The 129,326-nt window shown below is 38.2% G+C and overlaps 1 protein-coding gene across 3 annotated transcripts; it reads left to right on the top strand.

The window, feature by feature from the left end:
* The first annotated feature begins 45,377 nt into the window (after window positions 1-45,377).
* Window positions 45,378-107,333, top strand: SEL1L2 (SEL1L2 adaptor subunit of ERAD E3 ligase). Of its 3 annotated transcripts, XM_041733140.1 has the most exons (17): window positions 45,378-45,568; window positions 50,018-50,180; window positions 74,859-74,912; window positions 75,361-75,420; window positions 75,511-75,592; window positions 76,987-77,141; window positions 77,823-77,879; window positions 84,463-84,531; window positions 85,414-85,491; window positions 89,662-89,724; window positions 90,319-90,406; window positions 93,357-93,505; window positions 94,659-94,824; window positions 94,932-95,006; window positions 98,886-99,058; window positions 106,934-107,062; window positions 107,210-107,333. In XM_041733140.1, exons 1-17 carry the CDS (start codon window positions 45,435-45,437, stop codon window positions 107,327-107,329), a joined length of 1,815 nt encoding a protein of 604 aa, XP_041589074.1. In that variant the 5' UTR covers window positions 45,378-45,434; the 3' UTR covers window positions 107,330-107,333. The 3 variants fall into 3 exon arrangements, with proteins under 3 accessions (XP_041589074.1, XP_041589076.1, XP_041589075.1); XM_041733142.1 differs by lacking the exons at window positions 94,659-94,824; window positions 98,886-99,058 and having other exon boundaries at window positions 45,504-45,568; XM_041733141.1 differs by lacking the exons at window positions 77,823-77,879; window positions 94,659-94,824; window positions 98,886-99,058 and having other exon boundaries at window positions 45,519-45,568; window positions 107,207-107,333.
* Window positions 107,334-129,326: the final 21,993 nt, after the last annotated feature.

Genomic DNA, 129,326 nt, shown 5'->3' with positions numbered 1-129,326 from the left:
ACAGACTGAAAAATATATTTGTAACATAAACACCAATCAAGTAATATCCAAATATCCAGAATATATTTTAAAACTCCTAAAGATCTTTTCTTAAAAACCTAAAGATGGGGAAAATATCTAACACTTCATTCCTTGGAGAGGAAAATGCAAAAGCCCCTAAATGTGACCTTGTTGGTAATCATGCAAATGGAAATTAACAATGAAATACCACTTTATCCCAGGGCCCCTGGGTGGCTCAGTCAGTTAAGTGGCTGCCTTGAGCTCAGGCTGCCATGATCTCAGGGTCCTGGGATCTAGCTCAGTTTCTGGCTGCCTGCTCAGCCAGGAGTTTGCTTCTCCTCCTGGCTGAGCAGGAAACCATGGTGGAGATGAGTCCCTTCCAACCCTAAGACTCTGAATTTTATCTTATAGCATGTCAGAACTCCTCAGGAACATAATGATTAACAAAGAATTTCTACACATAAACTAACTTCTTATCTCCACTTTCAATAAATGTTGAACTTCATATATTTATGTATCAAGATCTGATACTGAACTTCAAGATCTGATCAAGAACTTCTAAGATCACATACATAATATTCTACAAATGTGCTTTTATATTTCTCTGAAAATACACCAAAATACAGAAGCTAAGGGATTTTCTATATAGTTATTTCCTTGGGTTGTTTAACTTAGTAGTACCAGGTAAAACATCTAAACTTTTATCAGTTTTAGTTCTCATTTCATTAATTATTTAAGTAGTACTTTTAATCACCCCAAGTTATACTGTAGTAATTTCAGGAAATGTTGCATAATGCCACAGACATTTAAATCACTAGAGAACACAAGACATGGTAAGCATAAATGCCTTGCCCAAGTTCAATTAGTACAACCATTTATAAAGGAAATTAATACTATAATTGAAGACTTCTGAATCCTATTATCTTGCTCCACTGATAATTCACATTTCTTTACCTTTCAGAGAGACACTGATAAGTGAAAAGACATAAGAGCTAAAAGCTTCAAGAGTGCCAAACCTGCTTTAAAACTAGTTCTTATAACACTCAGAACAAATAATCTATATTAGGTTCCCAAAAGCAATTAATTTATCAGTTACTTCTCTGTATTCAATCAATCAATTACATAATGTTTTACAAACACAAACTTAAAAGCACTTTCTATCCAGTCAGCCCATTCTCAAATTTGTAATGGTAGAATTCCCAAAAATTCTAATGGTGGGCAGAACGGAAGTCCATTAGGGCAGCTAGAAAAAAAAAAAAGATAATGTTACACTCATGTGTCATCTTTGTTTATGAAAAACAGAATATTATATAAAGATTTAAAAATAATACAACTTCATTGATAGAACCACTTAATTCAGTTTTTACATTGATGAAGCACAGCAAGAATAAGGAAGTTTTTTTAAAGAGGAAAACCCTTACTTTTTTGAAAATTTTGTGGCTATATAATTGAATTTGATCATTTCAATCCTGAGATTGTTTTATTCTAAGTTTTCAATACTAACTTAAAAAAACAGTTCGGTTGAATTTTAAGTTTATAACATGGCAGAATTGTACGTCATGTTATAATAAAAGTATTTCATCAACCATCAGTTTTAATGAAGACACTATGCAGGGTACTATGGGTGAACCTAAAAAACAGGGAAGTGGGGATCCCTGGGTGGCTCAGCGGTTTGGCGCCTGCCTTTGGCCCAGGGCACGATCCCGGGGTCCCGGGATCGAGTCCCGCGTCAGGCTCCGGGCATGGAGCCTGCTTCTCCCTCCTCCTGTGTCTCTGCCTCTCTCTCTCTCTCTCTCTATGTCTATCATAAATGAATAAATAAATATTTTTAAAAAACAGGGAAGTGGTTTCTGCATTTGAAGATCTTACAATTGATAGAATAAAATTAAGTATATAATTGGGGGCTAACCTGAATGACACAGAATACAAGTCCTGCAGAAGTTCCAAAAGGGAGAGATGATTTGAGGCTGAAATATTTAGGGAAACCTGCAGGTAAAGGGGCAAATTTATTTAGTTATTTTAACAAATATGTTTTATAAATCTATTATACGACAGGAACTTTGCTGGCACCAGAGTCCAGTGTTGAAACATGACAAATGTGCTGAAAGGCTGGATAAAATTTGGATGTTAGGACAAGAAAGAGAAAACATTCCAAATCAGAAGTACAGAAATAAAGGGCTTTGGTGTAAGAATGAGTAGAGTATACATATGGAAAGATAACCACCACTTCAATAAGAGCAGAGTATAGTAATAAATAACTTGGTTTTAAAAATATGGTCATATTATTGAGAACCTTACATTTCCAGGCAGAGCAAACTAAAAGAAGCATTACTAAATGCCTGATCCATGTCAGTCATTTTCATAGCCATGATCTCATTAAATTCTAAGTGTCCAACTCTTGGATTCAGCTCAGGTCATGATCTCAGGACAGTAGGATTGAGCTCCATCTGCTTAAGACTCCCTCTCCTGGAGCAGTGGCTGAGCATCTGCCTTCTGCTAAGGGCATGATCCCAGGCCCTGGGATTGAGTCCCGCAGCAGGCTCGCTGCAGGGAGCTGCTTCTCCCTCTGCCTATGGCTCTGTCTCTCTCTCTGTGTGTCACTCAATGAATAAATAAATAAAATATTTTTTAATAAAGATTCTCTCTCCCTCTCCTGCCCCTCCTCCACTCAAATCTTTAAAAAATTTATATTACTAAATTAATATAATTAAGTCATTAGTCTATTACCAAATATATAATACATCAAAACGTATTTATTGGTCTACTAAGTTACTGCAATATGCTAAAATTTTCATTAGTACAGTTCTTTTATCATAAATCCCAATTTCCTTTATTTCTTTAGAGACTTTGATAATGTCCAAATTTGGTCTAATTATACATAAGTAATGATTGCAAATTATTCCTATTGAGGGTACAATGGAATAGCTCCCTCCTATATAGGCAATTCGTAGTGTATAGGTGTTAAAATTATTATATGACTGAAATGGGTCTCTTGAGGACTTGAGCTGCGAACAGTATGTAGAGGATGGAGGTTTATCTAAGGAAGATAATATGTATGTCACCCCAATCCCATCAGGGATCTGGGTAAGGGAAAATCTGTATCCATCAGAATAGGAGGGCCAGGGGCACCTGGGTGGTGCACTTGATTGAGTGACTTGGTTTCAGCTTAAGTTGCGATCTTGGGGTCATGGGATTAAGACCACATCAGTTTCCACACTCAGCAAGGAGTCTGCTTGGGATTCTCTCTACCCCCCCACCCCACCCCCCAACACACATACACTCTCTCTCTAAAATAAATATATCTTAAAAAAAAAAAAGAATAGTAGAGGGAGATCCCTGGGTGGCTCAGCAGTTCAGTGCCTGCCTTTGGCCAGGGGCATGATCCTGGGGTCCCAGGATCGAGTCCTGCGTCAGGTTCCCAGCATGGAGCCTGCTTCTCCCTCCGCCTGTGTCTCTGCCTCTCTCTCTCTCTCTATGTCTATCATGAACGAATAAATAAAATCTTTAAAAAAAAAAAAAAAAGAATAGGAGGGCCTTAGGTGAGTGGTAGTTAGAAGTTGTATTCTTGCCCTGGATATCAAAGAGATCCAGGTATTAAGGAGAATAGCCCCCATGGAGTGGAAGATAAAATGATACTTTTCCCAAACATGTGGGAAAGATTCTTATGAAATTCTTCCAGAAAAAGGAATGAGATAGGCCCTAGGAGAATGCAGTTGAGGTATTCTCAAGAAATCTGTCTCTGTATAATGGACTCTGTTTTATATTTTCTTTGCTCTTCCATGGAGTTATTAACTCTGTTTTGAAAATTCCAGTCTCTTTTAGATGTAGTAAGAGTAATCAGGGAAAGGAGATTGGAGGGAAAGTGGTTGCAGCAATTATCAAAATGAGAAAAAGCCAAAGAGAAAGTAAAATTCAGTAGGAGATCCTTCTTCCAAGGTTTAAACCATATAGTTTCTTAATTTTATTTCAATAAGGGAAGTTCTTTTCCTACAAATGCTAATGCTACTTGCTTTTAAAAGGTAGGCCTATGGAGAAGAGAAGGGAATTGACATTTATTATTTAGCTGCCACGTATTTAACAAACACCAAATACTATACTTTAATTCTATTCTGTCCTCACATCTACCTTTCTAAGAGATAGGTATAGTATTGCTATTCCCTCTTTATAGAAAACTGGGGCTCAGAGGGATTAAATAACTTATCCAAGGTCACATGGCTAAGTAAGAACATATGAAATCTTATTTCTGAACATCAGGCTTGGTGATGTACAAAACTAAGTATCTCACAAATCCAAAATAATAAATGACCTAAAATCATATTTGTTTTTTATTGGAAATTTTAATAAATAACTTCTAGTCCATTCAATAAGAATTGTTAAAGAAAGTAAAGAAGAAAACTTTCAAATAGTTTGATCAGTAACTAGTGAAACAGATTATTTGTATTTGAAAAATACTTATAAATGTGGATCTACCCCTGAATGAAGAGGAAACTGGAAGTCAACATAGGGAGCTAGTATTTATATGGTAAGCAACATGGATTTATGAGTTTTTAAGCAGATGTGTGCCTTGCTGGAAACAGTACTCAGGGAGATTTATTCTGAGTGTAGATGTAAATTAGATTAAAATTAGAGCAATCATGATTAAATCTGTTAGGAGGCTGTTGTAAGAATGCAGGCATGAAATGATGAGGGTCTGATTTATGCTGTGTTTTCCACAGGAAACTGAAAACTCACCCCTCCAGAAATCTCTTTGGCAGAATTTTCTCTGGATCCTCGTAGCTGCAAACTATCACTCTTCTCACTCCTACATCTTCCCAATTGTGTACCCATTTCTGGTGACTTAGATTCCACTCATTTCTATCCCGGGCCTGACCTGCTCCCATTATTTTAGTCCCAGGTTTTGGAATTGTCCTTGTTGCTAGGATTGTCTCTCATCCTTGTCTCACCTCTGCCAACCTGGATTCCTTCTGTGGCTCCTCCTATGACTTGTGTTACTTTGCTTTCCAGTCATTCATTACAGTTTAATTCCCAGAGCTTTACTTCTTAAGTGGCTGCCTATTCTGGAATGAGTACATTATCCTTTTCTAGTTCCTAACCTCCTACACTCACCATCTGTCCACTCCAAAGTCCTTGCTGACCCAGCTCAACCCACAGAGAAGACATGAGGACTGAGCATTGAGAAATACACAATCATTAGCAGATATAAAACAAAGAAACTCTAAAACAGAGGTTTGAAAGGAAGAAGGATATCCAGGATAGTGTAAAGTCACAGAAGCCAATGTATTGCACAGAATCTCAAAGAAAGATTAGAAAGGAAACAATAGTCACTATTTTTTATACCATTACTACATGTAATGGTAAGAGCAGGGGAGGAATGAAGCACCATTTTAAAGAACTAGGACAGGAAAATCAATAAAATAAATCTGTTTAGTTCCATTTGTAAGTGTTGTTTGAACAAACAAGCAAACCTTTTATTTACTTATAACTCCCCAGGCATATTACCTTCTAAAGTACAGAGGGGTTTTTTTGTGTGTTTTGGGGAATTTTGTGGTGCACTTTTTTTTTCAAGAATCTTAGTGACATTAATCACTGTCCCAGTGATCATTCAAAGGAAGATGAACCATGTCTTAGAAAGAAAGAACCTGTGCCCAGTGGGGAAATGAATATTAAAGCCAGGAGTTAGTGTACATCAAGCCTTTCATGAGAAAGTAGATCTGAAAAGAATGTCATCAAGACAACAAATATTCTGGGATGTTATTTTCTTCTAATCCTTCTCTTAATGCTTTGAGTATATTATATATTATTTATTTTGGCATTATTTATTGGTGTCATGTAGCTTCTGAGAATGGAGAATTCTATCCAAGGAATCATAGTTGGCTGAAGAAACAGAAAGGTTTTCAATCATCAACTCCTGTATAACAACACAAAACTTTGTAGTATGAAACTGCAATGATTTATTGTTTCTCACAATTCTCTGTGGGTTTACTGGGTTATTTTTCTGCTGGTCTCATCTAAGCTCACACATGAAACTTCACTCAGCCGGTAGTCAGTTTGGACAGCTGGGCCTTTCTCTCTTCCCTCCATTATTACCCCTGGCTTCTTCAGGACATGGTGGTTACAGGGCATTATTCCAAGATGGTAAAAGAGGCTAAAAGGATTAAGGACTAGCCTTGGAAGTTGAACAATGTCATCTGCCACATTCCTGTTAGTCTAAGCAGGTTACAGGGGCAGCCCATGCAAAAAATGAAGAAAATCATCTCCATCTCATGATGGAAGGATTAGGCAGTCACACTGTAAAGGTGTATTAACGTAGTAGTTGTGATTCATGGGGACCATTGTTACAATCTACCACAGTATACCCTTAGGCCCCAGTGATTCACATCTGTCCCACATGATTCTCCCCCTTCTAATATTGCCTAAGACCCATCCAATCATAGCATCAAGCTCAGAATCTATAATTTCATAATCTGCACCAGGTCAAGAGGTCAGTGAGACTCCTTGAGTATAGTTCCTAGATTCAGACACCTATGAAACAAAAAGACAAGTTATCCTTCATTCCCTCACATACCCAATGGATATTGGAGAAATAGAAAACCACATTATACTAGATACTGCTATCTATAAAAGGGGAATGAGAAATGTACAACAATCACTGGTCCCTCCAAGGGTAGGCACTGTTCCTTGACAGGAGCCCTGTTCTGTTCCCTTGGAGAGTTTTCCTTGGTTCTTGGTAGCAGCCTCTGGACTCCTGGCTCTGCCCTCTGATATCAGTACTCATATACAGGGAAGTTTTATAAAACAGTGGGACAAGTCTCTAGCAAGCACCAATGTTCCTTAACTGATATTTAAAAGCCTACTAGAAAGCCTTGTGTGACATAATGCACTTAACATATGCAAATAACATATCAGATAAAGGGCTAATATCCAAGATCTATAAAGAACTTATCAAACTTGGGATGCCTGGGTTGGTAGCAAAATCTGTTCCCCAGTAGCCAACCAAAGCTTCATTTTCATAATAAAAACCATTTATGAAAAACCCACAGCAAATATCATTCTCAATGGGAAAAAAATTGAGAGCTTGTCCCCTCAGGTCAGGAACACGACAATGATGCCCACTCTCGCCACTATTGTTCAAAGTAGTATTAGGAGTCCTAGCCTCAGCAATCAGACAACAAAAAGAAATAAAAGGCATTCAGATTGGCAAAGAAGAAGTCAAACTCTCCCTCTTCACAGATGACATGATACTGTATGCAGAAAACCCAAAAGACTCCATCTCGACATTGCTAGAACTCATACAGCAATTCAGCAACATGGCAGGATACAAAATCAATGCACAGAAATCTGGCATTTCTCTACACTAACAATGAGACTAAAGAAAGAGAAATTAAGGAATCAATCCCTTTTACAACTGCACCCAAAACCATAAGATATCTGGGAATAAACCTAACCAAAGAGGTAAAGGATCTATAACCTAAAAGCTACAGAACACTTTTGAAAGAAATTGAGGAAGACACAAAGAGATGGAAAAACATTCCATGCTCATGGATTAGAAGAATAAATATTGTGAAAATGTCTATGCTACCCAGGGCAATTTACACATTCAATGCAACCCCAACAAAATACCATGGTCTTTCTTTGCAGAGTTGGAACAAATAATCCTAAGATTTGTATGGAACCAAGAAAAGACCTCAAATAGCCAGAGGAATGTTGAAACAGAAAAGTAACACTGGGGACATCACAATGCCTGACTTGAAGCTGTATTACAAAGCTGTGATCATTAAAACACTGTGGTACTGGCACAAAAGCAGATACATGGATCAGTGGAACAGAATAGAGAACCCAGAAATGGACCCTCAACTCTATGGTCAACTAATTTTCAACAAAGCAGGAAAGAATATCCACTGGAAAAAAGACAGTCTCTTCAATAAATGGCGTTGGGAACGTTGGAGAGCCACATGCAGAAGAATGAAACTTGACTATTCTCTTACACCATATACAAAGATAAACTCAAAATGGATGAAAGATTTAATGTGAGACAGGAATTCATCAAAATCCTAGAGGAGAACACAGGCAGCAGCCTTTTTTACCTTGGCCACAAGAACTTCTTACAAGACATGTCTCTAAAGGCAAGGGAAACAAAAGCAAGAATGAACTGTTGGGACCTCATCAAGATTAAAAGCTTCTGTGCAGCAAAGGAAACAGCCAACAAAACTAAAAGGCAGCCTACAGAGTGGGAGAAGATATTTGCAAATAACATATCAGATAAAGGGCTAATATCCAAGATCTATAAAGAACTTATCAAACTTGGGATGCCTGGGTGGCTTAGCAGTTGAGCATCTGCCTTCTGTTCAGGGCATGATCCCAGGTCCTGGGATCACATCAGGCGCCATGCAGGAAGCTACTTCTCCCTCTGCCTATGTCTCTACCTCTCTCTGTGTGTCTCTCATGAATAAATAAATAATTTTTATAAAGAACTTATCAAACTCAGTACTCAAAAAACAAACAATGCAGTCAAAAAATAGGCGGAAGACATGAATAGACATTTCTCCAAAGAAGACCTACACATGGCCAACAGGCATATGAAAAAATGCTCTACATCACTTGTCATCAGGGAAATACAAATAAAACTACAATGAGATACCACCTTTCACTGGTGAGAATGACTAAAATAAATAAGACAAGAAACAACAAATGTTGGTAGGGATGTGGAGAAAGGTGAACCCTCTTGCACTGTTGGTGGGAATGCAAGGTGGTACAGCCACTCTGGAAAACAATGTGGAGGTTCCCAAGAAGTTAAAAATAGAGCTACCCTATGACCCAGCAATTGCAGTACTGGGTATTTACCTCAAAGATACTGATGTAGTGAAGCACCAGGACACCTGCACCCCAATGTTCATAGCAGCAGTGACCACCATAGCCAAACTGTGGAAGGAGCCACAATGTCCTTCGACAGATGAATGGATAAAGAAGATGTGGTATGTATATACAACAGAATATTACTCAGCCATCAGAAAGAATGAATAGCTACCATTTACATTGACGTGCATAGTACTGGAGGGTATTACACTGAGTGAAATAAGTCAGTCGGAGAAAAACAATCATCATATGGTTTCACTCATATGTGGAATATAAGAAATAGTGAGAGAGACCATAGAGAAGACCATTTTCCCTAATGGGGAAAAATTAGAGAGGAAGACAAACCACGAGAGACTCCTAACTCTGGGAAACAGAGGGTTGCTAAAGGGGAGGTGGATGGCAGGATGTGGTAATTGGGTGACAGGCATTAAGATGGGCACATGATGTGATGAGCACTGGGTGTTATATGTTGGCAAATTGAATTAAAATTAAAAACAAACTTTTTTAAAAATTCATTTTCTTTAGGTAAAAACCTAAAAAGCCTGAGGTTTAGAAAAGAAAAGTATTTTTGTTATTGTGTATCTTCTTCTGGAAGCAATGACCTTTATGTTCTTTTTATGTTTTAAGCTATTAAATAGTTTGTTCCTTCAGTTAGATTCTTACACCTCTTCCCATTTCACTAATTCTTTTCTCTACATTTTTATCTACACTTATCCTACCTTTGATAATTGCTTTTAGCCCTGTAATTTTCATGTTAATATATGGCCACTGACAGCTTGATTTTCTGGTCCCGTGTATAATACAGACGTTATTCCACTTAATATCCATAATTTTCTCCTCTTGCTCTAATACACATGACACTTTGTACTTCTTGTTCTGTGTCTGTATTTTACGTGCATACTAACTCTAATTTTATTCTGTGTACTTTGGGGAGTATAACAATAGAAATATATCAAATCACATTGCTTTTTCCAGTTTACTTTTTCTAGTGATAATGGAGATTAAAAATTGCTAGACATTTACTATAGCTATAATATTAGTCACGTTGTCTGATTTCTAATTCACAAATATAATTAGGCTAAGTAATTTGTTTTGAAGAAAATGCCTTAATTGAGATAGAAGTCATATTATAGACAGTATTAATAAATTCTGATAACATATTAAGTCTCTAATAATGCTTTTTCAGCATGATCTTTTTAAAATACTAATTTACATACCTTATCATCTTGAAGGCATCTTAAATCCTTTAAGGAAGTAGACCTTCTTTATAATAATCATAACCATAATTATATGTATAGCTAACATTTATTAAACACTATGTATTAAGTACTAAATACTTTACATAGGTTATCTTATTGGAAGGGCACCTGGTGGCTCAGTTGGTTAAGCCTCTGCCTTCAGCTTAGGTCATGATCCCAGGGTCCTGGGATCTGTACTCTCTCTCTCTGTTGAACAAATAAATAAGTAAATCCTTTAAAAAAAAAAAAAACTTTTAAAAAAAGATTATCTTATGGATTACTATAACAAATTAATGAAACAGATACAAAATCAAGATTAGCATGCAGGCTTGGTTAACTCAAAGGCCACATGGTGGACCACTACGCTATATTGACTGATAATGAGTATCTATGGCCTTAAAATGATCACTTGGCAAACTTAGGACAAAGGAAGTTGCGTTTATAATAATGTTCTTATTCTGGCATAATTTGTTTTACATCCTGAGCCTGAAAAGAAATCCTAATGTATATAATTTGATGAAATATGTATAATCTTTAAAATTTTTCATATGCTTTATATTAATGCATTTGTCACCATGATGTTGTTTAATATTTATTTAGATTTTGTCAATTGCTTCTCTAGTTTGACAGAAGACTAAATATAAACAATCTGGAAGCAGTTTCTGTAAGGTCTGGCTTATAAAGTAAACAGAAAAGACCTTCTATAATTGTGAGTCCAAATACTAAAGTTGATTAGTGAGAGAAAGAATAAAACATATCAAATTAATAAATACAATATCAGAGATAACATGAGAATATTCATAACCTGCTCTTAAAAGTATAAGCTCACAACTTTTACAAATATAAAATTTTAATTATCCATATTTGTCTTCAGTCAAATTCTTCAATCTATAAATGGAACATATTTCATGTATGCATGTTTTACTTCAGGAAATATGTAGGGTCATTTTTACAGTACATAAAATAATTTTTTTAGTAATTGAAAATTATCAGTCCTACTAATGTAATAGACATGCCATGATGTGACACCTTGTTATATCAGGTTTTCAAAGACTTATTTTTCTGAATATGTAAGTTCAGAAACTTCAAGCCTATGTAAAAATGAAATATACCAATGACTATATATGTATTCTATATGGTATATGTATGCTCTTCTTTACAAAAATATTTGTTAAAAAATGCTTGTGAATAGTAGTTTCTCAAATTTCAAAGCCTGATGTAATTGTACTAGTCTACATTTCTCAGATATTTATATGTTTCAACTATACTAATTTTTAGTGTCTCTCTGACATAAGAATCCAGGTATAAATATATAAAAGATTATATTCCTTCTTCTATGTTTTAATATTCTTAAAGACATGACATTTATTTACATGGATACATTTTAATTAAGTTGTAGCTCAGAAAGTTTTCTGCTATTGTAATTAGTCTATTATTTGTAGAACTCTTTCATATTAACTCAATTTCAGGATGCTTGATTAAAGTATTTAGATTGTCTTTGGTGTCAAGTTACATCTTTAAAAATTATCTGTGAAGGAATTATTTAATACCACATTACTGGTAATTTAAATTTAAATTATTTTTCACTATTATTCTTAGAGTTCTAAAAGTTATCTAGAAAGTTTTTTATTAAGAAATGATTTACTGAAATGTTAAAAGAAAAATACCTTCAACCTTATAAACATCTTTTATATTGCAGATATCGAAGCAGAAAAGCATAATAGAAAGCAAAAGGAAAGAAATGTCACCACACAGGTAAATATTCTGCTAAACAACCATTGTATTTCTCCAGTACAAAATTTAGACTATCGGCGCTATACATAGTATTTATTCATCATGCTTAAAATTTCTTAACCAAGTAATTACAGCCTGTTGTTTCTGGGTTTTGTTTTTTCTTTATTGTAAATATTTTTTGTTCTTTCATTCAACAAATATTTACTCATTCCACTGTAAGAAGATAAGACTGTTATTCCTAAGTTTTCTCATAAACCACAACCTGTTTGGGGTTCTAAATATTAAGGCAAAGAGGACAGAGACCAGTCTGGCTTATAGTCACAGATGCTTATTAAATATTATTGACTTCATGATTTCTTCTGATAACTTGGAAGTACGGGATTCAACATTTTCAGTCTATTCTCAACCTAGCCACCAGCATAATCCTATAAATGTAACTCATTTCAAGTCACTTCTTTACTTTAAACCCTTTCATGGCATCCCATCTCACACAGAGTAAAAACCGGTGTCTTACCTATTAGCCTCTGTGGTCTGGCCCCAGTATTTTTTCTCTGACATCATCTTCTACTACTTTCTCTTTTACAACATTCAGGACACACTGGGCTCTGTGCTATTCCTCAGAAACCCCAGACATGCATGACACTTTTCTACTCTTCCTGCCTGGAGCATCCTTGAACCCAGATAATCATGTACCTCCCTGCCCTCACCTTCTTCAGATCTTTGCTCAAATGTCATCTTTTTGGAGGTCCTTCCCTGACCATTCCCTAATTAAAGAAGTAAACTTTGAAAAAATGTTTATCTAAATTAAGAATTTCTCTCTACATTGCAACATTTTTTAAATTCCTCCAAATTTTCCTGTTCCACATTACCATAACTAAAACATCCCATAATCAGCAGTTGGATTATTATATGCAGAAATAAAAATGACCTTGGCATAAGCTCACAGTTTATCCTTAGGCAAGTGGAAGATAAAAAGACACCAGCTCCATCAGGTCATCTGGCTTTCTCTTGTGGGCTCTTGATATCTTGTGATATGCAGTGCCTGCCCAATAACATATGAAAGCACCCTTTCTTTTTAAAGATTTTATTTATTCATGAGAGACACACATAGAGAGGGAGAGAGAGAGGCAGAGACATAGGCAGAGGGAGAAGCAGGCTCCTTGCAAGGAGCCCAATGCTGTACTCAATCCCAGGACCCCAGGATCACTCCCTGAGCTAAAGGCAGACACTCAACTGCTGAGCTACCCAGGCATCCCTGAAAGCACCTTTTGTAACCAAAGAGCTCAACCAAAGATCAAGGACCCTGATCAGGCTCAGAGGTGTCCTCCCCGATGCCCAGCATTATTATATGAGGCCCAAATACAAAATACAGAAAGGACCCCAGCTCTACCCATGTAAAGCAATGCAAAAAAAGATCTAAACTATACTAAAAATACTCAGAATATTGAAAAAAACCAAAGCACTATCTTCATGCCAAAGATGAGAAAACATGCTAGGGTAGACTGTATATCTCACCAACTTTCAATGGAGTATCCAGTTGTTGTTGTTTGTTTTGTGTGTGTGTGTGTGTGTTTTTTTAGAGATTTTATTTATTTATTCATGAGAGACACAGAGACAGAGAGAGGAACAGACATAGGCAGAGATAGAAGCAGGCTCCATGCAGGGAGCCTGACATGGGACTTGATCCCAGGCCTCCAGGATCACACCCTGGGCTGAAGGCAGCTCTAAACTGCTGAGCCACCTGGGCTGCCTGAGTAGCCAGTTTTTTAAGCTTCCTTAGTACCAACCTCATAGAGCACAGTCAGCAGAATTGAAAATACCAAGGACTCTATACTGAGTAAAGTAATCTCTGTTCACTAAATTTGCCATGTTGTTTCATGACTTCTTTGCAATAAATAAGATACTGTCTGACTTAAAACACCCTTCTCCATCTCTAACCCCTTCTCCATCTCTAACCCCATTGCAGACCTGGTAGATTCTGATTATCTTTCATAATAATTATTATTTACTTTATAATTTGTTTAAACCCACCTAAGTATAGCTGCTGTCCCCTAGTTTTTCTCTTTCTAGCTTTACAACTCCAGAGTTCACAAAAGAGTATCACCTACTCCTCCATTCCTCCTAGCACACACTTTCTAAAAAAACATACATACTTAAAAAAATATTTAAAGACATTTTGTCTTGTGTTAAGGATCTAAATGTTCAGGATTTTTGTATATTATTTCCTTCAGTATTAAAGAATGATCGTGAACACATAGTGGCAACCCACCAGGTATCTAATGTACTACCAGAGAGTAACTGATCCTAACATTTCTGTGTAGGATGTCAACTGGTTACTTAAATGGTTAGTTATTAAGCACAATTTACAAATTAGAATAACTAAGCCCATTCAGATTTAAAAGATCTTTGTAGTACAAATTTCATTCATTCAACACAATACCCACCACAGTTACATACAGTAACATACAGTTACTGGAATTTGGAATTTCCAAAAGGTCCTAATTTTTTTTTAGCTTTGTGAAATCAATATTTATATTGCTTAAATTTGATTTTGTGAGCTTCTGAAGGGTAAGAAAGTATCTCTGTTGTTGTTACATAAATTAAGGCTTTTGTTATAGGCTAGCCATGTGTCAAATGGTGGAGCTTCTACTGGTCTTTCCATTCCTTCAGTGGCCTGATGGCAGACTTTACTGTGATGGCAGAAGTGGTGGTATAGGTCCAGGTACCACCAGCTACCATTTTCCTGTAGGAACCACAGTGCTAAATTGCCACAGCTCATCTCTTCATCTTGGTTTTGCTGCAGAAGGAGCAAATGTACTTGGCGTGTTGGCTTATTTCAATTTTCTTCACCATTTTCCTGAGGAAGGCACTATAATAGGTCTCATATTTACCAATGATTTCAGCATTCTTGGTACATGTAGCCACGTCACAGAAAACTAGCTCCAATCCCAGAGAAGCAAAAAAGTATCATTTAATCTATTCAAATGCAATGCTTTGCATGCAATATGTACGATAAGAGTTTACAGATTTACTGCAATATGCTACTACTGTCTCCCGAAGACTTTGGTTGTAAAATGGGTGGTTTTTCCATCCACTGCACCCTTACTTTCTTTCTAATCACCTATCTTGGGGTCATACTTCTCCAAGTATTACCTTTACCTTCATTGTAACTGAAACTGAAATTTAGTTTTCTCCTGAGAACTTCCCCTACAGCCCTCCCAAATATTTTCTCCCACAACACAATCATATTGGTCATAGTTGGGGTGGTGAGTATCTTTGCCTTTCCTTATTGCTACACTTTCATTGGAAGAATAATAGGAAATGAGGACAGAGAAGTACCTTGTGGTCTTTCTCTCTATTTCTTGGAGATGTCAGTATCCATGAATTCTTGCCTCTCAATCTCATTATTTAGATTTTTTTGCTCCAATAACTGCATCTTCTCTCTACTTCCATGGTCATAATCTGGACTATGTCTTTTCAAAATTAAAAGCTTAAGCTTCCAAGTCTCTGAAGACCACCTGGTGCTTTCTAAGTTATTCCCATTAATGCTTCAGTCCCACCAGGACCTCAAATCCATGTGTCTCTTTCACTGTTTATCATTCCATTCACATCCTCATTCCTTCTTACTTAGCTTAGAGTTGATGGCTTATGCTACAGAAACACAGTACCTTTTTCAAAACCTTGGGAATAAATGTGTTTCAGAACTCAGGGTTTTTTGTTTGTTTAATTGTGGCAAATATACATAAAATTTACCCTCATGACTATTTGTAAGTGTATAGTTCAATTACTGTTAGTATATCCACATTATTGTATAACCGATCTCCAAAACTCTTTGACCTTGCAAAACTGAAACTCTATACCTACAAAACAACTCTCCGCTTCTGCTCTCCTTCCCAGCCCCTGGCAACCACCATTATAGTTTCTGTCCCTATGATTTGATTAATCTAGATATCTCATATAAGTAGAATCATGCAATATTCGTCTTGTTGTGACTGGCTTATTTCATTTACCATAATGTCCTAAAGGTTCATCCTCATGTAGCATGTGTCTTAATTTTCTTCCTTTTCAAGGCTGAATATTTTCCATTGTATGTATATTTTGTTTTATACATTTTGTTTATACATTTATCCTTTGGTGAACACTTGGTTGCTTACAACTTTTGGCTATTGTGAATAATGCTGCTATGAACATGGGTATACAACTATCTTGATATCCTGCTTTCAATTCTTCTGGGTATATGTGCATGAGGGTTCTACTTTCTCCACACTGTGACCAACACTTGTAATTTTCTATGTTGCTGGGTTGTTGGGTTTCTTATAGTAACCATCCTAGTAGGTGTGAGGTGGTATCTCATTGTAGTTTTGATTTGCATTTTCCTGATGATTAGTGATGTTGAGCATCTTTTCATGTGCTTATTGGTCATTTATATCTTCTTTAGGGAAATGTCTATTCAAGCCCTCTGCCCATTTTTTTAATCTTTATTTTTTTTAGGGAGAGAAGGAGGAAGCACATGCATTTGCATGAGCAAGGATAAGAAAGGGCAGAAGGAGAAGAAGAAAGAGAATCTTAAGTAGGCTCCATGCCCAGCACGGTGGCCATCACAGGCCTCGATCTCACAACCCTGAAATCATGACCTGAGCCAAAATCAAGAGCTGATGCTTAACCAACTGAGCCACCTAGACACCCCTTTGAATAGAATTATTTGGCTTTTTATTGTTGAATTGTAAGAGTTTTTTATGTATTCTAGACACTGATCACTTATCAGATATATAATTTACCAATATTTTCTCCCTCCCATGTGTTGCCTTTCACACTCTTGATAGTGCCCTTTGATACACAGAAACTTTCAATTTTGATGTGGTCCAGTTTATCTCTTTTTACTTTTTTTGCCTATACTTATGGTATCATATCCAAAAAATCATCATCAAATCCAATATCATAAAACTTTTCTCTGTGTTCTCTTCTAGGAGTTTTTATACTTTCAGGTCCTACATTTAGGTCTTTAATCCATTTTGAGTTAACTGGTATATAGTATACTTAATTCTTTTGTATGTGGATATCCAATTTTCCCAGCCAAATCTACTGAAAAAACTGTACTTCCCCCCCTCCCCCAATGAATGGTCTTTGCACTCTTGTTGAAGACCATTTGACCATGTATGAGCAGGTTTACTGCCTAGCTCTCTGTTCTATTTCATGTCTGTCTTTATGCCATTACTACACTATCATGAGTACTATAGCCTTGTAAAAAAATTTGACGTTAAGAAATGTGAGACCTACAACGTTGGTTTTATCTTTTTTAAAAAAATACTTTTTAAATTGTTTATTTATTTATTCATGAGAGATACAGAGAAAGAGGCAAAGACATAGCCAAAGGGAGAAGCAGGCTCCCTTCAGGGAGCCCAGTGTGGGACTCGATCCTGGCATGCCCTGAGCCAAAGGCAGATGCTCAAATGCTGAGCCACCCAGGTGTCCCTGGTTTTATCTCTGAAGATTGTTTTGGCTAGTCAGAGTCCCTCAGATTCCAAATGAATTTAGGAAGAATTTTCCTATTTCTGAAAAAAAAATGCCACTGGGATTTTGATAGAGATTGCATTGAATCTGTAATCACTTCAGGCACTATTAACATTTTAACAATATTAAATATTCCACTTTGTGAACATGTGATGTCTTTCTATTAACCTTCTTTAATTTCTCTTAACGAAGTTATGTAGTTTTCAATATTTGTCTTTTGCCTCCATGATAAGTTTATTTCTAAGTACTTTATTTTTTTGATGCTGTTTTGAATGGAATTGCTTCCTTAATTTTATTTTAGGATTGTTCATTGTTAGTGTATAGAAATGCAACTGACCTTTTTTTAAATATTTTATTTATTTATTCATGAGAGACACACAGAAAGAGAGAGGCAGAGACACAGGCGGAGGGAGAAGCAGGCTCCATGTAGGGATCCTGACGTGGGACTGGATCCCAGGTCGCCAGGATCACGCCCTGGGCTGCAGGTGGCGCTAAACCGCTGTGCCACCGGGGCTGCCCTGCAACTGACTTTTGTGTGTTGATATTGTATCTTCCAATTTTGCTAAATTTTTTGTGTGGAATCTTTAGAGCTGTCTACATATGAGATCATGTCATCTGTAAGCAGAGAAAATTTTACTTCTCCTTTCCAATTTAGATGTCTTTTATTTCTTTTTCTTGCCTAATTGCTCTGGCTAGGACTTCTAGTATTATAGCAGTAGTGGAGTGGTATCTTTGCCTTGTTCCTAATATTAGAGGCAAAGCTTTCAGTCTTTCACTATTGAGAATTTTTTGTGGTTAGCTGAGGGTTTTTTATATACAGTTTTTGTTATGTTGAAGTAGTTTCTGACTATTCCTAGTTTGTGAGTGATTTGGTCATGAAAGAGTGTTGAATTTTGTCAAAGGCTTTTTTTACATTAATTGAAATGATCATGTGGGGTTTTTTTCCCCTTCAGTCTGTTAGTGCAGTTATTACATTGATCCATTTTTTATGTTGAAACATCTTTGCATTCCTGGAATATATCCTACTTTGTCATACTGTTGAATTCTCTTTGCTAGTATTTTGTCAAAGATTTTTACATCAATATTCATCAGGAGTATTAGTCTGTAGTCTTCTTGTAGTGTCCTTGTCTTGCTTTGGTATCAAGGTAATACTGGCCTCAGAGAATGAGTTGGGAAGTATCTTCTCTTCAATTTATTGCAAGAGTTTGAGGCAGAATTTAGGGTTGTTTTTTTAACTGTGGAAATATACTACTACACACACAGACATACATGTCATATAGGATACCTTCTATAATATATATATACAGACCTACATACCATATATTATAGGATATCTCCAGCTGAGACTGAGGAAATACATTGTTTCAAACATATTATTATTTATGCAGTAAAATATATGAATATTCATATCAAATGGAGTAAGTAAAGAACATAAATAACTTCACATCAAGCCAGACAGGTTTTTCTACCAACTGATTTTGAGCACCAAACTATTGAAAAACCTTTAGGTTTTCAGATTTTTTGGATTTAGGAATTGCAGATAAGGGTTTGAGGGTCATGCAAAATTGCTGCTTCATATAGACTTTCCATTTAGTTACTCCTCTTGCACTCCATCCAATTTAGTTGTAAAACCTCAACCCTGAGTGAATACTGTTCTCCACCATTCAGTCCCTGCACCTGAGTAGCTGAAATGTGGCTACAAATAAATACATCCAATCTCACTTTGATTTCATGATCACAAGCCTCAAATAGGCCTTCAGTGTTTATCTTCCCCTTTTACTTTCTACTTTACCATTTTCCTACCTGTCAAAAATCATACTGGGATAGCTGTTGACTGTTGTTATTTGGTGACTTTAGAAGGTAGACATGCAAATACACAATAAAATAATTAGCATTGTCTTTCTCAAGAAAAAGAAATGTTTTCACTGATGAATGAATGATTTCTTCCCTATAAGAGATAATGATTCTTTTAACTTAGGGGTGATTATTGCCATATTTGCTATTTTTATTTTAATCTTTTTAATTTAAAAAAGATTAGGCACATTAGGAAAAAGTATTCTAAGATTGTTTTGTATTCTTAACTGAAAGTACTTTAGGAAAAATGAAAAACTGTAAGACGTCACTAAAAACACCTTTGCTTCAATTTAAGCATCTCATAAATAGCATCTTACTTTAAAGAAGAAAAACTACTAAAACAGTGAGATGTGCGAGTTCAAAAGTAACAGTCACTTTTTTCCAATTGTGTATATATATATATACACATTTATATATATAAGAATATATATACATTTACATTATATATATACATTATACATTTATAAATGTGTGTATATATATATATATATATACACACATACACACATACACACACACATTTACTTAAGACAACCTAGAAAGCTTGAATAATCTGATATACCTTAAATGGTCGATTAAAACCAAAATCCAAACATCAGTGTGAATCTTTGCTATATGTGTAAATATTTTCACTATCTGATGAGTGATATATATTTTTGTACTATTTTATTTAAGTATTTTAATTCCACTTTAATTTAGCTGACTACATTCTTCACTATGACCTAGAACAGGGGTTCCCAAACTTTAACATGTATCAGAATCACATGAAAGACTTGTTGAAACACGTATTACTGGGCTTCACCTCAGAGTTTCTGATGCTGTTGAGCTTCAGTGGGGCTGAGAATTTGCATTTCTAACTCATTCCCACATGATGCTGGTGCTGCCATTTTCTAGGAACCATACTCTGAGATCCAATGACCTAGAGAAACCTGGAAAGAAAACTCTTTTATTTTTTTTCACTTCCTCCTGGCTTTCTCCATAACTTGGCTTTTCACCAATAATATCTGCAGCACTAATGTTCAGACTCTTTGGAAATATAGTGACCCAAACATAGGATATGAAATCCAGGGCAGCCCTGATGGCACAGCTGTTTGGCGCCGCCTGCAGCCTGGGTGTGATGCTGGAGACCCAGGATCAGGTCCCACATCGGGCTCCCTGCATGGAGCCTACTTCTCCCTCTGCCTGTGTCTCTGCCTCTCTGTGTGTGTGTCTATGAATGAATAAATAAAATCTTTTAAAAAAAATGAAATCCAAATCTATACATAATAGAGAAAGTGGACATTCAGTTCCTCCCTCTTGTCAAACCAAAGATAGCCTGTGTTGCTCTATCTTAGAACTTCATTCGTTCACCCAGACAAGGACCACTAATGAGGAGGTGCTGAGCTAGTCTCAGTTTGCCATTTCTGTTGTCCTTACTGATGCTTTCTATGAGTTCTTACCCTCCATGTGCTTTTTCCAGAAAAGTTTTTCAGCAGAATTTAGCATACTACACAGTGCCAAGAAACAGTGACTCTTTGGGGACATGTGAGCCAAGAAAGAAAAAGGGACAGAGATAGTTAAGGAAAGCAAGAAAGCCTTTGTTGAGCCCAAGGGAAAGGAAGTAAGTCACTGATAGGCAAAGAATCCTTACGCACCAGTCCTTTCACTTCTCACCTATCTCATTTTGCAAGGAATGATACTCACTTCTCATTCCATAGCAAACATGGCTCAGGGTTACTTCCCTTAGACAAAAAACCCAAACATTTTGTTTTTCATATATAGTCACACAGTTTGGAGACATTATCACTTATACAATTGTGTCTGAGTGTGGTGAGACTGTTTCCCTCCTCCAAAATTCACCCCTGTTCTCCATTCTTCTTCATACTTTTAAATGGAATCTCCATCCACTCAACTGATCTCATCAGGACAAAAAGTTATCTGTCCTTGACTCTGTCCTCTTATCCCTACATCCAGCCCATATCTAATCTCCAACTGCACTATCTCCAAAACATATCCTAAATTTGCTCAAGAAATTTATCTCTGTTGCTCCTGCACTTCTAATCTTAACATCCCTCACCTGGTTGACTGCAGTAGTCTCCGAACCATTTTTCTTGCTCCCACTCTTAATCCTGTGCAATCTGCTCCTCACATGTCAGCCAGAATGTTCTTTCTAAAATATAAATCAGAGTATGTCGCCTAAAACCCTCTGATGTCTTCCTCTTATCTTTTGAATAAAAGATTAACTGCTTACCATATCCCTATGTGATAGGATCCCCTACTTCTCTCTGTCTTTCTCTTTTATAGTTCTTCCCTTAATTTATACTCATTCAGCTCCTTGGGCCTCATTTCTAGACCATACAAGTTTGTTTCCACTTTAGAGCATTGATGCTCACTGTTCCCTCTGCATGAAATGCTCTGCCACCTAACTATGCTTTCTGTTTTCTTGTCACTAAATTCTTAGCTCTGAAGTTACCTCTTCAGTGAGACTTTTCTTGGGCATCCAATCTAAATTAGCTCTGAACCAATCCCTCCTCATCCTGCATTTCACTCTTTACTTCTCCTTGTTTTAACCTCTTCATAGCATGTATTGACACCTGATACTAACTGGTTCATATTTGTTTACTGGTTATTGTCTTCTCACAGACAAATGGAAACTCCATAATATCAGACAGATTGCTCTATCTAATTTGCCACTCTACCTTCAATTCCTAGTGAATGCCCACCATAAATGTATTAAATGAATGAATCACTGATTCATATAGCTCTGAAAAAACAAAGTTGGTTCATTGCTTGGTTATTTCATACCTGGTGCCACCCAAAAACTATTTGAGGAAGCTATTAACGTTCCAATAACACTAGTCATGTTGCTGTTATTGAATATTTGGGGCCTTGAGTTTAAGAAGTTCTTTATAGATCTTGGAAACTAGCCCTTTATCTGATACGTCATTTGCAAATATCTTCTCCCATTCTGTAGGTTGTCTTTTAGTTTTGTTGACTGTATCCTTTGCTGTGCAAAAGCTTCTTATCTTGATGAAGTCCCAATAGTTCATTTTTGCTATTGTTTCTTTTGCCATCGTGGATGTATCTTGCAAGAAGTTACTGTGGCCAAGTTCAAAAAGGGTGTTGCCTGTGTTCTCCTCTAGGATTTTGATGGAATCTTGTCTCACATTTAGATCTCTCATCCATTTTGAGTTTATCTTTGTGTATGGTGCAAGAGAGTGGTCTAGTTTCATTCTTCTGCATGTGGATGTCCAATTTTCCCAGCACCATTTATTGAAGAGACTGTCTTTCTTCCAATGGATAGTCTTTCCTCCTTTATCGAATATTAGTTGACCATAAAGTTCAGGGCCCACTTCTGGGTTCTCTACTCTGTTCCATTGATCTATGTGTCTGTTTTTGTGCCAGTACCACACTGTCTTGATGACCACAGCTTTGTAGTACAACCTGAAATCTGGCATTGTGATGCCCCCAACTATGGTTTTCTTTTTTAAAATTCCCCTGGCTATTCGGGGTCTTTTCTGATTCCACACAAATCTTAAAATAATTTGTTCTAACTCTCTGAAGAAAGTCCATGGTATTTTGATAGGGATTGCATTAAATGTGTAAATTGCCCTGGGTAACATTGACATTTCACGATATTAATTCTGCCAATCCATGAGCATGGAATATTTTTCCATCTCTTTGTGTCTTCCTCAATTTCTTTCAGACGTGTTCTATAGTTTTTAGGGTATAGATCCTTTACCTCTTTGGTTAGGTTTATTCCTAGGTATCTTATGCTTTTGGGTGCAAAGAGAAATCTCACAGAGGAAGACATAGACATGGCCAACAGGCACATGAGAAAATGCTCTGCATCACTTGCCATCAGGGAAATACAAATCAAAACCACAATGAGATACCACCTCACACCAGTGAGAATGGGGAAAATTAACAAGGCAGGAAACAACAAATGTTGGAGAGAATGCGGAGAAAAGGGAACCCTCTTAAACTGTTGGTGGGAATGTGAACTGGTGCAGCCACTCTGGAAAACTGTGTGGAGGTTCCTCAAAGAGTTAAAAATAGACCTGCCCTACCACCCAGCAATTGCACTGTTGGGGATTTACCCCAAAGATTCAGATGCAATGAAATGCCGGGACACCTGCACCCTGATGTTTCTAGCAGCAATGTCTACAATAGCCAAACTGTGGAAGGAGCCTCGGTGTCCATCGAAAGATGAATGGATAAAGAAGCTGTGGTCTATACGTACAATGGAATATTACTCAGCCATTAGAAACGACAAATACCCACCATTTGCTTCAACGTGGATGGAACTGGAGGGTATTATGCTGAGTGAAGTAAGTCAATTGGAGAAGGACAAACAGTGTATGTTCTCATTCATTTGGGGAATATAAATAATAGTGAAAGGGAATATAAGGGAAGGGAGAAGAAATGTATGGGAAATATCAGGAAGGGAGACAGAACATAAAGACTCCTAACTCTGGGAAACGAACTAGGGGTGGTGGAAGGGGAGGAGGGCAGGGGGTGGGGGTGAATGGGTGACAGGCACTGAGGGGGGCACTTGACGGGATGAGCACTGGGTGTTATTCTGTATGTTGGTAAGTTGAACACCAATAAAAAATTAATTTATTTTAAAAATAAAGAAAAAAAAAGAAAATTTGGGGCCTAACTTATATTCAGTATCAAATACATCTCTGGCAGCAGTGGGGTCCTAGGATATGCTAAAATTCTTGTTTGCTGTCCTTAAGTGAAATTAGTCCAGAAGATATATAGCATAAAAATATTTTCTGCTAAAGAAAAGGTGTTTAGATATCCTGCTTAGGAGATCAAACTATATTTCAAAACAAAAAAAAAAAAAAACAAATAATGTTTGCTGATTTCCTAGGCTGAAGACATCCTAGTTCACTGATGAACAGAGAAAACCAAAGTACCTAGGTCCTACTAGTTTAGAATCTGAAATAGAAAAACAGTAACATCTATTTTCAGAGTACATATATAGTCAATGTAATAATAATAGCTAATATTTATGGAGTGTTTGCTATATACAAGGCTTTTCACATGTATTAACTTATATGATCCTCATAACAATCCAATGAGGTAGGCAATATTTTTACTCCCATTTTGCATTTACATTTACTATTTATGTTTATTGTAAACTGAGTCACAGAGGGGTTAATTAATCTGCCCCAGTTAGACAGTTTAGTGGTGAACAGAAAATACAAAGAAGGAAATGTAAATGAAAAATTTAAAATCTGTAATACATTTTGGAGTATGTTATCTGTTCATATATTAAGAAGTAATCAAAGTTTCTTGTGTTTAAAAAGTAAACTTCTGTGCTGTTTTAAGAATAAAACTTGTTAAAATTGACATCCAAACAAAACAATGTTAAAGCCCTAAGTCAAACCCCTAGCCTTAGCAGACAGCTTATTCTTTTAAACAGGAAGCTATTAAAAATATGTTCTGCATCCCAGTACTGTTGTTGTGTGTTTGTTTTTGCTTTCAGGCAAAGTACCATTGGACTAGATCCTACTTCTGAAATATCTCTAGCTACAAAAAGCATGATCTAGGCATAAATAAGATTAAATGTACAGTAAGATAAATTCAAACCTGCTTTTTTGCAAGCCCACAGATGATATAGTTTCTCTTAGGAAAGGATGCTTCTGCCTTTCCTGCGCTTTAAGAAAACAAGAGATTCCCCCAAATAAAGAAATCCACAAGTTCATTAGGATCCCCTTTACTCAAGGCATTCGACTGGAGATGAGAACTATGCAAAAAAGTATATAAAGCGTCTATAATTTGAGTAGATAAAATACGAAATTTATGCTACAGAATGATCTCAGCTATAAAGACCACAGAGTAGTGAGTTACTGCTAACCAAGAAGGGAAGACATCGTAAGGCTGGAGAGAAGATAGATCACTGTGAGAGAGTGAAATGGGAAGGCTTTGGGGAGAAGGAATTTGAGGTAGGCCTGGAAACAGGAGTGATATTTAGGATAATAGGAAAGAAGAAGCAATGAAAACTGAATAAGCAAGGGCAAGGAAATAGGAAAAAAGCCCTTCTGTTTGGGGAACAGGGAGTAGAAGAGTTTGGCTATTGTGGATGTCCATGTAGGCACAGGAGTAGTAAGAAGTAAGGTTACTATGACGTTTTTAGGCTAGACTGTGAAGCATCTTAGATTCTGTCCAAACGACTTTGATTTTATCCTGTTGTCACTGAGAACTGAGGGTTTCTGAGTTGGGCAGTGATATGTTCAAACAGATGCTTAAAAAAAAACTCATCCAGCCATGAATCTTCAGGAGCCAGGGAAGTGAAGAGGCAGGAGGGCTAGGTAAGGCATTACTGGAACATCTTGTCACTCTGATTGAGAGCTATGGTTAGTCTTTAATGGCCCTAAAACATTTCCAAAGCACATACTTCAAACTTAGAATTTAGAAACAGACTTCTGTTGGGTTTGCTGTTTGAAAACTAAGATACACATTATAAATCCTTCAACAGAAAATCCTGCCAGTAATACCTCTGAAATACATTCAGAAACCAACCACCATCACCCATTTCCCCCATCATCTTTTTACTTCACTGCTACCATCAACTCTCACGCAGTTTATTTCAGTAACCTCTCTTTTCCTACCCTTTCTCCAACTTGTAATATTCTCTATACAGCAGTTAGCATAAGATCCTTTTGAAATTTAAGTTTATCAATATCACTCTTCTACTCAGAACCCTCCAAAAGTCTCTCCTTCACACAAAACACAGTTCACAATCCTGATGCCAGCCTCAGAGCTGCCTCTGCCTTATTTACTACTCCCCCTCGCCCCATTCTGCTGCAGCTGCACCATCTTACTGGCACACTAATATGCTCCTGCCTCAGGGCCTTTGCTTTTACTGTTCACTCTGCCAGAAGTCTCTTTCCTGCAATATTTGTAGGACTAAGTCCCTCCTCACACACATGGGGTCTATTCAAATAGTATCAGAGAACATGTCCCCAATCATCCTGTATCAAGAACACCAACTGTAATCAATTCCATCCCTATTGTTTAAAAAAACAAAACAAAAAACCAAAACCCTGCTTTTATCAGTTGATTATCTTCCCCACCAGGCCATCAGGTTTTTTGATTGTGGAGGATTTTTTTTGTTTATGGCTGTCTCCCTAGTTCTTAGAACAGGGCCTGAGAGAAACACTTAATAAATGCTTATTATTGACTTATATAATCTCTGGGTGCCTTCCAGAGTTAGAGAAAGGCTCTCTGTCTGCTAGGACACCCTAATACACCAGTTGGCTGTTCTGCTCACTCCTACCGGGTGGGAAAGGAATCAGAATCAGGAAACAATGGCCTCTATAGAAGAAAGAGATACAAGAAATAACACCAGACGATCAGAAGTGTTTGCCAAATTTGTACTGCCTCCTCACAAAGCTATTGGCGATTTTTGAATTTTAAAAATATGTTTCATTTATTGGCAATGACATATGTTAATCCTAATGTAGCAAAGAATCCTGGAGCATCAAAGTGTACATTCTCTTCTTCATGACACAGGTATATGTTATGTTACCATTGTCCTTTTGCATTTGGGTGAGGCCATGTGACAGCTTCAGCCAACAGAAAGTATATGCCACTGTGTACCACTGCTAGGTCTGGCCTATTAAAGAAAAGAAAAAGAAGCAAACCAAATGAAACAAAACAAAACAAAACCCCTTTCTGCACATGATCTTCTATGCACTTTCCATTTCTGTCTGCTAGATGTTAATGCTCAGGGGAACCTTAGAATCCACATGTTGAATCTTGGCATAGCCTCTGCCTGCCTGGGTCTCTGAATGACAGCACAGAGCAGAGCTGCCAATGCCTTGAACACCTGTCTGTTGATTTTGAGCCATTATATTCTGTGGGTCTGTTTGACATGCAATATTTGTCACATTCATATACTTTTTTGAAAAATTCATCACTTGTGTGAAATTCAGATTTAACTGGGCATTTGTGTTCTTAATTGCTTACTCTGGCCACCCTTCAATAAGAAGAATCAAATTTAAAGTACTTACATATCCATACATAAATGTGTACATAAATGTTTATAGCAGCAATATTCATAATAGCCAAAAGTTGGAAACAGCTCAATGTTCATCAGTAGACAAATGTATGAAACAAAATGTAGTATATCCATGTAAGGAATATCATTCAGCCATAAAAAGATATGAACTGTTCATACCTGCTACAACATGGACCAACCTTGAAAATGTTATGCTAAATGAAAGAAGTCAATCACCAAAACCCATATACTATATAATTTCATTCATATGAAAATTGACAACAGGAGAATCCATTGAGACAAAGCACAGATTACAGTTTGCTGGAGGCTGGGGCTAGGGGGAATGGGAAAATAGGGAAGCTAAAAACCAGAGGACTTATGGTTTCTTCTTCTTGAGGTGACAAAAATGTTCTAAAATTGACTATGGTGGCAGTCATACATTTCTGTGAATAGTATAAAAACCATTGAGCTGTACACTTTAAATGTATAATTATACATGTATAATTATAGTATGTGAATTATATCTCAATAAAGCTGTTTTTTTTTTGGTTTTTTTTTTTTTTTTTTTTGTCAAGTCCTTACATGACTTCATGTCCCTGCATGCTCTAGCCTCTGGGTCACTGCTCTGATGCCTGTGCATACGAAGGCATTAAGCATTCCAGAAAGTGATTTTGAAATGAGGGAGTTAAATTGTGATGCTGTATAAAAAAGCAAACAAACAAAAACCTTTACTCTTCTTGGAAATAGTGGTTGACAAATAAAGGAATTTTTTTAGTCTCCAAATATAATTTTCCCAGAAAAAGTATATATGTAAATCATGAACATGTATCTCCATAAAGCTTTTTATTTTCTCTCTTCAAATCTTCATTATTTTCTACTACTCAAAAATAATCCCTCCAAATCCCTCTCCCCTAGTTAAAATAGATTAATTATATAACTTCTTGAAAGTACTTTGGAAAACATTTTGTTTTACATTTTTTCTCCACACAGTAACAGATTTCTATACTATCCACCCATTATAAATTTGTTGTAATGTGTAAGGAATAGCAACATCTTGCTTTTTTTTTTTAGCTTACACAATTGATATCACCATGACAACTTACCAGTAAAAGGGTAAAATTGGTTAAATTCTCCTATTTTATTTTTATTTATAACATTTAGGTTTTAATGTGTGGCTCTGCAGTTCAGATGAAAATGCAATAGGCTTAAAAGGCTTTTATTCATAAAAGATTTGAATTCTTAAAGTGAAATAAGTCATCTATCATTTTGATTTGAAAAAAGTGGGAATTAGAGTGATTGCATTAAATCGTCTTTTTGACATCAACAGATAAAATTTTCACATTCTTGTTTCATTTTAAAAAGTTATCCATAGAAAAAGCAAAAATATTTTTCTTTGTAGGTATCAGTGAACGAAATCAAACAATTTTTATCACATATATTGGAAAGAAGAAAATTGATTAAAGTGATCTATCAAAGAGAAAATGCTGTAGGAAAAAAGAAGATTCAACGTAAATTAAGAATAAAAGGAATTCAAAATAAAGATCTCTCAAAAAGAAATAAAACTCATTGTAAGTAAGGGCACCTGGGTGGCTCTTGGTTATGCATCCAATTCTTGGTTTCCACTTAGGTCATGATCTTGGGGTCCTGAGATCAAGCCCCAGGTTGGGCTCAACACAGAGTATGTTTGAGGATTCTCTTGCCCCTCCCTCTGCTCTCTCCCTCTTTCTCTCTCTCTCTCAAATAAATAAATAAATATTTTTTAAAAATCATTGTAAGTAAATTCCCTCAAACATGTAAATTAAAAATGACTTCATGTAATCTAAAATAAAATTTTAGAGCTACTTTCTGAGAAGTCTTAGAATATAGTCATAAATATTCATACACACAAAAGATTTAAATTCTGTAAGCTTCTTTTAGATTCAGAATTTGTTCTGATGGTAATAAGCAAGGTTGATAATTAAGACTCCTGGATTTTTAAAAAATCTCCAAAATTATGTAGATAAAATATTTATCAGTTATTCTACTAATAGAAACACTCAGACTTTAAACAAAACCGAAATTAATATAGTGCCCTTTTTTTCTCTAGTCTATCAATCAAAATCTCTTCCTAGTAAAGACATAGCCAATTAGTTGACAGCTGTCTCTGGATGCAAGAAGTGTCTAAAAAATACAAACAATATCTCCATACCGCTCCATACCTTCTATGTATAGGAGTTAACTGGCCCTCAATTACAAAATTTAGGAATCATTTTTAGCATCTAAGTCTGTTTCATGAGTGCTTTCCCTTTTACAGAAGATATGTATGAATTTCCCCTTTATTAACATCTTGTTTAAGAGAGGGAAACTTCTTTGGCAGAGAAAAAATTAAGGATATCAGTTTTTAATGCCATTATAGACATGTGTACATATCTTAAATTTATTTTAAATCTAAATCATATACACTGAAACATTCATTTGACCATTTTTTGACATGGAAACACAACTTGTCCTTTACTTAGCATTGGTCTACTGATTGGCATTTCTAGTATAAACCCCACTCAAATGCATCATCCGTGATTTCCCATCTTAAGTTTTTAATGAAACAAGGAACTAAAGATACTTATGGAACAATCTGTGAGCAGAATCCTTCCAGATATTTGCAGACTTTTTCCTCAGTCATTTATATAGATATTTCATCTACAATTAAATTGGGTAATTTTTAATGGCTCTCCTTTATCAAGTTTTTTCACTGTTTTTCAGTTACATTGCATAGAAACACATTTTCTTTTTGTACTTGCATGTAATCAGTTTACATATTTTAAAGTTAAATTCCATAGTTACAATAAACAGTAAAGCTGACACAGATAGGTTTGGAAACACTTGATCTCTGGTAAGCATGCAACGTCGGGGAACAGAAATGTACACATTTACTAAAGACAGTCCCGCTATTTGCAAGCATTTGATGTGCTGCAAATATCAGTGAGTAAGTTAGATAGAAGAAATGAAGAGTATTAATTTGGCAAGTAAGGTAGGTAGAGATTGTTGAAGGAGCATCTGCTGTTTAAAAGAGTAAATAAATGAATCAACTATTGTACCCCTGAAACGAATATAAAACTGTATGTTAATTACACCAAAATTTTAAAAATAAAAGAGATATTAATGTCACCTTTCAAAAAATAACTCTCCCTAATATGGATGTGGTTATGTGACACATAATAATAATAATAAAAGCTTTCCTTAATTGAGCATTTTCCATATTGCTTTAAGTGTTTTTCCCAATTTTAACATGGGCTATATTATCTTTACTTTATAAGATATGGAACCTGCAGAGCAATAATTTACTTAGCATCACAAAAAAATATTTAGTAGGAAAATTAGGATTTGAAGTTGTCTAGTGCCAAAGTCCTCTAGCTTTTAGCCGTTATGTCATGCCTCTCACAAAAGTAAGCTGAAGATATCAAGAAATTTTAATCTCATATATCTCAATATGTCTTTGAGCAAATATTGAACTATGTAATAAAGATGCTGCAATTTCCTGAGCACCCAATTTATTTGAAGGTTTTAAGGGAAGTAAATAATAGTAAATCATTGAAAACATTTTTGTTTTAGAACTAATAGGTATCATATATGCCATAGATTTCAAAATTCATATTTTGATTATCATACCTAAGACTTCAAAGAGATGCCTTCCTGTTCTCCAGGTATCTAGAGATTGTACATGCATTCATCATGGACTATCTAAATGTCCCAAGGACATTTGAGAAGCCCTGCCTTATAACAGTCCATTTCTCAAGATGTACATAAATCTTAAATGTTTCTTTCTGACAAAAGTACATATAGAAAGGTGGTCATGGCCAATAAGAGCAATAGATAGAAATTGAGAATTAAAGGATTGGAGCCAGAAGAACTCTTAGTGATTCTAGTTGATAATTTTTTATGAGAGTCTTGCTTTGAAAAAATTTTTTAATTTTTAAAATCTTAATATTTTAAGAGTATTCTCCTCCCCATTTACTCCAAATGACTGCTTCACTACTCATTTGAAGAATTCTGGATTATGACATAAAATGTTGACATGTGTGTTACTTGACGTATCAGGTAGAGTTCTGACAGGAAGCAAATGGCACATTAAATTGAGTCATTTAAGACAAGTTTAATAAAGAGTCTATTTCTTAAAGTGTGGACAGGATGTAAGGAAACTGCAAAGTAATCCTGAGGCTAGTAACACTAATGGCATTACCACCCCTGGGCTGGAAGAGTCACAGGGCAGTAATGGCTATTAGAACCCTGAGAAAGAAACCAAGAGTTATATTGGAGAGAGCTCTCTCCCAGAACTGTGACCTTAGGACAAGTGATAAAGCCAGCCTGCAGTGACGCAAACTGGGGAGCCAGGGAATAAATATCCCTGCCTCACTCTTTTCCCTTCATACTGAGTGCTGATGCCTTCCAACCAAACCAAGTCAGAAGCTGGAGGGGAACTTTGATGCAGTCCATATGGGTTAGTGTCCCAGGGGATAGAGCAGGATGGAGTGGATTTTAAAAGGCAATAAGAAGACATCCAACACACTGGGTTTTCTAGACAAGGGGAATTAGATAGCATAAACTAGAATGATGAGGACTTTTAGTGGCATACAATAGAAGCATAGGTATTAAAAGTAAAATTACAGAATCTTAGAATTAATAAGGGAAATTTGGAGGTCATCTAGTCCAATATCTTTCATCACATATTTATGGCAGCTCCTTCTTAGATGCCTGTGACTAAGCTCATGATGATAACACAGCTTATGACATTATTTAATACATTTACTTCTTACAGAATTATTAACATTAAAATAGAATCACTTCCTGATAGTGATCTTAGGTGTTAGTCTGTTAAATTATGGTAGTGAGAGGTGGACAGAACAAGTCCTCTATGGACTCTTTCACTGAAGTAGTTGCCCTACCTCCCCAAATAGTGTAGCTGGTTACATATTGTTTCTAATATCCTGTTTGTTGTTTGGGGCACCCACTCACAGTGATGATTCATAACAAACTTAAAGCAAATTGAAATCTTTTTCTCACCTAAAAGTACTAAGTCAGTGTATCAGTGAGTGTTCAGCTAGAAAAAAAAGAACCAGTAGGAGATACATATGAAAGGATTTATTGCAAGGAATTGGCTTATGTGATTGTGGGAGCTGGCTAGGCAAGTCCAAATCCATAAGGTAGTTTGTCAAGAACAGGCTGGAGGGGCGCCTGGGTGGCTCAGCAGTTGAGCGTCTGCCTTCAGTTTGGGACATGATCCCGCGGTCCCAGGATCAAGTCCCACATCGGGCTCCCTGCATGGAGTCTGCTTCTCCCTCTGCCTCTTTCTCTGTCTCTCATGAACAAACAAATAAAAATTTTTTTAAAAATTCCCTGGCAGGAGCTGAAGCTGCTGTTCACAGGTGGAATTTTTCTTCCTCAAGGAAACCCCAGTACCATTCTTAAAACCTTTTAACTGATTAAATCAGGCAAACCCAGCTTATCTCCTTTACTTAAAGTCACCTGCTTGGGGGTATTAATCTCATCTACAAAATGCCCTCACAGAAACAACTAGATTAGTATTTTATTTAATAATGGGACTGTATGTAGCCTAGCCAAGTAGACAGATAAATTTGACCCTCACAGCCAAATATCTCCTAAGCCATATGTGTTCATCTAAATTTTAGAATCTAGGTATAAGATTTTACACTGATGTCTATTAAATTTCATTGTGTTCATTTTGGATTAATATTCCAACCTATTGATTACATCAACTAATTCATCAGCTATTCTCTCCTAGTTTTCTGCCACTCAAAATTTTGATAAGCATGCCTTCCAATCTTTTACCCAAGTTTTTCTTAGAGGAGTTAGCAAGATATGGCCAACTTTACAGTGTAGAGCCCACAATAATCTACCATAAGTCCCCACCTCCAACTCCACACAGAAACCTGATGTCAACAGATCCCAAGTATTGACACATGGAAAGAAATTACACTGCAGAACCAAGAGAATTTTGGTATTTTTGCAATAGTGAAAAGAGAATGGGAGAACAAACATGGAGACAGTAGACATAAGGAGTGAGAAACATAGTTATTGACTGTGCTACCAAGAAACCAGTAAAATACCAAAGTTGGGGGAACCCAACTGATAATTTAAAATCAGTGATGCCTAAGGTGACCATTAAAGTTCTTTTTGTTCTTGGAATAAATCATCTTTTCATTCTGCTCTCTGAAATTGTTGGTAAAAATCTATATCCCTAATTAATACTTTTCAAGAGTAATATTCTTTTGGTACATCTTGAGTAGCTGTTGGTTTCACTGTGGGTCCATGTGAAACAGTTCAGGAACAGTACCTCTGGAATCAGGAGTTAAGAAAGTAGAGAAAGCTGTGGAGAAGTAACCTGGTCTAGAGGGAGGGTTTGAACTTCAAAAGCCGTGGAATGAACCAGGAATATAGGTTACACATGGTTATCAAGCTGGCTAAAAACCTTGTTCAACTCTATTCTTATTCCATTCTCATTTCAGCATTTTGCACACCAGATATCAAAAAAAGATGAAATATAGGTGTTTTATAAAAGTGCTATTCCCCAGACTTACTAGTCCTCCAGATAAGAGAAACAAGACTTAACCTATCATTCTCAAAAACCTTTCCTAATTTTTAATGACCACATCTCCTTAACTCAAGGCTCACAAACCTATATATAATACTCTGTTAGAGAAATCAAAGAGATTCACATCAAACTGTTTCTAGAATATGAAAATATGTCTCCACATCTTGAAAACAGAGGTACTGTTTACCCATTTTCAGTCCTCTACCACTTGTTCCCCTACCTAGAATTTGTCAAATAATAACCAACAGCATTTTTACTCCCATTATTTCAAGGCAAGATCTGTGCCTGCCATTTTGTCTGTCACATAATTAATATGAATCCATATTTGCTGAATTAAATTGAGTTGAATTCCTCTTATATAGAGCTAGGATGTAAAGTCAGGTCTTTTGACTCCAATTTCAGCATTCTCTACAATATGCTACACTATGGGTGCTCCATAAAAACAAGAGAGCCTTACATTTTAAGAGTATATTTGAATATTCTTTTACAGTTGAACACAATGCTTTCACATCAATTCTGGTTTTGTATTTTTTCTTATAATGGCATGTTCCTTTTCCTCAGGATATCTTATCACTATAACTTCAACAAGTAATTTTTCTTTCTGAGTCAGAATTTAGTCTCATAGAATAATTACCTTTATTAAATTGTTAGCAAGACAAATCAATAATTAATGAAGCATTGAGAACAATGGAGCATATTCCTGCTGGCAACTGGAACACTACCTTCTATGTACATCTTGACAGGTCCTTACTGGCATTTCTTGGAATTAATCATTATTAATTTTGGTAATGAGGTCAGATCACTACTATGCTCTTAGTTTGAGAAGGTTGTCTTGGTATCTTGCTTTAAGCTAGTCTTGGCATTCTTTTTTAACACCCCTAGATCTTTAACCTGCTAGGCTGTTATCATACATATTCCACTTTATTGACTTTTGGAATATATGTGGATTACACTGTAAAGTGCCCTTCATATCCCCCCACCCACCCACCCACACACTCACTCACTTCAATGAGATATTTGTTGCCCAATTACTGTAAGTGTATTTCACAGACAGCCTTCAGCAGTGAAAGGACTGTCTCTCAGGTGCAGGGAGATTCATAGTCCAAGGTTATGCCTTCTCCCTGGGGCAACCAACTTCCAAAGACTAATCAATTCAGGAATATGAAGTCTTGACTATCTCAGCCTAATGCGAGATGCATCAGAAAAGACACTTTAGCTCCACAGCATCCTGTAGGGTCAGGCAAGGGTTTCATTAGCCTTGTATCACAGCTTCTCCCCTGCCCAATCCAACTTTTTCCCCAGGGGTGCTTCCCAGGGGCATGTCTTAATAAACATTTTGAACTCTTAGAGTCTGCTTATCAGGGAGCTCAAACTGCATATCATTTAATACCTTTACAATTACTGAGATTTTTTTCTTTTTTTTGTATATGGTTTTTTTAAATTTTTATTTATTTATGATAGAGAGAGAGAGAGGCAGAGAGAGAAGCAGGCTCCATGCACCAGGAGCCCAATGTGGGATTCGATTCCGGGTCTCCAGGATCGCGCCCTGGGCCAAAGGCAGGCACTAAACCGCTGCGCCACCCAGGGATCCCCTGAAATTCTTTCTTTAAATCAACACAAGTTTTTTACAAGTGCACTGACTTTAAAAGAAAATTCCTAAAGATCTCCCATTCTAGAAAAATGGTGGACTAATCCAGTATGAAAATCCTACTACAAATACCTAAAAATAATGCCTAAAATACACCAATCTCTTGATAGATAGATGATTGATAGATAGATGATAGATAGATAGATAGATAGATAGATAGATAGATAGATAGATGATAGATAGATAGATAGATGATAGATAGATTTAGGGCAGAGCTGGGTTCACAGGGAGCTGAAATCCCCAGGTGCTAGAAATGATGAAAAATAAGGATGCAAGTTGATGTTTTACAAAACTGTGATCAGAGCAGGTAATGCATAACCCTTGATTTTAAATCCCAGGCTGGGAAAATCAAAAAGACATTAGGGACACTGGGGTGGCTCAGTGGTTGAGCATCTGCCTTCGGCTCAGGGTCATGATCCTGGGGTCCTGGGATCAGGTTCGGCATCAGGCTCCCTGCAGAGAGCCTGCTTCTCCCTCTGCCTATTTCTCTACCTCTCTCCGTGTCTTTCATGAAAAATAAATAAAATCTTTTAAAATTTTTTTTTGAAAAAAGACATTAGGATTTTTATTTTATTTTATTTTATTTTATTTTATTTTATTTTATTTTTATTTTATTTTATTTATTCATGACAGACACACACAGAGAGAGAGGCCGAGACACAGGCAGAGGAGAAGCAGGCTCCATGTTGGAGCCCGACGTGGGACTCCATCCAGGGTCCCCAGGATCACACCCCGGGCCAAAGGCGGCACTAAACCGCTGGGCCACCAGGGCTGCCCCCCCCCTTTTTAAATTATTATTTGTTTAAGATTTTATTTATTTATTCATGAGAGACACAGATGCAGAGAGAGAGGCAGAAACACAGGCAGAGTGAGAAGCAGGCTCCATGCATCCAATGTGGGACTCCATCCGGAACTCCTGAGCCAAAGGCAGACGCTCAACCGCTGAGCCACCCAGGCATCCCGACATTAGGATTTTTGACAAGGCAGTTGGGATGAAGAGCTATGAGTAAAACTGAGAGTTTTATAGAATTGTTGCAGTGAAAGGGAGACTAGGTTAAAACAGGTAAACCACCTATCATTTTCAGCAAATATCAAAGAAGCTCTTCCTCTATTTAGGCTTTCACAGGGAAAAACATCTCCTTGGAAAACCCTACACCACAGCCCTGTACTTTATACAGATTTGAATTTGAATTTATGCTACCTGATTTTTTTTGGTAAACATATTCGTGTTAACAAATAAAAATTTCCTTCCATCAGTAAGGTAAGTCTGGAAAATTGACAGAAGCAACACAAAACCACTTTGGAAAAACATTTCTACAATTCCTACATTTTAAAAAGCCTTGTTGAGGATGAACTTACGAGAAATTTTATAAAATGCACCAAGTTAAAAAAATCTACTCAGGAAAAAAAATCTACCCAGCGAGAGTCAGTTTGCATATACCTGCACCCACATACACACATGTGCCAAACAGGCATAGCACCCCCCACGTCCTGATATAGTAGAACAATAATGTTAAAAAATTATATATAATTTTTATATAAATATAAAAAATTTTTATATAATTTTATATAATTTTTTATATAATTTCTAAGAATAAATATATTCTTAGATGGTTAAGAAATTATAGGAAAAAAGAGAAAGCATCATGAAAAAGGAATAGATAGCTGTGCAAAAGAACCAACTAGAACTAATAAAAATGAAAAGTATATTCATTTAAATTGAGTGAATGGCTTACATAAAAGATTAGACACTGGAAGAAAAGATTAATGAACTAGAGAAAGATCAGTAAATACAGCCCTGAATGCAGCCCAGAAAAAATATCTGAGTTGAAGGACAGAAACGCTTAGGTTAAAATTAAAATGTTATAAGTAAATGCTGTTTACAAGAGTATACTTAAAACATGACATAAAAGACTGAAAGTCAGTGGATGGAAATGATATCATAGGCAATACTAAGCAAAATAAATCTGATATTAATTTCAGACAATATATAGACTTCAGGGTAAAGGCATAAATAGGGAGAAAGCTTCATCATATAGTGTTCAAACGAATAATTCACCAGAATGATATGATGTCTATGTGGGAAAATTCAGGAAAATCTATTAAACCATGAGAATTAATAGAGTTAGGCAAAGTTGCTGGATTCAGAAATTAATATATAAAAATTAATAGCATTTCTGTATATGATACAACTGAAACAAAAACAATTGAAAATGAAATTACTAAAATACTACTTAAAATAGAAGTAAAACTAAAAGATACCTAGAATAAATCTAACAACAGATCTACAAGATTTTTAAGAAGAGGAAAAGGAGGGGCTCCTGGGTGACTTGGTTGGTTAGGCGTCTGCCTTCAGCTCAGGTCGTGATCTCAGCTCAGGTCATGATCTTGCGGTCCTGGGATCGAGCCCCACATTGGGCTCCCTGCTTCACGGGAGTCTGCTCCTCCCTCTCCCTGTGCCTCTCCCTCTGCTTGTTCTCTTTCTCATTCTCTCTCAAATAAATAAATAAAATCTTTAAAAAAAAAAAAGGAAGAGGAGAAGAATAAAACTTTATTGAATAGTATAAAAAACACCTGCATAACTGAACAGATGTTATGTTTATGAATGGGAAGACTAAAAATTCTAAGATATCATTTCTTGCCAAATTAGTTTTAAAATTGCCCAAAAGGATTTTCTTGAAGTTTGACAAACTAATTTTAAAAGTATATGTGAAAACAAGTCTAAAGATAGCCAAGATACTTTTGAAGTAGAATGAGAAGTGGAACTTGCCCCACTAGATTCTTACAATAAAATGATATTTATATAAACAATGTGGTATTGACATATGGATTAAAAAAACAGAAAAGAGTCTAGGATCAGTTCCACATATACAGGGGAATTTGGTATTTGACAGGGGTGGCATTACAAATCAACAGGAAAGAATAAACAGATTGTATGCAGACAACTGATTCTCATTTGGAAGAAGATTAAGATCAGATTCCATTCTCACTTCATACAAAGAAGTAACTTCCAGGTAGATTAAAGACCTAAATGTGATATCAACTTTAATAATTTTAGAAATAACCTTATGATATTGTCATAGAAAAGGAATTCTTATAAAAGACAAAACTAAAGCCATGATGACAAAATTCATAAATTTGCTTACTTTACAATTAAAAATTTTAATAGGCATTTTTAATTATAAAGTGAATAAAAAGCCCCACAGACTAAAAGAAGATACTGCAACAAATAGAGTCAACAAAGAATAGTATTTTGGTTGTGTATAGAACACCTACAAATCAACAGGAAAACCAAGTAAAAAACTGAACAAAGGATACAAATAGACAATTCTTAGCAGAGGGAAAAACCAAAGACTAAACATACTAAACATACTTAACTACTAATTGCACAAATGCAAGTTTAATAACAAAGATTTATCATTTCACAACAGATTGGCAAAGCTTAAAGGTCAAATAACCCTGTGAGTGACCCAGCATTTAAGGAAATTAAAACCTTATATGTACATCACTGTCGGGAGTGTATGTTTGGTACAGCCTCTTTGAAGAGCAATATAGTAATATCTAGTAAAGTTTAAAATGTCTATATGCTACCCTCAGCACATGTACTAATACAAATATATCCTACAGAATTTCTCACATATCTGTATAAGAAAATATGTGCAAGGATTCTCATTGCAGAATTGGTTTTGGTAGCATTGAAGTGGAAAAAAGCTAATATCTGCAGAATGAGTAGGATAAATAATGGAAGAATGAATAGATAAACTGGTCTAGTCATACAATTTTAACATATTCACTTGGTTAAAATGCATGAATGAAATCTATTTGTATCCAGATGTATTTCAAAAAGTGAAAAAACAAGTTGCAAAAGTATATACAATATGATGGTAGTTATATAAAATATAGAAATAATATTAGGTACATACATGTAGTAAAAGAGCTACACAGCAACTTCAGAATAATAGCTACCTCTGAAGAGGGAACAAGGGGAAAGGATATTGGAAGGAAGCTTTGAGTGTGTTTGTACCATTCTGTTTCCTTAGAGAGATAACTAAAACAAGGCAAAATGTTGCCATCTGTTAAAATGTGTGAAGTAGGGTTATGATGAGGTATGTTTTCTGAATTTTTTTGTATGTCTGAAATATTTCATGGTTAATTTTTTTAGAGAAAAAAATGAAAATTAGTATCACTTGTGACAAGTAAAATCTATAGATGAATATATATATGAAATATATTAACTATCAAAATTTTAGTGTGTGTAGTAATGCTTAAAATTATCCCAGGTACCATTTGGGAAACAGTAATGAAAGATGATACAAATTAGCAAGTGTAGCTAATTATCAACCCAGTCAGCAGACTCTTACCCCCTAGAGGGCCTTGACTAGAGCAAGTCACCAACTTTCTCTTGTCCCTTTTGCTCCCACTCATTACTGAAGGGCTTCCCATTATCCAAGGTCTCCCCCAAGCACTGTCTTCTGAAATAATCATGTCCAAACCAACCAGACTAGGTATGATCATGTATGCATAATGATACTCTGAATCATCAAGACCAGGTTAAATGATGCTCATTTTCTTCTGTTGGGGTAGGTGAAGGAATATATTAAATACTTTTTAGACAGATTTCCATCAGAAAACAGTCAAAACAAAAAGAGGTATGACTCATCTAATGGGAAAAAACGATTTATATGAAACACATTTTTCACTAATGTCAGATAAAATAAGTATAACTATAAACCATTGTTTAAAATACTTTAATTACAATAAATTTATTTTTAATGCATTTTGGACCCATTTTTTCAAAATTTTCAATAATTGATAGTAACTTCATGTTTCTCACATAATTCTACATCTTGTGTAGCTCTGAGAAGCAGATTGTGCAGTGTGTAGCTCTGAGAAGCAGATTGTGCAGTCAGATTGCCTACATTTGACTCCTTGCCTACAGGTACCAACTGCATGATGTTGGGCAGGTTATTTAACCTCCCTGTGCCTCTATCACCTCATCTATAAAATAAGAATAATAGCTTCTTGCTCTTACCATCAGAGAAAAAACTACCTGGTGCCTAAGTGGTTTATAAATGTTAGCCTTTATTATAACATAATAATTAACATTTTTGACTCTTCATTGGTTTTATAAACCACATTTCTTTCTGTTAAATTGAGAGTTTTAGATAGTGAATTAGTCTTTAAAAGTCAGAATCCTTGTTATTTCAAGTTTTGCTTAGGAGATATTTGAGGAGAAAATTTTTCTCTATTTATAACACAATTTGTCTACCATTACCTAGCACTACCACTGAAGGTATTTATGTTTGACAACAGTAATCCGGGGACAGTGTGAATAAACCTGATTATTGTAAATATCTTTGCTCTTGTCCAAGTACATTTGAGTTGATCGCATCTTTATCTGACTAACCTCTTTGCCGAGTCATTCTTTCTTAGATGGAATGTTATTTTTAGTAATGGATCATTATTCTCCCTCCTTATCTGGTATTGTATTTTCCTGGCACACATTAAGAGCAAATGTGAAGAGTGCTTCTGATGTATTCAGAAAATCAGAAGCTGAATTTGGTTTATATCAAATACAATTGAAATTAAGTAAGAAGGACACAGTGTCTATGTAGGCAAGATTTTCTACAAGGGAAAGAACTTCCCATTTTTATCTCTTTGTATCAGTTTAATGTAGCACTTGATTTTTAGTCAGGCTAAAGGACATTCATCTATCTTCCACCTTAATTTTTAATTCCCTTGACTCTTAATAATCCTTCATGTCATTTTGATATACCTATAATTTGAGATTCAAGAAAATGAATTTGTTTTTCCTTTTGTTATTTCAGATTATTTAAATGGTATTTTGTGTGTGTGTGTGTGTGGTGAAACATAGAAGAGAGTGAGGAATGCAGGATAGGGCAAAGGAAGGAGTTGGGCAAAGATAGGGGTTCAGAAGTTTAGAGCTTTAAGAGTGAATGTCCCCCTTCCCATAGGCCAGGGGTTAGGCTGTTACCTCCACATCAATCAGTTAATGGTTACAGGCCACCAGGACCTGGGGTGCTAAATATCCATATGGAAGACCTTGTCTTATTTGCCTGACCTCCTCAATTCAAATAATCTTTGTGTCCATTTCTCTTCAGTCATTTACCAGTCACATGCAGAGCTATTTCACCAATATAATTTCAAACCCCCAAAAAATTATCTGATCAGAGCTACCTTCCTACCACTTCTGCTCCTTCTCTTTCTCCTACCAAACTTGCCTATGCCTTCACAATGACCTCAGTTCCCTTCCCCCACTGCCTTTTCACTCCTCTGTCCACACCCCTCAGTATCACTTATTCCCACAGTCAGCCTAGACCACATGGTCAAACATGACTCTCAAGCCCTCACTCTTTAAGACACATTGCCCCCACTTATTGTTTCATACCCATGGTTTATTTGTATAGATTGTTTCCTCCAAATGAAATGCCAGTTTCATCTTCTTGGCCTGACAAACTCCTACATGCATTTCAAGAATTATCTAAAGTGTCCTTATATCAGTGAAGATTTCCTTCTTTCCCTTAGCGAGAGTAGGAGGTCTAAGTGGGCATTTGCTGTTTGGTGGCTTCTCATCATCCATTTTACTTTTCTCACCATCCCAATTTCCTTTTGAGGAATTAAGTGTTCCCCAGTGGGTGCATTCTTACAGCAATGTAATGAGAAGCCTTGTCTCCCCTAATTAGACCCATCAGAATCATCATGGAATCTGGAACAAGGAGAGGAAGATCCTAAAATGAATGGATTTCAATCCATCCCTGTAGTAGCATCTGTCTCTGGTCTCTCGCATCAAAGCATCTGTCTCTAGCATCTGGTCTCTAGCATCTAGCATATGTCTCTAGCATCAAAGCTCCAAAGAGCTTTGATTCCTGACTGACCCCACTGATTTTATGAGCTTTCAACAGCCTCCCAGTAAATTCCTTTTGCTTAAGTCAATCAGATTAGGTTTCTATTGCTTACAAACAAAGAAGGCTTCTGTACTCCCACAGTGCCTTATTACAGAGTGCCTTCCACATGGCATTGTAATTTTTTGTAAACATGTCTGTCTCCACCACCAGGCTAAGACAGCATCTCCATCATCTTTGGAAACACGATATCTAGCATTGTGTCTAACACATGATAAGTATTCAATTCATTCTGATTAAATGGACAAGTAAATGTATGAATGACAGAGAATAAGTTGCTTCCAGCTCTTTTCTTTTCCATTAATACCTGCTGCAGGCAAGTGGGCACTTTTTGTTCCAAAGCTTTGCTTCTGTTCATTACCAACAAGAGGATTCTTCATGAATTCCACAACAAAGACTGACAGGGATTAAGGAAGAGACTTAATTAGAGAAATTTACAAAAGAAGGTTCAGCAAGAGAAAGCAAAGAATCCCATTTCTCCCATCATCTCACAGAAAGGTGAGCTGGGTTCCGGGATTGCTGGACACATGGAAGGTCTATACCTCCTATTGCCTACATAGAGTATAATCATGAGAAAGTGGCCTTTATCAGAAGTGGGCTAGTTGGGTACCCAGCTGGCTAGGAAAGTCAGATGTCCAGCACCTGGAGACATTGGGGAAACATGGAAAATTTTAGTCCTTCCTGTTTTTAGAAGCTAGCCACTGATCTGATGGGAAGCCAAATTGGGTGCATCCCTTCCCACAGAGAGAAGGAATAGCTTGTTTCCCATGGGATCCAGAGTTGGCATCTGTATTACTTTGCTAGGGATGTCATAATAAAATATCACAGGAAAGGAGGCTTAAATAGCAGAAATTTATTTTCTCACAGTTCTGGAGCCTAGAGGTCCATGATCAAAGTGTCAGCAGGTTTGGTTTCATTCTAAGGCTTCTCTCCTTGGTTTATGAATGACCACCTTCTCAGTGTCTTATATTGCCTTTTCTCAGTGCCTGCATGCCCTTGATGTCTCTTTCTCTTTTTATAAGGACACCAGTCATATTAAATTAGGATCCCACCTAATGGCCTCATTTTAACTTAACTACCTCTTTAAAGACCTTATCTCCAACTAAAATTACATTCTGAGATGCTGGGGGTTAGGACTTCAACATATGAATTTAGAGGGACACAAATTCAGCCCATCCAAGTTAGGTATGAAATAATGATTAAGGCTGTAGACATAATAACATGTCAAGAGCTCACTATAAATTATGTCTCTGACAAACACTGAAATACAAATTCATCTAGTTGAAGCACTTCTCATATTTCCTGCTGTGTGAAATAGTGCTCTGTCACACCTAATCCACCTCTTTTACCCCTGATGCTCATCCCACCACTTCTTAAGTCAGCTTAGAGCCATTATCACGACAGAACAACCAACAGGCATCCACTATTTGGCTGTTCAGAGGATTCCAGATTCAGGAAGGTCCTTTACATCAAATTCAGAATGGTCTCTTCATTTCCTGACTGTGCTTTCTCCAAATTTGGAAATTGTTAAACCTTAAAAAGGAAATTAAAGTGTTGTCAGATAACTTTATCTGAAAATTGAGCCCCCTTACAATAAAGAAAACTTGTATTTCAATACATTTGGGAAGTCAAAAAAAGAATTACAAATTAAAATAAAAGCCATGGGAAGAAATTTGTAGTGGTAAATCATTTGTCACATGTATATGCATGCACAGGCAACCTTTCAAAATGTATTCTTGCTCTTTGAAAGCATAGTACTAGGAGCAATTGCTATTCCAAACACAGATTAGTAGGTTATTCCATTATTCTCCTCTTTAATCATGCCTATAGATAGCATATAACTCAAAGCAGAAATTAGATGCTAAAAGTGTCTGGTGTTGCTGAATTGAATGGATAACTTGAAGCATTCAAAATAATTGCAAATTAGCTTTTAAGCTAAAAACATTTTTTACTTTAAAAAATAAATTGAACAACTCTGATGGTTTGTCAGAAAGAAGAAAAACAGGAACCACTTAAAGATTTTTGTGGTCTTGTTAAAGAGGCATCAAATCTCAAAATACCTCTTTTAAAATGGTTTTAGGCATGGTTCACCTAATCAGAGGTTTCACTGAGTGTCATAATGGACTTCAAGAGGCATTGTGATGTAGAAGGGTATTGGGGTTGGGGGTGTCCATGTGCATTCAGTAGGTGGAGTGGGGACTACAACTCCAACCCTAGATGCACACTAGTTATCTAGGAGATGCCCGTTGCTCAGGCCCTCATGTTCTCTTGAAATCTTACAGTTCAAAGGTTGATGGGCCATGATCAGATAAGGGAGTCTGAAAGGTAAGACCTTGGTGTTTAAGATCCTTTCTTTAGGGTACACCAAGCTACCCCTTTCCCTAGACACCTTGCTTCCTGCTTTGTATTTGCAGAAACTTGCATATCTTTCCCAGACTGGGAGCATCTCTCTCCCTCCTACCATCAGAAGCATTTTTCTATCTCCTCCACCCTCCATACATTTTCACAGAAGACAGGAAAAGGTTTTTGTATGTAGCCTCTACTTTCTGACCAAAGGCAAAGTGATCTTCCTGAAATGCAGAGGTTAAATGGTAAGGAAAGTGTAAAGGAGGAAAAATTTTTCCTCTACCTTTCTAGGTCCTTTTGGCTGGTTAATTAATTAAGTTCACATAAGACAGATTAATAGGAGAAAAACAAATTTAACTTCATATGTACGGGCATTTGAGGCTTATATGCCATCCTGAGCTAAGAAAGAAGTAAGGGTCTGAGGCTTCAAAGAGAAGGAAGACAATTCATAGGAAGATTGGAAGAGCAAATGTTTGGTAAACAAATGATTTGCCATATCATACAGAGACAATAAGATGGAGATGAAGTTAAATAAATGTGCCCTGCCAACCTCCTCTTACCTTACCACACCTAGTCCATACTCTTCATAGTTCTCTCTGGTAATAACTCTTCATGGACCAGGCCCTTAATTATCTTCAGTTCAAAATAATCTTCATGCCAATGTGGCACATTTTGGGGAGGCTTATCTGAACCCCTTCAGCACGTTAGGGGTTTATGGCAGTACATTATTTTGAAAATAGAAAACATAATGTTATTTTTCCTTGTTTGTCCATATTTAGTAAGAAAGCAAGCAAAGAAAAATTTCACAGATGAAGGAGACCAGCTGTTTAAGATGGGCCTCAAGATTCTCCAGCAGTCTAAAAGCCAAAAACAAAAAGCAGAGTAAGTCTTTGTCCAGTTACTTAAGCCAATTTAAATTCCTGGCTGAGATAAAAAGAGCAATCAAAACAATCTGGCTTGTCATTAAAAGCTTATTGGCATAATAAATAAGTTTATTTGCCCTAAGTTTTTAAAAGGATCTATTGATGTTTAAAGTACCCTACAAATCATCAGCCTAAACAGAATTGTATTATAGTCCCTACACTTTAAGTGAAATGCAGAATTAAGGCATTGATCTGAGTATTCAGGCAAAAATATTCTGTTTGGAATTTATTAGGTATTTCTCATGAAATAATATATGTTATTTGAATTAGAGTGGTTGTTTTATAATGCTTTATTCTGCCTCAGTGTTTGTAGAGCACTTTATGGTTTTCAAAGCACTTTGCTGTATGTGATTCCATTTTATCCCCAGAACAGCCTTATGAGTTAAGAAAAACTTCATTTCTCTCCCACCCCCCACCCCCAGTTAAACAGTTGGGAACAGAGATTCAAGGATGTTAAAATGAGATAATCACAAATACACAGCTGAGAAAGTAACAAGACTGTGGCCACAGGGTCTCACTCCGTGTTCATCATTCCTCTTTTTTCACTTGTCTACTTTGTTTAAAGAAGAAGCAGAAATGTCTTGTGCCCCCATTAGAGGGACACAACATGAGGTCACCCCTCAAGTCTCTAATTAAGACCTCCTTGAGATCAAATCCTAGCTCCACCCTTCACTGGCTGTTTTATCCCTGAGCAAGTTACTTAACCTCTTTGTGCTCTGGATAGTACAGATAGATTCCTAGAACAATGCCCTATGCATAGTAAGCAGAAAATAAGCATTTGTTATTTTTATCTCTAACCCTTTAAATGGTAAGTGGAAGAGATGGAGAGAAGTAAACAAATGTATTTTGAAGCAATAATAAAAAGAATGGGCTCTGGACCTTCAACAAGGAAACATCTTTTGTTTGCACACAGATTAGGCCTAGCAGCTCTGCAAGAAGCATCCCAGTGCTATGGTAGCCATTCCTACTCAGGATGGCAGCAGAGTCCCTGAATTCTTTCTTAAAGCTCAAAGCTTGTCAGAAGAGCATACGTTATAGAGGATAAAGGGGGCATTCAGCTATGAACAACTTTCATTTATTAAGCCTCTCTTTGTGCTGCTTATTGTTCTGGACATTTATGTGTAGAATATCATTTATTGCTCACAGTGATATTGTGAATCATAATTTGTTATCCCCAAATTACAGAGGTGGAAATGGAAGGTCAAAAATATTCTATAATTCTTCCAAAGTGACAAGAAGAAGGAAGTAAAGGAGTTAGTCACCTCTTTTGGGGAAGTTAAATTATAAGAGCAGAGGAAACCATCCCCTGCCAAGCCTGGGTGTCATGCTGAGCATTTCCAGGCTATCATGATAGCCTGAGGATGGGGTTAAATCAGACCCCCAAAATACAATCCAGCCTGCTAGGAAAGTCTGCTCATTCAGATGATCACTGAGTGGATGAGAAGAATAGGAAATTCCCAACCCAGCCCAGCTAGATGAAAGAACAATGGAATTCTGGAAAGGGGCTAGTCCCTGAGATTTCAGATTAGCTCTCCCTATACCAGGTGAACCTTAGATGAAGGATCCACCAGGTATACCCTGTTAAATTCAAGGAAACCCTAGATTCAGACAATGGGACAAAATCACGTTTGGAAGCTCCCAAGTAACTATCCACTTAACCTTGATGGGTACCCTCCTCTTTGGCTTAAAGAATGGGGAGAAAACCCAACCCTGAAAGCAAACTATCCAGCAGTGCAGGAATCTTCAAAAGACCTAGGTGTCATTCAGTCTCAGGCTATTCTTCCTAGCTTATCTTTACTCAAGAGTGCCAGAAAAGCAGCTTTTTAATTTTTTTTTTAAGATTTTATTTTTAGGGAATCTCTATATCCAGTGTGGGGCTTGAACTCACAACTCTCAGTCACATGCTCTACTGACTGAGTCAGCCAGGTACTGCAAGAGCAGCTTATTTTTGCAGCAGCATAAAGCTGAGTCACCTGATCCTTCTGAATTGGCAGATAGAGAACTAGAACCAAATCTGCTCATAGCAAGAGACTTCAGGAATTTGTGGGAAAGCTGAATGAAATTCCTCCAGATATCAGGATGGTCTGCTCTTAAGCCATTTACATCCAGTATAGCCATCTCTAAGATTCTGGTCAGAGAAAAGAAAAATGAAAACCCTTACTGACCACAGAGGAATCATTTCTCTCCCATTCATTCCTCAATCCTATGTCCTCCTTGCTCCACCACTTCTTCTATAAGAGAGACGTGCTACTAGTTAGTCTTTTTGGCTCATTGACATCCACATCCACATCTTAACCCAATTCATTCATTCATTCATTCATTCATTCATTCATTCATTCAGCTATAACTTGTTTAACAAGTCAGCACTGTTAGAAGTACAGATGTTAAGTAAGCATATGTCAGGGAGACACAGACTTGTCTACAGGAGTCAAGAAGCCTCAGAGACAACCAGAGTTAGCTGTCATTAAGAATTACTCCCCATCAGCAAAAAAGATTTGAAGATAAGCTGCTGCCCTACACCAAGTTTCTGACGTGTCCTAGGGATGCCCTTAGTTTCCTCCTTCCCCAGCACACACCTTAGCACCCAATACCAGATCCCTTAGAGATTATCTGGATACCTAACCGACCTTTCTTTTTGCCGGTTTCTCCTGCTTTTTCCCTCTTGGGAATTACAGTCCAGCTCTTAATCCTACCTAATTTACCAAAAACTTTCTTCAGCCCTGGGTCCTGCTTACATTTCCTTGGACTTTCTTGATAGGAGACTGAGGTATCCACCCTTCCCTTAGAATCAAAGATACTTAGACGGATTGGTTTTGCAAACTTTTGCTGCCCCCTGGGATCAGTGAAAGGATATACTACTGGCTCCTGCAGCCCATCTCTGATTTCTTTGCCCTGGTCCAAGTGGAGTGCCCTTCTAATCCCAGCAGGCTCTATGGTTGCAGCAGCAAACCCTGTGACAGAATGACTCTAGGGAGTCTGTGTCCTGATGTCATGCCTATCTCTGAATGCCAGACATTTACATTCATTGACCTTAAGACCTTCTGTCTTATTTGCCTTCTGGTCCCTATGATCTTGGCTTGCTCTGACCATGGTTAATTTCTTGCCTAACCTCCTGGCTCCTTTTTTCCATTAGAATCTATTTTCTGTATTGCCATCCCAGATCCTAATGCCTGTGTGGCTCTCACGCAATTCAAGCCCATTCTATTCTGCTCCAGCCACCAAGAGCAAATTATTTTAGCATCAGCATGAATAAGTGGTGCATAAAGTGGAGTCTCCCAATCCTTCTGAGTAGCAATGGTAGATTTGTGTATTTGTTCCTATATTTGAGCCAAGGTCACGAGTAGAGGTTAATGCTTTCTGTTCTTCCCGCTACCAAAAAAGAAGTTATGAAAGTAAAAATAAATCCCAAAAGTACTCTCTGTCTCTGACATAAGTTTTGACCTTGCAAGGTTCTCCATCAATACTTGTTATACAGATCAGGCAAGTGATTTCTGAGTGAGACTCAGAAAATGTAATGTCCGGCAATCCTATGGCATCCATATTTATAATCAATAAATTTTCACACCATTTACCCACTAATTACAGGAGAACAATTACCATGCTATAAAACTTTAAAATGTATGCAGTAGTCCTAATACTAATACCAACAATAATAGCAAAATTTATTGAGTGCTTATTATGTACCAGGTACTCTGCCAAGCACTTTACATGGATTATCTCACTGAATCTTCCCAGGAAATTTATGAAGTAAGTGTTATTGTTACCCCCACTCCACTGATGAAAGAGGCACACAGAAGTTAAATAACTTGCTTGAAGCTCTCAAACTAATAATGGTGGAGCCAGATTTTGTACCAGGCATTTAGACTTTAGAGCCCTAACAACCATTGGGTTTTATTTGGTTATTGTTTTTCTACACAGTTGGACTTTGTATGCTTAAGACTATCCTGTGTTTTAGAAAATTATTTCAGAATATAAAGGGACTGTTGTTTTCATAATAGTAGCTTTCAAAATGTGACATTCCAGCTTTGATTATTTTTGATTATATTGCTATATATTTCAGAGATCATTTTGTAAAACAAATATATAATGTGGGTGGCTGTGGGGGAGTTCACTATTTTAGGACAAGTGCCTCAATTTTTCATGTCACTTGGTGAATAAGCTTGAACCATGATGTAGCCTATATAATTCTCCCTTTCAGCAACTCCAGTATTTGTCAGGTATATCTGAAATCATAATCTGAGATAATGTAAGGCTGAAAAAATCCCTACAGATGTCATGGACTTCAGCTCAACTATATTATTAATAGCAATGACGACTTGGTCCTACTTATTAGAGGGAAGTAGTATGAAGGAGGGGGAAAGAAAACGTTTTTGATAATCAAACCTCTACCTTCATATATTTTAAACAGAGCCTACGTATTCTTTGCCAAAGCAGCTGACATGGGAAACTTAAAAGCCATGGAGAAAATGGCTGATGCTTTACTATTTGGAAATTTTGGCATGCAAAATATAACAGCAGCTATCCAATTATATGAGTCCCTGGCTAAAGAAGGATCATATACAGCCCAAAATGTGAGTTTTAAAAGAAAAGTAAGCCTTACATAGCTATATCCTAAAATAACTATAGACAAATAATGTGTGAAAGGAGTTTAGCGATAGTATCCACACTGCTGCATGAACCCAGACCTAGGGAAGTTACAGTAGCACTCTAAAATAGTGATGTCAGGGCAGAGATACAGCAAGAGCCCTGGGAAAATTCTTCTAGTTACATGGGTGAGTGTCAGGAGTGGAACAGAACTGCTCTCTAATTCAGCTTCCCATTTTAAGATCATGAGTGGATTTTGAAATAATTTGAGAACTCTGAACCCCTAACATAGTTAAATTTTACATAAAATAAATTCACCTATGCAAAAAAACAAAAAGTCCAGAAGTAAATCTATTACCTTTCATGATGTTTGGTTTTTACATTTCGAAAATTTTATAAACTAAGTATGTTTCCCCCCCTTTTCTTTTTTTACTAGATGCATTTCATTTTATTCCAAGAATAACACAGAAAATCTGAAAAACAGAAAAACAAACAAACAAACAAATAAGACAAGCCAACCATTCTGACTCAACTATTGTTAGGATTGCTCTATATCTTTGCTGAGCTTCTTCCTCATGCATCTCTTTTTTTTATATTAATCTAATCACAGTACAAGTGCATATGTCATATTGTTTCTGGCTACTTTGACTTAATGCCATAGCAAAACCATGTTTTCGTGTTGTTGGTCTTTTTAATAAAAACATTTCTGATTACAAAATAAATTCATGCTTATTACAAAAAAAAAAAAAAGTCTGAGAATTCAGAAAGTATAAAGAAGAAAGTAAAAGTTGTCTGAAAGCTTACCTCCCAGAGATCATTTTTGGTATCTCTGGGAGGAAAGTGCAAAAGCTAGACTTTGGAGTCAGAAAGACTTAAGTTCAAAGCCACTTGCTTTTTAGATACCTCCTAAACAAAATCCTTTCCCCTTCTTCTATACGAGAATCCTTTGATATACTCTCTAGTTCTGTTTCCCTCATAATCTAATAGGAGTAAAATGTTAAGTGTGTTCCTAGGTAGCATTGCTACCTAGATTGAAATGACTTCTGATTGACAAACTTCCTTCCTATTGAGGCAAACTGTAATGAATTATAAGTACCTGATGGTGATAGTGATTCTTATGAGAACTTGGGACACTATTTGTATGCAACCATTATTTGGGGAATGAGGCTCCTGCACCCACCTAATGTGGATCTTACCTCCTGGAGTCATCATCTGAGGGACCAAAGACAATGAATGCTGGAGGACTGTGTGAACTGCAGCAAGAACCCCCAGAGGCGAAGACCTGATGCTGCTCTTGGAAACTATAGTGCCTGTGCTATATCCACCTGAATAGACTGATGGCAACTGTAGCCTGTGGGAACCTTGTGAGTCTAAGTTTTATTTAATTGAAAGAGAACCTGGACTGGAAAACTTCTAATGGGTGGGACAACCTCTCTATATTTCATCTATAGGGTTAGGATATGATAAAATGCTGGATACTGTGTCCATCTGGTCACAGTTCTATCTCTAATATTTAGCAGAGTGCCTAGGACAAGGAATATATGTTGAATGCTGAATCAATTAATGATGAATGACTTAAAGGAATTATTTTTTTTAAGATTTTATTTATCTACTCATGAGACACACAGAGAAGAGAAAGAGAGAGAGAGAGAGGAGAGAGAAAGAGAGACAGAGGGAGAAGCTGGCTCCATGAAGGGAGCCCAACACAGAACTCGATCCCGGGTCTCCAAGATCATGCCCTGGGCTAAAGGCAGTGCTAAACTGCTGAGCCATCCGAGCTGCCCATATTTAATGGAATTATTGTGAGAATTAAAATAATGTGTAAAGGTATTTAATTCCATACCTAAAACTTTTTAATCATTCATTAAAAAGAAAGGATATAAATATTATTATTATAGAATTTTTCCTATAGCTAGGTAGAATTTTTTTGACAAAAATGAGATCATACTTTAATTGCTATTTCCTAGTCTCTTTACTCAATAATATATCATAAACATCTAGCATGTAAATATATACAGATCAACATCACAATTTTATTTTTTAAAATTTCTTTATTTATTATTTGAGAGAGAGAGTGTAGGGGGAGGGGTCGAAAAGGAGAGAGATGGAAAGAATCACAAGTGGACTCCACACCAAGCATGGTGAGCAAAGTCGAAGCTTCATCTCGCCACCCTGAGTTCATGACCTGAGCTGAAATCAAGAGTTGGATCTAGGGGGCAGACGGACAAGATGGTGGAAGAGTAGGGAAATCGACTCATCTGGTCCCCCCTTACGTAGATAACTTTCAAAAACATCCTGAACACCTACATATTCGACCTGAGAGGTAAAGAAAGAACAGCTGGAATACTACAGAGGGAAAAGTTTTCACTTCTAACAAGGATATGGTTGATATTTTTGACTCCCTCACTCATACAGCCACTCTGCACTGGACAAAGTGACTAGAAGGAAGAATTCACCACAAATGAAAGAACCAGAAACAGTACTCTCTGCCACAGTTACAGAATATGGATTTAAATACAATGTCAGAAATTCAATTCAGAAGTACAATTATAAATTTACTGGTGGCTCAGGAAAAAAGCATAAAGGACTCAAGAGACATCAACACTGCAGAATTGAGATCTAATCAGGATGAAATTAAAAATAGACTAAATGAGATGCAATCCAAACTGGATGCTCTAACTGCTAGGGCTAATGAAGTGGAAGAGAGAGTGAATGACATAGAAGACAAGCTGATGGAAAGGAAGGAATCTGAGGGAAAAAAGAGCAAAACAATTAGGAGCCCATGAGGAAAGGCTTAGGGAAATAAACGATAGCCTGAGAAGGAAGGATTTATGGATAACTGGGATTTCAGAAGAGGCTGAGAGAGAGAGAGAGGACCACAAAGTACATTTGAACAATTCAAAGCTGAGAACTTCCCTAATCCGGGGAAAGAAACAGACATTCAGATCCAAAAGATAGAGAGGACCTCCCTCCCACCCCCTGCCAAAAAAATTTAAAAAAAAATAAATAAACAATAACAACCATTCAGCACCTTGACATTTAATAGTGAAACTTGCAAATTCCAAAGATAAAGAGAAATATCTTAAAGCAACTTGAGACAAGAGATTCTTAACTGAAATGGGAAGAAATACCAGATTAACAGCAGACCTCTCCACAGAGACCTGGCAGGCCAGAAAGGCCTGACATGATATATACAGGATACTAAATGAGAAGAACACGCAGGCAAGAATACTTTATCCAGCAAGGCTGTCATTCAGGATAGAAGGAGAGATAAAGAGCTTCTAAGATAGGCAGAAACTAAAACAATATGTGACCACCAATCCAGCTCTGCAAGAAATATTAAGGGGGACCCTGTAAAAGAAACAGGGAGCCCAAAGAAATAATGCGCCAAAACAGGGACTGAATGGGTATTACAATGACACTAAGTCCATATCTTTCAATAGTTACTCTGAACGTGAATGGGCTAGATGATCCCATCAAAAGACACAGGATATCGGACTGGATAAAAAGCAAAACCCATCTGTATGCTGTGTATAAGAAATTCATTTTAGATCTAAGGACACCTCCAGCCTGAAAATGAAGTGGTGAAGAACCATTTACTATTCAAATGGTCCTCAAAAGAAAGCTGGGGTAGCAATCCTCATATCAGATAAATTAGAGTTTATACCAAAGACTGTAGTAAGAGATGAAGAGGGACACTATATCATGCTTAAAGGGTATATCCAACAAGAAGACCTAAAAATTATGAATATTTATATCCCTAATGTGGGAGCTGCCAAGTATATCAATCAATTAACCAGAGTAAAGAGACACTTAGATAATAATACACTAATACTAGGAGACTTCAACATGGACTCTGAGCAAAGGACAAATCTTCTAAGCAGAACATCCCCAAAGAAACAAGGGCCCTAAATGATAAACTGGAACAGATGGATTTCACAGATATTTACAGAACTTTCCATCTGAATACAGCTGAATACACATTTTTCCCAAGTGCACATGGAACTTTCTCCAGAATAGACCACATACTGGGTCACAAGTCTCAACCAACACCAAAAGATGGGGATTGTCCCCTGCATATTTTCGGAACACAATGCTTTGAAACTAGAACTCAGTCACAAGAAGAAATTTGGAAGAAACTCAAACACGTGGAAGTTAAAGAGCATCCTACTAAAAGATGAATGGGTCAACCAGGAAATTAGAGAAGAATTAAAAAGATTCATGAAAATGAAGATACAACCGTTCAAAATCTTTGGGATACAGCAAAAGCAGTCCTAAGAGGAAAATACATCGCAATACAAGCCTCCCTCAAAAACTTGAAAAAAACCCTCCAATACACAAGCTAACCTCACACCTAAAGGAACTGGAGAAAGAATAAAAGCCTACATCAAGCAGGAGAAGAGAGAGAATAAAGATTAGAGCAGAACTCAGTGAAACAGAGACCAGAAGAACTGTAGAACAGATCGACAAAACCAAGAGTTGGTTCTTTTAAAAATTGGAAAAAACTCAAATACACAAGCTAACCTCACATGTAAAGGAATTGGAGAACGAACAGCAAATAAAGCCTACACCAAGCAGAAGAAGAGAGTTAATAAAGATTCAAGCAGAATTCAATGAAATAGAGACCAGAAGAACTGTAGAACAGATCAACAAAACCAGGAGTTGGTTCTTCAAAAGAATTAATAAGATAGATAAACCCCTAGACAGCCTTATTAAAAAGAAAAGAGACTCAACTTAATAACATCACAAACGAAAGAGGAGAGATCACAACCAATACCAAGGAAATAAAAATTATTTTAAAAACCTAGTATGAGCAACTATATGCCAACAAATTAGGCAATCTAGAAGAAATGGATGCATTTCTGGAAACCCACAAATTACCAAAACGGGAACAGGAAGAGATAGAAAACCTGCACAGGCCAATAACCAGCAAGGAAATTCAAGCAGTCATCAAAAACCTCCCAAGACACAAAAGTCCAGGGCCAGAGCCAGATGGCTACCCAGGGGAATTCTATCAAACGTTTAAAGAAGAAATAATACCTATTCTACTAAAGCTGTTCTGAAGGATAGAAAGGGACGGAATAGTTCCAGACTCATTTTATGAGGCCAGCATTACCTTGATTCCAAAGCCAGACAAAGACCCCACCAAAAACGAGAATTACAGACCAATATCCCTGGTGAACATGGATGCAAAAATTCTTCAACAAGATACTAGCCAATAGGACCCAACAATACATTAAGAAGATGATTCACCATGACCAAGGGGGATTTATCCCCGGGATGCAAGGCTGGTTCAACACTCATAAAACAATAAACATGATAGATTGCATCCACAAGACAAAAAGCAAGAAGCATATGATCCTCTCAATAGATGCAGAGAAAGCATTTGACAAAATACAGCATCCATTCCTGATCAAAACTCTTCGGAGTGTAGGGATAGAGGGAACCTCCCTCAGTATCTTAAAAGCCATCTACAAAAAGCCCACATCAAGTATAATTCTCAAGGGGGGAAAAACTGAGAGTCTTTCCCCTAAGATCAGGAACACGACAGGGATGTCCACTCTCACCACTGCTATTCAACATAGTACTGGAAGTCCTAGCCTCAGCAATTAGGCCACAGAAAGAAATAAAAGGCATTCAAATTGGCAAAGAAGAAGTCAAACTCTCCCTCTTCACAGATGACATGATACTGCATGCAGAAAAGCCAAAAGACTCCACCCCGAGATTGCCAGAACTCATACAGCAATTCAGCAATGTGGCAGGATACAAAACCAATGCCCAGAAATCAGTGGCATTTCTATATACTAACAATGAGACCGAAGAAAGAGAAATTAAGGAACCAATCCCTTTTACAATTGCACCCAAAAGCATAAGATACCTAACCTAGGAATAAAACCTAGGAATAAACCTAACCAAGGATGTAAGGGATCTGTACTCTAAAAACTATAGAACACTTCTGAAAGAAATCGAGGAAGACACAAAGAGATGGAAAAACATTCCATGCTCATGGATTGGAAGAATAAATATTGTGAAAATGTCTATGCTACCCAGGGCAATTTACACAGTCAATGCAATCCCTATCAAAATACCATGGACTTTCTTCACAGAGTTGGAACAAATAATCTTAAGATTTGTATGGAATCGGAAAAGACCAAGAATCGCCAGGGAAATATTGAAAAAGAAAACCAATGCCAGGGACATCACGATGCCGGATTTCAAGCTGTATTACAAAACTGTGATCATTAAGACACTATGGTATGGGCACAAAAACAGACACATGGATCAATGGAACAGAATAGAGAACCCAGAAATGGGCCCTCAACTCTATTCAACAAAGCAGGAGAGAATATCCACTGGAAAAAGGACAGTCTCTTCAAAAAATCGTGTTGGGAACATTGGACAGCCACTTGCAGAAGAACGAAACTAGACCATTCTCTTACACCATACACAAGGATAAACTCAAAATGGTTGAAAGATCTAAATGCGAGACAAGAATCCACCAAAATCCTAGAGGAGACACAGGCAACACCCTTTTTGAACTTGGCCACAGCAACTTCTTGCAAGATACATCTATGAAGGTAAAGGAAACAAAAGCAAAAATGAACTATTGGGACTTAATCAGGATAAAGAGCTTCTGCACAGCAAAAGGAACAGTCCACAAAACTAAAAGACAACCTAAAGAATGGGAGAAGATATTTGCAAATGACATATCTTGGCTAGTATCCAAGATCTATAAAGAACTTATCAAACTCAACACCCAAGAAACAAAAAATCCAATCATGAAATGGACAGAGGACATGAACAGAAATTTCTCCAAACAAGAGCTACACATGGCCAACAAGCACATGAGAAAATGCTCCGCCATCACTTGCCATCAGGGAAATACAAATCAAAACCACAATGAGATCCCACCACACCAGTGAGAATAGCGAAAATTAACAAGACAGGAAACAACAAGTGTTGGAGAGGATGTGGAGAAAGGGGAACCCTCTTGTACTGGGAATGCAAACTGGTACTGCCACTCTGGAAAACCATGAAGGTTCCTCAAGAACTTAAAAATGGAGCTACCTTACGACCCAGCATTGCACTGCTACGTATTTACCCCAAAGATACAGATGTAGTGAAATGCCACGAAAACCTGCACCCCAATGTTCATAGCAGCCATTTCCACAGTAGCCAAACTGTGGAAGGAGCCACAATGTCCTTCAACAGATGAATGGGTACGGAAGATGTGGTATATATTTACAATGGAATATTACTCAGCCATTAGAAGGGACGAATACCCACCATTTGCTTTGACGTGGGTGGAACCTGAGGGTATTATGCTGAATGAAATAAGTCAATCGGAGAAGGACAATCATCATATGGTTTTACTCATACGTGGAATATAAGAAATAGTGAAAGAGATTACAAGGGAAGACAGGGGAACCGAGTGGGAAAAATTAGAGAGGGAGACAAACCACAAGAGACTCCTATCTCTGGGAAACAAACAAAAGGTTGCAGAAGGGAGGTGGTCGGGAGATGGGGTAACAGTGTGATGGGCAGTGAGGAGGGCACTTGATGGGATGAGCACTGGGTGTTATACTATTTGCTGGCAAATTGAATTTCAATTTTAAAAAAAACATAGAATGGCTAAACAGATTTAAAACAATAACAATAATATCCAACTATATGATGTCCACTAGGGACTTTAGATATAACGATACATACAGGTTTAACGTGAGAGAATAAAAAATATATATATTCCATGCAAATTGTACAAAAAGCGAGATAGGACCATAATTATATGAGACAAAATAAGACTTTAAGTCAGAAAATGTCACAGGAGACAATGAAGGACATTATATGATAATAGGGTCAATTCAGCACCAAGAGATAATGATTTTAAATATATATGTATCTAACAGTAGAGCACCCAAACATATGAAGCAATCACTGACAGAACTGAAAGGAAGAATAGTAACACAATAATAGTAAGATATTTTAATGCCCCATTTTAAATAATGGATAGAAGTTCAATGAAGAAATAGAGGAGTTGAACAGCACCATAGACTAAATGGACCTAACACACATAGAGAACATTCTAGCCAACAATAGCAAAACGCATATTCTTTTTAAGGACATATAGAACATTTTCCAAGATAGACCATATGTTAAGTCACAAAACAAGTATTAATATTTTTAAGAAGATTAAAATCCATACCAAGTATCTTTTCTAAACAAATGGAATGAAACTAGAAATCAATAGCAAAAAGAACACTGGAAAATTCACAAATACGTGGAAATGAATCATCATACTCTTGAACTATCAATGGGTCAAGGAAGAAATCACAAGGAAATTTGGAAAATATCTTGAAGCAAATGAAAATTAAAATGCAACATATCAAAACCTATGAGATGCAGCAAAAGCAGTACTATTAGGAAGGTTATAGAGGTACGTGGGTGTATTAAAAAAGAAAGATCTGGGATCCCTGGGTGGCTCAGCGGTTGAGCACCTGCCTTCCGTCCATGGCGTGATACTGGAGACCCAGGATCGAGTCCCACGTCGGGCTCCCTGCATGGAGCCTGCTTCTCTCTCTGTGTGTGTCTCATGAATAAATAAATCTTAAATAAAACAAAACTGTCTTTAAAAAAAATAAAAATAAAAAAGAAAGATCAACAACCTAACTTTACATCTCAAAACAACAGAAAAAAAAAGATGAACAAACTAAACCCAAGGTTAATGGAAGGAAAGATATAAAGATTAAAGGAAAACAAACAAAATAGAGAATAGAAAAACAATTCTATTGAAACAAATCTGAGGGGACTCAGCAGTTAAGCGCCTGCCTTTGTGATCCTGGAGCCCCAGAATCGAGTCCCATGTCGGGCTCCGTGCATGGATCCTGCTTCTGCTTCTGCGGGTGTCTCTGCCTCTCTCTCTCTCTCTCTGCGTCTCTCATGAATAAATAAAATCTTGAATGAATGAAAGAAAGAAGAAAGAAAGAAAGAAAGAAAGAAAGAAAGAAAGAAAGAAAGGAAGGAAGGAAGGAAGAAAGAAAGAAAGGGAAAGAAAGAAAGAAAAACAAATCTAAACACATGCCACTACATGGATGAACTTTTAGGAGGTCATTATACTAAGGTGAAATAGGCCGGTCACAAAAAGAGGAAAGCTAATTGAACTCATTTATACGAGGTCCCTAAAATAGTTAAATTCAGAAACAGAAAATAAAATGAAGGTTGCTAAGGGCTAGGAAAAGGGAGAAAAGAGAAAGTGTTTTTAATGCCTTAGGGCTTCAGATTTGTAAGATTAAAAATTCTGGAGATGTTGCACAACAATGCACACATAGTTAGCACTATTCTACAGTACACTAAAAAGGCTTAAGATGGTGAATTTTAGTTACATGTCTCAATTTTTTTAAAAAGTGGAAGTCTCCCTTCATTGTCAAACTCCCATGCCTGATAATAGTTCAATATATGTGTCTTTCCAAACCACTTTCTAACCGTTCATATACATATATGTGTAGTTTTTTTTTTAAAGCCCATTCCTTACTGATTTGGAATTCCTTTGTTACAACATGCTGAATTTTCTTATATTCATGGACCTAAATCTAGACCTTCTAGTTCCTTGTCTTCATCTATTTTTTTAAGATTTTATTTATTTATTTAAGAGAGAGAGGGAGAGAGAGAAAAGGAGCACAAGAGGGGAGCGGGGCAGAAGGAGAGGGAGAAGCAGGCTCCCAGCTGAGCAAGAAGCCTGATGGGGGCTCAATCCTACAACCCCAGGATCAAGAGTTGAGCCAAAGGCATATGCTTAACCAACTGAACCACCCAGGCGCTCCTAGTTCCTTGGTTTTTACTGAACTATTTTTATAATAATGAAAAGATGTTATTTGCATTTTTCATCATGTTGACATTTGCAATCAATGATGCAAAGCAATGCTAAGTAAAACTGCTGGCATGTTAGCATGAACTAATGAAGTGCACCAAGCTGTCATTTATACTGTTATTGTATCCTTCATACCACACACTCACAGAAAAACTAAAAATGCTAATATCGCTTAAGAATATCCTTGATTTTTTTAAAAAAAGAATGCCCTTGATGAAGCAGTAAAAGCATTATTTTTGTAAGCCTCAACTCTTAAATACATGTCTTTTTATATTCTGTATAAGAAGATGGAAAGTAGGCATAAAGCATTTCCAATAGTGGCATATGTTGTTTGTTTAAAGGAAATGCTTGAAATGCTTGTTTGAGTTCCAAGCTGAAATAGTTTTTTCATAGAACACCATCTTTACTTGAAGGAACAATGGATCAGCTATGTTCATTTAGACTGGCAGACATTTTCTTGAAAATGGACAGTAAGCCTGTCATTTCAATAAAAACTATTGAAAGTATTGTCTCCAAAGACAACTTCAAGCTTTTAAGCAAAAATTAGAATTTTGGAATTCTAGCTTATATCCGCTACCATGTGTATCTTATGTCTGCTTGACACTCTAATACTTAGTTTCATGATGATCGTATTAAATGTTGTTTTGATATTGTATAATGCAATGTGTCAAATTTGGAAGACTTGCATAACTTAGTGAACTGATATTTTCTAAATAACCAATGCATGATATTATAAAATCCTGTTTAGGTAAAAAAACATTCCATTCAAAATGCAAGATAGACCAGTTGATCTTAATATAACAGAGTAAGAAAAGTTCATTATATGATTTCAGATTTCATACTACAATTAACCTTTAAGAAGTTATCACTGTTGAGCTTTGGTGTAGAACCAAAGAAGTATATCTACAATTATCTGAAAAGGCTGTTAAAATACTCTTACCTTTTCTAGGTTTATTTTCTTTTGCTATTTCATTTTTTCTTTTAGCTTTTTGAGATATGTGTTTAATTTTCTTATTTATTAAAACATTTAAAGCTGTATATTTAAAAAAAAACACTTAAAGCTGTATATTTTCCTCTACATGAGGCTTTAGCCACATTCCTTAACTTTTATATATAGTGCTGTCACTGAGTTCCTAATATGTCATTTCAGTTTCTATTTTATCTTTGCTATTTGCTAAAAATTAGAAGACTCTTGAAATTTTTATAGTTAAATTTTGAGCTTTTTGTCAGTAATTTTCAGTTTCACTGCTTCTAGTCAAAGAAAGTAGTATCATTTCTATTTTTGAAAGTAAATTAACTATTTTCTGTGTGATAATTTTTTGAAAATAACTAAATTTTTTGCTTTTTAATTTTTTGGGAATGATCCTCCATATAAAATCTTGTATTTAGATGTGGTCAGAGTATGGTGTTTTGTTTTGGTTTGTTTTTACCTGCCCAGATTCTCTTTTTGAAATCACTTTCCTTCTTTTCTCAGTTCAAAGGGGCTCCTTATCACTTTCTGAATCTAGAGCATAATGATACAGGCTCAACCAATCAGATAATTCTCTTCTTGGATTCAGTGATTGATTTGCGGGGGCGGGGGGGGGGGGTGTCTTGTGATCTAACCCAACACTTTTGCTGAAATCACTGGGAAAGAAACTGGCTTCTTTTAGAGGGACTTCCATATTTAAGAGATAAAGATACCTAGGTTTGTTGGTGATTGTTTTTGCCTCCATGAGGTCAAACCACTCAAAATAAAGCCATCATCAAAAAAAAAAAAACAAAAAAACAAAAAAAACAAAGAGAAAGAATGTCTTGATATCTTCATTCTGGCCTCTAGATCCAAATTATCTAAAGGCAGATACCACTTCACAGTTAAATGAGCCAATAATTTGCACTTTTGCTTAAGCCAGGTTGGTTGCATTTTCTGTACTTGAAATTCAGAGAATCCTAACCAATATAAGTGGACATCTCTGCTGATGGGAGGGAAGTTCATTAAGTTAGTAGATACACAGTAAATCAAAATTAATCTATATAGTAGTTGCTGCCTTAGTACTTAATTGTTTAAATGTATGGTAATTTGGTGCTTAACAAATCAATTCCTTCTTGTGCCACTTTCTGCCTTGTAGACACTTGAGGGCAGCTATTTGATACCTTGTGTTCTCTCCTACAAAGATTCTCTATTTTGCCTTCCTCATGTGACGTATTTTAGGTAATATTCATCATCTTGTATGTTCTCTGAATTTGATCTACATCATGGATGCCATATTTGTCATAGCCCTGTTGAAGCAAAGTAGTTACAAGTTTCTAAAAAAAAAAAAAAAAAAGGAGATATCCCAAAGTTGATGAAATGCATTACTTTTTGTTACTAAATTATATGCAAAAGGAATGGCTGTCACAAGCCAAGTTATCCCACTTAATGCAGGAGAAATTGCCAAATTCCTAGGAATAGATGAAAAACTAATGAATAATGAGAAACTGTTGGAACCAATTTATTTATCACAAAAGATTATTATGACTAAGGTGTTGAACATCAAACATTGTCAGGAACTTCTTGCTAACTTTGAAGTCAACTTTCAGCTACATGTGATTTGACTGAAGAAAAAGAAGTATAAATTTAGTCAAATTGGAAAGCATCAGGATTAATAGTTTAGAATGAGTCAGTAGTTTAGAAGAAATCCTGGAAGTCATCAAGGAATATTCCCTGAGGAAATGTTGCACTACTGACATTCTTAATGGTATGGAGAATGATATGCTGAAAGACAGTCATCAAGGAAGTTTTCTTTTCTTTTCTTTTTTTTTTTTTTTTATCAAGGAAGTTTTCTAAGTTGAAAACAGATACATTTAGGGATCCCTGGGTGGCGCAGTGGTTTGGCACCTGCCTTTGGCCCGGGGCGCGATCCTGGAGACCCTGGATCAAATCCCATGTCGGGCTCCCGGTGCATGGAGCCTGCTTCTCCCTCTGCCTGTGTCTCTGCCTCTATCTCTCTCTCTCTCTCTGTGTGTGACTATCATAAATAAATAAAATTTAAAAAAAAAATTTAAAAAAAAGAACTTTTAAAAAAAAAAAAAAACAGATACATTTAGATCTGAATGAGAAGAATTTTGGAGCACCTAAATTAATTTAACTTTTATTTACTTTTTTGTGTAATTAAAGAATGACGTAATAGAAATCTATGTCTAAAATGTCTAAAACAACTAATAAGAGTAAAACAAAAAACCTAATAAGAAAACATTTTTAAACTTTAATTGACATCATTTATATAATTATATAACTTACAGTCAATGGTGTCTTATAATGGATAAAATATAAATTATCATCTCTACCACATTTTTCAGATTTCTTAATCTAGCAAGTCTATAAAATAGAGCTTGCTTAATACAGATTGTTCTTAGTGAACTAATGCTGCTTGACAAATAGTACTGCTTCATTTTATGGGATTTTCAAAAACAAATATTTTGAAAATATGATGGGGAATCTTACCATAAAATCACCAGCACTATGTGTGATTTGCAGAATTTTACATCCTCCAAGACTTATGGCTTCTTTACTGCCCTCTTTATTTACTTAAAATCACTAACAAGTTGGCAATGACATAATTTATAAATTCTCTCAGTACCCAGGGATGTACCTGGATTGGGCCAAGAAATTTGAACTCACTCCAAATGGATGTTGCTGCACTCTGCTTCAGGTGCTTCTGACAAGTGCATCCTATCCTTTTAATTCTCAATATAAGTATCCTTGTTCCCATTACTATGGCTATGTAACAAATTATCCCAAAACCTAGTGGCATAAAACAACCATTTATTATACTAAGAGTTCTGTGGGCCAAAAATCTGGTCAAAGTAAAATGGACATGTTTTGTCTCTGATCCACAGTATGGGGGCCTTAGTTGGAAGACTCAAAGGCTGGGGGATAGAATCACCTGAAGGCTTATTCATATATACGTTTGGCAGTTAATGCTAGATATTGGTTGAGACCTTAGCTGAGGCTGATGGCCAGACCACCTACATGTGGCCTCTCCTGTTGTATAGGCTTCCTCACAGCATTGTGGCTGAGTTCCAAGAATTAGCATCCTGAAAGAGCTAGGCAGAGCTGTATCCTCTCAATGACTTACCCTTGGAAGTGTAGCACTACTTCTACCAAACTTTATTGTTTGAAATAGTCAAGAATCTCCCTTAGGTAGTGGAGGCGAAATAGACTCCAGTTTTTTATTATGTCGGTTAGGGTGCTGAACTAGCATATGGGACTAGAAATATTGTTGTGGCCATTTTTTAAAAAGATTTTGTTTATTTATTTAATGGGATAGGAGCAGAGGAAGAGGAGAGAGAGATTCCAAGCCCATTTGGGGCTCCACCTCAGGAGCCACTCTGAAACCAAGAGTGGGACATATAACTGACTATGCCACCCAGACACCCCTGCTGTGGCCATTTTTAAGAAAAAATTGCCACAGTTCTTGACAAAAGACAGAAGAGTGTGGACATATCCTATTTCCTCTTAGTTATTAATCATTATGAATTAATGAATTTAGGTATGTTTGAGGTATTTCAGTCCATTGTGGTAATTATTCATTTTAGTGCTCAATTTTTCCATCCTTAAGTGAGTAGGAATCTATTTTGAGTTTGCTCAGTTCTTTGGTCATAACCATAGTGTTTTCTGACAGCTTTCTTGCTATCATATTGTATGATATGATACCTTGATATTGATATGATGCTTTGCATGAGAAAATGTTTCAAGGGCATCTTATACATTTTTTGTCCCACACCCAGAATTTGATATTTTCCAAGGATACTGGTTTCTTTTCAGTTTGAGAGGGTTTCTGTTTTTAGTTTTAAACACAATTCCTTTTGGGGGTGTGAATTGAGAAATAAATGTAAATTTTAATATATTGAGAAGTGTATGCATATTAAAAATTAAAATTCTTTTTAAAAAAGATTTTATTTATTTATTCATGAGAGACACAGAGAGAGAAAGAGAGAGAGAGAGAGAGAGGCAGAGATACAGGCAGAGGGAGAAGCAGGCTCCACGCAGGGAGCCCAATGTGGGACTCGATCCAGAACTCCAGAATCACACCCTGGGCCTAAGGCAGGTGCTAAACCACTGAGCCACCCAGGTGTCCCTAAAAATTAAAATTCTAATACTTCTGAAGGTTTAAAATATACACATCAATGCCCTGCTCCTCTCCAGGCCACTCCTTATTCTCTTAATAAACAACCACTTTTGTTTCAGCTATTTTCTTCTGATAACTCACCACCATTATGATTCTTGATAAATTGCTACTACTTGCTGTCAATTTTTATACTTCACACATTATCTGTAGATTTGCTATATTTTGCTGTATTATAGATGATGCTTTAGGTCATTTACATTACTTTCTCACTTTAGGTCATTTACATTACTTTCTCACTTTTTCTCCTTGCACCTCTTATTGACAGAATCACACTATTTTTTGCCAGAATATAAATGTAGGGAGCACCTGGATGGCTCAGTTCATTAAGTGTCTGCCTTCAGCTCAGGTGATGATCTCAGGGTCCTGAGATTGAGCTCTGCATCAGGCTCCCTGCTCAGTGGAGAGTCTGCTTCTCCCTCTCCCTATGACTCTCCCCTGGCTCATTGCTCTCTCTCTCAAATTTATATACATATATAAAATTGATATATATTATATATATATTTATGAACATAATTGTGAAAGTCTGCTCTGGTGTTTCTAATATTTTCAAGGTTCTACTCACTATAATTACCATTTACAGAAGTTCATTACATACTCTTATGTATATCACTGATAATATACTTTTCCATACTTTATGTTAAAAACAATCTAGTCTTAGCCATTCATCTTAATAGTTGATGAAATATTTGAAGAGCACAGGGTCATAGGCAGAATCCTGTGGCAGATTGCCAGAGACTTGCTTTCACCTTGGCATCAACCCATTAGTCTACTCTTTATTTACTATCATCAAAGCCCACATTTCTGTTTTTTTCATCTAGTTCATGAGAACATCCTGCAAGGCTTTGTTAAATGTCTCCCTAAAATAAAGATACAAAAAGTCTGATAGTTCAAACAGAAAATGAATAATTTCTTAAACTTCTTATTATAATTTCAAGGTCAAAGAACTGTGTCATTTTTTTAAACTAGGGAACTGACTGCATAGTTTAGTTCCCAAAAGCATAATAATTCTAATATGTGGTTTATAAATTTAATCCATACATTGAAAAAAAAATCTTCTATAATTTGACTACTTCCTCTTTAATCTCAAAAGCTCCCTTTTATGGAAAGTTGACCATAAAGGCTGTTATTACAAATGGAAGGTATCTAGAATCCTGATACTCATCTAATCCTTGTAGTTTATATTTAAAATGACTAAATTGGCTCCTTCTAAGGATCTCTTTAGTCAATATTAGATTTTTTTTCTTGCAACTCTTAGCAATTTTTGATTCTTCTCAACTTAGAAACTGGTTTATTTATATAGAAACTTTAACAGCAAACAAATATACTGACCTTTATATAAGAAAATGAAGAAACTCCTCTATTCAGTTGAGCTTCTATTTTAAGATACTTTCATCAAAAGTGTATGATTTTGTGTACAGCTTATCACATGTTTGGCCTGATTCTACTGAAGAAATTCGTGAGTTGTGGATTGTGCAGGAGTTAATTTTCCATCCTGTGACTGGGGAGGGAAGCCCTGTCTGAATAAAGCTCATTCTAGCAAGTGAAAATCTAGTGAAAATCTAGTAAAATCCCTGATTTTAGCAGCTTTAAAAAACAGCCCCAAAGGCATGTTCTCTCTTTCTTTTCACCAAAAAATAACACTAGGTGATTTTGAATTAATTATCTGGAGGGCTCAACTTCCTTCCTTCCTTTCCTCTTTCGTTCTTTCCTTCCTGCCTTCCTTCCTTTCAACACTAAAGGAGGACAAAAGATGTTATGAGCTTTCATGTAGTGAATATGCTGAGTACAGTCAGTGTTGTCCTACTATTTCTTTACACTTGGATGTTGTCACCTAACAACTTAACAATAAGCAGTTTTAAGCATTTGACCTTTCTTTGGAGATATAGCTGAGATGAAATGAGATGGATATACAATGGTTCAAGCTTAATCTAGAAAAAAATGCTTAAGTCAAAAGAGAAGCTGTATAATAGTGATGACATCCATGACACTTCCAGTGATTCTTAAAGGTCAAGCTTTGCAAGTTAGATTTGTTTATAAGACTTGATTCTGAGCTCAACAATTGTGCCATGGTTTGTAAGAAACTGCTGTAATAGCCAGAATTTGAATGGAATGAGTTTAGCATAGAGGATATTTTATTATATTTCAAAGCAAATTGCTCAAGTTCCATAAAAACAATTTAAAAGTTAAATATTACTTTTACTTTTTATATAGGAAATTATATTAAAAGATTAAGCATTTTTCCTTTAATTATTGAACAAGGCTGGAAAGTATCTGAGATCATTATTTTAGCTCAAATTGCATAACAAGTAAAAGTAATCAACCTTACTGAATAGCTCAGATCCAATCTGTACCCTTTAATACAAAAAAGAGCATTAACATCAGGATGAAATGCTTTACACAGGCAATCCTAAAATTATCAAAGTGATTATTAGGTTGATACTAAAAATTATTTTTTTCAGTAAAGCAGCACAGTACTAATAGCTACAGTCCCTGTACAGAACACCTCTATAATTCACATCCAAAATAAAATAAAAATATGAGGAATCTTTGCCATTGAGATAGAATTATTCTAGAATTACCAAGCATGAGAAAAACATGCAGTCACTCATATTCTCCTTAATATATCAATTAAAGTTATTTTTATATAATATAATGGATTTTCTTATAACTTACAGTGCAATTTTTTAAAAGACTTATTTATTTATTCATGAGAGATGCAGAGAGAGAGGCAGAGACATAGGCAGAGGGAGAAGCAGGCTTCACGCAGGAAGCTGGATGTGGGACTCGATTCTGGGACTACGGGATCTCACAAACTGAGCCAAATGCAGATGCTCAACTGCTGAGCCACCCAGGTGTCCCACTTACAGTACAATTTTTTGAACTGTATAACTAAGGAAATATATGCATCTGAGCTAAATGACTTTTCTGATATTAAAGTAATACATATCCATGAGCAGAAAATTTAGAGAAAAAAAACAAGTGAAGTATTTTTTAAAACGAAAAGTTGCAAATAACACCACCACTTAAGAGATAATCACAATTAAATCAAGTTTTTAAAAAAAATTTATTTATTTATTCAAGAGAGAGGGTGCACACGGGACAGAAAGAGAGAGAGCATGATTGGAGGAGAGAGGGAGAAGCAGGCTCTGCGCTGAGCAGGGAGCTCAAAGGGGGCTAGATCCCAGGATGCTGGGCTGAAAGCAGACGTTTAAACTACTGAGCCAGGGATCCCCTGGGTGGCGCAGTGGTTTAGCGCCTGCCTTTGGCCCAGGGAGCGATCCTGGAGACGCAGGATCGAATCCCACGTCAGGCTCCCGGTGCATGGGGCCTGTTTCTCCGCCTGCCTATGTCTCTGCCTCTCTCTCTCTCTCTCTCTCTCTCTCTCTCTCTCACTATCATATATAAATAAAAAATTAAAAAACATTAAAAAAAAGTATTAAACTACTGAGCCAGAGGCGGGCAAGATGGCAGAAGAACAGGGTCCCCAAGTCACCTGTCCCCACCAACTTACCTAGATAACTTTCAAATCATCCTGGAAACAAGGATTCGGCCTGAGATTTAAAGAGAGAACAGCTGGAACACTACAGAGAGAAGAGTTTGCCCTTCTATCAAGGTAGGAAGACGGAAAAAAATAAAATGAAAAAGCATCCAAGGGGGAGGGGCCCTGTGAGGAGCCGGGCTAAGGCCGGGCTGCGAGAGCCCCCAGGACAGGAAAGCCCAGTCCTGGAGAAGCAGGAGCTATACCAATCTTCCCGACGGAAAGGCCCTCCTGGGAGTTCGAGCAGGATCCCAGAAGGGGCAGTGGAGCCCCCAGGTTCCAGGGGTCACTAACAGAGGAACTGCACTCCGGGGGGAGCACACCACACCCCGTGGCCGAGCTCCCTAAAGGGCTGGAGGGCGCGACGGGTCGGGCCTTGGGAGCACCTCCCGGCGGAGGCTCCGCACGGAGGGGGCGGCGGGGCCCTGGGAGCAGGATTCCAGCGGTGCAGGCCCCGGAGCCCAGGGCGCCAGGGGACACAGCCCAGAATCTGGTGCTCCCCTTGGGACAGGCAGAGGCCAGGAAGGCACAGGACAGCGAGGACTCTTCTGCCCCCGGGAGGCACCAAGCTGTCCAGATCAGCACCCCCCGCCCCCGAGCATCCAAGCCCCTATGGACTGGAAGACTGCAGTAATTACTGCTGGAGCTGACTCCAGGGCTGGAGAGCTGGCCGCCGCCCACTATTGTTGTTCCTCCTGATGTCACCTTGTGCCTGGGACTGAGCGGGGTCATCAGGAAGTAGGAGCCTCACAGGATAAACAGATCCCACTGAACCGTGCACCTGGCAGGCGGCGGGGCAGCGCCACCAGGTGCACACACCTGAGAATCAGCAGAGCAGGCCCCTCACCCAGAAGACCAGCTGGAAGGACAGGGGAAGAGCAAGTTCTTAACCAAGCACCACTGGAAAGCTCTAGGGGAAGTCGAGGGACTTACAGTATATAGAATCAGAGGATACTCCTCCTTATTTTTTTGTTTTTTGTTTGTTTGTCTCCACCCCGTATTTCCCCTTTTGCTTCCTTTTTCCAGCACAACTTGTTTTTAGCCACTCTGCACTGAGCAAAATGACTAGAAGGAAGAACTCACCACAAAAGATAGAATCAGAAACGGTACTCTCTCCCACAGAGTTACAGAATTTGGATTACATTTGGATGTCAGAAAGCCAATTCAGAAGCACAATTATAAAGCTACTGGTGGCTCTGGAAAAAAAGCATAAAGGAATCAAAAGACTTCATGACTGCAGAATTTAGATCTAATTAGGCTGAAATTATAAATCAGTTAAATGAGATGCAATCCAAACTGGAGGTCCTAACAACGAGGGTTAATGAGGTAGAAGAACGAGCGAGTGACATAGAAGACAAGTTGATGGCAAGGATGGAAACTGAGGAAAAAGAAAAACAAAAGATCATGAGGAAAGGTTAAGGGAAATAAATGACAGCCTCAGAAGGAAAAATCTATGTCTAATTGGGGTTCCAGAAGGCGCAAAAAGGGACAGAGGACCAGAAAGTGTATTTGAACAAATAATAGCTAAGAACTTCCCTAACTTGGGGAGGGAAACAGGCATTCAGATCCAGGAGATAGAGAGATTCCCTCCTCCCAAAATCAATAAAAACCATTCAACACCCGGACATCTAATAGTGAAACTTGCAAATTCCAAAGATAAAGAGAAGATCCTTAAAGCAGCAAGAGACAATAAATTCCTAACCTTTATGGGAAGAAGTATTAGGTTAACAGCAGACCTCTCCACAGAGACCTGGCAGGCCAGAAAGGGCTGACAGGAATATTCAGGGTCCTACATGAGAAGAACCTGCAGCCAAGAATACTCAATCCAGCAAGGCTCTCATTGAGAATAGAAGGAGAGATAAAGAGCTTCCAAGATAGGCAGAAACTAAAACAATATGTGACCATCAAACCAGCTCTGCAAGAAATATTAAGGGGGATTTTGTAAAAGAAAGAGGAAGTCCAAGAAAACAATCCATAAAACAGGGACTGAATAGGTATTATGATGACACTAAATTCCTATCTTCAATCGTAACTTTGAATGTGAATGGGCTTAACGATCCCATCAAAAGGCACAGGGTTTCAGACTGGATAAAAAAGCAAGACCCATCTATTTGCTGTCTACAAGAGACTCATTTTAGACCTAAGGACACCTACAGCCTGAAAATAAAAGGTTGGAGAACCATTTACCATTCAAATGGTCCTCAAAAGCAAGCAGGGGTAGCCATCCTCATATACGATAAATTAAAGTTTATCCCAAAGACTGTAGTAAGAGATGAAGAGGAACACTATATCATACTTAAAGGATCTATCCAACAAGACGACCTAACAATGATGAATATTTATGCCCCGAGTGCGGGAGCTGCCAAGTATATCAATCAATTAATAACCAAAGTTAAGACATACATAGATAATAATACACTTATACTGGGAGACTTGAACACAGCGCTTTCTGTAATTGACAGATCTTCTAAGCACAACATCTCCAAAGAAACAAAGACGTTAAATGATGCACGGGACCAGATGGATTCCACAGATATTTACAGAACTTTACATTGAAATGCAACTGAATACACATTCTTCTCAAGTGCACTTGGAACTTTCTCCAGAATAGACCACATACTGGATCACAAATCAGGTCTTAACCAATACCGAAAGATTGGGATTGTCCCCTGCATATTTTCAGACCATAATGCTTTGAAACTAGAACTAAATCACAAAAAGAAGTTTAGAAGAAATTCTAAGAAATTTAGAAGAAATTCTCCACTTCACGTGGAGGTTAAAGACCATCCTGCTAAAAGATGAAAGGGTCAACCAGGAAATTAGAGAAGAATTAAAAAGATTAATGGAAACTAATGAGAATGAAGATACAAAGTTCAAAATCTTTGGGATACAGCAAAAGCAGTCCTGAGGGGGAAATACATTGAAATAAAAGCATTCATCAAAAAACTGGAAAGAACTCAAATACAAAAGCTAACGTTGCAGTGAAAGGAGCTGGAGAAAAAACAACAAATAGATCCTACACCCAGCAGAAGAAGAGAGTTAATAAAGATTTGAGCAAAACTCAATGAAATAGAGACCAGAAGAACTGTGGAACAGATCAACAAAACCAGGAGTTGGTTCTTTGAAAGAATTAATCAGATAGATAAACTCTTAGCCAGCCTTATTTAAAAAAAAGAGAGAAAAGACTCAAATTAGTAAAATCACGAATGAAAAAAGAGAGATCACCATCAATACCAAGGAAATACAAATGATTTTAAAAACTTATTATAAGCAGCTATATCCCAGTATTAGGCAATCTAGAAGAAATGGATGCATTTCTGGAAACCCACAAATTACCAAAACAGGAACAGGAAGAAATAGAAAACCTGAACAGGTTGAAAACCAGGGAGGAAATTGAAGCAGTCATCAAAAACCTCCCAAGACACAAAAGTCTAGGGCCAGATGGCTACCCAGGGGAATTCTATCAAACGTTTTAAGAAGAAACAATACCTATTCTACTAAAGTTGTTCCAAAAAATAGAAAGAGATGGAATACGTCTAAGCTCGTTCTATGAGGCCAGCATCACCTTAATTCCAAAACCAGACAAAGACCCCACTAAAAAGGAGAATTATAGACCAATATCCTTGATGAACACAGATGCAAAAATCCTCAACAAGATACTAGCCAATAGGACCCAACAGTACATTAACAAAATGATTCACCATGACCAAGTGGGATTTATCCCCAGTTTTGGCAGAAGCTCGGGGGACACGGGGAGTCTGGGATGCAAGGCTGGTTCAACACTCATAAAGCAATCAATGTGATTCATCATATCAGCAAGAGAAAAAATAAGAACCATATGATCCTCTCAATAGATGCAGAGAAAGCATTTGACAAAATACAGCATCCATTCCTGATCAAAACTCTTCAGAGTATAGGGATAGAGGGAACCTCCCTTAGTATCTTAAAAGCCATCTATGAAAAGCCCACAGCAAGTATCATTCTCAATGGGGAAACACTAGGAGCCTTTCCCCTAAGATCAGACACACGACAGGGATGTCCACTCTCACCACTGCTATTCAACATAGTAGAAGAAGTCCTAGCCTCGGCAATCAGGCAACAAAAAGAAATAAAAGCCATTTAAAATGGCAAAGAAGAAGTCAAATTCTCCCTCTTCGCAGATAACATGATACTGTACATAGAAACCCAAAAGACTCCACCTTGAGATTGCTAGAACTCATACAGCAATTCGGCAGTGTGGCAGGATACAAAACCAATGCTCAGAAATCAGTGGCATTTCTATACACTAACAATGAGACTGAAGAAAGAGAAATTAAGGAATCAATCCCATTTACAATTGCACCCAAAAGCATAAGATACCTAGGAATAAACCTAACTAAAGAGGTAAAGGATCTATACACTCAAAACTACAGAAAACTTCTGAAAGATATTGAGGAAGACACAAAAAGATGGAAAAACATTCCATGCTCATGGATTGGAAGAATAAATATTGTGAAAATGTCTATGCTACCCAGGGCAATTTACACATTCAATGCAATCCCTATCAAAATACCATGGACTTTCTTCACAGAGTTGGAACAAATCATCTTAAGATTTGTGTGGAATCAGAAAAGACCAAGAATTGCCAGGGGAATACTAAAAAAGAAAACCATAGCTGGGGGCATCACAATGCCAGATTTCAGGTTGTACTACAAAGCTGTGATCATAGAGACAGTGTGGTACTGGCACAGAAACAGACACATGGATCAATGGAACAGAATCCAGAAGTGGACCCTCAACTTCATGGTCAACTAATATTTGACAGAGCAGGAAAGAATATCCACTGGAAAAAGGACGGTCTCTTCAATAAATGGTGCTGGGAACATTAGACAGCCACATGCAGAAGAACGAAACTAGACCATTCTCTTACACCATACACAAAGATAAACTCAAAATGGATGAAAGATCTGAATGTGAGTCAAGAATCCATCAGAATCCTAGAGGAGAACATAGGCAACACCCTTTTTGAACTTGGCCACAGCAACTTCTTGCAAGATACATCCATAAAGGCAAGGGAAACAAAAGCCAAAATGAATTCTTGGGATGTAATCAGGATAAAAAGCTTCTGCACAGCAAAAGAAACAGTCAACAGAACTAAAAGACAACCTACAGAATGGGAGAAGATATTTGCAAATGACATATCAGATAAAGGACTAGTATCCAAGATCTATAAAGAACTTATTAAACTCAACAACAAAGAAACAAACAATCCAATCATGAAGTGGGCAGAAGACATGAACAGCAATTTCATCGAGGAAGATATAGACATGGCCAACAGGCACATGAGAAAATGCTCCGCATCACTGGCCATTAGGGAAATACAAATCAAAACCACCATGAGATCCCACCTCACACCAGTGAGAATGGGGAAAATTAACAAGACGGGAAACAACAAATATTGGAGAGGATATGGAGAAAGGGGAACCCTCTTGCACTGTTGGTGGGAATGTGAACTGGTACAGCCACTCTGGAAACTGAGTGGGTGTTCCTCAAAGAGTTAAAAATAGAATTGTCCTACGACCCAGCAATTGCACTGCTGAGGATTTACCCCAAAGATACAGATGCAATGAAATGCCGGGACACCTGCACCCCGATGTTTCTAGCAGCAATGTCTACATAGCCAAACTGTGGAAGGAGCCTCGGTGTCCATCGAAAGATGAATGGATAAAGAAGCTGTGGTCTGTGTATACAATGGAATATTACTCAGCCATTAGAAACGACAAATACCCACCATTTGCTTCAAGGTGGATGGAACTGGAGGGTATTATGCTGAGTGAAATAAGTCAATCAGAGAAGGACAAACATTATATGGTCTCATTCATTTGGGGAATACTAAAGCTCAGTAAATATTAGCCTATTTTCACATATATTATATAAAATTCCCACTATTGCCTTTTCCAAATTCTTACAGTCTTAGCAAAAGTATAAAAAGGCATTTTTTTGTAGGATAGGAAATAAATCAACAATACAAATTATTATGGAGCAGATATTTAAAATACCTTTAACCAGTGTAAATAAGAATAATTGTGAAATAAATGGATTTAGTTAGTTTTTGTTTTCTTTTGGGTTTTAGGCATTAGGATTTTTGTCTTCTTATGGAATAGGAATGGAATACAATCAAGCCAAGGTAAGGTCATTCTATTTTTTTCTGGAACAAATCTGAATTTTTTTAAAAAGGACATGAATAGGCTCCTCTTTAGGTAAAAGAGTCACTTGAGAGTGGTATTTAAAAGCACCATCTCAATAGCCAGAAGTTTAAGGTTAAAATACCATAAGTTTCTTAATGTTCCATATTTCAGGTTTGCCATGATAGATAAATAATATCTACTTCATAGGTATTTCCTGATGATTAAATGAAATATCATGTACAATGCCCTTTTCACAGACTCCAGAGTTCACTAAGCCCTCCAAAAAATGTCAGCCATTTTTACAGATTAAGAGGATGAAATTTGGAATTTATTTTGGAGTAGTTCAAGGTTCATTGCTGGGATAGGAATAAAAAAAAATGATTGACTTGAGCTTCAAATATAGATGCTGGATATAGACATAGATTTTTTTTTTTTTTTTTACTTTAGGCACTAATATATTACACCTTTGGAAGTGCTGGAGGAAACATGATGTCCCAAATGATTTTGGTATGTAAATTAAATATTCTTGGGCCTACCTAGGTATGTTATAAATACAACACTGTCAGAATATTAAGAATATATATGCTTGTGTTTCAGGGGTACAGATATTTGTCAGGAATCAATGTTCTACAAAATTGTGAAGTTGCCCTAAATCATTACAAGAAGGTGGCAGATTATAGTGAGTAATTCACATAATTTATTTTAAGATAAATAGACTTGTTGAGCAATTAGAAGAATAAATAAATGCAGTTGTTGTATTTATGAAAGTATGAAATGACCATGCTTTTAATATTTGTTACAATTCTTCTAACACAATGTAGAGTTTTCTGATTTCTTAATAGTTAATTTTCAAAAGCTTTAAATGGATGTGCTCATCTTTTATTTTTGTTAGAATATGTATCTATGTTCTTGTGCTGTGCTATCCTTCAATTGAAAATTTGAATGTAGCATCAATAAATATTAAACAGGGGACACCTGGGTGGCTCAGCAGTTGAGTGCCTGCCTTTGGCCCAGGCCATGATCCTGGAGTCTCAGGATTGAGTCCCACCTCGGGCTCCCTGCATGGACCCTGCTCCTCTCTCTGCCTGTATCCCTGCTTCTCTCTCTGTGTCCCTCATTAATAAATAAATAAAATCTTAAATAAATAAATAAATAAATAAATAAATAAATAAATAAATATTAAACAACTTTTCTCATTCTTACATTTGGAATATGGGATGGCTTGTTAAAAATTCCTGAAGAAATGGACTTAAGATACATACACTATCAATCTCTATCACTGCACTTGAGAACAATTCAAGTAATCATTATTCTATTACTCTATCCTTTGTCTACAAAAAAATAGAGCAGGAGATTAATGTATGTTTCTAGAATCTATTTTCAAAGTTGTGTATAACATTTCATCTTGCACATCATTGAACCAGACTCATGATAGATTTTTTAAATAAAAATCTTCTAAGAAGTGAATAGGGTAAGGTTCATATGGTTAATTTCTGTAATCAGAATAATATCTAAATATACATCTTTGGCATTATTAGGATCTGAGAAAGAAAAGAGGAAAATAACTGTTTCTTACTGTTAGATGCTATACATATAACAAGATCATTTCATATGCTTAATGAAATTGGAATTACTACATATAAACTCTGTTAGATTTATTCAAACAATTTATACTTATTTTCAGACTATTCATAGGAAGTAATTTAGGAACAGCTATTATTCCTATTTGTAGTTTTAATCTTGGAAAAAGCCAGTGGTAGAAGGGGTCAGTTGCTTGCTAACATCTGTCTTCTTTTCTTGAGCCTGCTTGGCCAAGCTCTTCAGTAGCGTCTGATATATGTTGATACAATTTTTTGTAAGGACGGCAAAAAATAATGAGGTTTCTTGTACTTTTCTCAGAACGATATAAATAAAAATCAGTACATTTATATCTCCTAAGGGTGGATCTCCTTTTCTGTTAGTAGACCAGATCTCTAAGAATTTAATAGGCCTAACAGTGTTTTCTCTAAATTGACTATTATCTCTTGCAAGTTTATGTATTCTAGCTATTCTCCAGTTTGTTTCTGTTCACAGTTGCTGACAAATTGGAAAAAAGTGAAGGTATTCCTGTGGAAAAAGTGAGACTAACTGAGAGACCTGAAAATCTGAGTTCTAACAGTGAGATTTTGGATTGGGACATATACCAATACTACAAATTTTTGGCAGAAAGAGGAGATGTTCAGATACAAGTAATGTATACAGACAGATTTGGATTTTTAGAACATGTAAATTACAAGGGGTTTGGTTTACTGAGTTCTAAAAGAGCTAACAATGCTCCATCCTGAGAAGTTAGAAACACCCCATCTTCTTTTCTTGTTCCCTGCTACTTGCAGTTTCAATAGCCTACGTGAAAGCCAGTTGTCATAGTAATGGCAAATTTTTCCTTTACATTTACTTCTAAAAATTTTACTTAAAAAAAAGAAAAACACCTAGATTTTAAGTATAGAAAAAACACTGGATGCAGTGTTGAATTTAGTATGAATGAACTCTTACCAGCATTCAGAAGTGTTATCTCTTTGAGAATGGGGAGGGGACAGCATTTGTGTGACCTTTGATAGCCAAGAGTAAAGGCTGCTAGGTTTATGTTTCCAGACGTTGCTATATACCAGCAGACCAGCTTCCTGCCACTGTGGAAGCCAGATGCCCAGCGTCAGTCACCTACCCAATAAAAGATATGGCCTGGAAGATTTTTTCTGCTTCATTTTTAGGCATACCAATTGCATCAAACTGAAATAGTATACTAAAATAAAATCACCAACTAAACATTTTCTTCACCCTTTTTATTTATTTTTCAGGTAAGATATAATTGGCTTGTTTTCATTTAAATTAATGCTATTGCTAAAATAATTTGCAAAAATTGTCATTCCTAGGTATCTCTTGGACAATTGCATCTAATTGGGAGGAAAGGCCTGGATCAGGATTACTATGTAAGTCAATCTCAAGACTGTCATGTGGGATGGGGAGGAGAGTGGTGAGGGAAAAAAGAAGGAGGGTGGCATGGAAAAGTTTCTGGGCAGAGCCCATTGCTACTTCCTTGGTCAGATCCGCTTATTAGCTTTTGAGGAAGAACAAAATTCACCAAAGGAAGCATTCCTACCTACCTCTAAGTACTAAGGAATAGAGGCTTCTGAAAGAGCATTTGGGGCCAGAGAGTTTCCATGCTCCCACCTCTTCTCACTGTAACTGGGGTTAGGTGAAGTAAATACCTTCACCTGCCAGCACTGGACACACCCATTCCCCAAAAGCCATCTGTGGAGAGTCCACCTGGGAGTTTCTTGGTAAGGGGTCTGAGGACCAGCCTCAAGCCATTTACAATATAATTAGAAATATTATTAAACATCTTTATAAATTTGCAAAGCTCCTTTCAATCATGTTGCTTAACCTTACTTTATCTCAATGAGGTTAGAAGATTAATTAACAACTCAAATTTATCATGGAAGAAAAAGCAAATAAACTTGATCTACACAAGATCTCAATAAGATACCAGAGCCAGGGGATAAGATCTCATCTAGATTCTATTTGTGGTTTCAAGGCCATAGATACCCTCAGATCTGAGGAAGTACCTGGCATTCTTTTTAAAAGATGGTTTTGCAGCCCTTGTCATTTTATAGAAGCCTTGTGCTCACTGTCTCCACGGAAAACAGACCCTATTCCAACATAGTCCCAATGGCTAAACAATAGAAATATCTACTTTATTAAGGTGGTTATATAAAAGAGTAATCTCTTGTTACTATTCATTTCACTTTATATTGTTTTTATGAGTATAACTTATGTTTTATATGAGGTACAGTACACGTTGGCCAAATGTCAAAGTTAATTTCATAAAATGTGATAAAATACACTCGATCTTGGGTCTCCAGGATCATGCCCTGGGCTGCAGGCGGCGCCAAACCGCTGCGCCACCGGGGCTGCCCTAACAGGGGTTTTATTATCTCTATTTTACAGATGAGGAGCTGAGACTAGAAGGGTAAAGTAAATTGTTTCAAGTATCACAGCTGGGTAATAATGTTAAGAATCAGAACTTGAGGGATCCCTGGGTGGCTCAGCTGTTTAGAGCCTGCCTTCCGCCCAGGGCATGATCCTGGAGTTCAGGGATCAAGTCCCACATCAGGCTCCCTGCATAGAGCTTGCTTCTCCCTCTGCCTGTGTCTCTGACTCTCTCTTTCTGCATCTCTCATGAATAAATAAGTAAAATCTTTAAAAAAAAAAATCAGAATTTGAAATCTGGGCTTCAGCATTCAAAGCCTGTGCTCTTCCCATTAAACCTTTTTCTTCTTTACCTGGGGGGGGCGGTGGTATACAACCTCTAAAATTTAGTTTCCTCATTTATAAAGCAAAAAGAAGGAATGATATGATTTGTCAGGTTTCTTTAGCTAAAACTTTCAAATGGTATGGTTGGGCCCCATGCTTCCCATCCAAAAGTCTGGTTTAATTCCAGAAACATCAGCATGGTTCAGGCACATTCTGGCGGCAAGCATAGGCTTGTCCATGAGGTTTTCTCAACCTAATAAACCCAACCTACATGGAGGGCTCCAGTCAAGGTTTCAAACCTCAAGACTGGTTGGCTTATGTATCAGTTAGTTTAGGCTACATGATAAACCACTCCTCAACTTAGATGGCTTAAAACAACAACCACTTATTAAATTCCTGATTTTGGGTGGTCAGCAGTTTTGGCTGGGCTCAGCTGAGTAATTCTTCTGGTGTTAGACAGGCTCAACCAATCTTGACAAGGGTTGCTCATGCATCTGTAGAATACTGACCAGGGCTGCCTGGTTTATGATGACCTCATCTGTGACACCTAGGATGACTGGGTCTCTCCACGAGCTCCTTTCCTCCAGGCTACTGGGCTTAAACTTTTCACATGGTGAAAGAACGCAAGCACAAAAGTCTCTTAAAGCCTAGGGTTGGAACTCACAAATCACTTCCACCATGTTCTTTTGGCCAAAGCAAATTACAAGGCCAGCCAACATGGAACAGACAGGAAAAAGGGACTTCTTCAAATAGGTACAACTGCAAAATGTTGTGGTCATTTTTGGAGTTTACCACAGCTTAGCCGCACCAGGCTCAACTTGGAGTGGCATGGGAGATGCAAAGTAGTGAGAGAAGTTAAAAGGATAAACCTAATTTCTGAAAGAATGTTACTACAACTATTCCCATGGCTAGCCTCTTATCTTTCTGAGTCTTACCTCCTTAGAGAGGATTTTCTTGATCAAGTCTGTTCTTCCACCATTCATCCCATCATAGTGTTTATTTTCCTCTAGCCCATATATTCATCTTGACTTGTTTATTATTTGTCTCCCCACAATGGAATGTAAAGTCTTGTCTGTCTTGCTACTATGTATCCTATACTCCAATAGTACTAGGTACATATTAGGGCTCAGTATTTGTTGAATGAAGGAATGAATGAATAAATGAATGAATGATAGCATCCTAAGCATTATATGTTATAATGCATATAATGCATATAAGCATTATATGTTATATTTCAGGCCCTCAGCCTGAAAACCACCACTTGAGTCAGTATGCTAATGCTTCAGTCCATCAAAGAAAATTATTAGTGTAATGTTCTCTATAATTGTAAGTAATGCCCAATTTACTGCCCACCAAATTAAATATTAAAATACCAGAAAATAATTAGTTTGCCTCTTTTTCCCTCCTCATTATTTGATTAAATTAATATCTCTCATGAGTTGTCACTATAATCAATATTTTCACCTCTCTCTCTCCTACTACCAAATTCTTAATTACTAAAAAATATTGTATATGCGATCCTTGATTACATTATCTTGAATTTCTACACATACCTTTTAATGTAATTTGCATTCCTAAATTTATACAGGCTCAGAATGAATTGAATTAGGAAAGCTGGGTATTTGGCTGCATATTATTAAAGTGGATATGGTATAATTAAACCTAGCAGAAGCATAATATCAGATATGTAAGGGCAATTGCTTTGTCTACCTTGCCACCCATTAAAAAGACAAGAATCTGAAATCCTGAAAAGAATGATTTACAGATTTTGAGACAAAAGAAGTATTCACAATTTTTTAAAAAAATAATACATTTTCTTGGCATTTCATTCTAGGGGAAATGCTACAAACTGATTAAACTAGAGATTTTCTTGAACCAATGAAAAATCACGCTCATTGTTTTAAGAAGATATGTGTTTAAATAATAAAATTTCACTTAGCATAATGTATGGGACATACTATATTCATTCTATCTAAGATACCATCAATTATAAGGTACTTTATTTTATGATCTATTGAGAAAGAAGAAAACACTGCCAATATGAATCACATGATGCCATTGGTAGTAAAAAGTGTCCTGATTAAAGTGTGAGGGGGGGCACATCTTAGAATCAGTAAAATAGGGCAGCCCCAGTGGCGCAGCGGCTTAGTGCTGCCTGCAGCCTGGGGCGTGATCCTGGAGATCTGGGATCGAGTCCCACATCGGGCTCCCTGCATGGAGCCTGCTTCTCCCTCTGCCTGTGTCTCTGCCTCTCTCTCTCTCTCTCTGTGTCTCTATGAATAAATTTAAAAAAAAAAAAGAATCAGTAAAATATAATTGTAGGTGCTCAGTAAATATTTGAAGGAAGGATGGATGGTGCTTTAGTCTGTTTCAGGGGCTATAACAAAAATACCATAGTCTGGGTGGCTTATAAACAACCAAAATCTATTTCTCACATTTCCAGAGGCTAGAAGTTTGAGATCAAGGTGCCAGCATGGTTGAATAGGGCCCTCTTCTAGTTTATGGACCTCTCATTGTATCACTCTTATGTAAATAAGAGTGAGCTAGCTCTCTGGGGCCTTGTTTATAAAGGCACTAAGCCCATCCATGAAAGCTCTGTGCCAGTCACCTTCTAAAGGCCCTACTTCCTAATACCATCACCTTGGGTATTAGGTTTTCAACATATGAATTTTGAAGGGATGCAAATATACAGACCACAGCGGATGGATGGATGGATGGATGGATGGATGGATGGATGGATAGATGGATGGATAATTAACTCTTTGAGAGCAAAGACTCATCAAAGTAGCTTGCATGATACTTTCACATAGTGTTTAGTAAATGTTTATACAATTAAAGCAATAGCACTAAAGGCAGGTTAATTTAAAGACAAGTAAAAGAGAACTGAAATGCTGAATAAGCCATGAGAGTAGAAGGGTGTAGAAGGGGAAATTAGAGAAAGCTTCAATTCCTCTGGTCTTTATGGGATCATTATATTTAAAGATGGGGAAAACTCCAGGATTTTTATTTTCTTCTGATTCTTATTTGCTTATTCTCTTTTAACAATTCAAATATAGTTTCTCAGAGTAACTTTTTCCCTGAATTCTCCATTGCCAAATATTTTGAGAGCCAAATTCTGCAACTGAACTTGGAAAATTATTTCACAGAGTCACAGTATGAGAGCTATAAGGGACTATAAATCTTAAAATCTAGCTCCCCTGTTTTAGAGATTTATAAACTTATCCTTTCATTCACTCACTCATGCATTTATTCCAGAAATATTTCCTACGTCCCTGATATACAGTAGACACTTTGCTATGTACAGGAGTTTCAACACTAGAGGAGACAGAAAGTTAAATAGACATGTAAATCAATGGATGCATGCCATGAGAGTTACCTACAGGTATATTTGGGTCTTGGCTCAGTAGAGGCATTCATAAGAAACACCTTCATTTTCTATATTAGGGGTCTGATAAATGTGATTGGTAAATCATGCATTTGATCATACATTTGATTTGTTTACTGAGAGATGATTGATAAATCCTACATTGCTACAATTTCCTCTTATCCAATTGACAGGTTATTCCAGACATTTGGACAGCATTTGTTGTTTCAAGATTCCCTTACGCTCATAAATTTCCAATGGCTTCAATTTTCTACTAAATAAAATAGAAGTCTTGACCTAGTATTCGGGACTGTTATAATATGGCCCCATCATATTTTTGTAAATCTTAGCTTTTGGATATTCTACTTCAGCAATGACTATTTCCTAGACATACCTTAGACATTTCTATCTCTGTTCCTTGCTCATGTTATTCCTCCAGACTATGATGCCCTGTTGCCCTGGAGAATCCTCTCTATCTTTTGTGAGACCTTTGTCATTTGAATCCTCTTTCTTGACACCTTTCATGAAGACAGAATACTAAGTGCATGGAAATTGAAATCAGGTTCCTTGTGGGACTCTAGTACCAGCTGCTTGACTTTGCTCTAGTACCACAGTGCAGGCTCAAATATTAATAGGACCTTCCTTACAGTGCTGTTGTGAAGATTAGAAAAGACAAAGCTTGTAAAACACATATGTACCATTCTGTTATTCCATACCTCTCTAAATCTTTCCAGTGTTCCTTTTTTCCCATCTATGACATATTGTCATTGCTATTTGCTTATATGCCTTTCTTCTCGGCAGTACTGGTAGAGAGCAAATGTAGGGATGGTGTTTTTTATTCATCTATGAACCACTTATAATACTTAACATATTATCATATATATGGCACTTTTCAAGTTGCTGAAAGATTAAAAGAAGAATAGAAGAGGTGGATAGATGAATGGGTATATAGTGTGTGAGGTTCAACATTGGTGCCATTTGTATTTAGTTATGTTCACAAGGCAGACTGACTTTAGTGACAAGAGGTGGCTCCCAAATAAAATGGCAATACCTCTGGAGCAAATGTGCATGTAAAAGAACTACTCACATTTCTTCCTTAAATCTTCTCTTGTCTTTATGAAGGAACAGATCCTTGTACATCCACCTAGTCAAGGCTTTTTAAAGAGCAGAAGAGTTGTATCCTAAAAAGACACTGGGGAAAGCATCTTCATTTCTCATTCCTGAGGCAGATTTCTTTTAATGCTTTGTGTAGTTTCTGAGGAGAACTTCTGGGAGTCAAGATGAAGCCTAGGGAATGGGGCAACAAGGGCCAGGTCAGCCCTTATGTGTTCTAGACTGAACATTTCAATTATGTGATGACCTAAAAAGAATCAGAGGCTTGACTGGCCGCCTTCATTTTGATTTAGAAAGAATTGGCCTGAAGTTTACCTCCATGAAAAGACCCGGTCTCAGCAGACAGCCAGATGTGTCCTGTTTTACTCACTCTGCCTTATAAACATTAGGAAGCTACATATCCAATTCTACCAAATTGTACAAACTGTCTTATAAAGTAAGTACATAGCGTTGACATCGAAGCATACTTTTTCAAAGTAATGAACTCCAATAATGTAGTTCCAGTGCTGGGATTCATCTGTCCTCCACAAAGCCACATGCCCATCATCCCTTTCCACATATAAGAAATGAGTCTTCACATTTAAAAATCATCCATGTGAACCATGTATGGCTCCCATTCTTCAAGTTTATGGATGAAATAACATTTGAAATAGTGCCCTAAGCAGTGTGGGTGCCTTATAGATATTTTTTGAATGCATGTTAAATGAAATAAAGTTTGGTTTGAAAAACTATTTTGTAGGATACATGTGTGAATGTCAATAATACTGTTCTTTTCTCTCCAGAAAGCATTATACTACTTCTTAAAGGCAGCAAAGGCTGGGAGTGCAAATGCCATGGCATTTATAGGAAAGGTATGTGCTTCATCTTGATAATTTTTTTTTCATTTCTTAAAAATCTTAAGAAAATAATGGTACCAGCTAATTGAACCCAGTATGTCATGACAGATGTCTTTCATGGAAGCAGCCAACCACAAAATTCCACTACAGACTGAGGATAGCATTCTTGAGGTGATGGTTTGAGACAAAGGCCCATACAACAGCAGCATTTATCTGGGCACCAAAAGCAGCCTTGAAAGTGTACCTGGCCCAAGGTTCCTGGACTGAGTGTAGTTCAGAGGCCCCTACCTCCACCATGACTCCCTATTCTGGCCCGTAACAAGAGATCTGGGCTAGTTGAACATCTAACTGGTATAACCCAATGAGGTGCCTCGATCCTACACCCTGGGAATGAGAACCAGCTCTAAGGGGGACCAAAGCCCATCCTTGGCCCCCCTATCAAAGGATGACCCTTGGCTGCTGAGTAACTTTTGTGGACTGTTCCTCTAGAGAGGCACATTTTTTTTCTCTCCTTCAAAGACCACTCACTCCCCCAAGTGCTCCCTGTAGCCTATTTGCATTAGTCACCATGGGGACAAATGCTCCTCTTCCTGAAGTGCCAAATGCGACTTTAGATGAAAGGCAACGTGAGAAAACAGAGACAGAGTCCATTTCTTTGCCCTCAGGCAAGGTTACTCCAGAATGTATGTAAGTAGATTATTTCCTTGGTTTTTCCTTTTATTAAAATTAAGGTGAAATTCAGATACCATAAAATTAACCATTTTAAAGCATGTGATTTGGTGGCATGTACTACATTCACAATGTTGTGCAATTATCACTTCTTTGTAGTTCTAAAACATATTTTAATCACCTGCAAATACCTAGTTTTTTACATTCCCTTTTTGTTTGTTTTTGCAGATGTATTTAGAGGGGAATGCTGCAGCACCACAAAATAATGCTACTGCCTTCAAATACTTTTCCATGGCAGCCAATAAGGTACGTCTTCAGCCCATTTCTGTAAGCACAGAAAAACATTTGGCTTTTATTACACGCAGACTGATGCCAAAGAGTTGATTCCAAAGCCCCGTACCCAGCTAGTGAGCCTGGGAGTTTTGCGTCCCGGAGAAGAGGAATATCATTGACATAAAATATGGCGTTGGGATAGAGGGAGACATATCTTGTCTTCTCGATAAATGAAAAGTGGCAATGACATACTCTGCTCTAGCAGGAGGCCAGACAAAAGCTCAGCTTTCCTTCCCCCATGCAGTAGGTGAGGCCATCTAGCTCCTGGCTTGGGAAACAGGAAGTAAAAGACATGATGACTGCAGAAAGGAAAATTCAATGTCTGTGCTAAGCTCACGACAAAGACAAATAAGCAATGCTCAGTTTTTCCCAGTTCAATCTCACCCAAAGGCCAGAAACTCCCCTGGCCCAGGAGGAAGATCATCAGCCAGGGGACTAGGACAAGATGATTGAGAGCATGGCTCTGTAGGCAGAATCCATGGTTTAAACATCAGCCCTGCAGCATTCTGCCTGTGTGACCCCGTGACACACTTAACCTGTCTGTGCCGCAATATCCCCACCTGTAAAATGGGAATATAGGTAGTTGTTGCCAGGATTTAATGTGTTAATATTTATGTGCCTCGTATTCCAAAGTACTTAAAGCAGTGCCTGGCTTACAGTAGACAGTGTGTTGGCTATTAGGCTATTATCTTTTGCAGTCTGGGGCCAGTTAGGTGGTGTGAACTTCAAAGCATATTCAAGGCAGAATTGATTGGATCTGTGAGGGAATATAAAAATGGAATAATATCTCTCCTGCCATTAAAATTTTTACCTTGACTCCTGGGCTCTGTCTGATGAAACTCAGTAGACCTCTCTGAATCCCATTAGTACATTAAGAACATCCTCACTGCAACACCCATCAGCCTAATGTTGGGGAATGGTTCTGGTAAACTTTCTAACCCTGCACAGTAGGAAGCACGTGTTGTCTTACAACCCGTATACTGCAACACTGAGAGTAAAGATTTGCTCAAATTGGGGAATATTTTCAACTGCTCTCAGTTTTTAAAAGCCCACACGCTGCTTTAGGAGCCTATTTATAAATGACTAGCACCTCCGAGCTGCTGCTATTGTGGTGTAAATTACTGAGAAGGCTGGTACTCCGCTCCTCTCCCTTGTAATTTATATGAAATTTTTGCTCAGCAGGATAGTTATCTGGAGTACCATTAGGTTAGGAATGACAAGGGAAAGCAGATTGAAAAAGAGGTGGGGTAATGTAATAGAGTAAGGTCTGGCAAGTAACGCTGATTTGTCAGCCCAAAGGAATAATGCCAAAAGTTGGGTGTGTAAATTAACCCAGCTCCCAAACTATTCGGGGTGTGTAACCAGCAGGGATCTGAGCTACTTGTGTTCTAAACCTAAGCAACCTTCCTTTACAGAGAAAATCTGAAATTATATTTAGGGTAATTATTCTGAATGGCATCAGGTGGACATGACCATATATCCCTTTATCACCACCTGGATTGTTTATTAGATTTTTCACTTGGGGTCACTACCAAAGTAAAGAGTTTCTGTCTTCCACTCTGCATATCCATTCTCTTCTTTTACTACTTAAAACAAACATATATATATATATATATACATACATATACATATAGATATAAGTATATACACATATCTTTTAAAATGTGTTTTTAAGTTAGATCAGTACCAGTATGCAAATCTACAGCCTTTTTGACTTCTTTTATCTTATTTACTCAGAAACATGAGCAGTTATCCTGTTGGGTCCATATTGGACCATATTCTGGTTTTCTCTTTCACACCTCTGAACATATCAGGCCCATCTTTATCTCTACACTTTTGTCATTTTGCCTACCTTCCCCCAACCCCTCATTCTGAATCCTAGTCATCTCCAGAGGAGAGGTCAATCCTCTCTCCTTCCACAAAGCAACCTCTACCCACCTTGGTTCATATCATTTTCCCCTCTTATGCACTTGCCTTACATTCACCCTCTGTAATGCTGCAACTGTACTGCTTCTACATTGTGCCTTCTCTCCTACTGTCTGAAGACCATGTCTCCTCAACTAGAGGTGGATAAGTGGCCTTAGTACATAGTAAGGGTTCATTAATATGTGATAAATAAATGACCATCTGCTCTCTAGGTCCATGTCAATTAACCTAAGCAAGAGCACTAAGCCCTAACATGGAAGTTATATGTGGAGAGATTGCCTATATCTATGTTTTGTTTGGCGCAGAAAGTGTTTCAAAAATTAGGAAATTTCACATGGTGACAGATGATAGCTATACTTGTGGTGAACATAGCATAATGTATAGAGAGTTGTCAAATCACTATCCTATATACCTGAAACTAATGTAACATCCTGTGTCAACTATACTGCAGTAATAAAAATTAGAAAATGTCATATAAAAGTCTAGACATCCAGCTTTTCTTGGAAAATGGGAAGAGCTGACCATTCCATGTGATAACTTGCCTGGAACAGAGAGGAGTGGAGGTGCTGCTTCTGCCTTTAGATGGGGCAGGAACTTGCTCATTTGTCAGTCTCTTTTACTCTAATTACCAGGGTTAATGTACTTCTTACATTACCTGAATGTCCCCTGAAGGTAAATCCGAGCTGGCTACGCCTGATGTGAACGTTATGAATAAATCCTCTGGTCCTTAAATAGTTGGTGAGTCAAAAGCTAGAAACTTTACCCTCTTTTCTCCCTTACTCTTTCTCTTTTCATTTTCTTACCCTTCCCTTTTTCTCAATGTCTGAGTGAGGATAGTTAGAAGACAGACTCACCAGACTTTAGTACATCCATCACACCGGGCCTTACTACCCCCAGAGCAGACCATCCCAAGAGTCCTAGGACCACAGGTAGATAAAATCAGGGTACAATCAGGAAGAAGAGAGCAGTTGTATACAATCTGTTTTAAATACAGTTCTTAAAATAACTGGTTCTTTGATATGCACAAGCTCAAACTTTGGAGTTTTGAAATTATTTTCCAACTATGCCTCCTTTAGTTATGTGCTATTCTTGCATCACTGAGGGGTACTCCGGCTGCATTCACAATAACTACATTTAAGTAGTACTAAGAAATCTGGAGAGTTTTCTATCAAAACTTGAGTTCCTGAGGAAATACTATAAACCTGTAAAACAAACCTACAGGTCTGCTGAATGACAGTTAAGTAGCCAAATGTACCTCCTTACTTAGTCACTAAAGGGTGAAATGCATGATGGGAGACAAAAATAAAAGTGAGGTTTCTGGTTGGGGAAGTCACTTTTAAGGTTCACTCTTTATCCACGATTGATATGCTAAATATCAGTAAATTTGAACATGTGCTAAATTCCAAAATGTGCTAAAAACTCCCTTCCCTAGACTCTTTAGAATACTAATCAGAAAAATAAATGGTAATTAATTTAGCATCAAGTGGAAAAGAAGACACTGATGATGTTATAAGCAGTCAAATTTGAGTAAAGAAACATATTCCAACAATGCTTTACCATCCATAAAGGCTAGATTGACATTTGCAGAATCTCTAAAATGCTTTTTGGCTACTAATGTCGACCTCCTTTGACCAAAGCAGGTAAGCCATGTCTGGATAGACTTATCCCTTCTGGAAAATTCTACACATCCTTCAAGACCAAGCTCAAAGGTCATCCTTTGACAACTCAATCCCCTCAGTCCCTAGCCTGATCCAGGCAGTTGAGTGTTCCTCTTCTAGGTGTCCACAACATTTCTGATCTAATTCTACTTACCACATTTGATGTGGCTATATTAAGAAGTGATACCTAGCCTGAGGCAGAGATCATTGTTCATTCATCTTTGAACTTTCACCTCCTACCTCAGTCCAACACCTATTAAGGAGTTACACCCAAAGCAAGCACTAAATAAATAAATGCTGAATGAAAGAATGGAGAAAAGATTTGACTTTTCTTTCCCTCTTTTCTAGTCAAAGGGGTTATGAATGTATGAAAGGGAAAACTAGATAGAAACAGAATAATTTACCAACTGTGCCTGATTAACCTGCCTTGATTAATCCCCTATTGGGTGCATTTTAAATATATAGAATGATTTTATCATAATTTTCCTTATCATGAATTCTTTTGGGACTTTATTTGTACTTTTTTTTTTTTTTTTTTGTACTTTTAAAACTGTTCCAGGGCAATGCAATTGGTCTTCATGGGCTCGGTCTTCTTTATTTTTATGGGAAAGGAGTTCCTGTGGTAAGTTAAATAATTTCATTATCTTTTCAACATATTTCTAGCAATTTATAGGGTAAAATTCATGATCGTTGACTAATTTAAAGGAATTAGTCTCTAATACCTGGTTTGCCAGACTATTATACTTGATTATAGAAAATAAATTAATCCAGTGGAATATTTGCTAAAGAGACATAGAATAAATTTGTGACAAGAATAACAACCCTAATTATATCTTAGAATGATAGATGCTAAGTAACCTTAGAAATCATATAACCCCTGAGGATTTTCTCTGATAAATTTATCTTCTTAGTGTAACCTCTTAAGTGTAACCTCTTAACCTCTTAGTGTAACCTTTTAAGTGATCTTCCCCCATTATCTAACAAAACCTACTGTCAGTGTAAGAAAAGACATAATTTACAGTGAAAATGAGAGAATTATTTCCTAATAGAATCTAATATAATAGTGAAATAAAATGTATAATACTTCTGATACTATTTTAATTAGCCTAAGTCACATAAGGCATTATCTATACTCTTTTCTTTTTTAAGTGGAAGGCAATTGTTACCATGGAGTTATACATACACCTTTGAGTAATAGAGTGTAATTATCTTGCAGAATTATGCTGAGGCACTTAAATACTTTCAGAAAGCTGCAGAGAAAGGATGGCCCAACGCACAATTTCAGTTAGGCTTCATGTACTACTGTAAGTGCTACAAATATAGCTATTGTACCAAGAATGACAAATGCATTATTAAGTCTACTCCTTTCTTAACAAAAGTTAAATTGTTGGAGTGATTGTTTAGATAGAATATTGAGGCAGCAATTTGAGGAGGAATTTGAAGACTTAAGGAAAGAACTCCAGTTGAGGGAGGAGGCAAAGAGGTACAGTCAGGAAGGTCACATTTGAAAAGGTCGAGTTTGAGGTGCCTTGTGATATCCAATGGGCATACCCAAAAGCAGGTATGAAACTCACAAGAAAGTTCAGACTTGAAAGAAAGGTTTGAGAGGCATCAACATACAGGAGTTAGTCAAAAGTAGTTGAGACTGCAAAAAGAAAAGAGAGAGAGCATGAGAGGAATGGTGGACCATGGTCAGAAATCTGGTAGTTCTCAGTGCTGTATTGAAAAGATGGGCAGAGAAAGAGTAGTCACGAAAAGACTGAAAAGGCATGGTCAGAGGAATAGGTGGGAAAAGTGATCTGAAGGAAGCCACAGGATAGAACTGTCAAGGAACAATAAGTGCAATGTGAAGCTTGCTTCTTCAAAACAAAAACGAAACAGGGACATCTGATGGTTCATTTGGTTACTAAGCAGCTGCCCCTGGCTCAGGTCATGATCCCAGGGTCCTGAAATTGAGCCCTGCATCTGGCTCCCTGCTCAGTGGGGGGCCTGCTTCTCGTTCTACCTCTGCCTTTCCCCCTGCTTGTGCTCTCGGTCAAATAAATAAAACTTTAAAACAAAAAACAAACAAAAAAAATAAGAAAGGGGTGAGAATCCATGGGACTTGTCAATATAGAGAAGTTTATGTGGTCATTAGACTGGTTGGGGTAGAAGCCAGATACAATGGATTGAGGTATGACTAGAAGGTGAGAAAGTAGACGAGTAAATTCTTATAAATTCTATTGTTGGAAATTGTGTGCCTTTAAATGGAAGAAAGGAAATGGAACAGTGGCATGAAGAGACAGACCAAGGACCAAGAACCAATAGGGAGTTCTTTTCAAGATGATAGAGACCTGGGTATAATATTTGGCAAAAAAAGAGCTAGCCAATGGAGATGGTTAATGTGTCTTGGGAGTGATGAGATAGTTGATGAAAAGGTTGTGGAAAAGGTTGGGTGGCATTAGGATCTGATTGCACCCAGGTAGGTGGAGGCCTCCTTAGTCTTTTTAAAGAGCAGGGATTTCTCATTCTCAGAGACTGGGGAGATGGAGGAAAGAATGGTGTAGATGTAAATCCGCAGTGAGTGAGAGACAAGAGAGAAAAGACAACATAAGAATTTTGGTATGCACTAGGAGGTACAAAGTTGCCGTCTGAGAGCAAAGATAGGTCTCAGAAAGCCATGAAAGTTTGTCATACTCTGTGGGGATTGAGAGAGGGGGAGTGCCCAAGATGAATACCAAGAGATCTGAACATATCTGAGTCCCCACTATGTCCTTCCTTTCAGAGGTAGAGCTAGGGCAGCAGCAGATTGCATCATCAGCTGGCATTTTTCACAGTAGCCCAGGGGGACAGCCTATTTTGTACTGTCTTGGGTGGTTGCCAAAGATGGCCTTGTTCTTCTAGTTCATTACAAGTCCCAGGCCCAGGATCTATCAGATTCCTCAAGCTTCTAGAATAAGGGTAATAGTAATGGCTAATGTTTACTAAGTCTTTTTGCGTAATTACTCATTTAGACCTCTCAATATGTCTAGGGAGTATCCTACAGTTTATAGATGAGCTAACTGAGCCATATTGAAATCCATCAGCTTGCCCAAGATCACACAGTTAGTGGAGCTGACATTCAAACCCAAAAGATTTGCCTCCAGAGCCTTTGTTCTTAGCAGCACTGCTTCTAAAGGCAATGAAATGTTGAGAGCTGGAAGACAATTTAAGGACCGTCTACTGAAAGCCTCTCTTTTTATAAATGAAGGACCTAAAGTTGCCCAGCTCACAAAGGAGTAACAAGAGAGCCAGGAAAAGAATCCCAGCTGCTGCGAGCGTGCTGATTTTCCACCCTAGCCCCAAATGCCTCTCCTTGCTCCAACCATGAGTCGAATCTTGAGTGGGGCCTCCTGGAGCTAGGATTTGCCTGTTCCAAACTCTGTAATTATGGCTGGGAGGAGCTCCACTGGTCTCCCACTGTGGAAGGACAAGGATGGTGAGCCACATCCTGGTGTTGTCCCTGGTCCTCAGAGACCACCTCTTGGTCGCCTTTTCATTAACCTTAAGTATGCCGTATTGAGGCGATACTTTCATGAGACTATAGAGTCTGTCTTCTTCAGGTTTCTGAATGGGTCAAGAACATAAATTTCCATGTTCTTACTTACAATCAAACTTCACTTTTTTTCCCCTCTAAATAGTGGATCTATATAACAGCTTGACTTCTGGTTGGCTTTTCTCATCCTATTTAAAATAGTAGGTGAGGGGATCCCTGGGTGGCGCAGCGGTTTGGCGCTTGCCTTTGGCCCAGGGCGCGATCCTGGAGACCCGGGATCGAATCCCACGTCGGGCTCCCGGTGCATGGAGCCTGCTTCTCCCTCTGCCTGTGTCTCTGCCTCTCTCCCTCTGTCTCTCTGTGACTATCATAAATAAATAAAAATTAAAATAAAATAAAATAAAATAAAATAAAATAAAATAAAATAAAATAAAATAAAATAAAATAGTAGGTGGGACACCTGGGTGGCTCAGTGGTTGAACATCTGCCTTCGGCTGGGAGGTAATCCTGGAGTCCCCCATCGAGTCCCCCATCGGGCTCACTGCAGGAAGCCTGCTTCTCCCTCTGCCTATGCCTGTGCCTCTCTCTGTGTGTGTCTCTCATGTATAAATAAATAAAATCTTTAAAAATAAAAAGAATTTTAAAAATAAAATAGGCATCACTGTGACCATTATACCCATAGAGTATAACGTAAAAAATAAAATGAACAAGGGGTGGCTCAAAATAATTTTAATTTTCAGCTGGCTCTGGAGTATGGAAGGATTATAAACTTGCCTTCAAATATTTTTACTTGGCATCTCAGAGTGGGCAGCCCCTTGCCATTTATTATCTGGCCGAGATGTACGCGACAGGAACAGGAGTGTTAAGATCATGCAGAACTGCTGTGGAGGTAAGTAACAGGAGGTTTTTAAAGAATTATTCACTTATCACAGAGAGGAGGTGATACTGTCCTTAAGTTAGTTGTTAGTGTCTTTGATTTTATAGATATCACCTCTCCCCGTTGAGAGTGTGAACACTGACATTTGCCATGGCAAAAAAGCTGTACCATAATTCAGGCTGGGAAAGGGAATAAGGGAATGATCCCTCCTCTCGTGCATCTGGCTTTCATCAGGTTCAGAGCTCACTTCAGAAGTTCATTAAGGAGCTCTGCCTCCACCTTCAGTCAAATGACCAGGGCAGTTTTGGCCCTTCTAAGTAGGGTTGGGAGTTGTGACTTGGGAAATGAATGGCTCGGTTTATCCCAGAAAATGTAGCCCACTTCTTCCCAGAAAAGAAGGTCTTTAGGTTTTTGATGATTTGGATGACAGCTGAGAAAGTGAGTTCTTTCAGCCCAAGCCAGTGATGTACTTTTCAAAAAGAAGCTTTTAGGACTTTAATGACCTTCATTGATTTATTAAACACTTTCGCTGCACCAATATAAATATCTCCATATTGCAATCTGGCCCCTCTGAAACTCATTTCAAAGGCTGCCAGCTAATAATCTATCTTTAGATTTGCTCCTTTGCCAACTTCCTCATGAATTATGTATGGCTAACCTCTTTTGGTTACATAAGGGCTATTCAGCTATGTTGACATCTGTCCCCACATTGCTCTGCACACCACCCTCGTGTTATGTCATCTACACCCTCAGGCACTGTCTTCCCTTCATTCTCTACTTTCCACATCAGCTGTGGACCTTATAACTCACCCTTGCAGAGTAGCAGTGCCCAGAAAAGATCCTTAAAAAAAAAAAAGGAAGTTGATACGTTCGTTCTTGTCCTGCCAAATGGCCTCTAAGTCAGGAGAGTTTATTACGTAAATTTAAAATGATCCTCAGGAAGTTTCAGCTCAAGACCAAAAAAATATACACTTTGTAATCTTTGTGCCTATGGAAAGTATTATCTCTTTACCCTACATAATTTTTTAAAGCCATGCTTTAGATCTAAAATCCTTGCCTGACCAACCAGCAGAAGCTGGTGATTAACTTCATTTATCACTTATCGTTTACCTGAGATGAAGTATATTGGCTAACTAGTCTACTTGATTTCTTCTTCCATGTACAGCTTTATAAAGGAGTCTGTGAACTAGGCCACTGGGCTGAGAAATTCCTGACAGCATACTTTGCCTATAAGGATGGTGATATAGATTCTTCTCTTGTTCAGTATGCACTACTTGCAGAAATGGGGTATGAAGTAGCTCAAAGCAATTCAGCATTCATTTTGGAATCTAGTAAGATAAGTTAAAATTCTCTGCAATTCCCCAATCATACATATGCATAAATGACTTTACTACATAGGTATTTTAAGCCTTCCTAATGAAATGTCTCCTTTTTTTAGAAAAGGCTAAAATTCTTGAAAAGGAGAAGATGTATCCAATGGCACTTCTCCTATGGAATCGAGCTGCCATTCAAGGTATAGAACCTCGGTAAAGATGAGCGCATACCTGGTCCCTGTCCACTATTAGTCATTAATTTGCTCCAACTGAGTTCTTGGGCATAGAAGCAGAAAGCTTCAGGGTATTAATTAGGTGGTATTTCCAACTCTACCAATCTTAGCCAGTCTTTGGCAAGGGGTCATTTCCAGGAATTTCTTCTCTTTGTTATTCTTAAGTTCCTTAGTTTGTAAACCATAGGAATTTCCCATGGCTCTGTCTCCATGGTCCAGAGCAGTTGTTTGAAACATGACAGTTTTACTCAGTTACTCATTTGCTGACTTTTTCCTGAACTTATCAGAAAACTGACCTATGTCTCAATGAATGTATAGGCAAAATTATTCACGATCTAAGACTCATTTGATTTCTCTCTTACAATACCATGTAGATGATCACTACAAACTTCAGATCTTTAGTATCACTATTAACGTGTTAGCATCAGAAAACAAAATAGAACAAAACCCTGAGTCAAATATCAAGATCCTCTCCATGTCCCTGGGCTTCTCCTGCCCTGTGTACAGAGTTCACATGTGATGGGGAAGGTGCACTTGTACCTGTGGGAAAGCATTGATAGCTGGCATTATTAAAAGCAAACAAATGCAGCAAAGCTCTCACTATCAGGATTTGGATATGTGAGGAACTCTTGCGCATTAAAAGAGCAATTTTGCTTCTGATTCCATTTCTTAAAATTGTCTCGTGGTAAGGTCAAGTCTTCTCTTTTCTATAAGAAGTAAATGAGATAAAAAATAATTCCCAAGTGACACTAATAGGAAGCCGAGGGGAAAAAAATCACAGGGGTGCCTTAGAAGATCCAGCTGAGCCGGTAACATAGCAGCAAGCCATCCACGCAATTTTAGCGAGAAATTCCCTAAAGAAGACAAGTGTGTGTTTCCCAAAATGCAGTAAAGACCCTGTTTGGCATAGAGAAACAACACCAATCTCTCAGCTATGGCAAATCAGCTCAATTGCAGCAAATACAGGCTTATTCTAAGCCAGGAAATTGCACCAAGGAAAAGAGACATTGAATGCGAGAGGACATTAATATTAAATAGAATTCACCAATATAAAAAAAAATGTCAGAGCGCGAAAAATAATTCTGTGTCACAAGAGAGGTCAGGCACGAGTGTCCCTGGAGATGGGGCTGCTGAATGTCTCCCTTGAGGTTAGAAAATGTAATGATGAATGTTTCTAATCACTGGTGAGGAAGAGTGGTGACTCCTCAGGATTCAGTCACTATGCAATGACTGTGAAATTCCAGGGGGGAGTCCCTCCCACTGTCAGGTAACCCCCTGAGAGCCTGTCAGGGTCACCACATGCTCCCAGTCAGCTCCCCAATTAGGGTGGAGCTGACTCCTCTGGAAAACCTACTAGTTAATTGCCTTCCTTCTTAGGGACTTCAGAGACCCTGCTTACTGCTTTTAAAGCTTGAAAATGCACAGAAGTCCTGTCCTTTTGTAGTTATGGCCCAGAAAGAATCTTCAGGTCAATGGAGAGCAACTTCCAGCAAAATTAGAAATGGAGTGGGTTTCTCATTACGGCTTTAAGGGACTTGGGATGCGTTGGTGGCTCAGCGGTTGAGCATCTGCCTTTAGCTCAGGGCATGATCCTGGGGTCCTGGATCGAGTCCCACATCAGTTTCCTTGCAGGGAGCCTGCTTCTCCCTCTGCTATGTCTCTGCTTCTCTCTCTCGATGTCTCTCATGAATAAATAAAAATTTAAAAAATCTTTTTTAAGAAAAAGGTTCTAAGGGACTTTGCCTCTTCAGGTCCCTGCAGACCCCTCTCTTGCGTGGCATTTCTAGAAGGACTTGCCCCCAACTACCTGTACCTTTTGAAGCATCTGGGAAGCAAATCCTGTTTTAACCAATGTCTTTAGCTGCTTATGAATTTTATGATGATGCCTCTACTCAGAGCTAAAGATGGCTCATGGTGTTACACTTTAATAGAGGATTCTAGAAGATTAAGAGAACTTCAATACCCAAAGGAATTGATTTCAAAGGATTTTAGGCATTGCAGTGGGCCAAATGTGAGGGAAGTTTTGGATGGAAGGAGTCCTATAGCCCTTAATATATACGTCAGACCATACTACTGGGGGTGCTTCCTCCTTTTCCATGTAACTCTAGACCATGCTATAGAAGTTGGCCACACCTGAGATGGATGTCCTAGATTAGCACTTCCTCATCTTTTCTTTTTTTCTTTTTAAGATTTTATTTATTTATTCATGAGAGACACACACAGAGAGGCAGAGACATAGGCAGAGGGAGAAGCAGGCTCCTTGCAGGGAGCCTGATGCAGGACTCAATCCCTGGACACTGGGATCACACCCTGAGCCAAAGGCAGATGCTCAACCACTGAGACACCCAGGCATCCCAGCATTTCCTCATCTTTTCAATTAAAATTTTCCTAGTGAATGAAAACATGGACCTCAAAGAGACCCTTAGAGGTTATCCCTAAGTGGCCTTCTGAAGACTGAAGCCTCATATCTTAGAAAGTTACATGAACTTTTTCTACTCCTGGATATATACAAATTTGTTGGAAAGTAGGATTTCTAAATTATTTAACACTTGAGGAAAGCATTTTCTAAAAATGTCTGTCCATTCATTCCATAAATATTTGCAAATGCCATTCTAGGTCTGGAGCAATATCAGTGATCGAGAACTTCAAAATTGTTGTCCTCATAAGAGAGAGTGAAAATAAATTCATGAGAGAGAGAAAGTAAACACATAAGATTACAGCGAGGGGCACCTAGGTGGCTGAGTGGTTGAGCGTCTGCCTTTGGCTTCAGGTCACGATCCCAGGGTCCTGGGATCAAGTCCCACATTGGGCTCCCCACAGAGAGCCTGCTTCTCCCTCTGCCTATGTCTCTGCCTCTCTGTCTCTCTGTGTCTCTCATGAATAAATAAATAAAATCTTAAAAAAAAAAAAAGATAACAGCAACATGTGCTGTGAAGGAAATAAAACATGGAGGTGAGATAGGTAACTACTGGAGTAGGGGATGAGGGGATACTTTAGACAAAGTAGTCAGAGAAGGCATCTAGGAAGGAAGTGACATTTGCAGTGAGACCTTAATAATGAAAAACCAGCAAATGAAGAATCAGAGAAGTCCAAACATGACAGGCTGAGGGACATGGAGAATCTTAATGCAGAGGTCCTGGGGCAAGAATGACTTTGGTGCATTGAAGGAGTATTACGGAATATTAAGAAAGCTAGAGCATATCAAGAAATTGACATGTGATGAGGCTAGTCAGGGAGGTGGAAGGCAGATGAAGTACCACTGAGAGGTCAGGTAGGGAGTCTGGGTACTATTCTAAGTGCAAAGTGAAGCATTTGGGGGCCAGGGGGAAATAACATGATTTGACTTTACATTTTAAAAAAGTCATCCTGGGGGCACCTGGGTGGCTCAGTCGGTTAAGTGACCAACTTGGTTTCTGTTCTGGTCATGATCTCAAGGTCATGAGATCAACCCACCCCACACTGTGTCATGCTCCACACTCAGCAGAAAGAGTGCTAGAGATTCTCTCTCTCCCTCTGCCCCACCACCTGCAGCTTGTGCACACACCCTCTCTCTCTTTAAATAAATAAATAAATAAATAAATAAATAAATAAACAAATAAATAAATATTTTAAAAAAAATCATCCTAGCAGATGAACATTTGTACTATACCATGGAAGTTGTCCTGCAATGAAAACAGCTAGTGATGAGTGTTATATTTTATATTCTATAAATTATATATAATCTTGATTCTAAGATTCTGAGTGTTTTTTCTTTTTTATGTATACTACCACTAGTATACACTGAGTTACTAGGAACCATACACAAATCATCAGATTTTTTTCTTCTCTTTTTAACGTTTCTATCAGGCAATGCGTTTGCTAGAGTGAAAATTGGAGATTACCATTACTATGGCTACGGGACTAAGAAAGACTATCAGACAGCAGCCACACATTACAGCATTGCAGCTGACAAGTACCACAGCGCACAAGCCATGTTCAATCTGGCCTATATGTATGAACACGGTTTGGGTATCGCAAAGGTAATAATCCACAGCTAGTCATGGCAGCTGTATTGGTAAGGGAAATTTGTAGAAGTTTTTAATTTCATTGATGTTATCAGTTTAGAGGAAGGAAAGAAAAGACAATATTTGCTGCTGAATCCCTCCCCCTGTACCAACACAGAATACTTACCCTAACATGAACCCTATGAGGAGGAAAGACATTTCCTGCCCAAAGACATAACTAATGAGTTGAAGTAAATCTAGTCTAGGCTAATTAGATTCATAACTTCAAGATTTTTCCAGCAATAGTCATGGCCCCTGCCCCCATTCCCTTCCACCTCCAGGCCTTTTTCCATTAAAATATCCATTGACTCTAAAGCTGTCAGTAAATAAGGAGAAGGTGGGAATGAGGTCAGAGCTGGATACCAAGGTGATATTAATTCCAGCAATGTCTTGTAAATCACCCACACTGTGTACATGACACAGTGCTGAGCACTCTAGAGTATCCTAAGAAAATAGATCTCCATCCTTCAAAGACTACAATTTACTTGAGATAAAGTATATTTAAAAAGAAAGAGAGCTAACACAATAAGAAGATACTGGGTAAATCTTTTGTAAGTGTAATTAAGATAAAGGATTGCATTGGGTTCTGGCAGTGAGAAAGGTATACTAAATATCAATAATGATAGTAACAGCCAGGCATTGGTGTGTTATATATACTATACCATTTAAATCACACAGCCACTCAACGAGATAAGCCTTATCATTGTCATCAATGTATGCATCAGGAAACCAAAAGTGCAGAGAGGGTAAGTCACATGGCCAACTTTGTAGAACTCATTGGTTCTCTGACTCATGGAGTCAGAATTTGAATCCAGGCCTCTCTGACCCCATGTTTTGTTGGTGGGGGGCGGGGGGATGTGTGAGCTCTGCATCGAGTCCTTCTTGGTGCTCAAGTATATATTTCATATCAGAGTTTATACTCCCTGCTGTGTTTTCAGAGCCAAACAATGACGAGGTTATCAGCTTTTCTATGCTTTATTTTTTCTTCTAGTTGGGCTAGTAGTTGAGAGTTACTGATGGGGAATTTCCTATCTGACTGCCAATGATACACCCACCCTGCAACAACCAAGGGCTTCACATTTAGGCACGGACAATCCGGACAATCCAGATCCCTGCCTTCTTGAGCTCTCCCTGTGGCCCGCCTTTTGGCTGATCACTTTTCCTCAGCTCTAGTACTCTAAACAGTGGAAAGAATGTCAAATCCAAATCCAATCTGTTGGAGGGCCTGGGTGGCTCAGTCAGTTAAGCATCTGCCTTTGGCTCAGGTCATGATCCCAGCATCCTGTGGGACTCAGTCCCACATCAGGCTCTCTGCTCAGCAGGGGAGTCTGCTTCTCCCCCTCCCCCAGCTCACGGTCTCTCTCTCTCTCCCTTGCTCACTCTCTCTCTTTCAAATAAATAAAATCCTCAAATATAGTCTGTTTTCCCCATTCTTAGTAGATAAAAGCTTCCTGCGTTTATAAAATGGGATCAAATAGCTAAATCAGAAGATTTCCTTGGATGTCATTTAGCTATACTCTACTCCCTTACAACCATCATCCACAGCTATAAAACAGAATGATACCTCCCCACCCCAGGCTTTGAAATAAAACAATAAGTCTTTGTGAAGGGGCTTTGTAGTCAGTGTATGGAATGACTGGTTTTTAGATCAGAAGAGAATTTGAGTGACTGCTAAGTTTCAATAAAATTGAAGCTTTTGTTCATCATTCCTCATGCAGAATTTAACAATAATGTTGACAGGAGCACTGTGTGTATCATGGATAAAAGTGACCTCATTCTATGGACTACATTCAAATTAGCTCACCTGTCTTATGTGCTTCAAGGACTTGGTCCCCATGACAGCCTTATCCTCACCACAATAAGGCCATTTTGCCTTAAGACCTTAGAGGCAGGGAGGACATAGGACCAACTGTGTGAGAGGACATACTCTGTTTACGGAAGCCCAGGTGGCCCACTGTGTCAGAGGGTCTGATTTTCCTTCTTGTAGTCACCAGTAGTCAATGGCATAGGATATATAACACACCAATGCCTATTCACAATGTCAGTAGAGATTGTCAGGTTGTTTCATACATTTAGAAAAAAATTTGAAACTTGTCTCTGACCACATTTCTGTTCTTTCCTGTCCAGGTCCCGTAAAATCATGGGCAGTTCATTTTGATCAGTATCTCATAGTTACATGTGTATTTTTTTCCTACAGAAAGTCTCTACATGGAAAAATACAAAAACAAAAAACAGGGCTATACTCAGACCTGGACATGGGTATTTTAGATTTAGTTAATGAGGAGCCATTGCTCTTTGTCTTTATTAATTTTTTTCTGTTTTGCAATTAGAAAAATGATAACCCAGGGGCCAAGTTGATTAGTCTTGTTACCTCATAGTCAAATTAACAAGAAGATACCACCTTTTCTCATCCTTAAAATGAATATACTGATAATTAAACGCAAAAAGCTTGTTCCAGCAATGGTTAATGAAAGCAAAGCAATTAGGAGAATAGACTTTCACAGCATTAAGTCATCAAGTAATTAAGCATTTCTTCGGCAGGGCACTTCACAGTCCTCTTTATTAGTTAATCCTCATGCAAACCACTGCGAAAGATAAGTATAATACCATTACCAGGATTTCTGAGAATTGAAAAAGCTTTTGTAAATATAGAGCCCTCCTGGAGAAGGAAGTGAGGTATAAATCAACCCTTGGTAAATCAATATAAAAATATGGGTCACTGTCGTCCTCATCGGGACTAGGGTTATGTAGGTGACTTATCTTAATCGCTTCACTGAGAAGCATCTCATTCCCCAATTTATGACTTTGAACTAAGCTCAGTGAATTCCTTGACTTAAACTGGGCCAGGACTGACTACACCATTGTTCTGGGAATACAAAATAATGCCTGAGGAAAAACTGGGAGAAGACCTGATCTAATTTAGAAATATAAGCACTCAGCTCACAAGTTGTTATGGAACCCTATTTCAATTTACCCTTGATTTAGAAGTACTTCAGAAATTTAACCATGAAGAAAACGTGTCGCTCACCTCCTCCTGCCCATTCCTCCTGTCTGTATCCTGGCTCTGGCCAGAGTTTCTCCTCCATGTAGGCTTGTTGTAAAGGCTTCTCCATGGCCTCCCATCCTAGTGTTCTTCTTTTAGATCTGCTGCAGAGAAAGCTGTGCCTGCCAAAGATTTTAATCCCCAATTCACAGGGAGGACTTGTTGCTGAGATGTGTCTCCTCCTGGTCAGAGACTACATTTCCCAGCTCTCTTTATTCCACATGACTGGTTCCTACCAACAGAATAGAAGTAAAAGTGAAGAGTGTCATTTCTGGGCTAAGGCAGCCAAGAAGTAGATGGAGCTTCTCCTTCCTTAGGCTCTTTCCCCTTCCTTAGTCTCTTTCCCCTTCTATTGTTTGAATGCAGAACACAAAGAGGCTCTCAGGGATGGCAGAACCACATGGTGGAAGGAGCTTGGGTCTCTTGATTACCACATGAAGAAAATTCACCCCATGTTGAGATCTGGGAATTGAGTTGTTACAGATGTTAGCATTACCTCAGTTAATACATAATCCATCTAACAAAGCACTACCAGGTTATTTTTGATAAAATACATTCTGATACTGCTAGTCCTCCACCTCACTTTTCCCAGAATCTTGCAAATACACAAAAAAATACAAGCAAACAAACACAGAAATAAAATCATCTTTTTGACTTTGTATTGCCTAATTAAGTGTTACTCTGCCATTCAAAACCCTCCTTGACCTAATTTACCTACTTCCCTACGTATCTTCTAGACCATTTTTCCTTCCTTTCCCCAACCAGAGATCTTGAATTAAACCCTCCCGACCTTTGGTTATATCACCCCATTTGCTGGAACGATCCTCTCCCACAGCTTCGACCACTGAAGACCCCTGCATTTTTCAAAGACTAGTTCCTATATCATCTCCTCCATGAACCCTTTAATGAGCACTCAGATTTGAAAGGTATCTGCATCTGCTTCTAAACTACCTGTACTGTGCCTTGTTTTTCTTTATTCACCCAAATATTTATCAAGGCTTGTTTTGTCTCAGGAAGCACTGTGCTTCATTCTAGGGATACAAGAACAAGCCAACTTTCAAAGAGCTCATAGTCTACTATAGAAGAAGAGACATGTCCTTAGTGAGTGAAAGCCTAAAATGGCACTACTGCATGCTCACACAAAGTACTGTGAAAATGTTAATGAGGGCACAATGAATTCAGGTGGAGGGATCCTGCTGGGTCCTGTTCTAAAATGATTTTATAACATGGAGCATAAGAAACACATGATGATCTTTTTAATGGAAGAAAGCATGTATATTTTAAGATAATGACTAAGAAATCTATCCTAAATTAGGACAAAAGGTAAGGAGGAAATTAGCCTTTGGAGATGAGTTTCCCCCATATACAGTTAGACCTACCAGATAACACATTTTTGGGATCCTACCGGGCAAACAAAAAGCACATTCACTGAATAAATTATAAATAGATCTGTCACAAATGAAAGTAATTATGGCATGAAGCATTTCCATTTCTCACTTGTCTGGTTTGACCACTTATGGGGTGTTAGAACTGAAGCTTTAAACATCAGAACAGAATTATTTTCTGGAAAGGACAAATCCAAGTTAGATATTTAAAATGGCCTTCTCAGAAATAGGACAGGTCAGAACACATACCTCTTAGAAGTGGCCATAACTTCTCTTGAAATAAATGCCTTATCACCTAATAAAATGATCAGAAATGTACAAAACAAAAAAATTGTATGTGGATAGCATTATTTATTACAGAAAAAACCTACAAATAAACAAACTGCTCCAAAATAGAAAGCATGTTCTATAAACCATCATGTGGTAGTATACTGTTGCATTATGTATTCTATGGCCTAGTGATAAATGACAGACACTATCTGTATTTGAATCTCAGCTCTGCTACTCATACATCCCATGAATTTAGGTAAGTGACATAACCTTTCCATGCTTCAGTTTCTTCATCTTTACAGTAGAGATAACATCAACATATCTATATAATTGTCATGAGGTTTAAATAAATGACAGTGGTGACTGGCATACAGTGGAAGTATTTAGTAAATATTAGTCATTATTATGAAATATTATGCAACTATTAAAAATAGCATAGACTAAAAGAATATCTTAGGACATGGTATTTTCTTTGAAATATTGTTAGGTTAAGAAAGCAAAAGACAAAATATTACCTAAAGAGAAAAATTCCTAAATTAAAAGTATGTGTGCATATGATATATATAAAAATGCTGAACGGTTGTGCATAAAATATTATCAGTACTTATGTTTGTACAGTGAAATTGTAGGTGGGCTTTTAATATTTGTTCAGCTCTATGTCTTCAAGATTTTCTACAATTAGAATATAGTATATTGATAGTAAGAAAACAAGATTATCCAAAAAATGATCTCTGTCCCCATATAAAAAGTTTTTGATGACACCCAAAGATGCAGGGCTGGAAAACTCACACATCGTATAATTGAACAATTTTCATAAACCAGAGAATTACTGGAGAATTCTGTATTTTTTGAGTTATAAAGAAGCTATTTTTAACATGTGAACATTGGGCAGTACTTTGGCACACCTGATATTTTAGTTGGAAACACATCATTTAAGAAGAGTCCTTAGATCATTTACCTAATCTCCTCAATCAGGTGACTTTAAAGCATAATAAGCTCAAATGTACCACAAGAAAGTTAAATGTAAGTGATTGGGTGTGCAATGGACTTCTTTAATGAACCCTGGTCTCATCAAAGCACTTTTGAAAGGAAATTTTTTGTCTGAATGACTTGGATTTTTTTCCTATAAGGATCAAAGAACAAGGAGTCTTTTCTAGAGCCTACTAATAAAATTTCTGTTATATGGGTTGCCCTAATTAGTCAGTGGGTTCAGGAATTTCTCTGGGAATTTTCAAGAACAACTTCCATGGCCTGCCCCATCCCCACTGAGAATTGTGAGGCCTGGGGGCAAGAAGTGAGCTCATCCCATTTTAATGGTACTTCTTGCTAGTTTTTATTATAAACTAAGCAACTGAATTGTGATGCTTGTGCCTCAAGAAATAAATTAATAACTATAGCCTGTTTCAAATAAGAATGAATGCCTGAGATACTGACAAAGGCTGCTGTTCCCCAAACGCCCTATTAAAGTCAGTATGCCTTTCATGTGTGGGGGTGACACAGCCGTTATAATCTGCAGGGTGCTTTCAAATGAACACCCACTGAATTTGTTGGAATTAGAGACACAAATTAGAGTTTTTACAGCATACATGTTCTCTGTTGCCAGGAAGATTTGTTCTAAACAGTTTCTTGCGTTTTAAGTTTTTAAGCAAGAACATTCCTTTTTCTCCAACAAATCAATTTATTAAACGACAAAGCTTTGGAAAAAATTCAAGAAATGATAAGCAGGGCGCAGCTGAGAGAGAATAGCACCCAAACATGGGTGTAGCAGGGGCCACAGGGACTCACAACTATTGCACTCCATGTCATGAAGGTTTGGGAGATGGAGAAGAAAGACGAAGAGATACAGGATAACCACAGTTTGTGAAAAATCTCCTCTTATCCTTTGGGAAATGATCAAGGGTGCTCCCAGCAAAGTACAATTCTGGGACTGGCCAAAGGCACTTCAACCTTTAAAAGCAGCTCTGCTTAGCCTTTTCATTCCTGTGTCTGGAAAAGCAAGCAAAAATAAAGCAAACAAATAAAAACAAGCCATAAGTAGGTGAAAATTAAAGAAAACAATTTTGTCTGCCATGGCATAATTTAGTGAGGAGTGAAAAGATCCCTAGAAATATAGTATGCCATCTGAGGAAGCAAATTCCAGCCTGAGAACTAAACAGTTTATTCACTCTTTCTGTATTACTGGAGACCAGCTATGTACTCCACACTTCACTAAGCACTGGGAATTGAGGCGTTAACACGTTGTCCAGGTCTTTGAGGACAACCTGTTGTACCTGAATGAATTTATTAAATAAATAAATGAATTTATTCCCACAATTGAACAAACAAATTCTGTAACATCAGGTATGATAAGTACTGTGAAGAAAACTAGGAATTTTAAATGCTTGTCAGTATCTGTATTGTTATCTGTTTGGGGAACTGTACTGTTCCCATCTAGTGTTCTCCTGCTTCTTTAACTGGAATCAAATCTAAGGTCTGATCTAGTGGTATCCAAGAAAGCTTTTTGGGTAGTTTTCTATGGCTCCTGTAACAAGTCCTCACAAATTTAATGGCTTAAAACAACTCACATTTATTATCTCACAGTTTCTGTGTGTCAAAAGTCTGGGTGAGCTTGACCAGTTTTTAGCCTTTAGTCTTCACAGGCTAAAATCAATCTGTATTCTTTCCTGAAAGTTTTGGGGAAGAATTACTTCCAGGTTCACTCAAATTGTTGGACATATTCACTTTCCTGTGCTTGTAGGACTGAGGGTCCCATTTCTTGCTGTCTGCCCACATTCCTTCCCATTCTTTCCATGTGGTTCCTCCAGCAATAGTGAGTTGAGGCCTTCCCAAGCTAGAAGCTTGAACTTCTCCTGCAATATCTGAATTTCTCTTCTTCCCTCAGCCCTGAGAAAACTATTTCAGGGCTCCTATGTTTATATGGAGTCTGCCCAGGTAATCCAGGATAATTTATTTTAAGGTCTGTAACCTTAATGACATTTTCAAAGTCCCCTTTACCATGTAACAGAACATAATCTACAGGTTCCAAGGACTGGGGCATGAATATCTTAGAGGGAGCTTACCAAGGATAAATAATGATATTTCAAGTGATGGCTTTCATTTATTTACCCCTAAAGAATCTGCACCTAATGAGTAGGGCTGTTCTTCTATTTCTAGGACATTCATTTGGCCAGGAGATTATATGATATGGCTGCTCAGACAAGCCCAGATGCTCACATACCTGTTTTTTTTGCCCTCATGAAACTGGAAACTGTGCATTTGCTCCGAGATATCCTGTTTTTTAATGTAAGTTTTTCTCACATAGATCCCAAATCTCTGAAAACAACAATGAGCAACTTTTGGATGGTGGGATGGAAGGAGATGATGGCTCTGGATACAGTGGGGAGGCTTGGATTTTTTTTTTTTTTTTTGATAGAATGTCTCTCCCAGCAGTTTACAATGAGATGGAAATGGATGAAATTGGACAACACTCTTGGACCATACTGGGATTTATTTGTGATTGGCCTAATCATTGTTGTGCTGATCTTCTTGCTTAGAAACCGCTATGGGTAGGATCCAGACCATAGGAAAACCTGCTCACGGGAACAGTTCACTTCATGTTATCCTCACTAAATAAAGAATTTCCTCGTCAAACTCAAGAGTCTGCTGTAGATTTCCCACACAGGCCTGCGATGGAAAATAGACAAAGCTCGAGACCTGTCTTCAGACACCATTTCAGACTTCCTGCTTAGTTGGGGTGACTACTTCTGGGGGAGTGAGGTACTAGAGACTAGTCACCAGAGGTTTCCTTGTAGACTTGTTGTCTTGGTGATCTAGTCCCTAGTTAGGGACAAAGGCCACTCATCTTCATGTTTTTATGACAGCCTCTCCCCTCTCAAGAGGACAAATGGGTTCCTTGCCTCCTACATACATACAGAAGTAAGGACGAGGGGGAGTTTTGGGAGGACAGGAACACAGATCCCTCCGAATCTGATAAAGATACAAATTTACAAATAGATCCTTCAGCTTGCAGGAATGATCCTATGAACCACACTGTAGCTGAAATGAGCAAAAGTTCCTTGTGGTATGCTGTGCTGGGGGACTGACACACTCATCACCCGGGGACCTTCTCTCAGAGCTCCCTTAGCAGTGAACAATGCCATCTGGGTCTGTCCAACATTGTAGTCCTCCCTGCCATTCCTCACTGGAACCTTGTTCCCCCTGGGGAATCCCCTCTGGAGTATCCACAGAGGGAGAGAACAGAGCTAGAGTCTACCTCCCTGTCTCCTGTGGCAGGGAGAGCAGGGACCTGGGCCTGGGGGCAGGGTGGCCGAGGAGAGAGCAGGAGGCCCAGGACTCCTGTCAAGGGCCAGGCTTAAATCTCAGCTCCACAACTCTTTATCTATTTGACATATCTGAGCCTCAGTCTCCTGATCTGCAAAGTGGGAAGATCTCAGCTGGTACAAGGATTAATGAGATAACATATGTAAAGGGACTGTCACAGGGCCTAGTGTTCTAGAATGAACTCCACAAATAGTAAGTTCTAATTCTCTTTAAAATCTCAGGGAAGGGGTGCCTGGGTGGCTCAGTCGGTTAGGTGTCTGCCTTCGACTCAGGTCATGATCCTGGGGTCCTGGGATAGAGCCCCAGCTCAGTGGGAGTCCTCTTCTCTCCATCTGCTCATGTTGGCTCTCTCTCTCTCTCCCTTTCTCTCTCTCAAATAAATAAATAAAATATTTTTGAAAAATAAAATCTCATGGAAAATTGACTGGAATATGGGGACAGCTGAGTTGATAACGACTTGTGTGACTTCAGTGACCTGCAGTTAGTTCTCCAGCCAAAATCCTGTGTGTTTTGGTAGGAAAAGATCAGCTTGCCTACTTGAAAATCCAACCCAGAGACAGGAAAAGAGTTAATTAATAATGTCAGTCATAATCAGAGAGTAGAATTAAATGGTGAGAGAGCACTTAATTTAGAACCAAACAACCTGGATTTGAGATCCAGCTCTGTCCCTTAGTAAGCTCTCTGTATGACTTTGAGCATAATTTCTCTAAACTCAGTTTTTCCTCCATAAAATGGGATTAATTCCTACCTCACTGGAAAATTATGAGGTTTAACATAAACCTAATATCAAAAATGCTTTATAAATATTGTACATACAAATACCAGCCATAGTCATTTATTTGACCATGAACTAACCCAGGTCTTTCTGAGGTCCAAGCATCAAGAATTTCCTGTACTGAATCCCACACTTACTGGAGAGTTCCAATTTTTTTTTCTTTTCAAATTTTTATTTAAATTCTACTTAGTTAACATGGAGTGCAATATTGATCTCAGGAGTAGAATTCAGTGGTTCATCACTTACATACGACACCCAGTGCTCATTATAACAAGTGCCCTCCTTCATACCCATCATTCATCTAGCTCCCTCCAGCAAACCCTTGGTTTGTTCTCTATAGTTAAGAGTCTCTTATGGTTTGTTTCTTCCTCTCTCTTTTTTCCCCTCTTCCCATATTGTCATCTATTTTGTTTCTTAAATTCCTCATGGGAGTGAGATCATATGGTATTGTCTTTCTCTGACTGACATTTCAGTTAGCATAATACAGTCTAGTTCCATCCATATCATTGCAAATGACAAGATTTTGTTCTTTTTGATGGCTGAATAATATATATTCCAGTGTGTGTGTGTGTGTGTGTGTGTGTGTGTGTGTACCACATCTTTCATTAGTCAATGGACATTTGGGCTCTCTCCACAGTTTGGCTATTGTGAATAGAGAGTTCACAGGAACTCTACTGTAGGAACTTCTGAAGGAACTTCTACTTACAAACATGCAAAGAAGGAGCGGGCATCCAGACTTCGGGTCCTGGTCCTAATAGGCCAGCGGTGAATTATATCCCATAGGTTTCTACAGTGCAAGCATGTCAGAGACAAGGATAAGGGTGAAGAGAGGAGTGTGTAAGGCAAGCAGGGGAGTCTTGGCTCAAAGTCTGAATGAAGAGTGAGCTTCTCAGAGGTAAAGCCTGTGGAAATAGCTGCAGGCAAGAAAGAAAGGGCAAATCTTTGTGGCTTGGTGTGTAGAGTAGAGAGCTGTCAAATACAGAAGCAAGGGTAGGGTAAGCTCATAAATTTCCCAGTTCAGCCAATTGTGCCAAGTAAATGTGGCAAAGGTTTTGAGAGCATGAGCAGCTTAGGATGTTTGAATCACCCAAGTGTCCATTTCTGGGCCTCCTCTCTGGAGCTGCCTCAGAGGCACCCGGGACACGGGCGCACACCTGCTGTACTTGTGCAGCTGCATGACGACTGGCCAAGGGAGAAGGAGCCTCCTGGCTGGCAGCCTCTTCTACCTTCTGTTATGACAACCCCACCTCCTTCATGGGCACACAGAGCCCCTATACTTTCTGCTTCTGATAGCTTTAAACAAAAACTGATAGCCAGGGATCCCTGGGTGGCGCAGCGGTTTGGCGCCTGCCTTTGGCCCAGGGCGCGATCCTGGAGACCCGGGATCGAATCCCACATCAGGCTTCCGGTGCATGGAGCCTGCTTCTCCCTCTGCCTGTGTCTCTGCCTCTCTCTCTCTCTCTCTGTGTGACTATCATAAATAAATAAAAATTAAAAAAAAAAAAAACTGATAGCCAGTAAACTACAAAGAAGCTTTTTTTTTTTTTTAATCCAGTTTTCTTTGTAACTCCCTTTTTCCTGTACATTTCCTTTGCTGGTTCTTTATTAAAGCAGAGAAGGCTTTCAAGTCAATACATTTTTTTTAAGTCAAGTAAACAATTTTGTTTGCTAGAGTCAGGGTCCATAGTCACTTTACAAGGAGCACGCTTTTGGAATTCTGTGCTTTTGCCCAACATCATAAATGGTGGGTTTTAATAGCTGTAGCCATGAGTGGCTGAGAAAAAGAGAGAAGAAGATAAAGTCCGGAGGGAAGCAGAGGCAGATGGTACTGCTTGCTGCATCCCTTCTCTGGGACTCCCAGGAAGCACAGAGAAGAGGGTGAGGGAAGGCTGAGAAGAGGGACGAGGAACTCTGTGGAATGCCCTACTATATGCCAGATTCTTCTGTTTCTCATTCCATCTTCATGATGAGACTAGAGGTGGATATAACTACCTATGTCTCCTACAAGGGGAAACAAGTCTAGGAGAAGCTATGTAACTTGCTAAGATCACATAATAATGTGGTCACATAATAATAAATAATGAAGCTAGAATTTGAGTCCAGATCCAGCTCCAAAATACTTTCTTTCCTCCATATTACTGTTCTAGTTATTTCTTGCTGCTTAACTACCTAAACCTCAAGGTTTAAAATGATCAGGCATTCTAGGCAGGGTGTGGCTGTGTGATTCCTCCTTCCACATGACATTGAGAGAGTCTGCTTGTTGGGGTTCAGCTGGAGGACAGGCTATTCTAGAGAACCCAAGACAGTTTTACACCTGGCACCTTGGCAAGGTGACTGGCAGGTTGGACTTAGCTGCGAGGGGTGACCAGAGTACCTCTATGTCATGCTCTCTTCAACATGATGGACAGAGTCATGGGACTTTTTACCCAGCAGCTCAGAACCCCCAGAGATCTTTACAGAGACCCAGACACTGAGCTGTTTATCTTGGAAGACAGGCCTGTCTATGAGGTGGGATTCTTCTTCCATTTTATAGATATGCCCCCTGCAATGATCTGATTATTTCTTTAGAATAGTGTTAGCAGAGGATACTTGAAAGCAGAATCATAGTATTTTGATACTAACTGGTGAATCTGTTCTGTCTCAAAAAGAAATGTAGGTGCCATCAAGTAAATGGATTGGCAAATGTAAGGAGTATATTAAAAGAACTGAATACAGTAAGTAGGCTGTGGCCTGCCTGCTTCAACCTGGAGCCCCTGAGTGAGGAGGGAGTAATGGAAATGGTCAGTTTTGGCTGTTTCCTCCCCATCTCCACCTACCTGCCTCTGGCACTCCTCTGGGATTGGGATGGCAAGAGGTGTGGCTTAAGAAGTAGGATAGTTTATAATAAACTTGCACTTCTGTAATCCTGCAGAAAGTGCTTGCTGAACATGGAAGTTCACCATGTCAGCTCTCATGGAGCACTTTTGTGGCTTTCTCAGGGATTCCCCTGCTGAGAAACTTTTTTGTTTGGGGTCTCCTGAAAGCAAAGCCTGAGACAAGGATTTGTATCTAGATAGTTCATTTGGAAGGTGATCCTAAGATTCAGAGTGAGGGCATGAAAAAGGATGAAAAGCCATTTAAAAAAGGTGCATTATTGAGGTCACTACTGTGGGCAATAGGGGTTTTGCCAAGATCTGAAAAATTTGCAAGATATTCCTGGAATTGTTTGCCTGAAAGATGAGAGGCAGGGGCACTTGCCCATCAGTTACCTCCTCCATCATCTGGGGATTGCTCCAGGCTGCAATAACGACCCCTCATCCCCTCCAGGATATTTCTTGAGGCTTTGGGGAACTCTCCAACATAGAACAAAGACTTGTGCCTTCTCTTAACATTGGGCACAGCTAACAGGAGTCTAAGGTTGCAGGAAAAGACCCTCTATAGCTTCAGCTGAAATCAGAGCTGACCAGGAAAAGCGTCTGCCTCATTAATGAGGCCTCCTGAGCCTCAAAGCTCTGCTCATCCATCAGTCCATCCAACAGACTCTCTGTTGGGACTCCCTAGCTGTGTTAGGTTGAATAATGACCCTCCCCCCAGGTTTTCCATGTCCTAATCTCTGGAACCTAAAAATGTCACCTATGTCAAAACAAAACAAAACAAAATTCTACGGAAGTGATTACATTATGAATTATTGAGATGGGAAGATTATCCTTGATTACCTGGGAAGACCTAAAAATCCAATCACAAGTATCCTTAGAAGACAGAAGCCGAGGGAGGTTTGACAGAGACAGAAGAGGAGGCAATGTGACAACAGAGGTTGGAGTGATGTGGCCACAAGCCAAGGAAAGCCACCAGTCACCAGAAGCTGGAAGAGGCAAGGGATGGATTCTCCCCTGGAGCATATGGAGGGAATATGGTCTGGCCAACACCCTGATTTCAGACTTCTGGCCTCCAGAACTGTGAAGAAATAAATACCTGTCATTTTGAGCCATGAATCTTGTGGTGATATTTTTATAGTAGTTCAAGTAAACTAATGCAGTATTTTCTCTCCAGGTAGCTCTAGGCTGGCTCTTATCCTGTGTCCTTTATCTGGTCCCTGAGGAACACACATTCCTGCCCCTGCTTTTGGTGGAAGAGCAGCCAGCTCTGGGGACAGCCCATTAGCAGAGGATACTTAAAAGTGGAATCGTGGTATTTGATACTAGCTCATGAACAAGTGTCTCTAGCAAAAGGAAACACAGGTGCAAGCAGAGTAGATAGACTGACAAAAGTAAGTAGTATGTTGAAAGAACCGAATACAACAAGTAGGTTGTGACCTGCCTGCTTCAGCCTGGGGTCCCTGAGTGAAGAGGAAGGGAATGGTCCTCTTACTCTGTCGGTCTCACTCTCTCTCTCCCCTCAGGCAGATAGCCATGTCCTCTCCCTACTGGGCATGTGTCACACTCCAGTTCCCTATATCCCCCACACTCAGGGGCTGCAGATCAAGTTCTCCAAGTAGTTTCCTTTGAACCCTTCCCTTTTGGTTACATTTGATGGCAGAGGTCCCTCTTTTCTTCCCCCTTGGGAAACACAAAGCCATCAGCAAACTCCTTGCAAGAAAATGTTGCCTCCACCACCCTCCTTCAGGCCTTAAATACCCCAGTCCCCACTGTCCACAGCTTTGCAAATCTGTCGAAGATACCTAGCTCCTCAGTTTAGAAAACTGGCTTCTTTGGTTAATTCTCAGCCTATGGCCTCAGCACAAATCTAGGCACTGAGAGTCCTGTTGTATCACCCAGAAATCCCTCTCTGATGATTTCATTACTGAGAAGTGTGCTTTGAGCTGGGAACCAGCAAACAAACCGCTCCTACCCTAACTGTGCCGGGAACTCCTGCTGCAGTCCCCATTTTCACTAATCCACACAGGCTTTGCTAGTTTCTTTCTCAGGAAAGTGCAAAGGTGAGATGAGTCTATGATTCCAAAGTCACAAAACTCAGTGGTGTGCATGTGTGCAGCTTCAGAGCTAATAAGATGGACCGACTACCTGTGGCAGATTAGGAAAGCCTTCTTCTGTTTGTAATGGGTTTGTAAAAATAGTCCTTGCCAACTGTATACCACAGCCACAAGAAAATGCCTGAGGTATCAGAATTTTTTTTTAATAAAAGTAATCATTACGAAAAGAAAATGCACAAGGAGTGGAGACATGAATCTTGGATTTCAGATTAAAAGTTGCTCCACATGGAATGACAGGTTTTTCCACCACACTTCTGTCTTCCCTTCATTCCTTACTCTGCCAGAATGAACTCTTTCCCCATGAGTACTTTGCTTGTATGTGATTAATATGAAAAACTATTCACCTCCTCCAAAATGTATCCTTTTCATAAAAAAAGGTACAAACCTGTAGCAACAATAAATGTGCCATTGTAACAATAGTTTGTTATTAACAGGAAAATGTAAAACTAAAAATAGTGATTCCACTAGAGCTAACTTGAGGAAAATGGTCATGTGCTGAATATGCATTTCCAGAGGCACAATGTACCTGAAGTGTTTATATTTCCCCAAACTCCTGTGCTCCAGAAGCTTCTCTTCTCAGAATCTTCGTCTGGGAAAATTCAAAATTATTCAAACTAAAATAATCTGTTGAAGAAGTAATTGTCACATCTTCCAGAAGAGAATATCCTGGCTCAGAGAACAGATCTGCAATTTGCCCAAGGTCACACTGTCAGTTAGTGGAAAGATTTAGGATTTAGGATTCAACCCCAAAGCCAGTGCTCTTTCTTCCATTCTATCCATCCCCCCATCATATTATTATCATATTGTCAAATATAGCTTTTAATGTGACATGTAGTATTTTTCATTTTTCTCACTAAAAATATTAAAGTGAACTAAAGTTAAAATTTACATAAGCTTCTTTAGAAAAATGCTTGTTTTAGTCATGCTTCAAGAGTATCACAGAGAAGACCTTGCCAACATACAAAGACCCAAAAGGCTATCATTAATCTTGCTGTGTAATTCACTGACAACTCAAAATGGAATGTGAAATCTTGATTGTGATTAATCAATACTATTGACCAATACTCTTGATTTTCCTCTGAGTTATACTGACTTTCCACACTGTCTGATTTTCTCTTCCATTCTCCACCTCCCCTTCCCCACTCCATGTAAATTTACTTTCCAAAGATTCATCCCTTTTCCATATGAACAGTGTCAGCAGTAGATACCACCAGTGCCTCATCCAAGTCCCCTGAGCCCAGTTCTCAGGTCACCTGCATCTTCCATGGGCAATCCCTGCTGCCTATGGCTTCCTACATCCACACCTGCATTCCTCTGAGGAAGGTCGGTCCCTGGCTCCAGGAGAATTCTTGGCCAGACATACAGCACTGGAACACGCCAGAAGCACCAGGGGGCTACAGCTCCCAGGAATAACCCTCAAAGAGAGAAGAACAAGAATGCCCCAATTTCCTTGCCCCTCAGTGGGCTGATTTGGAGTAGTTAGAGTCCCTCAGAAGGTGTCCAGCAGGATTGAACCCCAATAATCCAGTGTAGTAACCTACTTACTAGCACATTTTTTATTGACTTTCCTCCCTCCCATTTTCCATTGTCTCATTTTCCCACTCCCTTTCCAAATAAACTACTTGGCCTCAAATATTTGTCTCGGGGTGTTTTGGGGGAACTCAAACCAAGAAAGAATCTAAGGAAAGATCATATTTAAAATACCAGAAAACAGAGACAATAATCAAATTAGGAATAATATCAGCATCTATTTAAATTCCCACTAGATTGTATACTTTATGGGAACAGGGACCAGGACCATATTTGATTTGTTCACCATGTATCTTGAGCACCTAGCACTGTGCCCACACATGATTATTCTCAAATACTTTTTAAATGAGTAAATGAATGAATTTATTAATGAACAAACAGGTGAGAATTCCTAGCTCTTTCGTAAGGTTCTTCAAATTTTAATATGACATGTTATCTTAATTAATGCCAAAGAAAAGGCTGAAATTAGAAAATAGGAATCTGAACTGATGCAATAATTAAGCAATCATCTATAAGATTTCAATAGGAAGATGTCAAAATACAGAGAGGTTCATTTTCCCTAAATAATCCTTAAATATAAATACAAGTAGAATGTTTTTTAAACTACATAAGTTATTTCCAGGGTTTAGAAGGAAAAATAAACATAGATGAATAGAAAGGACAGTTATATAAAAGGAGAGAGAATGAGAGAGAATAATACTCGCCAATAAAATATAAAGTTATGATAATGGAGCCATTTGAGTAAGCTAGAACAGAAAAGAGCATCCACAAATGACTCAAATACTTAAGTTAAAGTGTCAATTCAAATCAATGCAGAAATGATAAGTTATTTAGAATTGTATATATTATAAAATAGCCTGTGTCAAGTCTCTACCTCACACTTTATGTGAAAATGAATTCTAGATATGCAAAGGTTTAAATATAATAAACATACAATACTATTAGAAGAACGCATCTGTGAATTTGTTTGCTTTTACAATCTAGGGTAGAAAGCTATTTTTTGATGTGGTAACTGCACATAGCTCCTCTAGGCTCTGCCGAAGGAAGGTCTCCTCCTTCTGACCTAGAGACTCCTTAGCTCGAGGAAAGAGCAGCCTGTGACCAGTCCGTCTTCCTGATATGGTAGGTCAGGTCTCAGAGGAAATAAACAAGGTGTGGAGAATTTCAGTAGTTGCTAGGGAACTAGTGTCCTCCAAAAATGAAAGGAGCAAAAACCAAGGTTTGCCTATACTTAAGCGTATAGCTCTTAATTAGCTCAGGATTAGCGTCTCCTGGAAAAGCTATTAACATATGGTCTTCTAAAAGTTTCTCAAAGGTGACAACCTTCTGGTTCTGTTTCTGGCTTCTCTCTTTATTGGCCTTTTCACTATTTTAGTCCATAAAGGATGCCATTAAATTAAAACCATTAATTTGACTAAGAAAAGAAGAGGCTGAATCATTGAACAACCAGGTACTGACCATCATAGCAAAAACTCCTCCCAGTTCAGGCTGGACATTGTTTTTGCATTATTTAAAAATGATCTCATGAAAACAACCAAAGTGTGGAAGTAGGTACTCCGGTATGTTTCAGTTGCAGTGGGTGGTTCGTCGAATTATATCAATTTCACCTCTTGACATTTATACTAAATAATAACTATAAATATGCATAAAATTAATTTTGGGGATGCTATTTCTATTGTGTTACTAATAATGACAAAGAGATGAAAATCACCTAAATATAATGGACTGGTAAAGTGAATAGTCAAGACAACATAGAATGATTTTGAATATTTAAATTTAAAAAAATTTAAAAAAAGAATGATTTTAAATGCCATATATGAATATGTATGACATGGAAATATCACGTTCTGTTGTGATGTGGGAGAAAAAAGCATATTTCAAAATAGTTTATGCAGTTTGGCCCCATTTTATAAAAACTGGGAAGTGTGTACTTATATATGTAATATATTAGAAAATTCTACAAGAGCACACATGAAAATGGATGTTAACTGTGATTATCTCCGTGGGGGGATTGGCAGAATGGACTTCCTAAATGTATGATCCAACTATATGTTGTCTACAGGAAACACACATTAGGTTCAAAGACAGAAATGGGTTTAAAGTTAAAGGTTGGAGGAAGATATACCATGCAAACAGTAACCAAAGGAGAGCAAGAGTTGCTATCCTAACATCAAAGTAAACTTGAAGACAAGAGTTGTTTTTAGAGACAAATAAACACATTTTATCATGAAAAAGGTCCAATTTATCAGAAAAAACATAACAATCATAAATATATATGTATCTAATAACAGGAACCCAAAGTACATGAAGCAAAAACTGATAAAATTGAAGGAATAAACAGAAAATTCAACAGTAATACTTGTTCAATACCCACTTTCAGTAGTGGATAGAATAATGAAGCAGAAAATCACAAGCAACTAGAAGACTAGAACAGCAGTATTAACCCAAGAGACCTAACAGATATGTATGGGACCCTCCACCCAGCAGCCTCAGAATACACTGTGTGAAAAACAGTCTGGCAGTTTCTCAAAGAGTTGAACATGGTTACTATGTGACATAGCAATTCTGCCTCTTAGTATATACAGAAGAGCAACTAGTAATGGATGCAGTGCTTCTTTTGGAAGTGACAAAAATGTTCCAACATTAGATATTGATCATGGTAAAAAAAAAAAAGATATTGATCATGGTTGCACAGCTGTGTGAAAGTACTAAAAACCACTAAATTGTTCACTTTTTAAAAAAGATTTTATTTACTTGGCTGAGAGAGAGAGCAAGCACAAGTAGGAGGGAGTGGCAGGCAGGCTGAGGGATAGGGAGAAGCAGGTTCCCCACTGAGCAGGGACTCATCCCAGGACTCGATCCCAGGACCCCAGGATCATGACCTGAGATGAAGGCAGACACCTAACCAACTGAGTCACCCTGGAGCCCTGAATTGTTCACTTTAAAAGGGCAAAGTGTATAAAAAATAAATTATAAAACATAAATGGACACAAATACGATGAAAGCTTAAGTTCTTAAGGTAGGGTTTGTGGAATAGGAATGTTATTTTATTCTTTCAATTCTACTTTATCTTATAAATATCTCTAAATTCAAAGGAAAGGGATGATGGGATAATTGACAAGGGAAAAAAATCAGGTTATTCCCTCACTCCCTCCAGCATAGACAATTGATGCTCATCAGTAAATTTTCCACATGCTCTCTGAAATCTCCCAGATGCCCTGGAGGCTATGCTGGGCCCATGTGACTAGTTCTGGCCAATGAACTGTGAGTGGATATAATATTTGTCACTTCTAGGCTGAGGCAATCAGAAGCTGGCATGCTTCTTCAATCCCTCCTTTTCCTGCCAATAATACCTTAGAAACCATGGGATGAGATAGTCGTAGCACAAGATAGAGGGAACATGGGTCTCCGAGGCACTACATAGAGGCCCTTTCCCCCATCCTACAGACTTGTCCTGAATGAGAAATTAATTTTTGCAGTGCAAGCCACTGGTACTTCAGAGGTTATTTGTAACTGCTGCCTAGTCGAGACTACTCTAACTAAAATAAATAACAGACTAAACCATTTTGTGCAGAAGCATTAAGAAATAGCCTACAAAAAATTAATCAAGATAAATGTTTAACATCCCAGCATGAAGAAATAATTTTTAGGCACCAAAGCAATTAAAGTATCACAAAGGAAATCTGGACAGATGTGAATAGAAATTAAAGTTCTGGGGATCCCTGAGTGGCGCAGCGGTTTGGCGCCTGCCTTTGGCCCAGGGCGCGATCCTGGAGACCCGGGATCGAATCCCACATCAGGCTCCCGGTGCATGGAGCCTGCTTCTCCCTCCGCCTGTGTCTCTGCCTCTCTCTCTCTCTCTGTGACTATCATAAATAAATAAAAAAATTAAAAAAAAATTAAAATAAATAAATAAATAAAATAAAGTTCTGGATTAAGAAAGCCCACATACAAAATGAGAGAAATGTGGGAAAATGTCTGGAGGGAATATGTCAGAGAGTCAAGGTCCTTAATGTTTAAACTAAATTTTTCTAGTAATTCCACTCCTAGTAATTTATGCTATTCATCTTATGGTTGTCTATCATGAGAAAAAAATTGGAAAAGATATCTCTACAAAACAAAAATCTTTTACTAATGGACGATACACTCCCGTAGTGAAATATTACATGGCCATTAAAAGTTTTATTTACTTATTTTTAAGATTTTATTTTTATTTGAAAGAGAGAGACAGAGGTAGCGAGAGAGAGCACAAGTAGGGAGTTGAGGAGAAGCAAGCTCCCCTCTGAGTAGGGAGCTCAATGCAGGGCTCAATCCCAGGACCCTGGGACCATGACCTGAACTGAAGGCAGATGCTTAACTGACTGAGCCACCCAGGCACCCCAAAAAGTTATTTTTTTCAAAGATTTTATTTATTCATGAGAGACATAGAAAGAGGCAGAGACACAGACAGAGGGAGAAGCAGGCTGCATGCAGGGAGCCCAACATGGGACTCGATCCCAGGTCTCCAGGATCCCACCCTGGGCTGAAGGTGGCACTAAACCGCTGAGCCACCGGGGCTGCCCAAAAGTTGTATTTTTAAAGAATGACAGGAAAGTGTCCACAGTATAAAATGTGAAAAGGGCAGGATGCCAAATGTTATACTATATTTGATTTTTGTTGTCTAGGTAGGTAGGTAGTAAAATACTGGAGAGATATACAATGAGATTTTAATGTAATTGATAGAATTTCAGAGTTTTGAGAATTATTATTTCCCAAAATGTCCACAACAAACCCTCACAACATTTATAATGATGGTGGGGATAATTAGGAAAAATGTTTTCTAAAAAGTCTTTGTCATCTTTTAATGGCCAGCTCAAATGGGAAAGGAAGATCCCTGCCTGTGAGGTCTTTACTTCTCACTGGGTACATTCTTCCTGGACCATTTCATCCACAATTCTCTATCCTCTCCCCAGCCTCTAAACTGATCAATCAGTCATGGATTCCTATTGATTACCACCTCTTAGATCTCTCATCTTTACATTTCAGTCCACACCTACCCTCATCACCCACTGTCCATCCACTGGGGGGGCCTCCACCTCTCTGGACTATTAGTTCTCTGGACCTAAGTGTTCTGTCTCCCCTCTGCTTTCCTCACACTATATCCAGACTGATCTTTTTCAAAAAGAAATTATCACTCCCTCAATTAAAACTTTTCAATGACTCTACACTGCCTTCAGGGTGAAGGTCAAACTCCCTATTATTAGTTTGGGTTCCCCTGAAGTAAACCTTGAGACAAGAACTTAGTATGTGTGATCACTTATTCTGTCTGCATCATAGAAAGCACTCTGGGTCATCCATTACTACCTTATTTTATTAATTCTAAAATACATACTTTTCCAAAATGTAACATCTCTCAAATGAGGATACAACTCACAAAAAAACAGCACTTAGAATGGAGGAAAATCCTGTATGTTTCTTGTTGTTCTTCCCCACTTGACTGAAGCCCCTTAATGACTCCAGCTCTATCATTATACCCCAGCACCAGGCACAATGTCTGGGAGCTAGGAGGTGCCCAATGAATTAGTGGAACAGATGAAAAAATTAACCATGTCTTCCCTGATAGCATCCCCATTCCCACCCCCACCCCATATAGACTGCATATCCTCTGAGTTCCCAGGGTGCTTTGGTCAGACCTCTTTTCTGGCATTTCTTGTAGTCTCTTGCCAACTATAGTGGAGCATCTGCATTACCCCTCACCACTAAAATGAAAGCAGGGTCCCTGCCCTATTTATCTGAGGACCTCCATGCACTATTTTGTATAGTGCCTTCGCATAAGTGTCTCGATCAAGTACTTATGGTTGCAAAAAAATACACAATGTGAGCTTCACTGTGGTCTCCAGTCAGTGCAGGGGTGAGCTCTCTGAGGGTGACGATTAGGTGCTTCTCATCTCTGGGTATCCAGTGCCTCGTATATAGTAGATGCTCAGTAAGTACTGATTGACGAAACTTGCCCATACCCACTTTTCTTCACACCCCAACCCAGTCTGACACATCCTCTCTCTCTCCAACACAAGCTCATCACGAAGCATGCAAAGACTCAGGTGTTCTTATAACCAATATGGCAGCAGAAGTCCTTCAAAATTCCCAACATCAGAAAAAGGAGGTTAAAATGGATTTTATCCATTATTTATCTATCTGTGATTCACATAGTTTTCTCTTGGCAGGAATGCTTTGCTCCAGAGCAGGTTATACAGCTTTAAAAAAAACAAACAAACAAAACCAAGTCAAATTAAACCAGAATCTTTAGGGGTAGGAGCTAGGCAGCAGTACTTTTCAGTTCTCAACATTCAGTCAACTGTAATCTGCAATGCAGAAATTTGCTCACATAAGGGGTGACTCCAAGTTTTGCAGAGAACTCAATACAGAAAGCTCTTAAATGGAGGGCTGTGCAAGGCAGCTTCACTTGGCACACTTCACGACTCTACCTCCAGCGTAAGGGATGTGTGACAGCTGAGCCTCAGCTCTGCTGGGGCTGCATGAAGGACATCAAGCCTGCCACAAGTCCCTAGACAAGACTCTGGAGCACCTGCCTTCCAGACCCGACTCTCCACAACCAGTGAACAACCTCAGGTAAATCCATCCCTTGGTGTTCCTCAACTGCAAAACAAAGATTTCTCTGATGTATTAAAATTCAAAAGTTGTATAATTCTAATCTAGCCTCTCAGACAAGAAAACAAAGTCTATAATAGAAAAATGCTTTAAAATCTTTTTCATGTGTGGCAAGAATAGAATTATTTCTTAGGCTGTGAGGTTTCTTAGTTTTTATTTTTTTAAAATTCTATTTATTCATGAGAGACACAAAGAAAGAGCAGCAGAGATACAGGCAGAGAGAGAAGCAGGCTCCCCATGGGGAGCCTGATGAGGGGACTCAGTCCCAGGAACCCGGGATCACGACCTGAGCCAAAGGCAGATGCCCAACACTGAGCCACCCAGGCACCTCAGTTTTATTTTTTTGACACCCAATTAATTTCATCCAGTGTCAGTACCTATGTTTTGATAGAGAAACAGTTTTTGGTATCGTGTGCTTGTGTGAATTGTCATCCTAACTTGTATTTCATTAATCAGAAAATAATGTCTAAGTAAAGTGCCTCTAGAAAAGAAACATTAAATTCTCACCTCACAGAGCATTAGAACAAATCTCACTTAACTGAGATTTGAATTTTGCCATAGAAGCTAAACAGCTGTCTGAGGTTAGGTGATTTATTCTTTTTAAAAAAGGGATAGTGTGGGGATCCCTGGATGGCTCAGCAGTTTGGCACCTGTCTTTGGCCCAAGGCATGATCCTGGAGTCCCGGGATCGAGTCCCACATCGGGGTCCCTGCATGGAGCCTGCTTCTCCCTCTGTCTGTGTCTCTGCCTCTCTCTCTGTGTGTCTCTCATGAATAAATAAATAAAATCTTAAAAAAAAAAAAAGGGATAGTGACTTTAAGCAGTATGTTTATTAATCTTCTTGCATGAGCAAGAGGGAATTTTTTGTATGATAAATAGTAAGCTAGCATCACAATAGAAGTCAATAATTTATTCTTGAAAGCATCTCTAAAATTCATTCTGTCTAGAATAATAATAGCTAACATATCATGCTTATTATGTGCCAAGCACTGTTCTAACCGAATATATTAACTCATTTGATCTTCACAGCTACCTTCCCCAGAGAGTAGCATATCATCTTCCCTCTTTTACAGAAGAGGAAACTGGGTCAAGTAACTTGTCCAAGGCCACACATTCAGGATAACCAGGTCAGAGTCCATGCTCTTAAACACTGCACTGGACTGTCTGGAGAAAGTTCGTAAACAATTTTTCAGGTGAGTAGATTCTGACAATTGAATGTAGGTTTTCCTATGGCTATTCAATTTAACAAACCTATACAATGCCAAGCATCATCTAGGCTAATGTTTCCTCAAACAGGTTCAAGGTCTTGCAAAGCACTTCTTGATAAAAGGGCTATTAGGTTAGTAATTCTGGAAGTCTGGAATCACTGTACTTGGCCACCTTGGTATCTAATGACAGCTGGGTATCTTGGTTGGACCTAAGACCTACTCTTCTAGCAAAATGCCTGGTCAACACTGCTGCAGGCCCTGCTTTGACCTTAAGTCATAGTTCTGGTCTTACTCTCTTTTCTCTATTTCCCAGTCCCCCAGCAACTGTGTTCCTGTCCTGTTATCCATATCTGCTTTGCTTGGTACCTAGATCCCACCAGAATAAGAAGAGTCTAGCCTTGAAGTCCAATCAAGTGGCTGATCCTTGGGATCTGCAGCTGGATATGCAACTGCAGGTCTTTCCAGTCTCCTGCTGTTTGGTGTGCTCACAGAATCCCATTGTCTGCTCAGCAGTGACTCCATCTGGGAGTTCCCTGAGGTATATGAAACCCTGGTTACAGCAATGCCAATACCTCAAAGAACTGAATATTTAAAGAGGCAGAACTCATGGATGAGAAATAAAATACTAAAGTGCTAAAGGAGAGAACTAACAAAAGTTCATGATACTCTGGGACAAGAAAGCAAGATGAACTTGAGCTGGATTTTTTTTTTTTAAGATTTTATTCATTTATTTGAGAGAGAGAGGGAGAGAGAGAGAGAGCAGGAGCAAGGTGGGGGACAGAGGGAGAAGCAGACTCCCTGCTGAGCAGGGAGCCCATTTGGGGCTCAATCCTAGGAATCCAGGATTATGACCTGAGCTGAAGGCAGACACTTAATTGACTGAACCACCCAGGCGCCCAGAGCTGGATTTAAAGAATGGCTGAGCTTAGAGTGGAAGGAACCCATAAGAGGTCAGAGGGCAGGCAGCTCTACAAGAATAGATTCAAGCACAGGGCTGAGCATGGGTTGGAGACAATGGATGGAATTGCCTGCCTGGTTCCAATTTGCTAGTTGGAGTGTACAGTGATTGTGGTGGGTTAGGGGGAGGGAAAGAGTGATAGCTCTTGGAAGACTTTGACTTCCCAGAGAAGGCAACATAATAGAATTGTTAATCGCACTGAATTTGTCACCTACGAGACTGAAGTCATATATTGGCTCCACCATGTGTATGACTTTGGAGATGTCATGACCTGAGACTGTTTCCTCCTCTGAAAAATAGGGACAATAAGTACTAGTATCTACTTTACAAGGAGCTGAGAGGATGAAATAATTGAGAATGCACACAAAGGCTTGGTACACTGCCCGGCAAGAATGTAGCACTGAATTTCAGAAAAAGGGCTTAACCAACCTGATACTTTGGTACAGGCTAAACAAAGCTGCCTTTGTTGAAGTTTGGTTGGCTTCTCAAGAAATGACGCAGACATTCTGATTTAGAGATCACAATGTACTTCATATCCATTCCTTTACTTGGTCTTCCAGAGGGCTGTCACTTGAAGCCAGAGCTCTTCCTTCATCTTCTAATCTGACTTGTAACCAGAATCTTGTCACCTGGACAAATAACTGGGAACTTTCTGCAAGATTCAGGAAACACTTCCTAAATGCTAAGTGGTTGGTGACTGTGAAAAAATGGCATGTTCCATGGAAAATGCAGGAGGTTATCCATGCTAAATACCTAAGGGTCTGGAGCCCTCCTTGGTGGGGATGCATCTGGACCACTTCTAAGACTCAGAGACCTAAGGCAAATAACATTGTGCCCACCTTATCCTCAAATGAAATCCAGGATAGCTTTAAAGGGAAAAGAAGTCTCCAAACATCAACACAGAGTCTGAGAAATATCAAAGGGGTGAAGGAAAAGCAAGGCAAACCAAAAACAGACTCCTAACTATAGAGAACAATCTGATGGTCATCAGAGGGGAGATGGGTAGGGGCCTGGGGGAAATGGGTGATGGGGATTAAAGAGTGCATTTGTTGTGATGAGCACTGGGTGTCATATGGAAGTGCTGAGTCACTGTACTGTACACCTGAAACTAATATTACGCTGTTGTATTAACTGGAATTTAAATAAAAACTTACCAAAAAAATGTATAAAACAAATCAATATTGTAAAGGATTTCAAAAAAGAAAAGGAAGAAACAAGGAGGGAGGGAGAAAGGAAAGAGGTCAAGGGAGGGAGCGATTGTGAAGATGGGAGGGCAATCTTGTCTACTTGCCTTGGGACCCAGCTCCTAGCACTGGGCTGAATGCTTCTGCTATCTTGCCCAATGGCTCCCTGCCATCTTCCCACCATGACATGAAAGGGTGCTCCACAGTCCCCTCAGTGATAAAAGCTCCCTATGGCCATGGTTTCCAACCAAGAAGAGGAAGGTGGAAATGTTTTGTTTGAAAAAGCCCCTCAGGAACTTGGAAGATATGTCTGAGGCCTCCTTTGAGATTCACGGAGTACCAAACCTGTAATTTCGTAAATGAAAACCCTGAGGTTAGAGAGATGGGAGTTTGCCCAAGTGTTAGGTACCAGCAGGGCCAGGACTAAACCCAGATCACCTGACTCCCAGTCCCTGCAGACAGAACTAGCAATGGCATGCTGAGCACATGCATGAGATTCTTGCACAAGGACTCTGGAGAATGTCCGGACTACACTGGCCACTTTGAAAGTGCAGGTAGATTACCTTTGCCTGGTTTTAGCAAAGGCTAGCAAGACAAGATCAATTCTAACTTTATAAAAAGCCTTTAATGACTTCCACAGCAACATGCTCATCTGACAGCCTAGCAATTAAGTGTATAATGTCAACAATCCAGATTGGTAACAAGCTGTCAGCAACTCAGTAGTTAAGGCAGAAGGGAAGGGAGTCAGGAGGCCACATGGACTGCTTAACTCACTGAATCCTCATGGCCAGAATCTTCTCAAATTCTCTGGTTTCATTTTAGAACAGCCCCAATTGGGCTTCCAGGCAACTGATCATCGTATTCCTTGGAAATGAAATTTGAGGCCTGCTAAATGTACCTTGGTAGTTTACTTCTATTTAGTGATACCATGAACTCAAACTTCAAGGGTAGAACATCGCAGGTCCAATTTTCCCTGAGAACAAATGTAATATTGGTAGCTTACACTTTACATAGTATGAAATAAGCAGACAATGTTCTATACTTAAAGTAACAACCTGGCATACCCTAGGCACCCAACTTTTCTCAGAACCTATTGCTAAATTAAGAAATTACTCCCAAGACAGTAGCTTAAACAAACATTTATTATCTCAGTTTTTGTTTTGGAAATTTGCGAGTGGCTTAGCTGGGTGGTCCTGGTACAGGGTCTCTCACGAGGCTGCGTCAGGGTGTCTGCCAGGACTACGGTCACCTGAATTAGATTGGAGGATCTACTTCCAATATGGCTCCCTCACCTCTATGTCCTCTCTACAGTGCTGCTTGAATGCCCTCATGCTATGGCAGCTGGCCTTCCCAGAGTGAGCGATCCTGGACAAAATGGAAGCAATGCCTTCCATTACCTTCCCTCAGAAGTGACACACCATCTCTTCCATATTTTTTTTTTTACATTTTTTTGAATTTAAGTTCAATTTGGTAACATATAGTATAAAACCCAATGCTCATCCCATGAAGTGCCCTCCTCATTGATTTCTTCCATATTTTATTTGTTGGAGAGAATCATTAAATTCAGCCCATGCTCAAAGGAAGGGGAATTAAGCTTCTCCACTTAGAAAGGAATATATTCTACATATAGAAGCTGTGGATAAATTTTAAAACCATCACAAGTCCAAAGCAACATTTACTTATTTGTTAACAACTTACCAGAGCTCACTGTGACTTCCATTATTTTCAAATTGTTTTTAAACCAGCAAGATAGGGATCCCTGGGTGGCGCAGGGGTTTGGCGCCTGCCTTTGGCCCAGGGCGCGATCCTGGAGACCCGGGATCGAGTCCCATGTCGGGCTCCCGGTGCATGGAGCCTGCTTCTCCCTCTGCCTGTGTCTCTGCCTCTCTCTCTCTCTCTCTGACTATCATGAATAAATAAATAAATAAAAAAAATCTTTAAAAAAAATAAAAATAAAAATAAACCAGCAAGATAAATATCTGTCAAGAATCCAGGCAGAGAACTAAAGTGTTATCAATTTCTAGAAAGGCAGGTTCACTTATGGTTAAGTTTTCTGAAGATAAATTTCACATTATTAATGACAACAGTAATAAAACACCACCTCACCATCACTACCCCGCCAAAAAAGCTCAAAATATTTTTTCTTAGGCAAGAGGCTAAATAATCTGTGAACGAATAAAGTAATAATCACTGTGCCAAATATCCTTTTCCCCAAATATCTTTTTAAAAAAGATTATTTATTCACGAGAGACAGAGAGAGAGAGAGAGGCAAAGACACAGGCAGAGGGAGAAGCAAGCTCCATGCAGGCAGCCTAATGTGGGACTCAATCCTGGGTCTCCAGGATCACGCCCTGAGCCAAAGGCAGACGCTCAACCAGTGAGCCACCCAGGCGTCCCATCCCCAAATATCTATTAATTTCTCTCCTACACAGAATCCAATCTGTGGTAAAATACTTCTCATCCTTACTTAAGGTCATATGTGGAATATAAAAACTATCCATGTCTTCAGTATAGGCCATGCCATAATTGTTTCCACCTAATAGATAAAATGGTACTAAGAGTCTGAAAAGCAAAACTTGCTCCATAGATACTTCATGAGTTACAGACTTATGTAACTTTTAGTATATGTGCTGCCGAAGTGAGCACATGTATATAACTTTTAAGTCATATCACATACTTGATGTCTAGGAGTGGCTTCCATCTCAACAAATCCTGCAAAAATTTTCTTTAAGGCAATAATCTTTATTTTAAAAATATAAACTTTCAAAAAATAAAAATAAAAATATAAACTTTCATATACACTGCTACTTCTGGAATTCTCTATTTGAAAAATGTGGAATACTAAGAACCAGGAAATAATCCAAAGTCTCCCAGCAGCCAGTGGATGTCCCAGACCCATATATGGAAGCCCTGTTAGACCAACAGCTAAACACAAAGAACTGGAAGCCTAGACAAGAAACTCAATGGAGATTTGTTAAGGGAACCGATAAAGCCCGTGCATTTTACTGCAAAAGAAAAAGTCCTTCTCCCAATACCTTGTTCCTCTTTCCTACCTTACATACTAGTCCTAGAAACCTAATCTGAATTCTAATCTTACAGATCAGAAAACAGAATGTATTCAAGAGAGTTCATTTTTGAGTTAACTGATGAAATTAGTAGGTGGAAGTAAATAAAGTGTTGGATAAGAGAAAAGTCACATCATCCTTGGGGCCAGCATAGGAACAAGCAATGCAGTACAAGTTGAGTTTATAGTAATTGTGGAGTCATAAAGAAATGGTGGTGTTCTACACATTGTTTAAAAATGTGAAGTATTGGGCAGCCTGGGTGGCTCAGCAGTTTAGTGCCGCCTTCAGCCCAGGTTGTGATCCTGAAGATCCGGGATCGAGTCCCACATCAGGCTCCCTGCATGGAGCCTGCTTCTCCCTCTGCCTGTGTCTCTGCCTCTGTGTGTGTCTCTCATGAATAAATATATAAAATCTTAAAAAAGGGATTCCTGGGTGGCACAGTGGTTTGGCGCCTGCCTTTTGCCCAGGGCGCGATCCTGGAGACCCGGGATGGGGTCCCACATCGGGCTCCCGGTGCATGGAGCCTGCTTCTCCCTCTGTCTGTGTCTCTGCCTCTCTCTCTCTCTCTGTGTGACTATCATAAATAAATAAAAAATTTTAAAAAAATAAAATAAAATCTTAAAAAAAAAGGATGTGAAGTATTTTGGAAATATTGTTGCTTAAACATTTTTTTCTAGATATGTCTCCTCCAGCAGGGAAAAACGAAAGGAACAATAAACCACTGGGGCTACACCAAAATAAAAAGCTTTTCCACAAGAAGGAAACCATCAACAAAATGAACAAGCAAACTACTAAAAAGAAAAAAGACATTTGCAAATGATACATCTGATGAGTTATATCCAAAAAATATAAAGAACTTATACAACCTAACACCAAAAACCCCCAATCC

The sequence above is a fragment of the Vulpes lagopus genome, chromosome 18 (genome assembly GCF_018345385.1).
Source record: "Vulpes lagopus strain Blue_001 chromosome 18, ASM1834538v1, whole genome shotgun sequence".
Lineage (NCBI taxonomy): Eukaryota > Metazoa > Chordata > Mammalia > Carnivora > Canidae > Vulpes > Vulpes lagopus.
This window is presented reverse-complemented; position numbering and strand designations above follow the sequence as displayed.

Bases quoted from the DNA above. Each gene is read 5' to 3' on its own strand.
- SEL1L2 (XM_041733140.1), top strand. From the start codon at position 45,435: ATGTTATTTTTCCTTGTTTGTCCATATTTAGTAAGAAAGCAAGCAAAG. The intron at 90,407-93,356 runs GTAAGTGCTACA...TTTAATTTTCAG, and splicing joins GTTAGGCTTCATGTACTACT to CTGGCTCTGGAGTATGGAAG. The intron at 95,007-98,885 runs GTATAGAACCTC...CGTTTCTATCAG, and splicing joins GAATCGAGCTGCCATTCAAG to GCAATGCGTTTGCTAGAGTG.